General features: G+C 40.8%; 4 protein-coding genes and 1 pseudogene across 6 annotated transcripts; 3 read left to right on the top strand and 2 right to left on the bottom strand.

Annotated features, from left to right (window-relative positions):
* The first annotated feature begins 17,235 nt into the window (after positions 1 to 17,235).
* Positions 17,236 to 17,754, top strand: CETN1 (centrin 1). Its single transcript, XM_063076626.1, has one exon. The coding sequence runs from the start codon at positions 17,236 to 17,238 to the stop codon at positions 17,752 to 17,754; it is 519 nt and encodes a 172-aa protein (XP_062932696.1).
* Positions 17,755 to 26,984: 9,230 nt separating this feature from the next.
* LOC134361589 (small ribosomal subunit protein eS6-like) lies at positions 26,985 to 27,734 on the bottom strand (annotated as a pseudogene).
* Positions 27,735 to 54,114: 26,380 nt separating this feature from the next.
* On the top strand, positions 54,115 to 70,206 carry CLUL1 (clusterin like 1). Its single transcript, XM_063076417.1, has 7 exons — positions 54,115 to 54,226; positions 55,342 to 55,490; positions 59,920 to 60,087; positions 61,956 to 62,388; positions 65,492 to 65,629; positions 66,684 to 66,898; positions 70,018 to 70,206. The coding sequence occupies exons 1-7, from the start codon at positions 54,121 to 54,123 to the stop codon at positions 70,204 to 70,206; spliced, it is 1,398 nt and encodes a 465-aa protein (XP_062932487.1). The 5' UTR covers positions 54,115 to 54,120.
* Positions 70,207 to 88,294: 18,088 nt separating this feature from the next.
* On the top strand, positions 88,295 to 108,333 carry LOC134361933 (nucleoporin SEH1-like). The gene is made up of 4 exons (XM_063077164.1): positions 88,295 to 88,610; positions 92,525 to 92,575; positions 94,839 to 94,983; positions 107,642 to 108,333. The coding sequence occupies exons 1-4, from the start codon at positions 88,549 to 88,551 to the stop codon at positions 107,645 to 107,647; spliced, it is 264 nt and encodes an 87-aa protein (XP_062933234.1). The 5' UTR covers positions 88,295 to 88,548; the 3' UTR covers positions 107,648 to 108,333.
* Positions 108,334 to 109,460: 1,127 nt separating this feature from the next.
* On the bottom strand, positions 109,461 to 137,222 carry LOC134361932 (mitochondrial enolase superfamily member 1). Of its 3 annotated transcripts, none has more exons than XM_063077162.1 (16): positions 137,089 to 137,222; positions 132,088 to 132,196; positions 127,053 to 127,168; positions 126,409 to 126,495; positions 126,022 to 126,048; positions 124,127 to 124,199; positions 123,975 to 124,013; positions 123,451 to 123,533; positions 121,747 to 121,781; positions 119,783 to 119,870; positions 118,110 to 118,244; positions 114,991 to 115,032; positions 114,062 to 114,191; positions 113,682 to 113,781; positions 110,405 to 110,486; positions 109,461 to 109,831 (listed from the first exon to the last, which is right to left on the bottom strand). In XM_063077162.1, exons 1-16 carry the CDS (start codon positions 137,170 to 137,172, stop codon positions 109,730 to 109,732), a joined length of 1,332 nt encoding a protein of 443 aa, XP_062933232.1. In that variant the 5' UTR covers positions 137,173 to 137,222; the 3' UTR covers positions 109,461 to 109,729. The 3 variants fall into 3 exon arrangements, with proteins under 3 accessions (XP_062933232.1, XP_062933231.1, XP_062933233.1); XM_063077161.1 differs by having other exon boundaries at positions 136,923 to 137,165; XM_063077163.1 differs by lacking the exons at positions 132,088 to 132,196; positions 137,089 to 137,222 and adding an exon at positions 128,345 to 128,412.
* Positions 137,223 to 144,179: the final 6,957 nt, after the last annotated feature.

Raw genomic sequence — 144,179 nt, 5'->3', positions numbered from 1 at the left:
CCCATACCTTAAGGGTGAGCTGGACATAGTGACTGGCTTCCAAAGAATAGGGTAGGAAAAGGGAACACAGTAGCTCTACAGTGGAGACACCCTGAAAACAAACACTACCTTAACCAGGTGGTTGTTAACATCCCCCATGATGTCTTGTGGCTGTCATGATATGCTATACTCCCTGATATGATGTAATGAGAAGGTCATTTCATCTCTGAAGTGTTCTTTAAAAAAACATAAGCCCAATCTAATCACAAGAAATACAAACACAGACTGAAGAACATTTTACAGGATACTTGGCTAATACTTCTCAAGACTGTTAAGGTCATGAGAAACAAGGAAAAACTGAGGAGCTGTTTACTGACCAGACTCAACTGGGGGATATGTCAACTAAAAGTAGTGTGGGACCCTGGGCAGGATCCTAGTATAGAAAGAGGACATTAGTGAAAAAAATGGTGAAACTCAAATAAATCTGGAATTTAGTTAACAATAATGCACCAATGTCAGTTTCTTAGTTTGGACAAATGTACCTTTGTAATGTAAGGTGTTAACAACGGGGAAACTTGGTGAGTGGTATACACAACTCTGTACTAACTTTGTAGCTTTTTGTAAATCTAAAATTATTCCAAAATAAAAAGTTTATTTTTTAAAAAGTATAAAAATATATTGAATTGAGGACCAAACTACATCAAACAGTATTAAACCATGATTTTCATAAATACTGAAGCTTTGACTGTCACAACAACCCTAAAAATTAAATGCATACATGAGTATACATAGCTGTGTCTGTGTGTGTGTACTTTGGTCCTGTCCAAGTGATTGCAGTAAGAGAAAAAATAGTTTTTCTTTAATTAATAAATAAATGAATTATTTAAAAAATATTATTTATCTCATTTTTTCTTACCTGTTTAAAAATCTGTTTTATTGTATGCTCTGTAATGTACCTAATATATTACATTGTCATGTATTTTATAATTTATTGATAAATGAACATACTACATTTGGAGTACAAGCTCAAACATTTTCACAGGAATATGAAGACCAAAATAGTTAGTCTGTCAGTGGTACAATTATATAACCAACATGCCATAACAGAAATCAAGTCAGACTGTCTGGCTACAGGTTCCAGCTCCATTGACTTCTGGCTGAGTCATCTCATTTCTCTGAGCCTCATTTTTTAAATTCTTGAAACAGGGATAATGATTCTGCCTACTGCTCAGGCTTATTATGTTATTCAAATGAGACCATGAATATGAAAGGCTTACAAACAGTAAAGTGCCCCATGGAGGTGAGCAGGAATTCAGACTGATGAAGGTGGGATGTCTGGTACCGATGCCGAAAGCAAAATCCAAGGTCAGAAAAGGCACAAAGTGAACTGACTGCAAACTGAAGTCATCTAGGGGGATCTAAAATATGACTTCTTAGTCCCACTCTGAGCTCTAGAGGTGGCTGGAGTGGACCCTGCACCCCTTCAGGTCATTCGGGCCTTATGAACAGCTGAGGGTGTGGGGTAAGTGAAGTCTGGAAGCTGGGCCTCAGATTTTATCTTTACATTTAAAAACTTGCTCTGATCAGTTCATTCAGGGGTGTGAAAACCTGGGAAATGTCCACCAAACTTGGTTGAAACTGATGACATCTCTCCATTATGATGATAGCCAATGTGTTTGCCATGGAGAGGGTAATACTTTGCTGGGGAACCCTTTCTTTTACAAATTTGCTTAGAGAATGAAAGACGAGGATGCAAAGAGTTGAGATCTTCATTGACCTGGATATTTTGCTCTGCTGCAGGAACAACTTGTCGCACAAATCAGAATTCCTTGGTGTGCTAGACAGAGGTTTCCTTTTCCAGGTTCCCTGGGGACCTCCTCTTTCTGTTGCCATGACAACACTCCTTCTTCTCCATGTCATCCAGTTTTCACTGTGGGTGACAATCCAGGGACAAAACGTTAACAGAGATGGTGCCTGCTCCTTCTGATATCTTTAGAGGCTTGTAAATCTCATCAGCAGCATCTCTAAGCCCCACAGCAGGACCCTTTCATTCTGAGAGGACTTAGGACCATCTGGACCTGTCTGGATGAATTTCAATAGCTTCAGTCTCAGAAGCTATTGCTGTTGTAGTGGTTGACATTAAAAATAAAAATAAAAAGAGGCTCAGAGGTTGGTATTTCCCTGACTTGGGCGTCATATCCTCTCTTGACCTTCCCCTCCAGATGTGTCCCATCTTAAATCTGAGGACCTTTCTAGAGGCTGTTTGTGTTTCGTCCACAGTGAGTAAGACAGCTGATCTGTGTGTGTGCACTCGGGCCCTCTGTTTCCCTCCTCACCGATCATCAGAGACTTGAGCCTGAAACTGAATGCTGCAACTTCCTGCCCAGTGACTTCCTCTGTAAACAAAAACAGCTCATCAAGATCCAAACAAAACAATACAAACATCTCTTTATGTAGCACAGTTAAGCCATTCATTCTTCTTGGAAGAAGACTTTACATATCCCGATAAGAAGCTGGGTCCCCAATCGATGGTTATTAAGATTATTATCACATAAGGTTTTGAACAAAGTTTGTCTCCATTAAAAAAAAAAAAGTTGGTGCCACACAAAACATAACCATCTCTTTCATCTAAATGTTTTGAAAAGAAAAGCTACAAAAGTTATGGATTCCACTGTCAGAAGAAGACTCCTTTGATAGAGGAATGTTTTTAATTATTTAAATACTTTCACAGCAAGAGCTCATGGTGGTTTGGTTTCTAAAAGTATTACTGGAGTCTCACTGCAGGTAACCATGTAACTTTGTCAAAGCCATTGATTAAATAACCTGGCATGAGGCAAAGTATCAGCGTGAGAGTGTGCTTCCCACATATAAGCGTGCAGCGCTGAATATTAGCAGCCATTTATTTGCTATGCTTTCTTCACGTTCCCCTCTGAGTAAATCCAAGTATTACTATATCCTACCCCACCACAGACTTCCAGGGTTGAGTTAGGAGGAAGATAATCCAGCCACAGACCTCTGCTGGCTTTTTATGTTTTAAAAGACAGTTAAAGAATAACATCAAAGACAAAGGAATATTTTCCAATCCGTAGGCAATTAGGAGTTAGCCTTGAGACTCCATGAAACTAGAATTCACTATTTCTTTTATCCCTCGGGAAAACATTTTCACATATAGAGACGTAATTGCTATTCCAGGAATCTTTTTTTGACTGCTCTCATTAAAAATAAGCAATTGAAAAAGGCTTTAAATAAGGTCAAAGTGGAACTGGCCAAACCCCCTAAGCTATTCCTTTTAACTCAGACCTCCAGATAAGAATACACAGAATTCTTCCCTGCCTCCTTTTCTCCTTTCCTTACCTCCTGTTTTCTTTCTTCCCTTCTTGCCAAAAATACTTAGCACCTACTAAGTGCTAGTGTTATGCGAGATACTTGGGATACAAAGATAAGTAAGAAGTGGTCCCTCTCTTCAGATCACAGTCTATGGAGAAAGCCAAACAATCAGGTCATTCATTCATTCATTCATTCATTCACCCTAAAATTACCTATTGAGTGCCTACTATGTATGCCCTGCATTGCAATTACAATAAAATGGGCAGTTACCAAGGGAGGTGAGGGAATGCTAATGCCACCTGGGTCAAAAATAAAGTGATGGTCGAGGTTCATATTCTCAGTTTCTCTAACTGCCTGTGTATTTTGAAATATATAATAATAATAAATAAAAACAAGTGATTTTAAATGATACACTGTCTAGGTCGTTGACATAAAAAATTATGACTGAGATTAAATGTAATGAAATACCCATACAGCAGTTGGAGGTATCAGCTGAACTGAAACTTAGTGAAATGTTTTATGTCAAAGATAAGAACAGATCATCTCTGCAGAGGATGTTTAGAAATCTTTCCATTTCTAAAAAATTGAATGTGAAGATGTTTATTTTATTCTATTTTTGGTGGAAAAAGTGTAGTGTACAGAAAATCTTTTCATCATTATGTAACTTTCTCGCCTGAAAGATGTGCCTCACCTCTTAGAATTCTTGTATCTGAATACTTAGAATTTTAAAAATATAATTTTTTAACTCAAATGAAGAATGTCAGTAGTTTTTGAACTATTTGTCAAAAATACAAAAAGCCATATCCTCAGATCGGCAAAGATGAAAAATTTCTAGCCAAATTTTAGCAAAAACAATTGCACAATTGGTGTCTGGCATTAAAAACAAAAGGATACTATTTGTAACTGCACCCAATAATACACAGCTTTCATTTTTGCATTTATATATTTTCATGAGTCATCATTTTCAGCTATGATAGTCATTAAAATCAAGTATAGAAATAAACTGAACTTAGAATCAGACCATTAAAGTGGCCATATCATAAGCTGTTAAACCGAGATCTTAAAATATAATGAAGTATTTAATGTGGCAATAAAGTGAGAGCAAAGTTGTTTAGTATGAACAAATGTTAAACTTTTCAAATGTTAATAATTATCATTAATTATTAATTATAAAAATATTTTAAAAGTGGATAGAGAAATTTTATAGCTATAAATGCTCATAGTAGTAAAGTATAAAGGCTAAACTTTTGTGAACTAAACATGCTGCTTAAGTTAAAAAGAGTAGCAGAAAAAAAAAGAAAATAGAAGGAAGAAAATAATAAAGATAGCAGAAATTATTGGAGAAAAAACTCTAGTAAAGAGGATCCACAAAGCCATAAATTGGTTACTTGAAGAGACTAATAAAATTGCCAATTCTTTAGCAAGACTGAGCAAGAAAACAAGATAAGGCATTCATAAATAATATTAGGCATAGAAAAGGAGACATAATTATAGTTACAGATGAAATTTAAAATACAATGTAGAAATACTATTGTGCCAATAAATTTCAAAATCACAAATGAACTATACAAATTGCTAGAAATACGTAAATTACCCAAACTGGCTCAAGAAGAAACAGAAAATCATAATGGTTCTGTATACATTAAAGAAATCAAATCATTAAGAGAAATCATTAAAGAAATTGAATTCAAAACATAAAGTAATTCAGAATCTTTTTTGAATATTAGACCTATTATTTTACTGTTAAATTTTATCCAACATTCAAAGATTAAATAATTCCAAGCGTTATAATATTTTCGGATTACAGAAAAAGAGAGACTAATCCCAAATACATATTATAACATCAGTTTAACCTGAATACCAAAACTGGTTCTAGCCAACACATTAGATTTTTTAAAAAATTAATAAGGTTGGAAAGAGGAAAACAAAGCTGCTATTCAGAGATGATATAATTCTTCACATGGAAGACCCCCTCGAAATTTACACATTATTACAATTAAAATAAGATTAGCAAAGTTCCCAAATACTAAATCAATATAAATCAATAAGCCAATTGCCTTTCTCTTCACCAGCTACTATCAGTTAGAATATTCAAATTTTTAAAAAGTACCATTAACAATAGCAAAAAATATATAAAATACCTAGGAGTAAGTCCAACAAAAGATATACAAGACTTATATGTAAAAAATCATAAAAGTTTTTAAAGAAGGCATTAAAGAAAACTTTTTAGTAATAGAGAGAGAAGATGTTTATGTATAAAGACTCAATATTAAAGGCGTTAAGTCCCCTCCACAATGATTTATGGATGCAATGCAAATCCAATCAAAATCTCACAGGTTTTATTGTGGAGTTTAACAAGATGATTCTAAAATTTATAAGGAAGCCCAAACAGCTAAGAATATAGTCAAGAAACTCATCCAAAATAAAAGAGAAGGGATTTGCCCTATCAAATATCAAGACTTCTTATAAAGCTGTAGTAATTAGAGCGATGCAGTGCTGGTGTAGGGACAGACAAACAGAATCAAGGGACCAGCTGCAGACCCTCATACATGGAAAACTGATAAGACCATTCAATCTATGGTACTGAATTACCTATATGGAAAAAAAGTGAAAATGGACCTCTACCTTACCCTATTCAAGGAAGATTAAGGAATTTATCAATTTGAGATAGATTAAGGAATTTACATGTGAAAGGTAAAACTTTTAGTAGAAAATACAGTACCTTAAAGAAGGGACAGATTTCTCAAATAGGATGTAAAAAAGCATTAACCATAGAAGACAATTTGAAAAATTCAACTGTAGTGTAAGTTAATGATGTTCTAAAGAGAGTAAAAAGGCTCAACACTGGCAGAGGATTTTAGAACACATACAATGAATTGTTTCTACTATCTATTGTCATGTAACAAACTACTCCAAAACTTGCTGGCTAGAAACATCAATTATGCTACTTTCCATGATTCTGTGGATCAGGAGTTCGGACTGGGCTCAGGAGGGAGGTTCTTCCATTTCCCAAGGCATAAGCTGGGGTCACATGTGCATCCAGCTAGAAGCTTGGCTGGGGCTAGAACTTCCAAGACATCTTCACTCATACATACAGAGTATCAGCCGAGTGGGTGGAATGGCTGGGCACTGCCTGGGCCTCTTTCTCCCTACACAATCTCTCATCCTGTTCTCTCTCTCTCTCTCTTTCTCTGTGTGTGTGTGTGTGTGTGTGTGCGTGTGTGCGTGTGCGTGTGCGTGTGTGTGTGTGCGTGTGTGTGTGTGCGTGTGCGTGTGTGTGTGTGTGTGTGTGTGTGCGTGCGCGCGTGTGTGTGTCTCTCTCTCTCCATGGCTGCTCTCTCCAGCAGGATAACTGGAACTTTTCACATGGCAGCTGGCTTCCAAGAGGGTGAAACGGAAACCACAAGGCCTCTAGGGCCTAAGCTCAGAGGTCACAGACCATCACTCTGCCATATTCTGTTGATCAAAGCAAAGCATGGGGCCAGCTCAGATCCAAAAAGAGGAGAGATAGACCCCCACCTCTTGATGGAAGGGGGCGTGTGCCTCCAGGGACCCAAGAAATTGTTGGCAGCCTTCTTTGCGGATATTCTATGCACCTACAGAGTTTTAATATTAGGATATGTAAAGGACTCCTATGAATCATCAAGAAAAAGAGAAAAACATAAAAATGTGTAAAAACACAGACATTCATAGAAGAGAAAACACAAATGACCCATAAACATATGAAAAGATGATCACTTATTATTAATCAGGGAAAAATATGAAACCTACCAAAGAGCAAGAATTTAATAGTCAGATAACACCAAGTATTGGTGGGAACTACTATATAGAACAAGTAGGAGTGTAAAATTGTATATTACTTTAGAAAACAATTTTCTGTTTTATTTCATTTATTTAATACTTTAATAAAAAGGTAAAGATAAGAATACATATACAAGCAACGCCACTCTTGGAGAAATTCTTGTGCATGTATCCTGAAGAACATAGAAGCGCCAGCCAGGCCAACGGGGGACATGGGGCAGAGGCGAGATCACAAAGGCTGGCCATGGGCCACTCTACGACTCTAGGAACTGTGCAAGAGTCCCCCCCAACCCTCAAAAAGCACATGGTTGCTATTTAGAAGATTTTAGAAGGTATTAGAGGAAGGTCATTATGTTCAAAAGGGGATATTGTAGTTGAATCCTAGTTTTGTTCTTTACAATGTTCTGCAATTAATTATATGTTTCTGAGATTTAGTTTTTGCTGAAATAAAGGACTGTGGTTCATGCCTTCCTCACCTGCATATTTGCTCTGATTTCACATTAAATGACCAACACTCGCTGTCTGCAAAGCCAGGCCATCCTCCAAATGAGCCAGGCATGACAGGAGACGGACAGGGGAGAGATGGTAACGATTTTTAGAAAGTTATAACAGAAGGAGAGAGAGATCTGGCTCCCTAAATATTAAACCACAAAAAAAGGTAACCTAAATTACATCAAGAAATCTATGCTAAAATAAAACAGGATGTGGCCGAACTGGTTCATTTTTCTGCTCCAGTTTAGAGCTCCCACGTTTATTCATCCTAAGAGAAGAACGAAGCTAGCTGTAGTCAAACTTGGCAATTTAAACATCATATCCACAGTATCTGTTTTTATTTAGTAACATTATATATTTTTACCCAGTACTGTTCTATTTCACATGTGATATTTTAGTACATAGGCAATGTTTTGGATCACATCTATGGCACAGACGGCAAGGACACTTTAACTTATCAGAGATCCCAATTGTCACTTCCCCCAAATAGCAGTGGAATTTTTCAATATCCTCAGAACAAATCCCTCCTCTGGAGCAGTAAACATAATATGACAGTGTGTCAACCATGGATTTGTCTCAAGATTATTTACTTACAATTCAACAACACTGCTGGCCCATGGAGAGCCCCGTCAGCAAAAGCTGCATTGTTTGAAGTAGCTTGGGGAAATAGCCAGAGTATCAGAATCCAAAGAATGTCGTTTTCCTAAATACCTCAGGATTACGAGATGCTATAGAACTAATAAATTTGCTCCTTAAAATAGCCCAGAAGGAATCCTTAACTATTCCTACACGTTTGAAAGTTTAGGTTATGGATGGAGAGAGAGAATGCAGTTTTGTCTCTTGGGCTCACATAACGAGTATCATGGGTAACTTTTTTCCCCCATTCTTCTCTTTATGATTGTTTTTAAGGATAAATTCCAGAGGTAGACAACCTTTTGGAAGACAAGGAAATAATGATGAAATGAAGAGAAATTATCTACAAGAGCACCGCTCAAGGTCACCTTTTAAACAGCACGTGTTAACCTGAGGCTGATCACTGTTTCCCAGGATGGCGGGGTGGGCAATTTCACCCACCTGTGGGGTAAACTGGATTGTGCAACTGTAGGTGCAACTGTCTGTAGGTGCGACTGTCTGGTAATAGTGTAACAAAACGGAATTAAATGTTCTGTAACTGGTTTATTGTTTGCATAGGAGCAGTAACCAAATACAACCTCTATTTATATCATATTTTTGAAGTTTTAAAGCACTTTCTCATCTGCAATCTCATTTTTTTTCACAACAACCCCGAGAAAGAAGTTACAACTATCACCATTTTACAAATAAGGAAATTTAGACCCGGAAGACTTGAACAACTTGCCTAAATTCACATAGAAAATGGATGGAAGAGCGTGGATGGAAACTCAGGTCTCTTAGTTCAGTGGTCATAACCTCTGGTCTATCCACACTGCATTTAGTTGTGCGAATTCAAATTTGTCTAAATAAGAGATGCATGCACATTACGCATGGGCAGAGCTTCATCCATAGTAATGTCCTCTTTCCCCGGGAGCAGGGCCACCCAGAATAGCGAACTCACTCCTCAGCCTCCTTGCAGCTTCATGTGGCCAGTGGAATGTGAGCAGGAATGGGGGCAACTTCTGGCTTGTAGAAGGCTTGTGTGCTCCCCTCTCTTGGCCTGGGTTCCCCTAGCAGTAGAATCTGAAGCTAAAGCCTAACTGCAGGTTTATTCGGGAAGGGATCCCAGGGAGCAGAATGAGGGGCAGGGAGCGGGACAGGGAAGGAGGGAGAGCCAATGCAAGCGAGTGGTACTGAGCTGTCCACTATGATACGTGCTCAATCTGCAGGCCTTCTGATGGGGTGACACAAGGGTCGGGGGCAGATATCCATGGATACTAGCCTGCCATTGATCAAGGTGTTAATTCTTCCTACACTGCTGGGTTGCACTTTCTGGGATGTCTGAGAAGCCCCAGAACAGAAATTGAGAGACTTGGGGCATGGGCCAGGGCGAGGCACTGCCGAGTTGCAGTGGTGCTTACTGGCAAAGCCAGCACAGATCTGGTCATCACAGTGCTTAGTGGGGCTGAGAGGATCTAAAGCGATGTCCAAGTGGTCCTCCCTTCCTGCTGGCTGAGATGCCTGTGGCAGTAAGCCATCTCGGACCACATAGACAAGGGAAAACCACCTAGGAAGGGCTGGGGCAATAATACTGAAGGATCTTGGCACCCTGGAGATACCTGAGAAGTCATGTTAGCTTGGACTGTACAAGGGAGAGAAATAAATCCATTTTATTTAAGGAACTGTTATTTTGGAGACTAACAAGTCTGATCATCACAAGTTGTAAACATCAAACTGGAGAGATTTGTTTAGACAGTGAATAAAAATTTTAGGTGTCAGTTGACAGAAAAGCCATGGTCTACATGACAACCACGTTGAAAATCTCACTGCCATATGGCTCAGTCCATGATACCAAAGAATAGTTCCAGCAATAGGCACTGAATTACTGAATTAACTGGACGGTGTTGCCATCCAAACACAGCCCCTCCACATACTTATAAAATATACACATTCTTGCCTTAGCAAATGGTATTTTAAGCTAAAGCAATGTAAAGATAATCACTTTTTTACAAATATGATTATTTTATATCACTGTATAATACCAGATTAAGGAGAATTGAGACAGCTTCTAGAGCAGGAAGTATACCCCCACTGAGTAATTAAACTTTGTAGCTAATAAGTGACTAAACTTGACAGAGCCTTGAACAGGATGTGTTAAGGCTCTGTGCCCACTGCTTTCCTTCAAACCCCACGAACTGACCTAAAGGGAAGACTGTACTGTGCTGTGAAGGAGGAGACAGGTACAGAGAGGTGGGAACTTGACCAAATGGCACACCTTGAAAGTGACAGAGCTGGGATTTGAACCCAGGTATGTTTGGCTCAGAAGCCTATGCTTTACCCAGTATGCTAAATCTGACTGAATGAAGCTTTGATCTTCAATATTCTCTGGGACTCTAAAACAGCTAAAAGAGTAGTTCACCTGCTGTGTGCTTGAAAGGGAGGACCTTGAAGGAAGAGCATTAAAAGCAGTAGCGGAGTGATGCTCACATGTGAATAGAAAATGGGCGACAGTGTCAGACCTTGGGTACTTCTTTGATAAGACTGGAGTAATCAAACCTACATCACCAGCTTTTTGAGATGTTAAACGAGACTATGCGTATACAGAAGTGCTTTGTAAGCGATAAAGCATGACATTTACGAGTACTTACTGTGGGCCAGGCACAGTATTAAACACTTCACATGAATTATCTCATTTAATCACCTCTGCAACCCTCATCCATCTGTGTTATAGGAATCGGAAGCTCAGCTTTTCTGTGGTCAATAACTAGTAGTGAATGCCTCTGGCATTTGAAGGCAGGCACAGGGCTTTGGGGCCCACTCTCAAGCCCCCACCACACTGCTGCCCTGTGCACATGCCATATGGTCACCACCTACATATTTTCATACCGCATATGTAATGTAGACAACTCATCCTATAGCTGCAATATCTCCGCCTTCTTCTCATTGGGGCCTCCATAGACTTCAGCAGAGGTGGAATAACCAGAGTCAGAGGAGAGACATATCCGCCTGTGTGCAGAGATGTATATTTCGCTAAGGCCAAAAATACAATTTCTGAACATGTTCTTAATTCTATCCTGTTTATCTAAACATTAATCCTAGTCTGGTAAATTTCTAGAGTGCCCTTATGATAAATTTAAATTTGTTTATTTTTGTGTATTCTAAATTAATCTTTATTAATGAGTCAGGAATTTTAAGGTACCTCTTAGAACTTAGTAAATGCTCATGATTTTGGTAAGTTCACAAAGACAGGTCTGTGGTGAGGTACTTATCCCCCCTATTTCAACCCAACACGGGATGAGTTTGATGTGCGAGTTTATATTTGAGAGCTAACTTGCTTCCTCTTCCCCCACCTTGCCTCATTCCTGTCGGTTATCCTTAAATATGGTTTCTCCTGTATGAAATCTTTTCTCAGAGGATGTGGGAAGCTTTCAAATTAGTATGGACTCATGCTAATGCTGTGGGGTCTGAAATCACCCTGGCAGGCAAACACTTTGCATGAGGTATAATTGAAAACCATACTAAACTGAAAGACCCAGTTTCCATTCTAAGCTTTGTCCCGTGCACAACATTCAGTGCAAAAGAAGCCCTGAGCAGCATCACATGAATAAAACAAAATGACATTTCAGATAAGAATGATCCAGAAATCAAAGGAATTTGGAAAGGACTTTAGAGATGCAAAGTAGTAAATGTGGAACATGAAGGAGACTAGGAGGGCCAGCGGTTCTGGGTGGTGAACCCCCTGAGCTTCAAATGATGTTTCACCGATATCTAAATAGAAAACCTCCACGGGCACAGTCAGCTGCCAACTCAGAGGAGGAGAAGGACGTCATCTCCTCCTGCCCTTCTCTACTTAGAGGCTTAGCAGGAGGTGGCTGTGATATGACCACTTGTTGATTGGAGGCTAAAACGACCTATTGGTTTCCTTTGATGGTTTGTTTGCTGACACAGCTGTTAACCTTAGGAACGCAGTTGAACTCTAATTTAGTTTGGAAGCTTATTTTTAAAAGTATATTTCAGTCAGAGCACTGATTTTTATCTAAAATCCACTGCTCAGCTGCTTTCAAGTGCAAGTCTCTTTCATAAAAGGCATAAATTTCGGCTACCATCTCTTGTCACTCGAATCAGGCTTCTCCAGCTCCCTACGAGCTGGGAGCAGACTTCTGAAAACATGGAATATGTGGGAAAGAGTCCTAGTCCCTGGCTACTCTGTGCCCTCACTGGGCCATGCACAGGACCTCAGGGTGGCCTCCCAGACTGTTCCTAGATCAGCTTTGCTGCCAATCCAGGGGCCTTCTGGGCCTAAAGAAACCCCAATGGAAAAGACACAGGGACATGGCAGGCAGAATGGGCTCTTCTTCCAAGCTGGTTCAGGGGAGAAAATCAAACAGATTAACTGCTGCACCTGCAGTAGTTCACTTTCCCCTGTGGCCTAGGCTGTAGTGTGGTCTGCTCTTCAATAAAGATCGTCATGCCTTCCTAAAGGAACTAGGCACCAATGGGCTCTAGACTAGAATTCCATTCCCTCTGTCTCTGTCCTTTTCTCTGAGAAGTGTCGTTACCTCTCAAGCCCCAGCAGAAGAGGCTGCTGCAAGGGCTGGGTGAGCAACACGCAGCCCACAGGTCAGGTTCTGGCTCATCTATTTCCTGGGGCCTGCAGTTATTTTGCTTGGTTTTTTTTTTTTTTTTAAATTTTAATTTCAATATCTCTAAAAAGGGCACAAACTCTCCAGGTCACAGCTAATCCCTAAATACATCCTTACCACACAGCCCACTTGGCTCGTTCTGTTTTACCTAACACCCCTGTGGGCTTCTGACCTTTTATCCTCTGGTGAGTGGAAAATTCTCAGTTAACAGCCCCAGTCAGAGTCAGCTTTGGATGCTGAAGTCCCAGGGCCCTTGGAGAATGAAAGAAGGTGGATCAAAGAGTAATCAAGAGCTCAGTCTATGAGATATTTTAAAAATCTGGCTAAGCCACTCCTGGGCCTCTTGATTCTTTCTGGTGGCTGCCGGCACCTGGTGGGCCCTCTGCAGACTACTTACAGGGTGGTACAACTGCTCCATCACAAATCCCGTGAGGTTCTGCCTTGAGTTTACATCAACATAGACTGTGTCTTTTCTTAGCTTGTCCCATCAAAGCAAGGCTTAACTTGGGCTGATCTGGGCTCCAGGAAGTGAGGGGGAGAGGGCAGTCCTTTCACTGGGTGCATTTCATTTTACTCCACCTGTCAGGTTCAAAAAGCTCTGGAGATTCATCCGTCTTCCTTCCTTTCCTCCTCTCACTTTTCCTTCCTCTCCCTTCTTCTCCCAAACCCAAATGATGTATAAATGAAGGGGATCTTGGTTGGGTAAGGGCGAGAAACACTGTAGATCTTTACTTTATTCATCTCAGTCCTACATCCATGTTTGCCAAAACATGTAAGGTTCTCATAGCTCCTGACCATGTCCTCAGAGTACTCTTAAAGTCACAAAATAAGCATAGCACATTTTGGGGGAGGGAATCAAATTTGGTCAATTGTCAGTCATTCATTTAAAACCATAATAGAACCAGCAAATGTGCTATGAAACAGAAAGCAAAATTCACTTTTTTAACAGATAAAACATAGGATTTTAGAGACATTTCATGCTTGTTGCTGCCTCTTCCAAATGTTTCTCTGGATCCCAGGTGACTCCTTTTTAATTCTCCTTTGCTATTAGGAATATTTGAGTGAAAGTTTGCGAAACAATATGAAATTCTGGCAAATCTTTTATAAAACACGGTCTGTTTTTGTATCTGAGAGGAATATTTTTTTATTTATGGGTTTCATGGAATGAGAAATCATGTAGCCTTGGCTGGACACTTAAATCTGTTCCTGGGCTTGCCAAAAAGGCTTGGGTTGAGTCACTGGACTTGACTGCATACTCCCATTCAGAGACCACCGGGATCGTAAAACTTTCGCTGAGTACATTTCTCGTAAATGGCTCCACATATTTAAAACTAAATAGTTTAGCCCTGTTATTGTTGGTTTGGGGCACCCCCTCTACTGCCCCAGTACAGTTGTACTGCTTTTGAGGAGGCCGTGTCAAGCATTTGCATTTTCTCTGTTCTGCATTTGTTGGAAAGTAAATAAGCAGCTATAGAGAAGCTTGATTATGCATGTTTTCTGCCTTGGGTGGCACCTGGAATTTGCTGAATTTGCTGAGTGCAACTTAAATTTTAAAAGTCTCCTGAGCCTCACCTTTTCATGCCATGCAAGTCAAATGGAAAACTGCATAATCAACAGAAGCAAGCTGTGTGGGTCTTTTCTTTTGGTCTCAACTGACTCCAGACCCTGTCGTGGAATTCCAATATTTCTTTTTTTTTTTTTTTTACCTCCTTCCAGCTGTTAAGTCTCCATGACCAGACTTATACAACCATCTCCTCTCCCCCTCTCAGACAATCAGCAACTGATTTTGCATATTACCCAGGCCACTGTGGTACAAAAAATGTTGGGTGCCCCAATCCCCCCAAACAAACAAAAAGCCATTCATATCTATTGATTTCCAGGACATCTCGTTTACTTTATATGGGTCTCACTAGAACTTAAAGTGACTTCAAAGTAATGAAGCTGATTTTCACATGTATGGTATAGACTCTCCCTAATGCCAGCCAAAGACACTTTGCCCCGACTGCTCCCAACTAACTCGTGCATGGGGCTGAAAGTGAGGAATGCAGCGAAGCAGAACTGAAGAAGAGCAAATGTAAAGACCAGACATATTGCACTTTCTGTGACTTGCCCCGCGTTGGGACCTTGTATCAGAGCCTACGAATTCCTGTGGAATCTTTCTAGGCAAGATAATTAATTGCTGTTAGTTTCAGGGAAGAAAATCAGTCTCTTATCTTCTCAGCTCTACTATATTTTGGTAATAATCTCAACTTTTGGAGAAGGTAGCATGGTGTCTAAACGGAGCCTCAGCTCTGGACTCAGACAGACGAAGGTTTAAATCCTAGAGCTTTTGTTGGCTGTGTACTCTTGTATGCACCTTTCCTGTGTTACAGACCTTTCCTGTGCCCTGTTTTTTTCATCTGCAAAATGGGAAATGACTGCAAGGATTAAATGAGATGACGAATGTGAGGACCAAGCCCAGTACTAGGCACACAAATAGATGCAAGTTTCCCTTCCCTTTTTAAGTCAGAGTTTGGATTGTGAACAGCATGTAACTCCCCACCAAGAGCTGACTGACCGAGGGCACTGTTTTCTACAGAGAGAGCTCTTGGTGGCCCTTTGTTGTGACTGTTGATTGAACACATCTGGAATCTATGACAACCGTTTTGCTTTAAGCTCAGCTTGGCCCAAATGTAGGTCTATATAAGGCAGCTTCTATCCTTCGGTTTTTCCCAACACATCATAGCTTGGCCTCAATTTGGGCAGAGGGGTCGGTGTCAAAGGAAATGTACAATGTCTGGGAGGACACTTTTCTTTATATTTCTTCATTGAAAATGCATTAGGAAGCTTTATTATAATGCCTACTTTTCAGATGCTTCCAATGAGTCTGGGAGGTTAAGTGACTTTCCCAAGGTCACAGAGACAATAAGGCGAGAACTTAGGATAAGGTCCCAGGCTTTTTGACAGGGAAGAAAGCAGAGCAGGAGGATTTGCAGTGTTGGAAGATGAGCAGCAGTAGTGTCTGCCTTCCAAAGTCTACTTTGAGTTGACAACATCTACAACAAGTGCTGGACGGCAGGGAGGGGAGGTCCCAGGTAAGTTTCCCTGGGCTTTAGAAACCCTATGTCCAAGCTCTCTGTCCATTAAGTCATTTTCAACTGGGACAGGTAATGAGATATGTTATGTGAATGATATCTCATCACTAATTTTAAAAACCAGTTTGTAAAACACTCCTAGCATCATTTAATCTTTTGGATTTTTTTGTTTTATTTTGATGATTCAAAAGGTATTTTAGAACCAACACTGTCATTCATTTATTCAACAAATATTTATTAATCTACCTATTATATGTCAAGTACTGTTCCAGGTATTGGGAATACAAAAACTCTTCCAAGTGCCACCTGTTCTAACTGTTCTAGTAGTGACAAATTGAGATTTTGGGGGCTAAGAGAGCTAAAAAATAAAAGTCAGCTTTCTCTTTTTTTAACCGTTTAAAGAAGTACAAAACAATTCTAAAGGCAATTCCTTTATGGGATTATTTGGTAACTTTTTTCTTTCTTTTCACCTGAAAAGCTTCCATTTTTCTCTTGCTGCCTTGGTTGACAGGAGGACGCTATTGTTCCCAGGAGGCAATTTTGAGTCCCATCATACCCTGCTGCGTCTCCTCCATGTCCAACGCCAAAGAAGGACTAAAGGAGTGGGTTTCAGCACAGCCCTGATTGGATGCTAAACAGTGAAAGTAGTATGCGCAGGGGACACACACACACACACACACACACACACACACACACACACCCACCCACCCACCCACCCACCCACCCACCCAGAAGGCAGTATTCAACTCCTCTCCTCCAAATCAAAAGCCTAGTGAATGAAATTATGCCCATTACTCAAGTGCAATTACTCTAAGTATGTAAAATTGACAGACTGAATGTAAATCACACATTTGAATATTACATTTCATATTTCAGGACATGCCAGAAGAGTTTTGTTATTGTTGAGTGTAATGTCAGGAGACAAACTTTTTCCGTTTTATCTGTTTTCCATTTATGTCAAGTTGAACACAGGGTTTGACATTTAATATTCTCTCTTCCTTCTCCTCCACATTCAATGCCAAGTGATCGGCCTCAGTCTTGACTGTCCTAAATTTACCCATAGGTAACCTCAGACCAAGAAGTTTTTTAAATTAATATGGAAAAGGAGAAAGAACCTCCAAATAAACCTATACAACTGGTTCTTTGGTTGCTAACAAATGGCCTGGAGAGAAGAGCAGCGGGCGCCAGTGCGTCACGGAAGACATGTGTGGCTGCGGCCGTCCTGCGGGCTCAGGTCTCACCTCGGTGGGAGGCGGGGCGCCCGGGCGCGAGCGGGAGGCGCCGGAAGATAACGGAGGGGAGGTAAGATGGCCGCCAGCTTCAACAAGGCAAACCCGGCGTCGGGCAGCCAGAGGAGAAGGGCGGGTCCTAAGCCTGAGCTCACGGAAACGCAGAAGCAGGAAGTCCGGGAAGCGTTTGACCTCTTCGATGCCGATGGCAGCGGGAAGATCGACGTGAAGGAGCTGAAGGTGGCCGTGAGGGCGCTGGGCTTCGAGCCCGGGAAGGAAGAGATGAAGAAGATGATCTCGGAGGTGGACAAGGAGGGCACGGGGAAGATCGGCTTCAACGACTTCTTGGCCGTGGTGACTCACAAGATGGCCGAGAAGGACACCAAAGAAGAAATCCTGAAGGCGTTCAAGCTCTTTGATGATGACGAAACCGGGAAGATCTCTTTCAAAAACCTGAAGCGCGTGGCCAACGAGCTGGGGGAAAACCTCACCGACGAGGAGCTGCAGGAGATGATCGACGAAGCCGACCTGGATGGTGACGGCGAGGTGAACGAGGACGAGTTCCTGCGGATCATGAAAAAGACCGGCCGTTGTTAACGTGGCTCCAGAAGGGAGGCGACCTGCTGGTTCCCTGCTTGCGTTTTGCTGAGCCCTGACCGAGAGGACAGCGGCTGGCCATCTTTCTCTGTCCCCCACCCCCGTCCCATTTGTCTATTAGATCTATTTCCAAATCTCTAGATCAATTATAGAGTTTGAAAGATACCCACGACACGAGTTTTGGTTTTTCATTTTCAAGAGCAGTCCCAGAGAACATTCGGTTAAAAAAGGGTCCTGAAGACGGAGTCCACAGCCATCTTGCCTCACACTGGTGGATAGCCATCAAACCAAAGGGACAAACAGAGATGTGGTTTCCTTGTCACTTCTTTGGTGGTCTTAAATGACCGTTTCTAATATTCAGGTTATTGTTCTAGCTTGATGAGGTGGAATCTGCCAGCAGGTCACCCCAGCCATTGGTCTCTGCTTAACTGAATACTGGTTTGAAGGAGAACAGTGTCATCTCCTGCTTACCCAGCTCAGGAAAGATGCTATTCTCAACTACAGGCTCGCCTTTGGGTGAATTGTGCTTTGTAGACTATTCTCTGGCTGCATACATGCAAATGTTTCTTCATTTGTGTGTAAGTTATCTACTATGGGTTATCCAGAGCCAGTGTGTAAGGGTACCTCAAAAAGTTCGTGGAAAGATTTGTATTATCTTTCAATTCTATTTTTCCACAAACATTTTGAAGTACCCTCATATTCCTGGGCTACAGAATAAAAATGAAATTTAATATTGGCCCCAGCAAAGTACAATTTGCTTAAGAGATTACGCTAATGATTTTGAGTAAATATTTACAAGAGTAAGATCTTAGTTTAGGAAATTGTAAAAAATGTCTAATAATATTTTAAGCTACTTATCAGTCCTTGGAGAGATCAACTAATGTTTTAGTTATTAGACTACTGTAACATAACCTTAGTCATCTTATTAGTGCTTTATTGCAAGCCACTATCTACTTGCTAATTCTTAGAACATCTTGGTTCTTGGAACTTGATTTCTCTCCCTCCCCCTCATATCTAGATGATGTCAGAGTGTCTGGCACACAAGTAGTTCTCGGTTTTAGAAATCCCAGTAAACTGTTTCACTGTGGCTTGTGTACATGTTAATACTACTTGTTTTCTGCTACAAATTAAGCCTTTCTTGCTTTGAAATAAGAGAAGATACCTGCCCTCTTGAATATCTACAAATCTGAAATTAGAGAAAATTAAATAATGTAATTTTGGGAAGGTAATATAATCTACCTGCTGATATGTAGGCATTGACTAATATTTTGATAATAGGCCACAAAACTTCTAAAGAGGCAAGTTATTTTTGTTACAACTAAACCTAAATTAATCTTCATACAAAGTCCCATTGAGATAAATGCTAAAATTCTGGAAATTTTTTCACTTGCTTTGCCAGCAATTTTACCCTTCAGAGTGTGGTAGATCTAACCAGGGGAACTAGTATTCTGGGCTTAACTCTCATTAACAGAGACTGATTTGTCAAAGCAGCAGTACTAGCTGAAGTGATGGGTATGTGGACATTGGCGTGAGAAAGGATTTTGCTGAGGTGGCTGGCACAGGACAGGGGAACTCACCCAGGCTACAGACACCAACAGTTCACGCTCAAGGTCTTAGTGAGGTCTCAGGGGCAGTCGTGGTGGGAACAGGTGCAACTTGGGCTGACATCTGTGTGAAGGGCCTGATCAGAGGGCAAGGGGAGGAGTGGGTGTTCTGGGGAGATCCTGGCATGCTGTTGGCCAGAGGCTTGGCCTGAGGATCTATATATGGATCAAGGTAGAAATACCAGAAACAAAGAAAGTTGGCAGAAACTGAGAGAAGGGGTCAGAGCCTCAGCCAACTGGACTGGGCTCAGCCTTGGTTCCTGGCTTAGCACAGGACAGAGGCGAAAACCAGGAACCTGGGCTGAAGCCCAGAAGTCAGGCTGGCCACACAGCGAGGAGTTGCACCATAGTACTTAAAGGGGTGCCCTGAGGACACCATCTATCACAAACAAGGGAAAGTAGCTCCAGAATGTTTCTGAATCCCATTCACTGCTAAGGAGGAATCTCAATGCATGATCCCTCTTGCTACTCAGTTGGCTCCACTCTGATGGACAGAGGATAAAGGGGGGAAGGTGTTGCTTTGCCTCCCACAGATTTGTCACCCTTCTTCCCCTGTGTGACAGAGCCACAAAAGATTACTCAAAGCCCATCTCTTCTGAGCAGTGAGAATCCCCGAAGCAGTTAGTCTTCTGGAATCCCCAAGATAGACGCATTCCTTCCTTTTGGGAAATTAACCATGAATTGGGGTTTTCTTCCTGCATTTATTCTCCAGAACAGGAAGTTCCAGAAGAGAACATAGGTGGGGTTATAGTTCAACAAAATAGGCTGGTAACATTCAGTAAAACAAGCAAAGTGACATTCCATAAGGCAATTTAAGCAATACATCAATAAAAGCTTGATCTTAGCAAACATTCCTTCTCCCTATGTAGCTTCCCAGTATCTTTATTTATTTATTTATTTTTAAAATTTTATTTTGTCGATATACATTGTGGTTGATTATTGTTGCCCCTTACCAAAGCCTCCCTCCCTCCTCCCTCTCCTCCCTCCCCCCCAACAATGTCCTTTCTGTTTGCTTGTTGTATCAACTTCAAGTAATTATGGTTGTTATATCTTCTCCCCACCCCGGTTTTTGTGTGTGTGTGTGTGTGTGTGTGTGTGTGTGTGTGTGTGTGTGTGTGTGTGTGTGTGTGAATTTATATATGAATTTTTACATTGGGGAACAGGTATACCTTCGACTTGATGATTTCCATTCCTCTGGGTATATTCCCAGCAGTGGGATAGCTGGGTCATATGGTGGATCTATCTGCAATTGTTTGAGGAACCTCCATACCATTTTCCATAGAGGCTGCACCATTTTGCAGTCCCACCAACAATGTATGAGAGTTCTTTTTTCTCCGCAACCTCACCAGCATTTATCGTTCAGAGTCTTTTGGATTTTAGCCATCCTAACTGGGGTTAGATGGTATCTCAGTGTGGTTTTGATTTGCATTTCCCAGATGCTGAGTGATATTGAGCATTTTTTCATATGTCTGTTGGCCATTTGTATATCTTCCTTAGAGAAATGCCTACTTAGCTCTTTTGCCCATTTTTTAATTGGGTTGCTTGTTTTCTTCTTGTAAAGTTGTTTGAGTTCCTTATATATTCTGGATATTAATCCTTTGTCAGATGTATATTTTGCAAATACTTTCTCCCACTCTGTTGGTTGTCTTTTAACTCTTTTAATTGTTTCTTTTGCTGTGCAGAAGCTTTTTAGTTTGATATAATCCCATTTGTTTATTTATCCTTTGGTTGCCCGTGCTTTTGGGGTCGTATTCATGAAGTCTGTGTCCAGTCCTATTTCCTGAAGTGTTTCTCCTATGTTTTCTTTAAGAAGTTTTATTGTTTCAGGGTGTATATTTAAATCCTTAATCCATTTTGAGCTGATTTTAGTATATGGTGAGAGGTATGGGTCTAGTTTCATTCTCCTGCATATGGATATCCAGTTATCCCAGCACCATTTGCTGAAGAGGCAGTCCCTTCCCCAGTGAATAGGCTGGGTGCCTTTGTCAAAGATCAGATGGCAGTAAGTGTGTGGGTTGATTTCTGGATTCTCTATTCTATTCCATGGATCAGTGTGTCTGTTTTTATGCCAGTACCATACTGTTTTGTTTATTATAGCTTTGTAGTATAGCTTAAAGTCAGGTAGTGTTATGCCTCCAGCTTTATTTTTTTTGCTCAGCATTGCTTTGTCTATGCATGGTCTTTTATTGTTCCATATAAATGTCTGGATAGTTTTTTCCATTTCTGAGAAAAATGTCTTTGGAATTTTGATGGGGATTGCATTGAATTTGTATATCACTTTGGGTAGTATGGACATTTTCACTATGTTGATTCTTCCAATCCAAGAGCATGGGATATCTTTCCATCTTCTTGTATCCTCTCTAATTTCTCTCAGCAGCGGTTTGTAGTTCTCATTATAGAGATTTTTCACCTCCTTGGTTAACTCAATTCCTAAGTATTTTATTTTTTTGGTGGCTATGGCAGGCTTTCTTGATTTCTCGTTCTGCATGTTCACTATTGGAGAAAAGAAATGCTACTGATTTTTGTGTGTTGATTTTGTATCCTGCTACTGTGCTGAAATCATTTATCAATTCCAGCAGTTTTTTTGTAGAGGTTTTAGGCTGTTCGATATATAGGATCATGTCATCTGCAAACAGGTACAGTTTGACTTCTTCTTTTCCAATCTGGATGCCCTTTATTTCCTTCTCTTCTCTGATTGCTCTGGCTAGTACTTCCAACACTATGTTGAATAGGAGTGGTGAGAGTGGGCATCCTTGTCTAGCTCCTGTTTTTAAAGGAAAAGCTTTCAGCTTTTCCCCATTCAGGATGATATTTGCAGTGGGTTTGTCATATATGGCTTTAATTATGTTGAGATACTTTCCCTCTATGCCTAACTTATAGAGGGTCTTTTTCATGAATGAGTGCTGAATTTTATCAAATGCTTTTTCAGCATCTATAGAGATGATCATATGGTCCTTGTGTTTGAGTTTATTAATATGGTGTATCACATTTATTGATTTGCATATGTTGAACAAACCTTGCATCCCTGGGATGAATCCTAGTTGATTGTGGTGAATAATTTTACGTATGTGTTGCTGTATTCTGTTTGCTAGTATTTTAGTGAGGATTTTTGCATCTATAGTCATCAAGGATATCGGCCTGTAGTTTTCTTTTTTGGTTATATCTTTACCTGGTTTTGGTATCAGGATGATGTTTGCTTCATAGAATAAGTTTGGGAGATTTGCGTCCACCGGTCGTCACAGTCCACCGGTTTGAGACTATTGACTAACTAAGATGTTGCTGTGGTTGCCAATTTGGTATGGCTACCTCCGTGACTGCTCAGTTGGCCTCTAGTGCCTTGTGTGTGTGTTTGCCTCTGGTCTTGGGCCTCTCCAGGAAGCCACCTCTCTGGTCAGCTTGGACTCTGTTGGGCTGCTGGATCACGGGGCGGTACCGCAGGGTGTGTGGTCCCTGCTGAGCCTCCACTTCCCGTGCAGGACTTCTCCAAGTTCCATGCGCTCTGGCCCTGGCTGCTGGATCACGCAGTGGCGGCCCCACAGGGTGTGTGGTTTCTGTCGAGTCTCCGCCTCCCTAGCCAGACGTCTCCCCGCTCTGTGCACACTGGGCTGGGCTGCGACATGTCTTCTGCAACCTTCGTCTATTAGCCGGGCCTTCAAGACCCTGCTTGGCACCGCCTCGCCCAGGAAGCCTACCAGGTTTCTGCTAAGCACAGATGACCGGTCGCTCTGGGTGCCTTTGTAGCACTGTGTAGATCTTTCTCGGGACTTATCACCTTCCTCCTGGTATCGCGGTTATTTGTATACTTCTCTTATCTCCCACACCAGAGCATGAGCTCCTTGGGGGAGGAGCCCGCAGTACACGGTTCACCTTTGAATCCCCCCGGTGCGGACCAACTCTGGTGCCTGCCCGCAGTCAGCTCTCTGACAGGTTCAAGCGAACTCAGGAACTCTCCGACCACACTATTCCTGACCAGAAATCGGTTAGGCATTTTTCCAAACTGGAGGCTGCAGAGATGGTATCTGCCTCCTGGTAACCGGAAGTTTACCGGGGGGCTGGAGCCCAGGGTGCGGTGGAGTGACAGTTAGCCCAGCCCGTACTTCCTTGCCCTCCTGACGCTGGCCGGGGATGCCCCACGCCGCCAGTCCCGCCAGAGAACTGTGGAGGGAGTGGGAGGGGAGGCCGGCCTGCAGGCCCTGGGAAGCCCCGCGCCGGGGCAAGCAAGTGGGAAGGTTCAGTGAGGAGCCGAGTTGGGCGAGGAGGACAGGCTTGGCTGAGCTGGGCTGGAGCCGCCACCACCTGAGAAAATGGAGGCAGCCCCGGGGCCGGTGAGTGGCCCGGTGGGGCAGGCAGAAGCTGGGCGGGTGTCTGCCCCCCGAGCAGGGCCGGGCCGGGGGTCACTCACGGGGCTGTGCCGGGCTGGGTGGCTCCCTCTCTGCCTCTGCGTCGTTGCCGTCTCTGTCCTCCCCAGTATCTTTACATATCAGTAATTTTTCTGTCTTTGAACCAGCGACCTTGTTGTGTTACAATTCTTTATCTTACAACAGAGACTATAGCCTGGGAAAACTTTCCTGTTTTTTGCCAGGTCTACATTTTATTTGTGCTTTTAAGAAGTTAGACTAAACCTGAAAGTATAAGAAACTAGGCCCTGTGAAATATATTTGCTTTATAGCATACTCCACAGGAAGGTGGGTAGACTAGAACAGGCCTAAACTGACATTTGAATTTTAAGAGAAATTAATCATACACTGGCAGGGTCAGACATGTATCCTAGTCTTTACAAAAGTAGAACACAAAAAATGGAAAGAAAAATTATAAACACCTTTTTGCAGATGGAGAAATGCAGCTATAAAGGTTGGGAAGAACTAAAAATGTGATTGTCACTGGGCTATCACAAGTGGTCCCTTTAAAGAAGCAGGAAGCTTACCAAAGAAACCCATGTGACTGTACAGACCTCAATCATGAGCTCTTGCTTCCTAATGATACATGTAACGGATGAAAAGCAGAGCATATGAAAGTATGACAGTATCCATTTGTATTAATATATTATCAAGAAAGCTAATGCCTCAAATGAGCAGAGGACATTAAAGGTTTTTTTTTTCTCTTAAAGATATATTAGCTACATTTAAAACAAGAAAATATAGGAAGGGACAGGCCGAACTCTTGAGATTGTTGGAAGTTGGTTTCCATGAGAAGTAGACTCTGATTTCTGTGTAGGAAATTAATTCGAGTGTACTTTCTGGATCACGTGGCTGGAGGAGGGAAGAAACCAGGACTGGGCATAGAAAGAAGGTGAGCTGTGACCTGATTACAACAAAGGCTTCAGCTGATCCCATGGGGAGCTCTGGAGCTAGGATGGCTGGCACTGTGGAGATGTCCCCACACTGGGACAAGGAAGTTAGGACTTTAACACTCTCGGCACCTGGGGGACCGAGTGCTTTAGTTGTAAAGTGCAGGGGTGGGGGGTGGAGGGTGGAATCTGGTCAGTGCCCCAAAGCTTCCACTACAGTCCACCACCACGTAGATCCTCTGGCCTTGTATCAGTTCTGGGAGAGAAGCTAATTCAGGATTTTGATGGACCTCTCTTCCTGAGGGAGACTTATAAAAGGAATTTACAGTTTTAGCCCCTGCCACAGCAGCTGGCGTTAAGGATACAAGGGTGCACATCATCAACCTCAGATATCTGATCTAGATCGCCCTCTCCCTCAGCTAGCACCTCCGCTGATGTATGTGGCTTTCCTGGTGGGATACCTCAGGTACTCACCCCTGAGAGGTCTGAGCCCACGTCACCACACCTTTCTTAGGCTGTGTCTGCTGTATTTATCCCCTTTACCCTTAACTCTGGGCAAAGGAGTACCAAGAGGCACTTGAGTGCATTGCTTGGGTGCCAGACAAGCTCTTCCCCTCCTCTTCCTGCAGCTCTACCTCCTCCTGGTGACCAGAGTAATCCTGGATGGTGATTCCTTTCCTTGATTGTTGCTCTCTCAGCATGAGGACCCCACCATGACTGGGTGGGACTCTTGCTGTGCCCACTGAAGCATTCCCCCTCTCGGGCCAAGATCTCCAAATGCACAGAATCCATGGTTGTGGGGTGGGAAGCCCAAATTAAAGAGCAGATGAATGGGAGCTGTGGTAAGAACTACTTCCACCTTGGTTTGCTGGACCCATGTGCTCTACCTAAGGTACCACACCATATAATGGTCATTGATTTAGAGTATATGCTGCATCCTGGAGTACTGCCAACACATCCTCACTGGTTATCATGCCAAAGGTGGCCCCTCAGATGCATTTTAGACTTTTTCATTGCTCTCTCAGGTTGAAAACTTCAGCATGTTACAGGACCAGTGGATTTCGTGGTCGTATGCCCACTGCTGCATCTCCTTTCCTGTAAAGTAGGTCCTTAGGTCCAATGGGATATTATGTGGAATCCTGGGTTAATAGACTAAATATTCAGATATGGAGCAAGCTGAAGCTCTGCAAACAGGAACAGCAAACCCATGACTGCAATAATTGTCAAGTTCAGTCAAGATGAGTCTCTGCTTTTTCCAGGATAGAAGGGGTCCAATGTAGACTACTTGACACCAAGAGGCTAGCTGGTCTCCTTAAGGGACAGTGCTGTTCTGCATTTAGCAGCAGCAATAAATATATCATCCCTGGTGAATGAGGCCTTTTGCTGTTGGGCTCATGCATAGCCTCCACCTCTGCCACAATGACTATTCCATCCCTGTGCTTATTGTGCCAGCACTAGGCGCAACAACCAACTGAGGTAAATAGGCCTTAATATGAGGTTTTTCGTTTATCTAGCTAGGAATTAGGCTATGTTCACTGTTTACTGTAGCTGTGATGTCAGAGGTTAAAATTTCCTCTGGTGTCCTTGTTTTTTTCTCTCCTGTTGTATTTGGTTTTCCCCAGAATCTCCCTAAATAGTGTCTGAGGCTTGTAGTTCTTTTTGCTGTAACTGCCCGTTGTTATACAGGAGCTCTACTGGTGCGGTGGTGAGGCGGGGGTTGGGAGTAAGTGTTCCACTGTCCTCTGATTAGGTCTCAGTCTTTCAGTGAGCCTGAGTTGGATATTTCTCTTCTCCTTCCCCCCCACCCCTACAGCTGCCTGGAGTTGGGTGTATCCAACCCCCTAGGTTGGTTTGGCTTTGGTAAAACCCCAGTTTATTAGTCTCTGGTAAAGTGGTTTCTCTGTAGCCAGGCCTTGTTAAAGAGAACAGGGAGCTCTGGGAGGATTTCAGAAGGGCCACATGCCCCCTTCCCCTGCTGGAAGCACAAGGGGGGTTTTCTTGATCCTCACCCTGAGTCCCTGGTGGAGCTCCTGACACAGGGTCCCCTGGATTTTTAACTCTCGACCTAGTCCACACTGAGCCTCCAAAATATGTCAGTTGTAAAGTATTTCTACTGCTAATGGCTTCAGCTACAGCCTTCTCCACCTGGGCGTCTGCTGCCAGTAACCTGTGATTCTCTGTGTCTGCCTGTTGGTCTCTCCAGTATGGGGGAAAGTGATTTACCCCATGACCTCAATTCTCTGATGGATCTAAGAAGAGGTGTTGATTTACAGTTTGTTCAGGTACTTTCTCTGTTTTTTTCTTTCTTTTTTTATAAAAAGTTTGATCTTATTTATTTGTTACTCTTTAAAAATCTTATTTTTACTACACTCTGAAGTAGAAGCTCTCAGAGAGGACAGCCTACATCTCTGGGCAATCTGTTCCTGGCATTTTTCTTTGACCTCTTTTATTCTCTTGGTCAAAAGTTGAGCATATTCTGCAGCCTCTTTCTTGTTTTTCTTAGTGCACTGTTTCTTCAGAGTATCATGCCAGCCTGTATTGTGGGTTGTGTGGAGTAACAAGACACTGAATCTCGGGTGCGTTGGTCCCAGGTTTCTCACCTTCTTAAGGGCTTTCTCACATCATATCGGTGGACATCATCTTCTTTAGAGAGACTGAGAAGTTTGAGGATTCTGCGAGCTCTTTTGAGCCCCAGACGATGAGGCACCATGGTATCAGTCAGTCCAGGAATATCCTTCTCTCCTCTTTTTACAATAACCAAACTGAGAACGCTCTGACTGGCATCTATGGTGCAACCCCGATCAGATTTGCGCTTTCTTTCTCCAGCTCTCTTTGGCCTGTAACAGGAATGGCCCTTACTCAGTAGCCATGGACATGGCCTGGGCCAAGATACTCTGCTTCATGGGGAAAGCTTGTTTGCTGTTTCAACCACTGACTCGGACCACGTAACCCTTCCAGTCTTCACCCAGAGTGTCAGCAGCAGCTCCTGCAGCCATACGCTTCTCATACAAAGTACGAAGTTTGCGTTCATTGTCCACTTCCATGAGTTTCTGGCAGCCAGTGGCTGGGAAGGGGATGCTCACCTTCATCTTGAAGCAGCTCATCACCTCTGAGGTGCCACAAAAAAGAGTGTTCAACTATTTTCTTATTTTGGAGACAGAAATGACAGCTTCTAAGGTCCTTACATGTTGGACTCAAGCTTACACTGTCATTTCAATTTCAGTTTCTAATTGCACATAGCAATTGTTCAATGCATATATAGAAACATAATTTATTTTTGTATGTTTATCTTGTTTCCTACTACCTTGCTGAATTCACCTGTTAGTTGCATGAGTTTTTGTAGATTCCTTGAGATATCCTATATGCACAATCATGTCATCTGTACATAAGGGCAGTTTTATTTATTTCTTTGTAGTCTGTATTCCTTTATTTCCTTTTCCGGCTTTATGGCACTGGCAAGAGCTTCCAGCACTAGGTTGAATAAGAGTGGTAAGAGTGGAAATCCTCTCTTTGTTGCTGATTTTAGAGGGGAAATATTCAGTCTTTCTCCATAGAGTATAATGTTAGCTGTAGGTTTTTTCTAGATGCTCTTTAAAAAGTTGAAGTTACCCTGTATTCCTGTTCAGAGAGTTTTTTAAAAATCATGAACAGGTGTTGAATTTGGTCAAATGCTTTTTTGCATGGATTAGTGATTATGCGATTTTTCTTCTTTAGTTATTATGGCAGATTATATTGATTGATTTTCCATTATTGAACCAGCCTGCATTCCTGGAATAAACCCCACTTGGTCATAGTGTATAATTCTTTTTATATGAGTATGTTGCTGAATTCTATTTGTTAATTTTTTGCTAAGGAGTTTTGCATCTATGTTCATGAGGGATTGGGCCAGCAGTTTCCTTTTCTTGTGATGTCTTTGTGTTTTGGTATTAAGGTAATATTAGCATCATAAAGTGAATTGGAAAGTGTTCCCTTGTATTTTATAGAAGAGACTGTGTAGAATTGGTGTTAATTCTTCTTTAAAAGCTTGTTGGAATTCTCCAGTGAAACTGTATGGGCCTACATATTTCTTTGGGGGGGGCTTTAAATTACATCTTTAATTTTCTTAGTAGAAATAGGCGATCCAAGTTATCTTTTTCATATTGGGTGAGTTGTAGTAGTTTGTGATTTATGAGGAATTGATCCATTTCATTTGAGGTGTAAAAATTTTTTTTTTTTTTGTCTTTTTCGTGACTGGCACTCGGCCAATGAGTGCACCGGCCATTCCCATATAGGATCCGAACCCGCGGCGGGAGCGTCGCCGCGCTCCCAGCGCCGCAATCCCCCGAGTGCGTCACGGGCTCGGCCCTTGAGGTGTAAAATTTATTTGTGTAGTGTTACACAAATAAATATTGTGTAGTGTTACTGGTAATGTTCTCTTGCTATCTTTTTTAGGTCTACATGGCATAGGGTGATAGTCCTGTTTTTATTCCTAATATTAATAACTTGTGTCTTCTCTCTCTCTCTTTTTCTTTCTTTCTTTTTTTTTTTTCTGGTCAGTCTTTCTAGAAATTTATCAATTTTGTTGGCTTTTTTCAAAGAATCAGCTCCCTGTTTCATGAATTTTCTCTGTTATTTTTCTGCTTCCAATTTCATTGATTTATTTACTATTTCTGTTTATTATTTCTTTCCTTCTGCTCACTGTGGGTTTATTTTGCTTTTCATTTTCTAGGTTCTTGAGGTGGACACATACATTATTCATTTGGGATTTTCCTCTTTTTTCAATATATGCATTTAGTATTCTAAATTTTCTTCTCAACTTTAGATGTGTCCCACAAATTTTGATATGTTGTTTTTAAATTTTCATTCAGTTCAATGTATTTTTCAAATTTCTCTTCAGTCCTCTTCTTTGACCTATCTGTTATTTAAAAGTGTGTTGTTTAGTTTCCAAGTGTTTATATTTTCCTATTATCTTTCTGTTATTGATTTCAGTTTGATTCCATTGTGGTCAGAGAGCACACTCTGTATGGTTTTAGTTCTTTCAAATTTGTAGAGGTTCACTTCATGGCTCTGGATATGGTTTATATTAGTATATATTCCATGCGCACTTGAAAAGTAAGTGTTGTTGGGTGGAGTGTTCTACAAACGATGGTTAGATTCTATTGGTTGATGGTCTTGTTGAGTTTTTCTATAACTCTGCTGATTTTCTGTCTAGTTGTTCTAACAATTATTGAGAGAAAGGTGTTGATGTCTTCAACTTGAATTGTGGATTTATCTATTTCTCCCTTCAGTTCTATTAATTTTTGCTTCATATATTTTGTAGCTCTGTTGTTTGGTGCACACATATTCAGGATTGCTATAACTTTTTGGTAAAATGATGCTTTTGTCACTATATATCATCTTTCTCTATTCCAAGTAATTTTATATGCCCTGAAGTCTATGTTATCCTGATATAAATATAACTACTCTGCTTTCCTTTGATTGGTGTTTGCATCTTTTTCTATCCTTTTACTTTCAAATTGCCTGTATCATTTTATTTAAAATGAATTTCTTACAGATGCCATATAGTAGGTCATATTTTTAATCTACTCTATCTATCTCTGTCTTTCTTGATGTACTCAGACCATTTGTATTTAATATAAAAATTGATATAAGGGCTTAAATATGCTATTTTATTTTTCACTTTCTCTTTGTTCTCTCCATTTTTCATTTCTCTGTTTTTTCTCCTGTCTTCATATTGGTTACTTACTCTATCTATCTCTGTCTTTCTTGATGTACTCAGACCATTTGTATTTAATATAAAAATTGATATAAGGGCTTAAATATGCTATTTTATTTTTCACTTTCTCTTTGTTCTCTCCATTTTTCATTTCTCTGTTTTTTTTTCCTGTCTTCATATTGGTTACTGAACACTCTTTATCATTCCATTTTGATTTATCTATAATGTTTCTGAGTATATCTCTTTGTATAGCTTTTTTAGTGGTTGCTCTAGGTGGGACATTATATATACATAACTTATCACAGTATACTGGTGTCATTTTACCAGTCCAGATGAAGTATAGAAACCTTTCCTCCTTTTAGATCCCTTTACTTTACCCCATTTATAATGTAATTGTCTTAAATATTTCTTCTACATACATTTAGAACAAGATTAGTGTTGTAATTTATGTTTGGCCATCAAATAATTTAGAAAATTCAAGAGGAGAAGAAAAGGTTATTGTATATACCCATATTTTTGATTACTGTGTTGTTTTTCCTTCTTGATGGCTCACAGTTTCTTCTTTTACCATTTCCTTTTTGCTTAGAGAACTTTCCTAGCCATTCATTTCAGGTAGATCTGCTTGTGACAAATTCTCTAAGTTTTCTTTCCTCTGAAAATGTCTTATTTCTCACCTTCATTCCTGAAGGATATTGTCACTTTTTGTCACTAGGTATAGGATTCTAGACTTGTAGTTATTTTCTTTTGGCACTTTTGTAAGCATGCGGTGTGCTGTCAAAATTAAAACTAAATAAAATAAAAATGAATGTGCTCCTATGCTACATTCATAAAAGTGCAATTCGCTGATGAGGAGGAAGGCCCATCTTTGTAATCTGGGGGACTGTGCTCACCTCTGGGTATTACATCTGAAAAGAAATTACAGAAATCGAGGTATTGAGAGCAGTGAGATAAATATGGTGAATGGTTACAAAACCACATCTGAAGAGAAATGATTTAAAGGAGCTAAGGCTGTTTCTTCTGAAAAGAAAATACTCTGGAGTCATATGACCTCCAAAGAAATACGGCTTATTCCATAGGACTCCACAGGGTTTCTGTGAGAGAGGATGATAAAGGAGAGAGATTTCAGTTTAGTGTCAGAAAGACTTTTCAACAACCAAACCTGCCCAAAGATGCATTGTGCTGCTTGGATCATGTTCCTGTCATTACAAGTGCAGGGGCATGGGTGAATATTTTGCTAAGATACTACACGTATTTCAGGTTATTGATGTTGCAATACCATATCATGCATCTCCACTTCACTATGGGGTTCTAGGATGTAAAATGAAATGAAATGTATTTAGATAGAAAATCTTCAGATTTGCAGATTTCATTTTGGTGTTAACAAGCATACAAAATTTTTCCTGAAGAAGCACATTTTATTACTACAGTTAATGATGACTACTTATAGGAAATGTGCCTGCCTTGTTTTGGATCTTGCCTGATCTTGCCTGTTTGTAATTCAAGGTGATACTATAAAGTGATATGTGTGATTTTAACAATAGCACTTAATATAGCACTTAAAATAACACTTACTGCATACCCTGCACTGTCTGGGAACTTCTACATATTCTATTATTACCTCCATTTTACAAAAGAGGAAACTGAGGCATGGAGAGATTAAGTAACTCATGCAAAGTTATATAGCTAGTAAGTGGGAAAGGAAGGATTTGAACCCAGTGTGTCTGGCTCCAGAGTCCAGGCTCAAAACCAATATACCATCCACCACCCTTACTCATTATTAAGTTTAACCAACTTGTCAGACCTGTCCAGTCCAATGAATGTGTCCCCTTCAAAGGTCACACACTTAACCAATGGTGCTGCTGGGCTCAGAACCATTTTGGAATTCCTCTTTTAGAGACAGCCTAAAAACCTCCAGGACATTCTTCTGAACATTCGCAAGAGGCAGATCTTTCTCCATTGAGACTGGGCTTAATTTTTAAAAACAGCCTCAAGTCATCTGTAGTCAAATCTGATGCACGGAGTTGCTGGAAAAGCTGGGTAATATCATTTGTGGTTTAAAACGGTATATGTCACTGAAATGATGAACCTAATTTGTTTGAATGGGTTGTAAACTGTCTTTGAAGGTCCTTCCAAAAGAGAAGCACCAGAAGGGTGGTGACTGACAACAACATCATTGGAATAAGTCTGTAATCACCAAGGCAACCCAGTGTTTTGAAGGAACAGCACTCACTTGGATGTGTACATCTGGTGATGTTATTTTTAAAGTTATATGCTACACAGATGCGTCCTGTGCTATGTAAAAGAACTGTTCTTGCATTTATTAAGAAATAAAATGGGGTAGAGAGAAAGCACCAAGTAGGAGATTCTCATGCATTAAGTGCTCAAATAACATAGACCTTCATTAGGTGACAGTGGGGAGAAAAGACCCAGACTTTGCCGTTTCAGGTAGAAGCAACAAGTCATCAGCTTCCTAGTGACACAGACCTGGGTTTGAAGCCCTACACAGCCATTTCCTAGCTAGTCTTGGGAAAAAATATTTCTTCGAGCCTCAGTGTCTTTACCTATAAAATAGGGAAAATTATATTACCTTGTCAGGATGTTGTCAAAATGAGAAATTATATAAAGTGATCTGGCACACAGTAGATCAGTAAAGGGAAGATATTAAAAATAACGATAGGTGAAGTGCATAAAAATATAGAAATAAGTACATCTTTCTCACACGTAGAGTACAATAACCTCAGAAAAATATTGCCTAAAATGAATATGCTTGGTGATCCAACGTTCACCATTCAGGACTAAGGGGAGGAGGGTTGGGACCCAGCAGGGGGGAAATACTTAAAAATTTTATAACCTCTTAGGAAGGGTAGATTTGCAATTTGTATTGGCTTCCCCGCTCTCTGGCTACCCCTTCCATCATCCAGAGTTTGTGAGCCTGAGGCCCAGGGACGGAATCTGGCTTGCACAGATGCGCTTGGCGACTGCAGCGGGGCCGCTGCGGCTGTGCGGGTGTCCCTACACGACGCGCCCAGCCGGCCGTGACCTTGGTGCAGGAGCAACTGCTCAGAGGTGCCTTTTACTTGGCAAATAGGTACCAACTGCTTTTTTTCTTTTTTTTCCCCTCTGTATCTGCCCAGTGGGGTGCTTTTTTCTAATTCGCACAAGGCGATGTGTATGTTATCCGTGGTCCTGCCATCGCGATGGGTTTTTGCTTGTTTTGCTTTTTTACCTAAGTTAGGTCAACAAGTTTGAAAAACCAGGGATTTCACATGACTTCCATATTTCTGGCTTCTTTTGAAAAACTGGATGTTCTTTCACAGTAGGCCCACATTCCTTCCTGACAACCATCACCACTTCGCCGGAGCCGACCCGCCTCTGCTGGCTTCGGCCACTCTGTGACCCGCCGGCCCCTGACCTCGTGCGGGTCTCCCCCTGGGGTGCTACCGCTCCGTGCCTACGGCTCTGCCTTCCAGCCAGTGACATAGCTGCCTCCAGGGGGCAGCACTCGAGCGCATCGTCTGAGTGACAGGCGAGGGACAAGGTCCTTCAGGACAGAAGTTTCTGTCCTCGTCGCTCCTGTCCCTTGCTCCTCAGAGCCAGAGAATGTCGCTGCCATCAGCGGCCACACTCCGATGCCCGCCACTCCCGCGCCGGCAGAACAAAGCACGCCCTGTCCTCGCTGGGGACAGTGCAAATACCTCTGGCTGCTTCCGAGGCTGCCAGCAAAACTCAGGCGACCTCCGGGGCTATTCCAACCCATTTCTTCGCTTTTTCAAAACAGCCAGGAGGGAGACATCCTATCCCTACAAAACCACTGGCAGAAACCAGGCAGAGGAAGAATCACTCTGGCATCCAGGTAACAACGCTTGGGCAGGTCCTGGAATTCTCAGCCCAACCAGCTCAATTCAACATTCGAGGAAATCGAGGACGAGCCTAGTGTTTTCAGTCCACGTCCTGATAGGTCCTGCTTAACGGAGGTTATTAAAGTGAAGAACTGCATATGCTATTTACGGCTACGTTAAGCCGGTTACTCAAGCTTAGCCTACTTTCAATGCACAGATCTTTCCAGTGGACAACATGATGCTTTATTACCTGTATTTCTCTCCCTGGGACTTTTATCTGGACATGTGAAAACAGAAATACTAACAAGGCCACTTTTACCTGTGTCAAGAACGGGGTTATCAACCCCCCTCCTCAACACTGATGGAACGCTGCAATCCCTGACAGTGATGAATGGGAAACTTGCCAAAAATATGCAGCAGCACAATTACCAAGAAGAGATGGGATGTTGTTACCTAATAAAAATGACATAAATATAGAATGATGAACTACCATGGGAAACGAATTGATAGAAAAGGACACGTTGGAATGTGGGATAGTGAAAATCACTTAAACTTTGCATGACCTTGAAGAAAGTCATGGTGATCTGTTTTTCCCAGGTCCCTTACATAGTGCACTGAGATATGGCTGTTTCCCAAGTATTACCATCTAGTGAACTGAATTTAGAGTCTTCCTTCTCTGGACAGCCCAGTCTTGAGTCTACAGGTTGCCTGCATTCCTGTCTATACTCAGCATCCTTTAGGCAGGATCAGCTAACGAGACAATGAATTCCATGGGAGGCATCTTGCTTGTGGCAGTGGGGACAGAAGTGCCTCTTTGATAATTTGGAACAGTGGTGAGCAGAGGGACAGATCACCCTGGGGTGGTGTCACAGCAGAAAAAGTGGCTGTGACACTGAGTTCCTGGATGGTTTTCTACAGCTGGTCTAGATTTTCCATGGCTCACCTTTAAATTAAAAGAATTTGTGCACTTTCAAGAATTTGAAAACAAAGCTGTGTGTGAGAATATGAGATCCACTTATATGCCCTTGCAAGAAATAGGTTGCATTCCTTTTTCTGCACTTAAAAAAAAAAAATCACCTCTGTTTTTATTTCAGAATGCCATATTTGTCAATGATCTCAAATTAATCTTTAGCATGTGCCCATATTGTTTTGATTTGCTAAACTTTAAAACTATGGTTATCATTCTCTTTTAACAGCTTTTGGCAACTTTTTCACAAATTGAAATATATGAGCAAAGTAGCAAAATGAGTACAATTAGCAAGTACCATTCAACAAGCACTATGGGTACAAAATACCTTTACAAGACACAAAAAGCATGATTATAGTAGATTTTATAATGCTGCGTAAGGTTTCTCATTTAACTTCACTCTTAATTAGCAAAATGCAATGAAATCACATAAACAGAAGCAAGCTAATATAGTTACCAGAATAGTAGTTTTACAAGTCTGTAGGTGTTTTTGGTTTTAAGGGAATTATGTGATGTACTGGAAAAAACAAGGAGAACTAGGTTAGATAGAATTCGGGTTGTTTATCTTAAGAGCTTTGCAATGTTGAGCAAATTGCTTAAATTCTCTGATCCTCATTTTATTTATCTATAAAATGGGGTTGGTAATACTCATACCATAGGTTGGAAAGGTTAAATTAAAGTCTACGTAAAATGTCTAACATGGTGCCTGGTCCAGCATAAGATGCTCAGTAAAGACAGCTCCCATTATTAGTAGTTTTTTCAGGTGATGGTGATTTAAAATGTTTAGGTAAAGTTTTTAGGAATAGTTGATTTTCAAACGATTAAAATATTCATTGCCAAAAATGTAAATAATCATAAAAATTAATAATGATTTAAATCATTATTAACTAAACTATTTCCCTTCATATCGCATCAAACAGGCAAATGTTAGTTTTGGTGGCTGATTTACCTATTCTTCTTAATTGCAAACTATTGTTTGGTAGCTTATCTTGCATGTTGTCCCTTAACTCAGCAGTTGGTTTTTTTTGTTGTTGTTCATTTGGGGTTTTTTTGCTTCAGTAGCATTAGCCTTTCCTACCAAGATCCAAGCAATCCATATGCCAGTTTTTTCTAAAATCTCTCATAAATTCTAAGTACTAGATACTAGCTAAATATTTCCTGTACTTACATAAAGGACACATAAATCAGTCTCTATATGATGTTTCTCACTGTAAAACGAGTTTTCTGATTCAAGAACAAGGCAGTTTTACTGCATATCGCATTTCCACAGTTCAGCCAAAAGTTTGAGGATAAAGACTTGCTGCAAAAAATCTTAAATTTTCTCAACCACTTTCTCGCTTACAATATGCAGAGGTTTGAAATGGTCTGTGGTAGAATAGTCCTGTCTGTGTATTCCTTTTGAAGACATTAGAACAAGGGACTGGCAACTTACAGAGAAGGCTGGCAAGGTGTTTGGAAATATATCTAGAAACCTGAGGAAATTAGTAGTAAAGAGAAACTTGTTTCTATAAATTGCTAGAGTGCATTTTGATTTTACAGCAGAGGAATTAGATTAGGTAGTTTTATAAGGATTGGGGTTAAGAGAATGCTAGTAAAGTATGTCTTAGGATTTCTTAATTGGTTAATCAGTGAAGTTATCAGATCCCAGTTAGAGAAGGTTCCAAGTTAAACAAAACTTAAAATAACTGTCAAAAAGCTATAATGGCTTAATTATCTTTGAATAACACCTCTCCATGGAGATATATCATGAGGAATCAAAATCTGCATTTAAAAATTTTAATTGATACATTGTAATTACATGCACTTATGGGGGTACAATTTGATGTTTTGATACATATATGTGTTGTATAATAACTGGGTTAGAGTAGTTAATGTATCTATCACCTCATGCATTTATCATTTCTTTGTGGCAAAAACATTCAAAAGCCTCTCCTGTAGCTATTAGGTAATATACAAAACTTAACTTTTAACCATAGGCACCGTACTGTGCAATAGAACACAAGAACTTATTCCTCCTATCTAGGTGAACTTTGTACCTGTTGGCCAACCTCTCTGTCACACCACACCCCCCCCTTGCCCTTTCACCAGTCTCTTCTACTCTCTGCTTTCATAATATCAACTTTTCACAAATGAGTGAGATCATATGGTATTTGTCTTTCTGTGCCTGGCTTACTTCACTTAACATAATGACCTCCAAGTCCATCCATGTTGCCGCAAATGACAGGATTTCATTCTTTTTTATGGCTGAACAGTTTCCATTTTGTATATATACCACTTTCCCCCCCAACCCATTAAATTGTTGCTGGACACTTAGGTTAATTCCATATCTCAGCTATAGTAAATTGTGCTGCAGTATACATGGGAGTGCAGCTATCTCTTTGACTACTGACTTCATTTCCTTTGGGTATATACCCAGTAGTGGGATTGCTGTATCAAATGGTAGTTCTATTTTTAATTTTGTCAGGAATCTACATATTGTTTCTCATAATGGCTGTACTAGTTTACACTCCCACCAACAATGTACACATGTTCTCTTTCCTCCACATCCTCACCAACACTTGTTTTCTTTTGTCTTTTTGATCTTAGCCCTTCTAACTGGAGTGAGGTGGTATCTCACTATGGTTTTGATTTGCATTTTCCTGTTCTTTAGTGAAGTTGAGCATTTTTCATTAACCTTTGGACCATTTATGTGTCTTCTTTTGAGATATGTCTTTTAAGATCCTTTGCCTGTTTCTCAATTAGGTTATTTGGGGTTTTTTGCAATTGAGTTGTTTAAGTTCCTTATATATTCTTGATATGAACCCCTGTCAGATGTATAGTTTGCAAATATATTTTCCCTTTCTGTAGGTTGTCTCTTCACTCTGTTAACAGTTTCCTTTGATGTGCAAAAACTTTTTAGTTTGATGTAATCTCACTTGTCTATTTTTGCTCTTATTGCTTGTGCATTTGAATCGTATTTAAAAATTTCTTGCCCAGCTCCATGTCGTGGATCATTTCTGCTGTGTTTTCTTCCAGTTCTTTCATAGTTTGGGGTGTTATGTTTAAATCTTTCACCTATTTTGAGTTGATTTTTGCATATGGTGAGAGGTAGAGGTCTAGTCTCATTCTTCTGCATATGGATATCCAGTTTTGCCAGCGTCTTTATTGAATAGACTATCTTTTCCCCAACAAGTGTGCTTGGCACCTTTGTCAAAGATCAGTTGGCTATAGGTGCATAAATTTATTTCTGGGTTCTATTCTGTTCCATTGGTCTATGTGTCTATTTTTACATCAGTACCATGCAGTTTTGTTTACTAGAGCTTTGTAGTATAATTTGAAGTCAGGTAGTGTGATGCCTCCAGCTTTGTTCATTTTCTCAGGATTCCTTTGGCTATTCAGGGTCTTTTTTGGTTCCATGTGAATTGTTGGATTGTATTTTCTATTTCTGTGAAGAATGCCATTGGTATTTTAATAAGAATTGCATTAAATCTGTAGATCACTTTGGGTAGAATGGCCATTTTAACAATATTAATTCTTCTAATCCATGAGCACAGTATATCTTTCCACTTATTTGTGTCCTTTTCAATTTCTTTCTTCAAAGTTTTATAGTTTTCATTGTAGAAATCCTGTCTTTCACCTTCTTGGTTAAATTTATTCCTGAGTACCTTATATTATTTTTCTATAGTTATTGTAAAAGGAATTGTTTTCTTGATGTCTTTTTCAATTAGTTTGCTATTAGTATACAGAAATGCTACTGACTTTTGTATGTTAATTTGGTATCCTGCAACTTTACTGAATTTGTTTATTAGTTCTAACAGTTTTTTGGTGGAGTCTTTAGTGTTTTCTACATATAAGATCTTGTCATTTGCAAACAGGGACAGTTTGATTTCCTCCTTTCCAATTTGGATGCCTATTTTTGTTTCTCTTGTCTAATTGCTCTGGCTAGGATCTCCAGTACTATGTTGAATAGAAGTGGTGAAAGTAGGTATCCTTGTTTTGTTCCTGATCTGAGAGGAAAACCTTTCAGCTTTTCCCTATTCAGTATGATGTTAGCTGTGGGTTTGTCATATGTGGCCCTTATTGTATTGAGGTATGTACCTTCTGTACATAGTTGTTAAGAGTTTTTATTATCAAGGAGTGTTGAATTTTGTCAACTGCTTTTTCTGCATGAATTGAAATGATCATATGATTTTTGTCTTTCTTTCTGTTAATGTGGTGTACCACATTTATTGATTTGCATATGTTAAACCATCCTTGTATCCCTGGGATAAATCCCACTTGATCATAGCAAATTATCTTATTAATGTGCTGCTGGATTCAGTTTGCTAGTATCTTGTTGAGAATTTTCTCATCGATGTTCATCAGGGATATTGGCCTATAATTTTCTCTTTTTTGCTGTGTTCTTATCTGATTTTGGAATCAGAGTAATGCTGGCCTCATAAAAAGAGTTGGGAAGTATTCTCTCCTCCTCAATTTTTTTGAATAATCTGAAGAGAATTGGTATTAGTTCTTCTTTAAATGTTTGGAGGAATTCAGCAGTAAAGCCAGCAGATCCTGGGCTTTTCTTTAACAGAAGACTTTGTATTACTGATTCAATTTCCTCTCTTGTTATGGGTGTGTTCATATTTTCTATATCTTTATAATTTAATCTTAGTAGATTGTATTTGTCCAGGAATTTATCCATTTCTTCTGTGATATCAAATTTGTTGGAATACAGTTGTTCATAATAGTCTCTCATGGTCCTTCATATTTCTGTGGCATCAGTTGTAAAAAAACAACAACACACAAATCTACATTTTTTAAAACTGACTCTAATTGCAGGGTGACCAAGTGTCCCAATTAACATGGGATTGGGGGTTTCTCAGGCCGGAGACTATCAGTGCTAAAGCCAGGACAATCCCAGGCAAACCAGGATGGTTGTCACCCTACCCAATAGCCTCATATCTACCAGAGTATCTGGATGACTTCATACTTTAAAAAATCTGCCTGGCTTGCCTGACTCTAGACAGTTAACATGCTTTTATTAATTGCTTGCTGTGTGCCAGGATCCAGAGATTTTGATGTTCAACTGATGGACAAGCATCACTAATTGATACATTTTGTGGTTCTCATGCTTTGTATCTTGTGCTGATAGCCCCACATGGATACTTCTATTTCCAGATTCATGTTGCTTATGAAGCTATTAGACTGAACTCAGCAAAGTAGGAAAATAAAAATTAAAACTTTTACAGTGGATTCTGCCCTGATCATGCTGTTTTCATCTAAGTTAGATATGATATCAAGAAACATAAAAATAATTCTTTGTGAAAGGGAATGAAAATGGGCTCCAAATAGATAATAAACAGCTTGCCTGTCTTCCTGCCTGCCTTCCCTCAAATATTAAGTTAAATGTAGTGTATGTCCTAGCATTGTATTTTGCTTCTACAGAGGTTTATTGAATGCTTACTCTGGGCCAAACCCTGTGCTAAGTGCTGGGGCTTCAAGGATGAATGAAAAATGGTCCTGCCCTCGAGAACCTTCCACCTAGGTGGGAGATGAACACACATGCTGCTTTGTCTTTGTTTGCCAGCTGCTGCCCTGGATCCATTCTCCACCTTTCTCTGTCCTGCTTTGTGCCTCAAGGATTTGACCCCTGAGCTGCATCACAGAGGCTCCTTGCTCTGTGGCTTCTGATTGAGCTCAGTGGGAGGCAGTTTTGGCTGCCAGCTCTGGCAGTTCCTCTACAGCTGCAATTCCCTCCTCCGAGGCTCCAGCACTCACTGGGCTCCTGTATCCAATCACTGATTTCCTTAACTCTGTCCACTTCTGAAAATTATTTTCATAATTTCCTTTGAGTGTACCTTTTGTTTCCTGGGCAGACCTTGATTGATTCAATATGAAAATAAACTATTGAAATAAAGGAAGGTGAGTGTAGTAGTGGAGGTATATACAGATAGAACAGTGCAATAAAAGGTGCATTCCTATAAAATCAGGAATGCCCAGACAGTGGAGATAGGTAAATGCTTCTTGAACTGAACACTGAAGGATAAGTCACAAGTGGGAGAAATACCTGGAAGGGGCAATGCATGGCATGGAGAGAAAATAACCCATGATGCAGTCCTGCAACTGTTAGCAATTTAAAACATCTGAAGCACAAAGTATATGGAAGGAAGCAGTGGGCGATAGTGTGGAGAGATAGACCTGAGTCAGGCCATGTAAGGATCGTAGGCAGTTTTGTTCCTTACACACACACACACACACACACACACACACACACACACACACACACACACACCCCACGTGCCACACACTCATCCCATGTGCCACACACTCATCCCATGTGCCACACACTCTTCTAGGCACTTGAGATTCATTAGACAATAAAACAAAGATTTCTGCCCTTTGGAAAACACAAACAATAACCAATAGATATGACACAACTATATAAATAAATCATATAGTATGTTAGAAGGTGATAAACATCATGGTAAAAGAAAAAGAAGAGAGGAGGGATCAGGAATGAGTTGGGTGAGAGTAGGCTGCAGTTTTCAAGAGGGGAATAGTCTTCATTGGATAGGCCATATTAGGAAGGTAATTTGTGCACAGAGTTGAAAAGAACTGAGGGAGTTAAGAATGTGGATATCTTCAGGAAGAACATTCCAGACAGAGGGATCAGCAGGTTCCAAGGCCCCATGGCAAGATCACGTCTGGGTTATTCCACGAGTATCAATAAGGCCAGTTAAGATAGAGCTGGAGTGGAAAAGGAGAGAGTAATTAGAGATGAGGTCAGAGAGCTTCAGGGTGGGGAAGACCTTGAAAAGCCTTATAGACCACTATAAAGCCTCTGTATTTTATTCTTAGTGACATGGGGAGTCACTGGGGACTTTTGAGCAAGGAGTTACATGCTGTGACTAAACTGAGAATCAACTGAAAAAATTTAAGTATGGATATACCATGGAAAAAAGTACTTAAGATCTTTGATACTCAAAGTGTGGTCCAGGACCAGCAGCACTGACATCGCCTGTGAACTTGTTGGAAATGCAGAATCTCAAGCCCTCAAGACAAAAACTAAATCAGAACCTGCACTTTAACAAGATCCTAGGTGGTTCATTTGTATGGTAGAGTGTAAGAAGCACTGGTTTAAAAGATTCCTCTAATAGGAAGTAGAGGATAAATTTGAGGCAGAAGAGACAAGTCAGCGAAGGATGGGGAGGGTCTAAGGCAGAGAAACAGGAGGAATGTAAAAGAGGGGACAACACAAAGGAAATCAAAGAAGACAATGCTCAGCACAACGCAGACAATTCCTAGATGCTTTAAAAAATATTTGAAATAATAAAGATTCACAGCAAAGAAATGTATAGGGAAGTACATGCATCCTTCACCCAGCCTCCTCCAATGTTAACATCTTAAACAACTACAGTACAACCAACAAATTAACATTGATACAATCTGTAGAGCTTATTTATATTTCACCAGTTATTGCATGCACATGCATGTGTGTTTGTGTGTGGGGGTAGCTGTACATAATTTTTTCATATGTGTAGCTTTGCCACCACTGTCAAGACAAACCATCACCACAAGACTTCCTCATGTTACCTCCTTGTATCCACACCCATCCCTCCATCCCTAACCCCTGGCAACTATTTCACAAATGCTATGTAAGTGGAGTCATGCAGTGTGTACCCTTTGGGACTGGCTTTTTTCATTCAGCATAATTTCCTTGTGGTTTATCCAAGTTGCTGTGTGTATCAGTCTTTCACTCCTCTTTATTGCTAAGCCTTATTCCATAGCATGGATGTACTAGTTTGTTCAACTCATTGAACCCATTAAAGGACATTTAGGTGGTTTCCAAACTTTCATTTTGGGGCTATTATTAACAAAGTCACTATAGGCATTCATGAACCATCTGGATATTTTTTGAATGAATGAATGAGATAGAATAAGTAGGATTTAGTGATCAGCTGTGAAGGATGAAGGGGGATATAATTAGTAAAAAATGAGCCCTGAGACAATGTGCAGCCACCAAGTACTACAAAAGACTTTATTTTGTTGCATATATTGTAAATACACACACTTTATTAATAATCAAATAGTATCCTTTTTAAAATAAAATAATTTAACGTAAGTGAACTGTTAGTTTAAAATCTAAAGTAAAACTTGACAAAATGAATAAAGACCACAGTTTTCAGCACAATCATTTAAAACATTTAAGAAACTTAGAATGGTCTTTGTTGTGCTTTGACGTTCTAAAAAATATTGATGTTTTACAAATTCTGTTTTATTAGTTGCTGGCATTCCTATTCTGTAATGTGCTATTATATTAAGCATTACTATATCACAGTGTTCTTCAAACTGTATTTAAATTCATTTTAATTTAAAGAAAGAACATTCTACACAGTCATGGAAAGTAAAGGACACATCAGAAAAATATACATGGTATTTTATATCATCTATTATAGAATAATTCAGGATAGTGTCCTTTTCTTTTCTCTTTTATTCTACACTTTAATGAATTTCCACATAACCCCAGTCTTCCCTAGATTTTTTGCCTTCCAGGATCACACTTTCCTTTAATATTAAAATAAGAATAAATCAAGTCTTTACATTGTGGATCGTGGAAAGAGCAGATACCCTTCCTCAGTTGGTATCTGACCCGTCTGGCTGTGGACTGATTCCTGGAGTGCTCCTGGATCTGAGTCCTCCCATGGAATGATGCTACAACCACTGTGCACACCCAGAGGTGGGAGGAGGAAGGCCACAGTCCCCCCACGCCTCTGTCCCAAGAGTTTGAACAGCCTCACTCCTAACACCACACCTCCAGGCTTGACATTAGGGGAAATATAGCACAAAACAGGGAACAATTTATCACATCGCCACCCGTTCTCTGACAGAACCTACTGACCACCTCCCTCTTAGGCCCCAGACCACCATCCACAACCCAGGAATCTAGCTTCCCCTCGACTCAGAGTTCTTTCCTCATGACATTTCTTTCCAAAGTTCTAGGGCCCACAGCTCTGAGGACTGTGGCCATCTCCCCAACCCCACATCCCACCCTCATCTTCCTCACCCCCACCCCCCACCCTTGTCAGGAGAAGCCAAACCATCAGTCAAGTTCTTAGTAATTCAGAAGTCTCTAGCTTTCTCATCTCGGGCTCACTCCAGACTAACTGCAGGCCTTCCTTTCATATAGCCAAAAGGTATTCGAGTCTTTTCTCAAATGAAAGAGATTTTATCAAATGCTTAAGGATTAAAGGAAAAAAGATTATAATAAAAATAAGACATCACCCCAACATTGATTGCTTCCAATACTCATTAGTATCTAATTTCTTCTATTGTTACACATAGTTCAGGCATTTTTACACAATTTAAAACTTTTAAAACTTGTATTGTGATTTTACACTGAAAATCCAAAAATATGCAGTTCTTATAGTTACCATCTTTTTGTAAATTACAGGCAAGCATGTCATATACTTGCATTGATAGGACGGAATAATCACATAAAATATATGCCCTTTTAAATTTTGATGAAAGATATTAAGTTTTATATAGAAAGATTTAAAAAATTCCATAAAAGTATTTTTCTTCCCTAACAACATCAGGTTCTCAATTTTATGTAGTTAGGAATAAGTGCTTTTTCAATAGTCTCATTTCATTTTCTCTGCAAAATGTCTCTCCCCTGCTAGTTCCCACCCAACCTATGCTCTGCTTGATATTTCATTAGACAAGTTCACAAAAACAAGTAGATGTAGTATGCATAATCATTTTCCACCAAAACCTCAATTTCTAAAATAAAAGATGAAAGAAATTATGTTAAACTTTTATTAGTGCCATTACTTGATTTTATTGTGACTCTTTGTCTGTACGTTTTTTAACCACCAATATATCTCATATGATTAAGCTGAAAATTTCTACTTACATATAAAACTATGTAGACTACCTGACTTTAAGCTATACTATAAAGCTATAATAACCAAAACAGTATGGTACTGGCATAAAAACAGACACACTGACCAATGGAATAGAATAGAGAATCCAGAAATCAACCCACACACTTACTGCCATCTGATCTTTGACAAAGGCACCAAGCCTATTCAATGGGGAAGGGACTGCCTCTTCAGCAAGTGGTGCTGGGATAACTGGATATCGATATGCAGGAGAATGAAACTAGATCCATACCTCTCACCGTATACTAAAATCAACTCAAAATGGATTAAGGATTTAAATATACACCCTGAGACAATAAAACTTCTTAAAGAAAACATAGGAGAAACACTTCAGGAAATAGGACTGGGCACAGACTTCATGAATACGACCCCAAAAGCACGGGCAACCAAAGGAAAAATAAACAAATGGGATTATATCAAACTAAAAAGCTTCTGCACAGCAAAAGAAACAATTAAAAGAGTTAAAAGACAACCAACAGAGTGGGAGAAAATATTTACAAAATATATATCTGACAAAGGATTAATATCCAGAATATATAAGGAACTCAAACAACTTTACAAGAAGAAAACAAGCAACCCAATTAAAAAATGGGCAAAAGAGCTAAGTAGGCATTTCTCTAAGGAAGATATCCAAATGGCCAACAGACATATGAAAAAATGCTCAACATCACTCAGCATCCGGGAAATGCAAATCAAAACCACATTGAGATACCATCTAACCCCAGTTAGGATGGCTAAAATCCAAAAGACTATGAACGATAAATGCTGGCGAGGCTGCGGAGAAAAAGGAACTCTCATACATTGTTGGTGGGACTGCAAAATGGTGCAGCCTCTATGGAAAATGGTATGGAGGTTCCTTAAACAATTGCAAATAGATATACCATACGACCCAGCCATCCCACTGTTGGGAATATACCCAGAGGAATGGAAATCATCAAGTCGAAGGTATACCTGTTCCCCAATGTTCATCGCAGTACTCTTTACAATAGCCAAGAGTTGGAACCAGCCCAAATGCCCATCATCAGATGAGTGGATACGGAAAATGTGGTACATCTACACAATGGAATACTACTCAGCTATAAAAATGAATGAAATACTGCCATTTGCAACAACATGGATGGACCTTGAGAGAATTATATTAAGTGAAACAAGTCAGGCACAGAAAGAGAAATACCACATGTTCTCACTTATTGGAGGGAGCTAAAAATTAATATATAAATTCACACACACACATACACACACACACACACAAACGGGGGGGGGGGAAGAAGATATAACAACCACAATTATTTGAAGTTGATACAACAAGCAAACAGAAAGGACATTGTTGAGGGGGAGGGGGGGAGGGAGAAGGGAGGGAGGTTTTGGTGATGGGGAGCAATAATCAGCTACAATGTATATCGACAAAATAAAATTAAAAAAATAAATAAAATAAAAAAAAAATAAAAAATAAAATAAAACTATGTAGACATTTAATAAAAATACATTAAGCTTGACAATTTTAAATTTAAAAGTGAAAATAAACATGATCTAAAACAAAAATTAAAAATAAATAAAATATCAAATATACACACAAATAAAAATAAATTAATGTGAGGGATGACTGTTCCCAGAATGTTCAGAGCAGGAACGTTCTTGAGCATCTCTCTCTTTAGCCTTCTTTTCACTCCCACCCCCTCCCCCAGCAAGGCAATTCACGTTCAGTTCCCACTACTTTGCAGTGTTCATAGAATGCTTGTAATAATTCCTAAAACTTCTTTTGTACCATTTGTGCACTTCATCCAGTTGCCTCTTCATCTATAGAAATTAACTAGGATGTAAGGAGAAAAGAAAACAAGTCAACAGCTCTACCTAGTCCCTGGAGTTGTGTGTGTATCTGGGTAGTTTGCCAATTGCACGGTGCAGATGATGAACTGCAGTTCTTCCTCCTAAAAAACGTTGACAAAGATCAACCATCGTGCGAGTGCCAGACCAAAGCAGAGTGAGGATGTGCTGGGTTTCTGTTGTAGCTGCTCCACATCCACTTCTCTGCCTTGCTCTGTGCCCCGGGGTCAACCTCTGACTGCTGGTTTCCTGGGTTCCCCCTCGAGGACTTCAGCTCCCACCAGGCACTCCTGTCCCGGCTCCAGCTCTGGCTCTCACTGGGCTTCAGAATCACTGTCTCCTCCCCTTGCCCCGGCCCTCAGAGCAGTGAAGGATTCCCACTACAGCTGGAAAGTAGCCCAGTCCTTGAAATCCCTTCATCTGAACCGTATGAGATAAATTCTATTTCATTCCAGGACACAGCAGGTGATGCAAAATCTGTTAGGTATTATCTGGTCTTGGTGGTCAGGGAAATGTGTTTTTTGTTTTTAATGTGGGCACATAATTTAAAAAATTCTTCTCTTTCACCTACCATAAGAAAACAGTCATATTAATTCACAATTCTAATTTTTAAAAAAATACAACTTCCATGACATTTTGGCTAGCAAGTGGTCCAATATTAAAGCTTTGTCAAACGTGGTAAGTGATCTGCCTTCATGGACTCTGACACGTCTCTTGCCTCCTTTCAGGTAAAAATCTGGCAATGACAAAGAGCTTTTATAAGGACTCTTGATCTATCTACAAAATATGTGTATAATTTCTTTAGCCATTATAATGGTCTTGCTCAGCTGTCCTCATCCTCCAAAAATCTACAGTCCGTACACAAGAAGAATCCTTTTTTTTTCCATATAAAGAAAGTCTGATTTGCTCAGGAGAACTTTAACAAGTCCAGTGATATATTCTGATATTAATTCTGATATACGCTGATATATGATGGCTCCTGTTTGCACTTTCTTAGTTAATTTGGACTTGCAACTACTAAGTCTATTATGAATCAGGAGGTGAGACTTAAATGTTACTGTACAACTGATAGAATGATTTATTCCTCCATCGGTCTTTGGGATTGGTGACAGTTACCATTCATACTTACTGTATTGGCCCATCCTATTGTCATGGAGATAGAGAACCAAATCGAAACACACTTGCCAGGGTCATAATAATGTAGCCAAAATCTAAAGAACAATTTTATTTTTTAAGCATGCATAATTTCACTTGTTTGCCCCAATGGTCAACTGATTTCTATATGCTTTTACTGAATTCTAAAGCTCAGCACTTCTACAGCTATTGACTCATGTGGACTTTTTATCACATGGGCCCGGATATGATCCATCTGGCAGTCTGCTTGGGTTGGCCAGTGGATTAAAGGAGAGAGAGAGAGGTCAGGAATGAGTCCCAAATGTCTGGATCTGGTGACAGGGAGATATGGCAGGGCGAGCTTGAGGGGAAAAAGCTGGATTAGGAACTGTCGAACCCGACGTCCCTGTGGGCCACGCAGACAGAGGGACAGCCAGTGAAGGCCACCCTTGCGTGTCTGCAGTTCTGGGTAACACCGTCCCGAGAGGGCACCCAGGCAGGAGAAAGAGGACCAAGCCCTAGGGAATGTCAATAGCTACGGGTGGGGCCCAGGAGGAGGGGTCCGCGAAGAGCCTGAGCAGGAGTCTTGGGTCTGCTAACTTGTCCGGTGGTGGGGGTGGGGGTGGGGGGAACGGTGAGAATGAAAAGGGAGAAGGGGAAGGCAGCCCTGTCCTGCTATAGATAAAAGGGAAGTCTGAGCGATAGGGGAGAACGGCATCATGAACACCAAAGGAGGAGATGCTTTAAGAAAAGGTTGCTGGTCAACTGCCCCGAACGTTACATGGAGGGCAAGTAAGAAAGAGAATTAAAAAAAAAAAAAAAAAAAAAAGTAACCAGTGGATTTGGTAATCAGTAGCTCCTTGATGACTTTAGCAACAAAAATTCCCACTGGGAGTGAGAGTGAGATCCTGGATGCCCTGGGAGTCCAGGGCAGGTGAGCGAGGGCAGCGGCCACGCCCACGGCCAAGTTCACGGCCACGGCCCCGCCCACGGCCACAGCCAGCGCAGCGGCGGGTCTCACCTCAGAACCGCATCACCCCACCCGGAGCTCAAGCCCGAAGCCCAGCAGCCGTCCTTGGTTCTGCTCAGTCCAGTCCTGTCTCCACAGTAAATCCCAAACTGACCTCACCCTCCAAGGTGCCACCATGATCTCTTTCCTGGTGATGAAAACAGCTTCCTAACTGGTTTCACTTGCACTTCATTTGCCCATAATCCGTTCTCCACAGGACAGCCACACGGTCTTTTAAAACCAGCAAATCACATCATATCATTGTCCTTTGTAAAATCCTCCACCATGATATCCCATCTCCCTTTAAAAAAAAAAAAAATCTAACTTCTTTTTCTGCCTCTTCACCTAACATTTAATTCTCCTTCTCTCTCTGCACTCTGACACGTTGGCCCCTTTTCTGTTCCTTAAAGTCGCCAGTCTGTTCCCAGCCTCGCTCTTCCCTTCCGTCTGCAGGAAAGCTCCTGCTCAGATCTTGGAAGAGGCCCCGCTGCTTGTCTTTCAGGCGGCGCCAGCTTCATGCACGTGCCAGCTGCACCTGCACTGGGAATGGCTCCACTCGCTTTAACGCTCTGCTATTGCCATCTTGAAATCTTAATAATTTTTTAACACGGGTCTCACATTTTCATTTTGCACTGGGCCCTACAAATCATGTAGCGGGTCCTGCTCTCGGGAATCATATTAGAAGTCCACTCTCCAGAGAGACCTTCCTTGGCCACCTATCCCAAGTAATCGCTCCTTTTCTAAGTTACTCCCTACCGCATTACTCCCATTTTATTTTCTTTATAACAGTTTTCATTCTCTGATACGTTCTTGTTTATGTATTTATTTATTTGTGTATCGGCCAGTTCCCTCATGTTAGAATGCAACGGTGAGCACCTAGAGAGCAGAGACCACCGTATCCTCAGTGTGTGGAACATAACAAATAACATTTTTATTATGTTAAATAAACTATTCTAAGAGCTGAACTTGCTGGGAGCAAGGGAAGCACTATGTTGGGTGTACAGGAAATTTCAGAGTGTATTTAATATTTATATACATCCTGATAAGTAGTTAAATTTGTGTGGTGCTGGTCTAAACAGATAGATTTTGGTTTCATGATGAGGTTAAGTGGGGTGTAATTTCCTCATATTGTATTTAAACTTGATCTTTTTCAAGAAAGAGTTTGAAGTCTGAATTCAATGTCTACTTTTGCTTTCTATGTTATATGAGCCTAAAATAATAATTTTAGTTTAGTCTGAATTTTTTAAAGAGGTTATAGTCTACCTTCCAATTACATTACTTTATGGCTCAACAAAACATTTTCATTTGTATTAACTAATTTGACCTGCTCAGCAACTCTATAAAAGAGATAAGGTAGCTGTAAGTTTTCATTTTACAGATTGCTTCAACTCATTTATTATACTCCAACTAGTTGAAGCTTAGAGAATAAGAGATTTCTCCTAACACTCTCATTTTTAGGTGAGGACACCAAGGTCCAAGTTCGCAGGCTCATGAGATGACAGTGGGCAGGGACTCTGATGGAACTTTATCTCTTAAATCAGTGATCTTTATACTACACCACTGGCCCTTCCTGTCAAGTGAGCTAGCCAACCTCTGCCTGCAAAGGGGGCAATTTTTAAATGAGTATTTTTACTCCACTTCTAAAATTGTGCTTATTATTGTGAATCATGTCCTTTAAGTTTATTAAATGAATGGCTGAATGAATGAGGATAAGGAAAGAAGGAAGGATGGAATAAAGGGAGGGAGGGAGGAATAAGTCTGGTGAAATTAATTACTATTATAATGCACATGAGTAATTTATTTAGATGTTTACATTTTTGTCTTTTGTTTTACTTCTCTCCTGCATTCCCCCCTTGACATTTTTTTTTTTTTTTTGGTGGGCGCAGGAAGGAGGACTGCCTCTTGTTACCGTGGAGGGACTTCAACCAGCGTAACGCTCCTGGCCCCTCACTCTCCCATTTCTCACCTTACAAAATTCAAGGTATGACTCCAGGAATCTCAGTTGTGGAGAACTCACAAGAGATATGCTCTCTTTCCTTCCCTTTCCGACCTTACTGGTGCAAAACAGCAAATCCCAGCTTGTCTGCAGGACACATGCAGGACTCCTGCGTTACACAACCGCAGGGGCCATTGACATCATATCCTGGAGTTGGCTCCACGTAGGGCACAGCATGAATGATCTGCCGCCTGCCAAGTGTCCCACTGGGAGGCCCAGAGGTTGTCTGGCTATGCCAGTGGCCGGGTGGGCAGTGTGACTCAGGGATGACATTTTAGCTAGTCCATGATGGCCACATACCTAAGATGCCCCGTCCAAGCCTGAACTTAGCAACAATAAATCTGAAATTTTGAAGTCCATCTGTCCTACTCCTCCATTTCTCATTTGCTACCACATGCGTCCTCTTGCTGTCTTTCTTAATTAAGATGACCTTGTTTCTAGGTCTCCTTAATTATCAACCAGCTCTCTATAATATTTTATAATCCACTTAAATCTTGAGCATAATGATGTCATAATTATGAATGTAACTGGATTCACATGAAGTATTAAGAACAAAATGGCAGCTGTGAAAACAGATGAGGTAATTAGAGAGAGAATCTTTATGGAAGCTTCAAGATATTTTAAAAGTAATTACTGCTAATTAGCAATAATGTTCTGTTCTCAGAAATTACACTTAAAGGGGGAACATGAAGTAAAGAAAAATTCTGCTACTAGAGAGTGAGCCACTGGACTTGCTAAACAACTGGCTCTACTTTCAACAAAATTGCGTTTTTGAAAAAGAATGTGCGGATGTCAGCCATGACTTCAAATGGCCCAAACTTGGACAGCAGCAAACTAATGAGCAAGAGTTTGCAGAGTCAGATTAGAACTGAACAATCTCCTATAATTTACTTTTCCTGAATTCTTCTCTTCCTGAGAAAAATACTCAAAATGCTGCTTCCTTCAGAGGCCAACCCATCTCTCAGAATAGGACACCTCTGTTTACAGGTGTGGATTATAGCTGCGCAAGTGACATTAGGCTGTTGAAAATACTAATTGTTCAAGTTTTGCTTTGCACTGACAGATCTGTTTTCCAACAGAGCTGAGGTATCCAACTAAAAGAGAGAATTACCGGGTAATCGTAACAGCTGAAATGGGACGTGGACTGGACTTTGAGTGTGTGTCCTGTGATTGCTCACTCTCTGTGCCCGGGCAGAGGGGAGACGAACTCCAGACTGCGTGTTGCTCAGAGACAAGGACCGACTTCTAAGGGCCGCCAAAAGGCAGGTGGACCAGTTCCAAATTATCAAAGTCTGATCCACTTAGAAAAAGTACTGAACACATAATAAGTAATAATAGTAATTGGCTAGTTAGCAAGAAACTGGTAAAGGTCCACAAAAATGATTACATTGTGTAATATTGTATAGTAATTACTCTGATTTGAGCATCACATTTTGCACACAAGTATTGATATTCAATGCTGTACCCCACAAGTATGTACAAAAAATTTTTAAAAAGTAACTTTCCAAGGGAGCCCAAGATGATCTTGAGATTTCAGTAGCTAGAGAGACCATCATTGTAGATTCTTGAGCTGGCTACTGAGACTGACAGCTCTGCATGTTGTTTTTAAATGAATTTTTAGGTGCCACATTTTCAGTTCAGTCAATCAATCAGCAAATTGTAGTGGGCCTGAAATATTCAACTATTACGTTATTCAAATGCTAGGTTTCATCACTTTAGTTAAAAGTGGTTTTATCACTTTATCTAGTTGTAACACTTCATATAGTCCAAAAATGCCAAATGACTATATAAATAACTCCTTCAAAATGTTTTATCTGAGTTTACTTGCTTTCACATTGTTGCTTATATTTCCAATCTAAGACATTTGTTTTGTCTAATAGAAACACACGTATCATAAATTGCAAAGTTAAAAAATATTTTTTAAGGCTTTAATTTGTCCTATCAAGACTTATTTGTGTAAAATAAGGTAACCCAAGGTCATTGTTCCTGATCGTGTGCATAGCTTGCCCTCTAGTGTTTCTTTCTAAACCCTACCAAATTTAAATTTAAACCATACGCTTAATCTCAAAATGTTGGGTTAATAGGATTAAGAACTGTGTCATCAAATGACTAGAACAAGGCTAAATCCCTGACACGGATGAACATTAAATCAGAGGAAAGTGGAGGTCCTTCCAGAAGCTGGTGGTATCTTCACTGGGGAAATATTGCAAAGTTAGTGGTAAATATGCTATGTTAAAAAGTTTAATTGGGTAAATTGGATATGAATAGAAAGAGAAGAGCTAGTTCAAATGACATATATAAAAAGTGATAACTGTGTGGCTACTAGTACAGCTGTTATTTTATTATTGAACTAAAAAGACATCCCAAATGTTCATCAAATAATGGAGGTTTTTTTTTAAAAAAAGAGCAAATATACATAAAGCAGATAAGTATCCCCTTCGGGGCAAGTTAAGATAACCTAACTTATTTTATAGATTTAATTTTATGAGAGCATACAGTTTTTAAAATTTATTGAACTTTTCTTGGTAAAGTTTTTAACCTTTGTATCTGGAATATTCATAACTAATGTATATCAAATTAAGCTTAAAAATCTTTATTTGAGAAGAAAATTTAATTGTGCACTATTCATATAGCATCGTGGATTTTATAAGTATGAGAAAACTGTGTGTTTTTGCTTTCATAAAAAAATTAGTGAAGCACCTCGGTAAAAACTCACTTGAAGACTCAATTTTGGAGGGGAAAAAAAAAATCCCCTCTGACATGTTCTAATTAAGTCTGTGTTTAGAGATGTTTACTGTTGATAAGAAAATCAAACCAAGTGTGGACTCTATGGGGCTGTTGTCCATTCTATCCATTACCTTGAATTTCAAGTACTTCAGAGGATGACCTTATTTAACTGTCATGAAGAATGTAAACCAAATAGGGACTCAGGCTTATTTGTTTGTTTAACTTATATTTCAAGCTTCCTCATGTCCCAGGCACATGAGCATAAGTTGTCTAAAGTCATAAAGAAAAATGGACAGAAAAATGCTCTGGAGCACCATGTGTTTTCAATTGATGTCAACAGAAACTAACCTAATGGAAGACATTTGATGCGGGTTTATTTTTCCTTTGCAGTAACAGCGGGAACATGAAGTCGCCACTCTTGGTGTTTACTATGTATCTGCTGTGGTTGAAAGATTGTCACTGTGCACCTACTTGGAAGGACGAAGCTGCTATCGGTGGAAACCTGAAGAGTATGTTTGGTTTCTTATCTGTGCTGTGTCCTGTTTGCATGTTTGCATGTTCTGCTGGCATTTACAGTGAGTTACAGTTGAGAGATAACGGTATTCACTACCTTTCGTGGTGAAACGTTCCCGAGGCACTTAAACCAAGTCGTCATGACGCCAAACATCTGGATAAAAATAGAAAATTCCAGTCCAGTCTCTGTGCATGTTCACGTATCCAGATGTTTGCTATCATGTAGATAAAATTTGCCAACTTTTTGAACACACTTTTGGTATCATCCAGATGTTTGATGTCATCTCAGCGTGGCTTTAATGAACAGCGAAATACTTTTCTAGCATTTGAAAAATTTAAACAATTAGAGTAATCTGTACAATTATTCTTAAGCTAGTGAAAGAAAGGGTTATAATTACAGTTGAATCTGGTTGCTCTGTGGCCATTAACTTGTGACCTTTGCTTGGTGATACATGCTTTGGGTACTTAACACTTAGAAGAATAAATTAGCTACAATGTAGCAGATTTGGGGTCTATAATTAAATTTGGAAGCAGGAATAAGTTCCTTAGGAGGCCACATTGGCTATTAGGAAGAGAGAATGAGAACGAATTTTATACCCTCTAAGGACTCATTAAAGGTGTGTAAGAGATACCCATTAGGTTATTAAGGAATCTTGTATTATATGAGATACTTTCCAGGTCTGATGTCTTCCTGGAAGGTTAAGTGAAGCTGAAAGAAAGGGAAATTGTTCACTGTGGTTGAGGTACACAGCTGGGCATTTAATATAAATTGTCTGTGAAGAAAATTTGAAATTTTCTCTAATATAAACACAATGGAGTCTTACATGAAGGGGGAAAAATGAATACATGAAAACAAGGCCTGAGGAAAATGACAAGATGAAGTTAAATGAACTCTGACTTGTTTAGAAACTCACAAGGGAGGAACAGAAGGTATTGGCCATGTGGCAGCTGGGTCGTGTGGCAGCTGACAGCTAATTCATTATGATCTACTTCCAGAGTATGAGGCTATAAAAGAACAATTAAGCCTCTGTTTAGGGGACAAGAAAGATTGGGGAACTCTGTTTTGTAATCTGATCAGATCTTAAAGAAAAAACTGCAATGTGTCTTTTAGGTTTTTCTGACGCTGGGGAGATAGCTGTAGATGAAGCGGTCAAGAAGGCTTTGATTGGTGTTAAGCAGATGAAAATCATAATGGAAAGACGAGAGGAGGAACATAGCAACCTAATGAAAACCCTGAAGAAATGCAGAGAAGAAAAGCAGGTACGGTAATTGAAAATAATGTTTTCTTAAACATATCTGGACCATAAATATTGCACTTGTTAGAGCAATTGATGAGTTCCTTATTTTCTCTAATAATACGTTTTGTGGAGAGCAGCTTTTATTGGAGGAAAAGTTTGAAGGAATCTTCAAACAACGTATCTCTTGTAGAACAGGTCCTTGCAGGACTCCAAATCCAGGAATTTGGGGGATTCATCTCTGAGAAGAGCTGCTTTCTCAAAAATACTTTATTGTTAGTCCCTTCTGAGAGGATACTGAGTCAAAACTGTTCAGGGAATTTTTGGCTAGATCAGTGGTCTCCAAAGTTTTTTGATCTCCCATCTCTATTGCTAAAAAATTTGTTTGCACTCACTCCTAAATATATGCATATTAACATTTATAAGTTAGATACGTGAATTGCTATCATTAATATCTGAGGGCATAATGTACATTTAGGGTGAGGTTCAGCATTAGCTAGGGTGGATATAAGACCATGTTTCAAGTCATGTAGATATTTTGAAATTTTTAGCTGACTCATCAGATCTGATTAGATCATCATAGTTTTACGTTCTCACGTGGACAATAAACAGCTCATAACGAAGAACTGTCAGCTCTGCCGTTTGCTTCTTGTTCACTTGAGTTTAAATTATTCATATTTTTTTAATTTGCCAGGTTGTTTTTGTCCCCAAGAATCTTTTTAAGCTCCCTGTCCATTTAGTGAAGGTAAGTTTAGTTAAAACTAGATAATAAAATCCAACAGTCCACCTGAGTCCCCCTAAACAGTGATTCATTTTGATCACCTGCAAGTGAACAGAGAGAGGACACAACAGCCAAGGCTTCTAGAACATGGAGGGGCCCCTCTTCCCCAGGGTCCTCACGTACAGCTGGTTACATGCAGTGTCTGACATGAGCAGCTCCAGAGAGTGCCAGTGTTTGTTAAATAATACATCAACCTAGTCCATTTAAAAAATTCAAATAGCTTTACAGAATAGCTATAATTCAAACTATGTATTTTACCAACGGAGAATATGTATTCAAATATCCTTGGAAGATGTTAAAAATTATTCATATGCTACAGTATAAAGCTCAATAAATTTCTAACCTATAGATATTGCATAGCTCATAGTTTAATAACATTAACAATTAACATAACACTCAAAACAATTACATTTTTTAAAAAAGCTTATCTTCCAACATTACCCTTAAATCATAGAGGAAATGCAAAATGTAACAAAAATAATTTGGAAAACATTTTAAATTTTAATGTTGACAGTAAATTACTTTTTAATTACTTTTTATTTATTTTTAAATGTTAAATTGTGGTACATGTATAACATACAATTTACCATCTTACCCGTTTTTAAGTGTACAGCTCAGTAGTATTAACTATATCGACACTGTTATGCAACCAATCTCCAGAATTCTTCTCACCTTGCGAAAACTGAAAGACTATGCCTATTAAACGAAGCCCTATTTCCCCTCCCCCAGTCAATTTTTTCATTAAAAAATACAAGTAGAAGTTTTAATATTTCCTACCTATACCTCTATATCTATAAGTTGGTGGGCGCTGAATTCCAGACAGCTGCTTGCTTCTCTCCACTTCCGAGCATCGTGGCCCTGGCGCGTCCACTAAGCAACTGGAATGGGGTAGTCTGACAGGCTGACCCCACAGCTGTGTGTCAGCTGTCACCAGACTGGTTGATGTTGCAGCCACACCTACCACCCTGAGTCAGGCAGGATTTCAGACAAGGAAAGGAAATTGCCTGACCAGCCGCTGCAAACCCTCCACCCTTTGGGCATCAATCAAAAGATTTTGAGGAAATCCAAAATAGCTCCTCATCAGGAGAATGGAGAAGCCCCTAGAGCTGGGGTTCTTCCCTGGTGGGCTTATGAGTCTGGCCATCTGGGAACAGTGACACTAGATATCATTAATAAGCCCCTTTGCAAAACACACTTATCACATGGAATGCTTTAAACATCTGGGTAACCATTACTTTCAGTTTACAGCTAACAAGACTGAGGTTCAAGATGTTAATTAACATGTTACTCCAATGCTGTAATGAAAGAACCAGAAGAGAGCCAGTAGATAGGTGCATAAGGGACCCAGGGACTCTGTTTTTCTCACTTTCTTGAGTCTCCTGGCAAGGAGTGTGTGTGTGTAGTACCATCCCATGAAAGAATATTCCAGATGGTGTAGTACCATCCCATGAAAAGAATATTCCAGTTAGGGGCGGGTCAAGTAAGTAAATGTTGATTTCAGTTCTCACCCTGAAGAATCCCAGCAACTAGTAGAATTTTTATTTATTCTTTACTTACTAATTATATAAAAATTCATTAAATTATACTCTTAAGTTTGGGGCACTCAATTAAAAAGTTAATTGGGAAAAAAACACTGTTTATCCCTGAGTCTCACTCCCTAAAATTACTTTAAACCTAGAATAAAGGTCAGTTCAGACAAATGAAGAGCTGGCAAATACAGCTCTGGTTCCCCCAGTCTCCTAGTACTGAGCAGGGGCCCCGCATCATCATGGTCCCCCGTCCTCATCCCCCTTCATTAATATTCATCAAGAGCATGTGACACCTACTCTTAGTAAGTGGGAAATCCTAGAGCATGGTAAAGCGATCTGCCCCACACTCTAGTGGGTTTATACAGTATTTTGATCAGCTGTAAGCTATAGGGATAGAGTTCTAGGCATGGGCCCTGTCAGTGAGTGGAATAGTCACGAAGAAAAAAAAGGAATGAACAGGACATTCCTCAACCAAAGATCTACTTCGTCCATGGCACCATCTCACTTCCAAAACTTGGGACGTGTGATGTGGTAAATGGATTTTGTTATGCTTCTGGGCACAAGTGGAAGGAAGCCTGAGAGAGACCATGTGGAACATGCTGGCACTTTACTGGTTTAGCTCACTTGACACAAAAGATGTACCTCTTAAGAGGTAGATCCTGTTGTTCTTCCTACTTGCTAATGAGGAGACCGAGAGAAATTAAGTAATTTGCCCAAAGGTACACAGCGAGTGTAGTTCGGAATGGGGAACATTGGGATTTGGGTTTATGGGGACAAAGAGCAGAATATTTAAAACTGGGACAGACTGAGAAAATCCGGGAAGTACTGGTGCCTGCCATGTTAAAACAGCCATTCTTAGGAAGATGTAGAATTCCAAAGTTGTTCTGCAAAGCCCAAGGACGTGCATGCGCACACACACACACACACACACACACACACACACACCCCGAGTGGGTCACACACACACACACACACACACACACACACACACACCCTGAGTGGGTCACAATGTGCTTTTGACAGGCTGGGGACCACAAGTTTTCCTCTGTGGGCCATGGCAAATGCTGCCTGGCTTAGCACCAAATTCTGCAATGAGGGCAGCTGAAAAATCCCAGTCAACAGAGGGGGTGGGGAAGATTGTCAGTGCCCAGGTGATTCTTCGGGCTTAATACACCAGGAAAGCGTGATTTTTCTTTCCTGTTGGGTAAAAATGCACAATAAATTGGTTTTAGGGACAGAAACTTCCCACTCATGCAGTCTTCACTTAAAGGAGTTGCTTTTAGCTCTGAGGCTGTCTTCTCATGGACCAGGCCATTACACCCCCTGTACACCTGAACCACCTCAAGCACAGAGGGGGTCAGTCTTCAGTAGTCCACACCTGCAGCGAGGCTGGGGGTCTGGGCAGGGGCACAGGAAGAAAAGCCAGTTGTGCCACTTGCCTGCCTAGGGGGACTCCAGGGGCAGGGCTGAGTCTCTCAGGGGCAGGAGACACTGCTGCTGGGTCATTACCACCCTGAGCAGGACCTGGCCAGGGTCACAAGCACCACAAGGGGGAGTGCTCGGAATATGGACAAGAATGGAGATGTCAAAGGATAGCATCTCTGCAATTAGAATGTAACTCAACAGGAAAATTTGCTTTGATATACAAGAATTGCACTTTCTTGCAGTGTTTAAGAACATACAACAATTAAAGGCAGCATAAGTGAAAGAAGTAAAACCAGTCAGCTTTACAAGCCTTAAAGCTCGCCTTCCACATCCCCCATGGTCTAGACCTGCAGACAGACAAGCAAACAGATAAATCATAGCTGTTCCCCCAGCTAGGGATGGCTTTGCTGGTTCACCCATATCTAGCATAATGTCTGTCCCATAGCAAACACTCAGTAAATACTTGTTGACCAAATGAATGAATAGATGAATAAGATTTTTGCAGTCTTTAATAGGGATCAATCAGTGCTCTTCCTAATCAGACAGAAGCACTGGAGCAGATCGGTCAACTGCTAAGGGACTGAGGAGAAAGACTAGAGAAGTAGTTTAGAATATGCACATTTCCAAGGATGAAATCAGCTAAGATACATACACATAGAATCATGAAGTGGAAATAGGATGTTTGTTTCTGCTTTGTAATTTCTGCTTTGTAATTTCAGGAGGCCCTGAAACTTATGAATGAAGTTCAAGAACATCTGGATGAGGAAGAAAGGCTATGCCAGGTGTCTTTGGCAGATGCCTGGGATGAATGCAGGTCCTGCCTGGAAAGTAGCTGCATGAGATTTTATACAACCTGCCAACCTAGTTGGTCCCCTGTGAAAAATACGGTAAGAGGAAAACAGAGTTCAAGATTTCAGAGTTCCTAAGGCACCTACTTCAGCTTCCTTTTCTATTAATTTATATTAATATTTAGAAGAGAGATATTTGATATGATATTGGCTTTTTGCTATCTAGAATCTAACACTCATGTAGCTTCACCTATGTGATATACAATTTAAAAGTTAGCACATCCATTTGGTGTTTATCCTGCCTCATAATGACATTGTATGTATCTGTCTTAGAAACACCCTGACTCTTTCTGCCTTGTATTTGTTATTTGTGAACATGTTCCCACTAGATTGTAAGCTCTTTGAGGGCAGAAATCAAATCTTATTTGTCTTCATTTGAGCATTGTAGGTATTCAATAAATGTTTTCTGATTTACATTCTGGAATAATAATATTACAGTCTCTGATTTCAATTTGCTTTAAATTTTCCTCCTGGAGGCCATACATTTGAAGACATTCTCTGCCACCTGAATCTCTCCTTTAGTGTGCCTGCCCTCTTACGTGCACACACACACTATCTTCGCATCTCCCTTTGCCTTATTCATGTATATCCTATAGCACCGGCATGATTTTTCTTTTTTGTCCCCTTTGGCAATCTTCTGGGCAGAGGAACTCACAGAGGGGGGTGACCTGAATAGGATGAGCTCTACCCCATAAAAGGCTCCAATTCTATTGGCCTGGATTTCTCTTCCCCTTCAAGAAGAGAGCTGAATATGAAATTGAATGGAATTTCACTGTCCATAGTAGAGCACATACTGATTAGAGTATACGCCTGGCTTGGCAGTGCTATATACAATTACAAAGGGAGAAGGCCCTAGGATAATGAATGTGCCAAGTTAATTTGCCTCCACTGTTAATTGCAACTGCTCTATTTTTAGAGCCATTGTCATGTTCTAATACACCAGAATATGGTGGAATGAACATCGGCTGGAAGTCTGGAGATTTGACAGCCATTCCCATGTGGGCCAGTTGTGTGACCATATGGAAATTTCTTGGGGCCTTAAAGTTTTGTTTTTTGTGGATGAAGTAAACAGAAGCAGGCAGAGGGAGAGGCCCATAATCCACTCACCCTACTTTCTGAGAAAGGCATGAGTCTTCTAAAATGTTCTAGAGAATTTTTTGAACTGTGCTAGGATGATGCTACAGTAGTAATGTTCAGTAGCTGATAATACTCAGTGCAGCTGTATCATTATCACACAAGGACAGCTATGTTCTGCCTGACTTAGACGTCACATAGTTGAAGTAGAGCATAGTGTGACTGCTGGAAAATCTTCTCCCACTGAGAAGTACCTGAAATTCTACAATTAGAGCTTCATTCCTTTAACTATCACAAGGAAGGCTAATATGTGACCCTCCCTAAGTAACCTATTAAGCTGTCTCAGGCATCTATAGCTCAGTTTAGATGTATTGATCTTTTCCTTTCTATAGACTAATTTATGAGATGAGAAAGAAGAGGAAAGCATAAAGACACTAATGAAATTCCACTAATGGGGGAAGGAAAAAAAGAACTAAAACAGAGGTGATAAATAAGAGTGTTCTTCACAGTTTTCAGGCAATCTCCATGGTGCCCAAGAGACCATAGCATTCCAACTGCTGCCAGTACATCAGGCTGTAGTTTGTCAGCAATATTGAAAACAACCTTTTTAGGCCATCAATGGGTAAATATAAACCAGGAGAAATTTTAGATTCTGTTTCCATACTGAAAGCCAAAGCCAGATACAGAGAGTTAATAAATTATCAAAAGTTAATCACATTTTCCTAATTCAGAATTGTTCTTGATTTAAAGTTGTCTTTAAAATTTGCAGTAAGAAATGGTCCAGAAAGAACATAACTTTTTTTCCATTTCTGTCCCCCTACCCCACCCCACAGATTGAACAGTTTTTTAGGAAGATATATCAATTTCTGTTTCCTTTGCATGAAGAAACTGAGAAAGGTCTCCCCGTCATTGAACAGGTCAACGAGGAAGATGCACAAGTGACACAAATGGAGGAGGTGTTCAGCCAGCTGACCGTGGACGTGAGATCTCTCTTTAACAGGAGTTTTCATGTCTTCAAACAGATGCAGCAAGAATTCGACCAGGCTTTTCAATCATATTTCATGTCAGACACAGACTTAATTGAGCCTGACTTTTTCCCAGCTTTATCCAAAGAGCCAATGATAAAAGCAGATCTTGTGCAAAGCTGGGACATTCCCAACTTCTTCCAGCTATTTTGTAATTTCAGTCACTCTATTTACGAAAGTGTCAGTGAAACAATTACTGAGACGCTGAATGCAATGGAGGCCTTACCGAAACAAGACAAAGGCAAGTATTAAAAGATTACTTTCCCTTCACTGTCTACACTAAAGTCAAGTCTTGTTTAGCTTTGGAAATGGTAGACATTTCTGAATCATTGTACAGTGTTTCTTCAGTAACAATTTATGGAGAATCAACGTTTCAGAGCCTCCTAAAAGAAGCTTTGAAGTCTGCCCAACACTGTCCCTTTTCCATTATTGCTGGGAACTCTAGTGCTGTTCTTTTTAGAGCAAATTTTCAAAGCTGAAGAAAGAAAAGCTAATCTGGTGAAAATTTGGGGAAAAACAGTTTCCTCCTTTGTTAAAGCTCATGCAGATGCTCAGCTCTATTCTGTTTGAAATCATGGACTTTCTTAAAATCAGTTTAGGATTCTTAACTCCCAGTTTGTGAAGAAGCCTAGTCTCAGGTATAACCAGGTCACATGTAATGCCCTCCACGACCTCCTCTAAATCACTCCTATAATTCCTTAAATCATAAAACTTATGCACAAAACCATAGAAAATGCTCAGACAAACCCAAAACTACAGAAATAGAAATTATACAAGGATCTTCTTCTACCAATGCTAATCATGCCCGTAATATTCCATGTTGGAAAAACAAAGCTGTTTTATGTTTTAAGGCAGGAGATATCTCCTCTGGGCTTCTATGGAGTAGCTGGGACACAGTGTTTCAGAAATCAGAGTTACCATGTGGGCCAAGTGTAGGACCTGCCTTTCCTTGGACTTATCTCTTATTGACCACTAGGCCAAATAAAAAGCTGTTCCCCTCTGAGAAGAAAAATAAAATGGGTTCTTCTAGCTGACTATTTTCCAATTATATTAGCTGTAGCTGGCAACATCTGAATCAGATTTTCGAAACTGCCATGACCTTGCATAACCGGCCTCTGTACAGGAAGGGCTTACCTCAAATGCTTCAGAAGCTGAAGCCAGGAAAAAATGCATTACACCCTTCCTGTCCCACTGTTCCACGGGCACAGAAGCTGCCATCACTAACTAGAATTGTTGGGTTCTCTTTGGGTGTCTGGGGGACTTTTCATGTGAGTCAGGTGTTTTGTCTGATATTCCACTCTGAGGTTCCAAATTCATCAAATATTCAAGAAAAGCATCAGGGCAGTAGACTAAATATATCAATGCTGGAGTGGTAGCAAATAATTTTTGCCTGGCCTTTTAAATAGTTATCGATTGTCTTGGAATAATATTCAAAATATGTTCAGTAGAACAAAATGATGTCCCCTTTCATATTATAACCTTATACATGTGCGTACATTTGGATATAGAAGCCTGGCAGTTAATGAATTTGTGTTGTTTCTAGCCACTATATTTGTGGTGATCTGTTATAGCAGCAATAAAAAACCAATACACGCCTCTTGTCAATTACAATGGCCAACATTTACTGAGTACTGTGTGTTTGGCAACCTTCATGGATAGGCCTTATTGGTCATGAATGTTCTAAGAGCCACAATTAGAAAAACAGATAAATCTGAATAATGAACACCATTAAAAAGAGAAAGAAAATAATAAAAAGATTTGAAATATCTTGATATTTAATGAGAGATCTGGGTCTGATGCTGCCTTACAGAGTGTTTACCAGCCTTGATTTTCCCATGGGGGGAAACAGAGAAGCAGGTGGGGAAGTAGATGATTATCCTAGGAACAGCACTGGCAGAAGCACCCAGAAGGGTTCTGAGGTTCTGTCATGGCCTGACTGAATGAGGGGATGGGTTCTGCTATGGGTGCCTGATGGGGAATTGTGTCACATGGGCCTAAAATTTGCCATCCCTGATCTATGTACCAGGCATTAATCTAGATGCTGGGAATGAAACGATGATTATGACACAGCTGCTGACTTCTAGAAGCTCAGTCCAGAAAAAGGAAAACAGACAGATTCATGGACAATTACATCACCATATCATAAGTAAAAAGGCAGAAGAAAATACAGAAGAATGACAAGATTAAAATGGCAAGACCAAGTCCCTTCCCTCAAGAGGCTCAGAGTCCACGGGGAAGATAAGAAAGCAAGTGCTACGTAAATCAGGGATAGATTCTGCAGGGGAGCTCCTCACAGGGGGTTCTGTGAGGCAGAGAGGAGGAGGTCAGAAAGGCAGCTGGGAGCAAATGACTTTCTAGTCACCAGAGGAGAAGGTCGCCCTACACCCCTTACAATGTACCAATGCTTCATTGTTTTTAAACAATGGACTTAACTCAAAATAAAATGTTTTGATTTCAAATGTTGAGGATTTAATATAACAGAAAATCATCATATTATAAATTAGCAATAAATTTCTCCTAGTGTCAAACACTCTGTTGGGAACTGCCAACTTTCTGTTGTATAGACTACTCTTTTACATCATTTTCCTATGAATTGTTAATTCTCCTAGGAAAAAAAATGGTTTCTCAAAATTTGGTCTGCTTTAGGTATTTTCCTAAATCTTTGACCCATTGTTTATAATATTATGTATATATATAAAATGCAAAAAAAAAAAAGTAATAAAATAAATACCTACCATGCAGTTTAAAGATATTTAAAGAATTTCCAATATCTTTGGAACTCCAATGTACTTCTCAGTGATAGCTTTTAAAAATTAAAATAATTGTTAAACTTTTTTTGTAGTAGGGAGAACCCCCCCCAAAAAGTAGCTCACAACCACCTATTTACTTAACCCTATTGCCATCAGAAATAATAATGATAAAAATATGTAAGACACACTAACTTTAAAATAATTCAAAGATACAAAGGAACAAAACAAACAAACGCTGCCCTCTTCCACCCCATCAGGTCTCTCTTCCAAAAGTTAATTACTACTAATACCTCATGATTCCTTCTAGAAAATAAAATTACATGCAGTAATGTGGTTGTGTGGGTATATATATATACATATATATACACACACTAATAATAAATGTCTAGTAACAAAATTCCTGGATTCAAGAGTATGTGCGATTTTTACTAGATGTCAAATTGTTCTGGCAAATGATTGCACTGACATGCATGCCTGTTTGAATACAGGAAAAAGATTTTGAAAGCACTGGTAAGAAAAAGCAATGACATTGTCTCCGTGCTTTAAAGCACAAACTTCAATGACGCTCATGTATGAATGTTGTGTTCCCTGCAGACCCTGACCACGGAGGCCTGACTTCAAAAATGTTACCTGCGCAGGACAGAGGACTGTGTGGGGAACTTGGCCGGAATCGGTCAGGATGTTTCAAATTTCACAAAAGATGCCGAAAATGTCAGGATTACCTGTCTGAAGGTAAGTAATTATTATTTTCTTAGGATTTCCATAGTATTCTGGTCAGAGGTCAAAATCTCACTTTCACAAGCTGTGGATTCATCCGCTTTCCTTCAAGTACTTTTTTGAATGCTCATTTCCATCTGTGGGTGCTCAATGTAGGTTTATAAATATTTTTTATTGCAAAGTATGTCAACTCATTCTTTCAATTTCTTTAACTTCCTAATAGCTAATGTGATTTTTTTATGATTAAAAACCAAATGAACACTAATATGTGCAAAAGAGAAAAGCAATGAGCAAATTAGGACAACTCCTTTACTTCTTACTGCAAAGAAGTACTACTCAGCTATAAAAACGAATGAAATACTGCCATTTGCAACAACATGGATGGACCTTGAGAGAATTATATTAAGTGAAACAAGTCAGGCACAGAAAGAGAAATACCACATGTTCTCACTTATTGGTGGGAGCTAAAAATTAAAATTAATATATAAATTCACACACACCCACACACCCACACCCACCCACCCACACACACACACACACAAAACCGGGGGGGGGGGGGGGGGGGGGGGATATAACAACCACAATTACTTGAAGTTGATACCACAAGCAAACAGAAAGGACATTGTTGGGGGGGAGGGGGGGAGGGAGAAGGGAGGGAGGTTTTGGTGATGGGGAGCAATAATCAGCCACAATGTATATCGACAAAATAAAATTTAAAAAAAAAAACCCCACAAATGAAGGGAACCTTCCCATTGTGTTAACTTTTAGCCAAGTGAGATATAATGTCTTTCGTAATATAGGTGTTAGGCACATGGGATCTATAATAGGAGGTTCTGTCTCCAGCTCAGTTTCTGTTACATAAAACCATATGATTAACAATTAAGCTGCATCTTGTTTGAAACTGATCTAGGCGATCTTAATAATTACTCCAGAAAAACAGATATAAACTAGGAGTTCTTACAGGCAAAGGGGAAATAGGCAGTGTGAGGGCTGGGAGTTAAGACCTCATCGCCCACCTCCAAGTTTCATGGACCATGTTTCTTTACCATGTTCCTTTCTTCTTTGCTAGACTGTCCTGATGTTCCTGAACTCCACACGGAATTGGATGAGGCCCTTAGATTGGTCAATGTATCCAATCAGCAATACACCCAGATTCTCCAGATGACCCAGCAGCACATGGAGGACACGTCATATCTGATGGAGAAGATGCGAGAGCAGTTCGGTTGGGTGTCTGCACTGGCAAATCAGGGTCCAGGAACGGAGAACATCAGCAGTTCAACAAAGGTAGCGGCAAGACCCAAGAGCAGACATGGACATTATATGCACATACCTTGACTTTGCTGTGAATTTACTTATTAATTATATCTGAATTTGAAAACAAGCTATAGGCAGATATTCATATTCCCATTGTGAATCTCTAACTGACTTGATTTCATGTAGTATATGGTCCTTAGAAAATAAGAAACTCTATAAAGAAATCAATTTAAAACACAAAATACTTTCTATTTTAGAGGTGGCTGATTCTGCTTATAGTTAAGGGGCTATAACTGATAGAGGTAACCTGGAAGAAAACTGGCCAATGTAGTTTTTAAGAAAGAAGACTTACAGATAAGGCAATTTGAGTTCAAAGTTTGACTCTGAAACTTCCCAGCTGAGTAAGCTTGGAAAAGTTCCTTAACCTTTCTAAGCCTCAGTTTTTCCACCTGTAAAATGGGAATAATAATATCTACCTTAAAATGTGTATCTGTGAAGCAATTAGCAAAGGGTCCTTATACAAAGCAAAAGCTCTGTAAATTATAGCTCTTATTAATCTTTGACACAACAAGCTACTGAGTTACCTTGGGAATTAAACATTTATACATTAATCTTTACATAAAAACATACTGTCATCTTAAATTGCACCTACACCATGATTCACACATTTAATCAACTCTTTTTGCATAACATGAAATAGTGACTAACTTTCCTGAGACATGCCCCTCAACACATTATATTAATATACAAATGTAGTAGGCTAGTGATTCCTGATGAGGTTGGTATTGGGGGGGTTCCTAACAAGACCTGGACATGAAAAACACAGGACAGAGCAACTGAAGATGCAGTACTCTATGAAGCATGTGATGTTCATGCTCCAGATAGAAGATCGCTGCAGATCCCTGTTACAAGCCCCTCCTGCTGCTGCTACTACTAACTGCTTATCCTTGTAAGATTCTCCAAAGGAATGCCTCGGGTCACTTATGTTCCAGAGCTCCCCGCATGATCAGGCTGAGACAAGAAGTAACCTGAAGCCACATTCTTGCTTAGATTCTCCCTCTTCTCTAGTTTGCTTTCCTCATCCCCTTAAAAGTTTCACCTGAGAGCATCCTTTTATAGATCACTTGTGTCAGAAGCTTTGCCCCTAGGGAATTTGACCTATGACATTTTGTAATCCAGTGTTTCACTCTTCTTCAAACTGCAACGTTGTGGCCCATGCATGGCTTGAGAAACAAGTTTAGAAAGTCACAACAAGCACATTAGAAAACAAAAACAAAGAAACACTAAAAAGAGAATAGGACAGACTAGAAGAGAAAATGTTAGCATACATTGCACTTAATAAGTCATAGCATGGCACAGAACTTTAATTTCCATTGTGTGTGTACAGACATATGTGTGTAAATGTAATACACATATGTAGACATATGAGTGTTCTGGGTCATGATATAAAATGTATTTGTTACTGTAGACCACAAAGGCTTTTGAAAGTCACCGTTCCAATCCCTGCTGACTCTCTAATTCTATTACTCCTTTAGATCATAGTCTAGGAGAGTAAAAGAATTCAGCATATTTGATCCTATTCACACATCTAGACTTTCAGTTTCATGAGGAAAAATTCTTGTGTTGAAGAATAAAATTTTAAGAAAAATTTTCACAGTGCTCTTAACCTTTAGAAAGCTATGTCAATATTTGATTATTTTTGTCACTGTCAGCATTTTCCATTCTATGCTTCAATTTGCTTCCATTCTAGTGTTTCTGAGTAACACTAACAGATTTACCTAAAATTCTTCATATTGATAATAAAGGCATCTCTATATAAAAACCTTCATATAAAATAAAATTATCATTTTCAATTATACATTTTATAATCATCATCATCACTAAAGAATACTTACTATATGTCAGGCAATGTTCTAAGAGTTTTTTCCTTATGTCATGTCTTTTAATCCCATCGGTGACCATATAAGGTAAGTAGCAGTAGTTTCCCAATTTTTCAGATGAGGCACAATGGAAGTTAAGCAACTCATCTGAGCTCATACAGCTAGTAAGTGGAAGAAATGGAATTCAAACTCAAGTAGCATTTTATCAGAATCAACAAACTTAACCACTTTGCTAAACTGCCTGTAAAAGTTATTTTTCTCAAAACAGCTCTTATTTCATCATGTGAAGCAAAGTGCAAACCCATAAATTGGAAAGTACTGAAGAAAGCCCTTGTGTAAGAAATATACAAATTGCAAGAAGTGAAAATATTCATGGCCCCTGGTTGCAGTTATATAGCTATTTGCTTTATAATTACTTATTAAATTAGACATAAATGCTCTTTGCAGTTTTTATATGTGTTACATTCACTAAAAGAGAAGGGAAAAAAGTTATGCTAGCTATTCCTTTATAAACTAGAATTATAAAATTACCAGTTTTAATTTGGCCTCCTAATGCTTTTGCGTTAGTTTTTTTTTTTTTTTAATAAGGGAATTTATTTGAAAACATTTTCAAAATAGTTCTCTTAAGGTTACATCAAGTGGCATGTCAGTTCAATTCCATTTAAATTAATAAAATCAAAGTATATGCACTTGAGAATTCATTAAGAGAGTTACTGACATGCATTTCTTATGACTAGTTCTTGCCAAAAATCACACATACAACCATAAATTGTAAATTTCCTAGGAAAACTCAATACAAAATTCAGCCTCATTAATGTTTGTGGCACCAAGAGTAGTGCTCACCAAACATTCTACCTGCTCACTTGTGTTTTCCACCTCCCCTTGCAGTTAAGTGGTTCCAGGTGGCAAGTTCTGGCCAATGAAATGTGAGCCAAATTGACAAAAGGTAATTTGTAGACTGAGGTAGTGAAGAGTCTATGTGTCTTATCTATTCTTTTTCTCTGCCGAGGGCACAGAGAAACCATGTGTTTATATGCAACAGGCATGAGATGATGTGGCTGTCAGCCAGGGTCCTGAGTGTCAGGAGTCCTTGTTACAGACATGTGCATGAGTGAGGAACAAATTTTTGCTGTATGAAGCCACTGGAATGCTGGGGCTAATTTGTTGCTTCAGCACAACCTAGCCTATCCTGACTAACGTGGTATGAAATGAATACTGAATGTTTACCAGGATTTAGTAATCTTTTACTATATAATCCTTCTTCTCTAGGTAGTTCCAAGTATTGGTGAAGAAAATTTTTCCATACAAGATGAAACAATGAGAGACTTAAGTATTCTGCCTTCCTCTAACTTCACATTCAAGATTCCTCTTGAAGAAAGTTCTGAGAGTTCTAACTTCATTGGCTACATGGTGGCAAAAGCTCTACAGCATTTTAAGGAGCATTTTAAAACTTGGTAAGCAGAGTGCCTGATTAGGAATGCTTTGTTGACAGGAATAGATGATTCCTAAAAGGAAAAAAAACCAAAACTACTTTGAAAATACCTGGAAAATATGTCCAACCTCATTAATAATCAAAAACATGAATACAAATAAGATAGTATTTTCTGCCTATCAAATAGATTTGCAAATTAAAAAATTCCCCACAAAATCCTTATAGGAGCATGATGAAGTGGGAATGCTCATAGTTATTGGTGGGAAGATAAAATGGTTTTGCCTTTTTGAAAAGTTGTTTGATTATATATATCAAGAGCCATAGAGTTTCTTTTTGATATAATAATTCCACTTCTTGAACAAATCAATATAAATTTAATTAAAAGCCCCCACCCTAAGATCTATGTTTGCAAAATTATTTAAAATAGTAAAATAGTTAATCAATGTCTAAAAACAAGACAGTGGTTAAGTAGATTATGGCTAAATATGCTCAAGAAATTTTATAATACCATTAAAAATATTTATAAAATTTTAATAATGTCTTGCCAGCTACTGAAATAAGGGCTTTATTATGATCCTGTCTTTTAGGTAATATTATTATCAGCAGTTCACAGAAAAGGAACCCAAGGTTCAAGGTCCAAGGCTACATGAACTACTCAAGTCAGTAGGTGGTAGAGACAGAACTTGAACTCCGTTCTCTCTGCCCCTTAAATGCAACACTGTCCTGTTAGGACATTTGGCCAAAAAAAGCAAGACACAAAAACCTTGGTAATGTGATCCGTCTTAAAGAATAATTACATTTTAATTCTAAGTTACGTCATATGGGACCTTGTTAGTAGGTCACCATCAATGTATAATTAAGCTAAATATTGCTAGATTTGCTGCCTCTCCTTTTATCTCTCTGAGTTTTGGAGACCTTTTTTCCCCTCCAAGTTATATCAAACAACCAATATCTTTTTGGCACCTACTAAGTTAAGACTCAGGACCCAGGTGCTATGGAGGTGAAAATGAGGAATTTGACAAGATCCCTTCCTCAAGGAGCTTCCTACCCAGCAAGGGGAGCAAGACAGACACTCAGACAGCCGTAATAATCCAAGGCAGGATTTAGTGAGTCCACAGGAGCTGGCTCTGGGAGTTCAGGGGAAGGTCGTTCACTCTCCAGTAGGGGAGAGACTTCTAAGCAGGACATGAATCCTCTTCTCTCCTCCTTTCCCATCTCCCACTATCCCCTCCCATCCATTTCTCTTTCCCCTTCCACCCCCCTTCTCATTTTCTTTCTTACATGTATTATATACATATATAATCAAAGTGTGAAGATGGAGAGGGGAATATTCCAGAAAAAGGGCAAGTGAATAGGTTTTGGGGATGTCCCCTCCCACTATGGGGTTTTTGAGCTTCCTCCTGTCTGGGAACCTCGCACTCTATGTGAGTTTTGGTTCTTTCTTTAGCAGCGAGCAACCAAGACTAACTCAGCTAAAAGAAATGGAAGGACACTGTCTGATTCACAAAATCAAAGGAGAAGCTGGATGACCAGGCCTGGGGCAGGGCAGGAACGGAGTAGCTCAGGAGAGTGGAAGGCGGGCACCAATGCACAGCTTCTTCAGGGCACAGTGGGCAGGGTGTGGCAGTTTCAGTTGCTTTCTGCCCTCAGTCCACTCTATTCAGGATTTGACTTGTAGCCCAGCTGACTGACTGGCATGGCTGGATCATGCATGTCTACTTCTAGAGCAGGGAAAGAGAGGCATCTTAGTTGGCAGTCCTAACACACTACCTCTTTGTCTAGGTAACTGTGAGTCATCAACAGATTTCAGTGCAAATGTCACTTCTTCAGGGATGATCTCTGACCCCAAAACTAGGCCAGAGCCCCCTGCATTCAGGCTCGTAACACTCTTGTCATTTTCCATCTAATTTCTTTGATTAATGTCTATTTCCACCTCCATAGCAGACGGTCTGCAAGGGCAGCCACCGTTTTAGGTTTTTTGCACCCCTCTTTATCCTGAGGGCCTTAGACTCTTCCTGGCACAGAGCAGACCGTCGACATTTGTGGAATTAATTAATTAATAAGCACATGTGAGCCTGAATAGAGTATGACAAGAATAACAGAAGGGGAAGAGGGCAGCAAGGTTGAGAAGAGGTCGGGAGGATTTTGAACGCCAGGCTATGGAGTCTGAGCCTCACTCTGCAGTCACTGGTGAGACACCGCAGGTTTTCTAGAAAGGAAACAATGTGCTCGTGCTCACGTGGGTACTGACTACACTTTTATAGCCAAATCAAAATATTTTCCATCAAATTATTTCTTCACAGATGTTGGAATGATGTGGGTGCAATGACAACGGGAAATGAGATACTGAGTAGCTGAGAGATTGAGGAAATCATTTACTTATAAAGCACACAAAGTGATCTTTCACAAAGGCAATGTTCATTTTTTTCTTCACAATTTACAGTTTTTTATTCTAAAAGGAACAAAATTATAATTTCCAAAAATTTAGAAGACAAAAATTATCTATAATCCACCATCTTAATCCATTATTAATCATTTTACTATTTTTCTTATTAACATTTTCCACTTATTTTCTTAGACTGGATTCCAAGAAATAGAATTACTTGTTTAAAGTTTATTAATTCTATTGTTCTTGATATGTCACCAAATAACAGCAATGACTGAAGTACCAGTTTCTCATATCCTAACTAGCATTTCAATTTAAAAAATCTTCAGTAATAAATGAAAAATTTTATCTCACTGTTATATTTGTTTTTTGTTATTCATAAAAATGAATATTTTTCCAAATTTGCTTACTAACTGAATTTCTTCTTTTATGCATCTCATTCAATATAGCAGATAAGATTTTGTGAATAGTCTGATTAGATCAGTGCATCATGGCCTCAAACCTGCCAGAGGTGAAAGAAAATGATACTAAGGAAAAAGCAGATCATAAAAACGATGGTAGAACAGATGGTAAAAAAAAAAAAAAAAAAAAATCGATGGTAGAAAAGAATCACCCCTGGCATTTTCAGTCTTGGAAACATGTTAGGAGCTATAGCTGCAGGTATGTAGCTTGCTAAAACATGAACTCCAGTTTTATAGTGTGAAACATATATTTAGAACCCTCTTCTGGAATTCCCATCTAGTAGTGTAGCTTCCTATGTGGCTGACATTCCTGACTGGTTTGTGACGTATTTATTTCCTTAGTCCAAACTTTCACAGCTACCAGCACTGGAGTCAAGAGTTACAGGCTACAACAATGTTTCGCATGTCCAGCTTTTGTTGATGGTTCTTACACATCATCATCATCTTGAAAGGCACACAGAAAAAATTGGTTGAATAAAATAGAGGTTTTGAGCAACAGAAGTTTATTGAGCAAACCCTGTGTATGTGTAGACTATAAACACTTTATTTTCAGATCAGAGGAAGGGACCATTTTAGAAGTTCAACAAACCAGGGGAACTGTAAAGATTTCTTCAAACAGTGATGTTAAGAATATTCATACATACGAGTTTTCCATTATTTTGCTATATATTAATTTTTCCAAAAGCCAAGAGCATTTATTCCCATTCTGGACTTTTACTCCTAGAAAAAAAAAATACAGTAAATCTATAAGTAATTTATTAATATTTTGGTTATTGCTGTCTTTTTTTAAAGGTAAGAAGATCTTATGCATCCTATATCCAGCAAGTAGAATTACCTTTTCAACTGAGACCTGAAAATCCTGAAATACATCAGAAGAATGCAATAAACATGGTTTCAGGAAAGCATGTTAGTTATATATTATGAAGTTCTGTTAATTTATGTACGTCGAATGGCACTTAATAGCTGCTCAAATTGAGTTAAAATCAAAATTCCTTCTTAAAAAATCAAATATATATATGTACTGTATTCTATGGTATGTTAGTAGTTCTTTGTATGTTAAACAAATATGAAATGACCTAGATGTCTGTGCTCTATCACATCTACAAACATGCTACTTTCTAATTAACAAAGGATTCTTCTTTCAATTTGCTTTTGAATTTAAAGTATATTGTAATAGACTTTTTAAAAAAATCTGTAATTATTCCTTTTTTAGTAAAGACCAATAGTTTCTGCATAGTTATTTTAATTGTGGCAAAATATACATTGGCATAAAATTCACCATTTTAACCATTTGCAAGTGTAGAGTTCTGGGGCATTAAGTGCATGCACATCAATTTGCACTGATCACCACCATCCATCTCCAGAGCTCTTTCCATCTTCCCAAACTGAAACTCTTTTCCCACACTGAAACACTAACTCTCCTTCCCTGCCCCCCCAGCCCCTGGCAACCACAATTCTACTTTCTGTTTCTGTGAATTTGACTAAAAAAAAAAAGAAGAGAGAAGACCCAAATAACAAAAATTAGAAATGAAAAAGGTGATATCAGAAATACAAAAAATCATTAGTGACTACTATAAACAACTATATGGCAACAAATTTGAAAATCTGGAGGAAATGGATAAATTTCTGGACACACACAAGCTACCAAAACTGAGCCAAGAAGATAAAGAAAATCTGAACAGACCGATAACAATAAAAGATATTGAAGCTGTTATCAGAAGGCTCCCAACAAAGCAAAGCCCAGGACCAGATGGATTCACAGCAGAATTTTACCAAACATTCAAAGAGGAATTGACACCAATTCTCTACAAACTATTCCAAAAGATTGAAAGAGAGGCAATTCTCACAAACTCATTCTATGAAGCTAAAATCACCATGATACCAAAACCAGGTAAAGATACACCTAAAAAAGAAAACTACAGGCCAATATTCTTGATGAATATAGATGCAAAAATCCTCAATAAAATAATAGCTAACAGAATACAGCAACACATATGCAAAATTAAACACCATGATCAAGTGGAATTCATCCCAAGGATGCTAGGTTGGTTCATATGCAAATGAATAAAATGCGATACACCATATCAATAAAATCAAACACAAGGACTATATGATCATCGCTATAGATGCTGAAAAAGCATTTGATAAAATTCAACACTCATTCATGATAAAGACTCTCTATAAGTTAGGTATAGATGGAAAGTATCTCAACATAATTAAAGCCATATATGATAAACCCACCACCAATATCATCTTGAATGGGGAAAAGCTGAAAGTTTTTCCTTTAAGAACAGGAACTAGACAAGGATTCTCACTCTAACCACTCCTATTCAACATAGTATTGGAAGTACTGGCCAGGGAAGTCAGAAAAGAGAAGGAAATAAAGGGCATCCAGAGTGGAAAAGATGAAATCAAACTGTCCCTCTTTGAAGATGACATGATCCTATATATTGATCAGCTGAAAGCCTCTACAAAAAACCTCTTGGAGTTGATAAAGGATTTCAGCAAAGTAGCGGGATACAAAATCAACACACAAAAATCAGTAGCTTTTCTATTCTCCAATACTGAACATGCAGAAAGAGAAATCCAGAAAGCTTGCCCATTTACAATAGCCATCAAAAAAAAGAAATACTTTGGAATTGAGTTAACCAAGGATGTGAAAAATCTGTATAATGAGAACTACAGACCACTGCTGAGAGAAATTAAAGAGGACACAAGAAAATGGAAAGATATCCCATGCTCTTGGATTGGAAGAATCAACATAGTGAAAATGTCCATACTACCCAAAGTGATATACAGATTCAATGCAATCCCCATCAAAATTCCAATGACATTTTTCTCAGAAATGGAAAAACTATCCAGACATTTATATGGAATAACAAAAGACCACGCATGGCCAAAGCAATTCTGAGCAATAAAAATAAAGCTGGAGGCATAATACTACCTGACTTTAAACTATACTACAAAACTATAATAACCAAAACAGCATGGTACTGGCATAAAAACAGACACACTGACCAATGGAATAGAATAGAGAATCCAGAAATCAACCCACACACCTACAGCCATCTGATCTTTGACAAAGGCACAAAGCCTATACACTGGGGAAGAGACTGCCTCATCAGCAAATGGTGCTGGGATATCTATATGTCAATATGCAGGAGAATGAAAGTAGACCCATACCTCTCACTATATACCAAAATCAACCGAAAATGGATTAAAGAATTAAATATACACCCTGAAACAATAAAACTTTTCAAAGAAAACAAACAGGAGAAACACTACAGGAAGTAGGACTGGACACAGACTTCATGAATATGACCCCCAAAGCATGGGCAACCAAAGGAAAATATAAACAAATGGGATATCAAACTAAAAAGTTTCTGCACAGCAAAAGAAACAATTAACAGAGTTAAAAGACAACCAACAGAGTGGGAGAAAATATTTGCAAAATAGACATCTGACAAAGGATTAATATCCAGAATATACAAGGAACTGAAACAACTTTACAACAAAAAAAAACAAGTAACCCATTTAAAAAATGGGCAAAAGAGCTAAATAGGCATTTCTCAAAGGAAGATATACGAATGGACAAAAGACGCATGAAAAAATGCTCAACATCACTCAGCATTTGGGAGATGCAAATCAAAACCACACTGAGATACCATCTAACCCGTTAGGATGGCTAATATCCAAAAGACTCTGAACGATAAATGCAGGCGAGGTTGCGGAGAAAAAGGAACTCTCATACACTGGTGGTGGGAATGCAAAATGGTGCAGCCTCTATGGAAAATGGTATGGAGGTTCCTCAAACAATTGCAGCTAGATCTACCACATGACCCAGCTATCCCTCTACTGGGAATATACCCAGAGGAATGGAAGTCATCAAGTCAAAGGTATACCTGTTCCCCAATGTTCATCACAGCACTATTTACAATAGCTAAGAGTTGGAACCAGCCGAAATGTCCATCATCAGGTGAGTGGATATGGAAAATGTGGTATATCTACACAATGGAATACTATTCTGCTATAAAAAAGAATGAAATACTGCCATTTGCAACAACATGGATGGACCTAGAGAGAATTATATTAAGTGAAACTAGTCAGGCACAGAAAGAGAAATATCACATGTTCTCACTTATTTGTGGGAGCTAAAAATAAATAAATAAGTACACAAACAACGTGGGGGGGAGGGAAGAGGACATAACAATTACAATTCCTTGAAGTTGATACGACAAGCAAACAGAAAGGACATTTTTGGGAGGGAGGAAGGAGAGGGAGGAGGGAGGGAGGTTTCGGTAATTGCCCCCAATAATCAACCACATTGTATATTGACAAAATAAAATAAAACTAAAAAATAAAAAAATAAATAATAAATAAATAAATAAAATTTAAAAAAAGATTTTATAAAAAAAAAAGATTTTGTTTGAATAATTGTTGTTACATATTTTGGATATATACCTATGAGTGGAATTGATTGATCATAAAGTAATTCTATGTTAAATTTATTGAGGAATCACCAAATCATTTTCCATAGTGACTGCACTATTTTAAATTCTCACACAAGGCATGAGGGTTCTGATTTCTCCACATTCTCACCAACACTTGCTATTTTCCATTTTTTAAATTACAAAAATCCTAGGAGTGTGAAGTGGTGTCTCACTGTGGTTTTGATTTGCATTTCCCTAATGGTTAGTGATGTGGAGCACCTGTTTATGTGCTTATTGGTCATTTGGGTGTCTTCTTTGAAGAAATGTCTGTTCAAGTCCTTTGCCCAGTTTTTACTTGGTTTGTCTTTTTGTTGTTGAGTTTTTAGAGTTCTTTATATATTTTAGATACCAGACACTAGTTTTAGCTCTTGTATTTAGGTCTTTGATTAACTTTGAGTTAATTTTTATATGTACTGTGAGGTAAGAATCCAAATTTATTTATTTATGCTTTGGCATGTGGATATCCAGTTTTCCCAGCACCATTTGTTGAAAGATTCTTTCCCCACTGAATTGTTCTGCTTTCCCTGTTGAAAATCAATTGGCCAGAGATACATGGGTTTATTTCTTGATGCTCGATTCTATTCCATTGACCTATATATCTATCCTGTGCTAGTACCACACTGATTACTCTAGCTTTGTAGTAAGTTTCAAAGTCAAGAAGTGTGAGTCCTGTAACTTTGTTCCTCTTTTTCAAGATTGTGCTGGCTATTCAGGGACCCTTGCAATTCTGTATGAATTTTAGGATTGGCTTTTCCATTTCCACAAAAAATGTCATTGGGATTTTAACAGAGATTGAATTTATAGATCACTTTGGAAAGAACTGCCATCTTAACAATATTGTCTTCAAATCCATGAACACAGAATGTCTTTCCATTTATTTAGGTCATCTTTAATTTCTTTCAGCAACGTTTTGTACTTTTTAGTGTACAAGTCTTGCCCCCTTGGTTAAATTTATTCCTAGGTATTTTATTGTTTTGAAGCTATTATAAATTCAATTATTTTCTTATTTCCATTTCAGATAGTTCATTACTAGTGTGTATAAAAATACAAATGACTTTTTTGGGTTGAATTCCATCCTGCAACTGTGCTGAATTCATCTATTAGCTCTAATTGTTTTTTGTGCATTAACTGGGATTTTCTATATATAAGATCATGTTATCTGCTAATACAGATAGTTTAACTTTTTTTTTTTTCCTTTCCAATCTGAATATGTTTTATTTCTTTTTCTTGCATATTTATCTGGTTAGAACTTCCAGTACAATGTTAAATAGAAGTGATACTTGTCTTGTTACTGATCTTAGGGGGAAATTTTTCAGTCTTTCATAATTAAGTACAATGTTAGCTGTAGGTTTTACATAGAGGCCTTTTATCATGTTGAGGAAGTTCTCTTCTAGGCCTACTTTATTAATTGTTTTTTATCATGAAAAAGTGTTGGATTTTGTCAAATGCTTTTTCTGTGTCAACAGAGATGATCTTATGGTTTTTCATTCTATTAATGTGGTGTACTACAGTATTGACTTTTGTGTGTTGAACCACCTTTACATTCTTGGGTTTAATCCCACTTGGTCATGATGTATAATTATTTTAATAGGTTGTCACATTTGGCTTGCTAGTATTTTGTTGTGGATATTTCATCCATATTTACAAAGGATATTGGTCTATAGTTTGGCTTTGGTATCAGGGTAATGGTGGCCTCTTAAAATGAGTTAGGACACATTCTTTCCTCGTCTATTTTTGAAAGAGTGTGAGAAGGATGGATGTTAATTCTTCTTTAATTGTTTGATAAAATTCACCAATGAAGCCATGTGGTCCTGGGCTTGTTGGGAGGTTTTTGATTACTGATACAATCTCTTTACTTGTTATAGGTCAATTCAGATTTTCTATTTATTCTGAATCAGTTTTGGTAGTTTGCGCATTTCTAGGAATTTGTCCGTTTCATCTAGGTTATCTAATTTTTTGGCTTTTGGGGTGTCTTGTTTGCCTCACTGTTACTCTCTTATCAGGTGGCAGCAGTGTGTTCATTTGACTTGCCGTGTTTTCAGAGAATGTCCTACATGGACCTGCTTCTCTGCCCTGAGAAAGTACAGAATCAGGCAAAACAAAGGCAGATCCCTTGAGTCAGCCCTTTAGGGAATCCACAGACAGGTCAAAACAGACAAACGCTTCCTTGAGAACAGGGTCTGCTCTGCTTCCTCTGAGACCAGGTACTTGGAGAACATGGGCTGCCATCTTCAAAGACTGCTGCCATGCTGGGAAGGGCGTGGGGCAGGGCTAAGTTAAAACTCCACAAAGTTCTCCTACCAGGTTGCAGTAGCCTTTCTCCTGGCTAAGCATTTGTTTGCTTTCTGTAAATATTTATCTTCCAGAGTTGTGATAAGGTTGATTATGACATCTTCTGCCAGATTCTTCAGTGTTTCTGGAGAGCTACCTTTCCCACCTTTTTCACTGACATCCTCCTGACTCATTTATGACACTAGCCAAATACCTGATACTGAACCTCAAAAGGTTATTACAAAAAAAGACATTACACCCCAATATTGCCCTATCAGGTAACCATTAAATTAACAGAATAATGAAGAAAAAATAAAATAAAATGTTCATCTCAAACAGGTGAAGAAAAAAGATTTGGTGAAATTCGACATCCACTTATGATAAAGACTTTCAGCAAACTAGGAGGGAACCTTCTCAACCTGATAAAAGGCATTTACAAGAAACCTCCAGCTAAAATCATAGTTAACGGTAAGAGACTGTCTGCTTTCCCTATAAGATTAGGAACAAGGCACGGAAGTCCACTGTGACCATTTTATCCAACATTGTAATAGAATCCCCCTAGACAGTCTAATAAGATAAGAGAAATAAAAGGCATAAAAATTGGAAAGTAGTTATTATAAACTGAGTTGTACTCCTTCCCCATTCACATGTTGAAGTCCTAACAATACCCAATATACCTCAGAATGTGACTGCATTTGGAGGTAGGGCCTTTAAAGAGGTAATTAAGGTTAAATGAGGTCATATGGGTGGGCGCTGACAGTGTATGCCTGGTGTTCTAAGAAGAGGGAGAGACACTAGACATGCACACAGAGAAAAGGCCACGTGAGGACACAGTGAGAAGGCGGCCATCAGAAAGGCAAGGAGAGAGGCCTCAGGGGGACTCACTAAAAAGAAGCATGAGAAAACTTTCAGGGATGATGGAAATGTATTAGATCTTAATTGGGGTGGTGGTTTCACGGGTATATACAATCGTCGAAACTTATCAAAGTGTTCATTTAAGACCTGTGCAATTTTACTGTATATAAGTTAAATCTCAACTAGAATAAAAGCAAATGAACCCCCTCCCCTCCCAGTTTTCTTGACTCCGAAGGCAATGCCTTTTTATGACCCCACTTTACTGATTTCTGTTTGAATTACCACTCAATCACCATAAGGACTTTGAAGAGACAAGTACATATTTTGCTTAAATCACTAAATCACTGCAGGCAGTGAAGTTGAAAGGTCTAACTGATTAGGTCCTTATTTTGGGAACATGGGACAAGGATATAACATTATGTTAATTTGTTCAACAGATATATAATGAGTACCTATCACGTGTTAAGCAATGTTCTAGAAGATGGGGAAACAACAGTGAACATATGGAGCTTATATTGCAGTGGGCGAAGACAAAACATGTATAATGAGTAAATAAATTATACAGTATTTTGAGATATTTCTTTCCATTTTAGGGGATAGAAAATGTAGACCCTCTCTCTGGTTTAAGTGACAATACTCTATACATAGCAACTTCAACTCTTAACACTAGTCTCTTGCATTTGAATTCCTATTTTTAGTGGACTGGGCAGGACAATTTATTCTACATGTTTGGGTTTATTCATAGCCATCTACCATGCTAGTATTCTGTGTGCTGCTGATAAAGACATCAACTTTTAGCATACCTTTTGGCTAAGACTTCTGGGAATCAGAAGTAATATCTTGTGGCACTTTTTCTTATGATTAAATATATAATAATTACAATGATGGTAGTAACAAAAGAAACATAAATAAATGCTCCTTAGAGGAAAGATGGAAAGGGTTTCTGAACTTTGGATACTCCAATTTGTTTATTTTTTAAATCATGTCACCTATTTACACATCTTGGGCTGTGACGAGCACTCATATCATTGCAAGCACAGGCTCACTTAGAGGAAAAAACAGGAGCTTCAGAGATTATGCCTCACTTCAGTCAAGTCTACAATAATCCTCTTCCAGTAGAAAGAAAACATGAGTATGGTTAACCACTCAAGGGACTTCAACAAGTGGTAGCTGTTTTATAAGATTATATAATCTAAGAAAAACCCAAAAACAAAATAAAGGGCATTGTCAATACAATGAGGTAAATACAAATTAGTTTAGGTTCAGCCTCTCTCAAAGAATTAAGGGAATTTAGAGATCCATAAAAGAGGAACAAACAGGGGATAGGTGCTTTGGAATGGCTTTACAGCTTGACTTAGGGATGGGCAATGCCAAGCCCCAAGGTCTAACGTTTCAGTTCTGGAACATGCGTACTCAGGGCATCAAAACCTCTGCTAGCTCATCAGCATAATGAGAAAAAAAAAAGCCCTCAGCTTTGAGGGCTCTTATAAAATGGAATCAGTGATTTCTCAGGAAGGGGAGGTTCTAGGCAAGCTGGGAGAGACTTTTACTGCTGCATGGAAGGAAGACAGAGGAATGAATGAAGATTGGGTGCTTCCAGATTTATACCTTTTAAAAGTTCTTGACCCAAGTTTAGATTTTCCCAAGTAGTGCCTCCCTGTTCCACACAGCTCAATAAAAGCAGCTAAAATATAACATCCCAAGCACTGAGAATAAAAACAGTTCATATGTCAAGTGCAATTCTGACAATACTGTACATATTTTTGCTATCACAAGGTTATTTCTTGAGAAAAGAGTCTGGCAGAATGGTGAGGAGATTAGAAGAGGTAAAGGAGCAAGAGACTGGTAATAAAGAGTAATGGTCCTGCTGTGAATGTCCTATGCAGTACTTAATGATTAAAGGGCAACAGCAAAGGAAACAAAGGAAATAAAACAAAGGAAGACTGGTTGATTCGCTCAGTAAGTTAGAGTGTGGTATTATAATACCAAGGTCAAGAGTTCAGATCCCCATATCAGCCAGCTGCCAAAAAAAAAAAAAACCTGGAAGAAAAATACATTGAAAAATTCAGGTACAATAAAGAGGAAAAAGCAGTTAAGGAGGCACTAAACCAAGCAGTGTAACTTAGGCAATTAGTGCTAGGTCATTGGCTTTACGATAAACAGGGTATCCAAACCCACTGCAGCACACTTGGAAGCTTTATATCTCCCATTTGGTTAGGTGCCACAGCAAATGCCAATGCAATAACTTTGCCCTGGAGTGTAATCTGCATATAGCAGCTCTGCAATGGGTAGAATGGCTCAAAGGGGCAATTTTAGCACCTTCAATGATCAAGTAGACCATGATTTTGTTAATGGCTCCATATTAGAATAAAAGAAGAAAAAAAATACAAGACAGTCTTTTTCATGAGCAGAAAAGAAAGTTAATAGTTCCTGTGAATACCTTAAAATTCTTTTAAAAAGATGAAAAAGTTTCTTTCTTTCTGTTTTTTTTTTTTTTTAACTACAACACTACAACCTTTCCCCATGTGCCCAAAATGGGGGGGTAGGAGGGTACTAATGAAAAAAATAAAGCCGTGAGTGAAAACTGTTCCTGAAAACTTTGCAGAATTCTAACAGCTTTCTCTCATTTAAATTGATTATAGCAACATTATAAAATGACTACTAGGATTCATTGTGCAGAACAGAAAGTGCTGAAATGTCAGCAGTCTATACAGCAAAAAGTAATGGGTTCTGAACCCCTGTTAGTCAAAAATGATTTTGTTTCAAATTAGAAATAGATATTCTTTGGACAAGCCCTTTCCAGGTTTCTGGCTTCTGTAGCTGGGTATGGGAGAGATTAACCTCCTCCACAGCAAGGGCTGGCTTGATGATACATTTCTCAAAGTGCCTTTTCAATTTCTGCTTTCTAATGTTGCTGTGGTCTTAACCAATAACAAGTTATTTGTCCCTTTGCTATTACACTATGTTTTTCTCATTTTGCCATTTTATTTTAGTGCTGACACTCAACACAGGTTTGTTGACAAGTTAACAGATGACCATGTTAGGCCTTGCTCTGTAAGGCACACCAATTTTGACTAGTTTACACCAATTTTGAGTGGTTCTTTGCTTTCCAAACTGCAATGACTAAGAATAGAGGAATCTGAAGTAAGAGTTTCCCATCTGAAGGACTACTAACTGAGAAAGTAGATTCTAACTTATACAGTAAGCTTCCTTCAATTTCATTTTTGTTTTTGGAAACAAAAGTCTTAAAGGAAACTTCTGAGTTGTCCTAAAGTAACAGAGGTGTATAGAACTTTTGACTTATGTTAAAAAAAAATGTACTTTTGCTTTTGTTTCAAATTGTGAATAGTCTCCCTTCTGAAGTTTGGACTAATTATCATCTCAATTATCTGGGAAAGGATTATACAATTTCTAGGTTAACCATAATTAAAATCAAAAAGCATGACAAAGCTGGCAGCAGGTAAGGAAAGGCAGGGAGAAGCAGGCAAGATCTTCTCATAAAGCAATACCCAATTTTCAAATAAATAAATGTAAGAGTATGGTTAGAGAGATTGTGGAGAAGTTGGTTGCTTAACACCAGAGGTCCTGGAAAGAAAGGTCCTAGCCCAGTGGAAAAAGAGGTAAATAAGAAGAAAATACGGAATAATGGTTGAGAACAGGAAAAAAAGGATGTCTGGAAAAGAGGTATGAGCAGAAGGAAGCTCAGAGACCTTTCTGACGATTTGTTCCTGTACATCTCTTCTGTACAACGAAGCTCAGACTTGCTCCATTCTCTTCCAAAGTCCTTACTTTAAGAATGCCTGGATGGAGTAAGCCAAAAGCTTAAGAGAAAGAGAGAAGCCTTTTTTCCCTCTCTGTGGAGGCATCTCAGAGAGCTGCAGTGGTGGTGGCAATGGGTGTCCGGTTTGCTGCTCTGGAGTGTGGTATTCTAACTGGAGCAGGTGCAGCTTTGGCCCAGCAGTAGCAGCAGAGGCTCCAGGAACTCAAGCTGTCTAGAGCTTGTGAGCCCTTGCTCTTTTGGCTGTTGCTACTGTTGAACACCTAGAGTGTCAGCTGCAGTATTGGCTTCTGGCTTCCTGCCTATTGGTGGTAAATGTTCCAACATCTGCAGCCTCAAAGGGCCAGTGACAGTAGTCCCTGGGTAAAACTATTTTGCCTTTCATTCTTCCAGCCTAAAGGGTTGGAACAGCTTGCTATAGTTACTAATCTCTAGGTAATCTCACATGTTCCCTTTTTGCTCTTAATTAACCCTTCCAATATATTTGTAATCAATTTCCTGTGTTAAGTTCTGTGTTTGAAATAAACTGGAGAGGATGCTGCTTTTGTGATTGGATATTGACTGATACAAAGTCTATATAACATTATTTGCAGTTGATATGATTTTTTTAACCCATATACCCAAGAGAATCAATGTAGAAGCAAAATGAACTAAGAGTTCAATAAGGGAATGGATAAAAAATAAATATAAAAAAATTAATAGCTTTGTTGTAAACAATGTAGAAAAAAGAGCCCATTTACAATAGTATAAAAACTATAGAAAGTTTTAATAAACCTAATGAGAAACATGCAAAACTATGTGAAAAATCTTTAGAAATATAATGAAGCACATTTAATGAAGGCTGTCTAAAGGAAGAAATAAAGCATGCCTAAGGTGATCTGTGCATGTTAGTACATTAACAGGGGAATGGTTAAATAAACCACAGTATGTCTATATTTTGGAATGCATAGGTTAAAAAGAATGGAAGAATGAACTAGACTCACATAGAAGTAACTCCAAGACACAGTGGATATTTTTACACATTTGTTTATATTTATTTATTTATTTACTTTTGGCAGCTGGCTGGTAAGGGGATCCGAACTCCATGTCCTAGGTGTTATGAGGCTATGCTGTAACCAACTGAGCTAACTGGAGAGCTCCACAGTGGATATTTTTAAAAACACAAAAATAGGTATAGTATTTTAAAATTTATTTTTTAAAAATCCAAACAAAATTTCTGTATACTAGGTACACATACACATTTTGTATTAAGTAAATTCATAGAAAAATGTATGGAGGAGTACACAGTAATGATTATCATCTTTGGGTAGGAAGGTTAGATTGTGGGGTAACTTTTTACCCTATATGCACCTGTATTTTAAAACAGGTCTTATAATAAATATGTAACTTAAAAACTGGTCTAGAGAATGAGAAGACAAGCCAGACTAGGAGAAAATATTTGCAAAAGACACATCTGATAATTATTATCCAAAATATACCAAGAGCTTTTAAAATTCAATGATAAGAAAACAATAGATACCTCACCAAAGAAGATATATAGACAGCAAATAAGCACATGAGAAGATGCCCCACATTATGTCATTAGGTAAATGCAAATTAAAACAATAATGAGATGCCACTAAACACCTATTACAAAGGCCAAAATCCAAAACACTGACAACAGCAAATGCTGGCAAGGATGTGGAGCAACAGGAACTATCATTCATTTCTGGTGGTAACGCATCATGGCACACCAACTTTGGAAGACAGTTCGGCAGTTTCTTACAAAACTAACATGACAGTTTGACAGTTTCTTACAAAACTAGCATACATACTCTTACCATATAATCTAACAGTCATGTTCCTTGGTATTCACCCGAAGAAGCTGAAAACTCACGTCCACACAAAAACCTGCATGCGTATGTTTACAGCAGCTTTATTCATAACTGCCCAAACGTGGAAGCAACCGAGATGTCTTTCAGTAGGTGAATGGATAGTGTGGTACCTCCCTACACTGGAATATTATTAGGCACTAAACCAAAATGAGCTTTCAAGGCATGAAAAGACATGGAGGAACCTAAATGCATATTACTAAGCAAAAGAGGCCAGTCTGAAAAGGCTGCATACTCTGTGATTCCAACCATATGACATTCTGGAAAAGGCAAAACCATGGAGACTGTAAAAACATCAGTGATGGCTAGAGGGAGAAATGAATAGGTGGAGCACCTATTTAGGGCAGTAAAACTATTCTGCATGATACTACAATGGTGGATAGATGTCATTATACGTTTGTTAAAAGTCATAGAATGTACAACACTGTGAGAGATAATAATGCCTGGTTCCCGTGACCAGCCTGGGGGATATTGATAATGGAGGAGCTGTGCCTATGCGAAGGTAGGGCTGTGTATGGCAACTCTCTGTATTTTCTGCTCAATTTTGCTGTGAATACAAAAGTGCTCTAAAAACTGAAAAAAAACAAAAACAAAACCCCCCCCCGTGTTTCACCTATTCAACATTCTACCCCCACCATGATAATCTGTGACAACCACTGATCTGTTTACTGTCTGTATTTAAACTTAACTTTATAGAGAGTAGAACTGTGGTTACTAGAGGTTGGGAAGAGGGGAAAGGAGGAGGGAATGGGGGAGGTTGTTTAATGGACACAAAACTACAGCTTGATAGAAAAAATAAGTTCTAGTGGTGTAGTACAGTAGGCCTTGGTATCAATAATTAACAATTATTTACTGTATGTTCTCAAATGTCTAGAAGAGAGGAGTTCAAATGTTCTTATCACAAAGAAATGAGAAAGTTTTGCGATGATAAATACACTAATTATCCTGACTTGATATATAACTTTGTACCCTAAAAATATATACAAGCAAAATGTGCCAATTAATAAATAAATTCCTTAAGACAACAATAAAAAACTTTTAAAAATAATTTTATAAAAGATTTTTTAATAAATTGATTGGACTTTATTAGATGGTGCTTTCTCTGAAAGAGTGTCTTTCACCTTAAAAAAGTTATAGTTGGGGCCAGCCCGTGGCTCTCTTGGGAGAGTGCGGTGCTGATAGCACGGAGGCCGCGGGTTTGGACCCTATACAGGGATGGCCCGTGAGTGTGGTGCGGATGACACCAAGCCAAGGGTTGCAATCCCCTTACCGGTCCAAAAAAAAAAAAAAAAGCTACTTTATCACGTCTTACATTCTTGGCATTCCTGGCCATAATCCAAAATGTAAACCCTTTCTGCAGGCTCAGTTTTGAATTTTTTCCTGGACTGGGTTAGTTTTCGCTAACCCAGTCTTCCACTGTTTCCCATCCTACCTCACGTTTTAACAATGCCCTCCGGAATGCCTTTCCCTGGTAAACAAAATCCCCTAAATCGTTAACCTCTTTGAAGAACGTTCCTCTACTTCCTGATTTTGACTGAATCCTTGATCTGCGGACTCTTCACAGGCCTCCTGTCCCGGGGTTTTCTGCTCATTTCACTTATTTCTACAGTGGGACTCTGGCTCCAGGAGTCCAATTCACTTCAGTTCCTGCCCTCCCCCCCCCACGTAACCTGCTTCTCCACGGAGAACTTTCTGACTTTTAATATTTATTCAACCCCCACCAATCTTGTTTTTTTTTTTTTTATCACCCCAAGCCTGTTCCACCTGTGGAATCTTTCAACAGTTTGGCCACTACTGTGGATCCTTTCCTCTTCGACCTCCATACACCCTCGCCTTCTCCCTCTCAGCTCCATCCCCCGCGCCTTCACTTTCCAGCTACTGAGCCTGGACTCTTTAGGTCCTCCCTGGCTTCTCCCTGCTGTTTGGAGCAGAGCTCCGTTCCCGAGCACGTGCGCGGTTCCACTTCTCCCCTCGCTCCGCTCCGTGGGCCTAGCACGTGTCTCTGTGGGGAAACATCCAAATGTTGGCTGACACTGATTCAGGGCTGAGGGCTGTGGATGGCATTTTTGACTTTTTCATTTCTCCTAATTCCCACTCCTTCACGACGAGGTCCCACTACTCCCACTACTGCACAGCTACACCCAGTCTTGGCGAGTAGGCTCCAGCCCGCGCGTGCTCGCTGAGGAGGCGCGGGCCCGGCGGAAGCCATGTTTGTGGCGCGCAGCATCGGGGCGGACCATAAGGACCTCATCCACGATGTGTCTTCCGACTTCCACGGCCGGCGGATGGCGACCTGCTCCAGCGACCAGAGCGTCAAGGTGCGTGTGGCGCTTTCGGGCGGGCCGAGCCTGGAAGGAGGGGCGTGGGAAGCGGAGCGGGGGACAGGGACTTGCTCCGATTCCAGTGTACGCTGCCGGAAAGGAGGCCTGGAACCCCGGGGGACAGCGGGCAGACCCCAGCCGGCCTACGCCGCCCTCCCGGCCAGCGCATTATGGGGTCACGGCTGCCCGCGGGGCCGCGCTCCCGTGCGCCTGCGAAGGGCAGACGGTCTGGCACGTGCGCGACCGCCGCCGGGTGCTGGGGGGCCTGGGAGCCGATGGTCCGGGGGCGCCTGGGGCCGGCGCGCCAGGGCGCTCGGGCTCTCCTGCTGCCCGCCTGCCGTGGGCTCGTCGCCCCGCGGCGCCTGCCGGTCGCAGGTCTTACGACGCACAAGGTCGACCCCGGCATTTGTGGGGGGACCTGTGGGGAGGCCGCCTTCGTGGGCAGCGTGTCCACGAGTTCTGGTGCCTCACCTGCGTTCCTCACAGTCCTGGGGGGCTGTTCTCCACTTGGGGTCAGATCAGAAGCTCGTTTTGTTTCACGAAGAAGAAAAATACAAACCGTTCACATCCAGTGAAGTCTGTACCTGCTACCTAGACATCGGAGTGTTTGTTCCCTAAAGTTTCTGTGAACGTCTGTAGACTCTTGGACAAGCAGAATTTCTATAATATGAGGATAATATTTGGGACTTTGGAATCTCAGAGAAATGTTATAGGGAAATGATAATCTGAAGATAAAAGCTGGAGAATGGATTATGTTCATTCTCTACAACTCCAAAGTAATTGAAGATATGAAGGACAGTTTTTCCTTTTTCACGTTCAAGTTTGATACCAAAGATTTCTCAAAGATGAAGGTATTATAATAGCAAATTATCCATCGAATAACCGTAGTGTTGTGACTCTTAAAAGGTTTAGTATCATCTTTTTTAAAAATTTGTTTGTTTTTATTGTGATAAGCTGCGTAACCTTTTAAGTGCACAATTCATTGGCATTAAGCACGACGGTCACATGATTGTGCAGCCGTCACCGCTGCGCACCTCCAGAACCTTTTCATCTCGGGTTGGTGAGACCGAAACTGCCCGATAACTCCCTGTGTTGGGCAGCCCCTCCCTGGTAACCTCTATTTTACTTTCTACGAATTTACCTTTTCTAGATACCTCATATAAATGGAGTCATAGAATATTTGTCCTTTTGTGTCTGGTTTATTTTACTTAGTGTAATTTCAAGGATTATCCAAATTGTAACATGTATTAGAATTTCATTTTATTTTAAGGCTGAATAATATTTCATCATATGGGAAGGAGAGGGAATAGTGAGAGTCTGGTGAATCGACTTAAGATTACAGCTAGATAGGAAAAATAAGTTCGGGTGGCGTGCAGTAGTGCTAGGCATCTATAATTAACAATAATTTATTGTACTCAAATGGCTAGAAGAGAGGAGCTTACATGTTCTCATCACAAAGAAACGAGATATTTTTGTGATGGTGAATTTGCTAGCCACGCTGATTTGATCGTTACATTGTATACACATATTGAAATATAACTGTGGGGCTGGCCTGTTACTCACTTGGGAGAGCAGTGGTGCTGGTAACACCAAGGTCAAGGTTCAGATCACCTTACCACCCAGCGCCCAAAACAAAACAACAAACAAAAAAGAAATATAACTCGACCTCATCAATATGTACAATCAACATGTTTCAATTTAAAAATAAGTTAAAAAATAGATAGTAAAAGTAAATTAAGGAAAGGGGAAGAAAAATTTGGTTGTGTCTATTTACCACATGTTGCTTGTCAATTCCTCCATCCCCCTTTTGGCTCTTGTGAATAATGCTGTTATAAGCATTGGTGTACAAAAATCTGTGCAAGTCCCTGTTTTCTTGTTTTGGGGAAACATTTCAAATATATAATTGTCCTAAATTGGCTGGTATAAAATGTCTAGATATGTTGATTAAATATATATCAAATTCATACTCTGAATGACATCTCAATCAGCTTTATTAATGTACAATGTAAAGAGGTTTTGTGGGAAGGGTGTCTTTACCCAAAGAGTTTTTACCTGAGGATGAAGAATTATACTTATTTGTATTTTATTAGTATTTAATTTGTTTTTCATTATTTTGCAGCCTCATGTCCATTTCTTTCAGAGTACTTTTTCTGACTGATGAGCCATGTGTTTATTTATTCAGACTCATGTGCACACATGTATGCATACATATATACTTATTTGTGCAAGTAATATTCTTTTTATTTACAAAGAGAAAAAATTACTTATAGGTTCATTACTGTCTTAAGACTCATTGTTAATATTTATGATTTTTTTCTTTTAATGTTTTAAATAGTTGTTATGGTAGTGTATATATCTGTAAATTTGCAGCCATGGCATGCAAAATTTTATTGTATTAATTCCAGTATTGCTGCATTGTCTTAATAATTACCATTCCTAATGGCTTAGTTAATGTGTGTTAACAGGCCATACATTTGTTTTCATTATCCACTTAGTACTGGATCTTTTAGCTGATCTTTCAGTATGTAGATTGTGTCTGTCAGAAGTAGTGTTGCCATGAAAATCTTCATTAATTTTCATCATTTTATACATTTTGGGTGATTTCCTTATGCTAATTCCAGAAGAGAAATTAGTGAACATTTTAAAAACTTTTGACAAGAATTGGCAAATTGCTTTTTTGTAGGTTTTACCATTTTATACTGCCAGTGAGAACATTGATTTGATAGCATCATTGTGCACTTTGGGCGTTAGCATTACATTTTTCAGCAGGTTAACTTGGCACCTTGTCATTGTAATCTGTATTTTTTGTGGATAGTAAGGCTCAATATTTTGCTTTAACATTTGTTACATATACAGTTAGTCCTTGTTATTTGTGGATTTGGTATTTGTGAATTTGCCTACTTCTAAAATTTATTTGTGACCCCAAAGTCAGTACACATGGTGCTTTTGCAGTCATTCATGACATATGCAGAGTGAAGAAAATTTGAGTCTCAGGACACATGTTTCTAGATGAGGTGGAGCAAGGTACGCGTCTGTCTTCTTGTTTTGGCTCATGCTGTAAACAAGTGTTCTTTTTATGGTCTATTTAGTGCCATGGTTTTTGCATTTTTTGTTCTTTCTGTTGGTAATTTCACTATTTAAAGTGGCCTCCAAGTTTAGTGCTGAAGGGTTGTGGTGCTGTCGAGTGTTCTTTAGCTCAAAAAGGCTGCGATGTGCCTTGGAGAAAATAGATGTGTTAGAGAAGCTTCCTTCAGGCATGAATTCTAGCACTGTTGGTTGTGAGTTCATTTTTTTTTTTTTTTTTTTTTTAATTTTAATTTTAATTTTTTTATTTTTTGTGACCGGCCGCACCGAGCGCACCGGCCATCCCTATATAGGATCCGAACCCGCGGCGGGAGCGCTGCAGCGCTCCCAGCACCGCACTCTCCCGAGTGCGCCACGGGGTCGGCCCAGTGAGTTCATTGTTGACGAATCACCAATATATATTAAATAAGGTATCTTTAAACAGAAACACACGTAAAACAAATTATGTATTGATTGATGAAAATGTTAGACCAGAGGCTCACAGGAACCTAACCCTGTATTTCCTCTAGGAGCAATGTTTCAGTGGTCAAGGCAGCTTTATAGAACATAACTACTGCAAATAATAAGACTTAATTATAACTGTAATTGTCTCTATTAACTGTTAGAGCTTGGGTTCCTGGATCCCTCAGTGCTTGGCCCAGCGACTGACACATTCAGTGTTCTCAATAAATATTTGGTTGAGTGAATGAATGTTACTCTTACTGGTCGTATTCTTTTGTGACTTTTATGTTCACCTCTTTGCCTGTACATTGATTTAGTCTTATAGTTTTTTGTATCAATTTGTAGGAATTGTTTGTATAAAATGTCTGCCTTTTATTTTCTTACAGGTCTGACATAAAAGTGAAAGTGAAGATTGGCATTGTACTACTAGCTGGAAGGTTAGTATTTATTTTTACAATACATTTTTTAAAAAATTAAAATGTTTACTATGTATTTGGTAGTATCAATGACTTGCTTGTCAGCTTTGAGAAAATCATACAATTTAGTTCTTTTCATGGAAAGATATTTTACATTTTTTCACTATTAAAGTAACAGAAATACATTTCTGTGAATCTGAGAGTAAGAATATCTGTAATTTCACAGTATTCTAACATGGCTATTTTAGGATTACACCATATTCAGCATATTTCTTACTTTTTCTTTTACATATTTTTAATAGTTTTATTTCTTGCTTTAAAAAAAAACTTTACTCAGAATTTTTCATTCCTTAAAAGTCATAAATTTTAATGTAGTTTTAAACTTGCAGTTGTACAGACATCACCACAATCCAGTTTTAGAACACTTCCATCAACTCAGAAATTTTCCTTGTGCCCATTTGTATTCGATCCCTCTTCCTACCCCCAAGCCACAGGTGACCATTGATCCAATTTTTCTATAATTTTTAATCTTTTCTAGAAGTTTTATATAAATGGATTCCTATAATTTGTAGTCTTCTGTGTCTGGCTCCTTTCCCCTAGCATATTTTTAAGGTTCATCCATGTTGTATTACATGTCTATAGTTCGTTCCTTTGTACTGCTGAGTAGTACATTGTATGGATATGTCACATTTTGTTTCTCCATGTTTTCATTTCTCTTTGGTAGATACCAGGAGTGGAATTTCTGGATTGTGTATCTTTAACTTTCTAAGAAATTGCCAAACTTTTCCAAAGTGGCTGTACCATTTTACATTCCCACCAGCAATAGCTTTCCTATGTCTTTAAAGGCTCTTTTTAAACATCCAATAAATATACCATTTTGCTTAACTGAACATACTGTTTTGTTTAAGTTGTTTCCTTTTTATTGTGATGAACATTTTTGAGCAGATCTTATTCTTTAGATTCTGTTTTACTGGGAATCTAACAGTTTATAAAACCTCTCTGCCTTAGTGCCTTTTTTACTTAATAGACCTGTATAAGTAAGAATTAAAGGTGGAACCAAAAAAACTGGACAAAACAGAGGATACAAAATAAGGGTACATAGTTTACCTTTGGTTGGTGACATTGCTACCATGAAGAGGTTATCAGATTAACAAGTGTTCTTATGTTGTTGCATGTAAAAAATGTTAGATATACAGAAGTGTGAAAAACATTTGTAAATATAATTGGTGAACTCATGTTTATTTTTAGACAATATTTTTACTGGGAAGCACCTAGCAAATTCTTTTGGTGGTGAAATGCTTTCAGACCTTTTCATCCTTTTTTTTTTTTTTTTTTGGTGTGGTCAACATGAAGAGGTTGTAGAATAGTAATAGACATTTTTCATATATAAAGATAATGAGATACTTAGCTTTTACATTATTTTCTCAGGGTACAAGGATTTGGGTTTCTCTGTATTTGCTCACTGAATGCCTATTTTCCTCAAATAGTCCATTGTCTAAGATCCATTGGTTAAGATCTTCTAAGCATTTTGCTGCTGTAGTTTCTATATACCGTTAGGCTTTTGAAGCAGATAATTTTTAAAAAAATAGAATGGTGCTTTTTAAGATTGAGCTATAATTTACGTACCATTATGTTCACCCATTTAAAACATACAATTTAGTGATTTTACGTTATTCACAAAGTTGTGCAACCATCACTATTATCTAATTTCAGGACATTTTCATCACCCCAAAAGGAAACCCATTTAGCAGTCACTTCGTATTCTCCCCTCTCCCAGATGCTGGTAACGACTAATGTACTTTCGGTCTTAATGGACTTTGAAGCAAATAATTTGGATTAATCTGATTTTATTTATTTTGTTAGGTGGATGTTTCCTGTAGAAAGAATTTGCAAGTTAAGAAAAATTGTGGACTCATAAGAATCTCTGTTTCAAAGCTTGGTTAGGCTAAACTCTGAAGCAGGTCTCCAACTGTTATCCCTGGAAGTTGTCAACTTTATCTGAATGGATTTTTCTTTATTAGTAAAATGTTAGAAGAACTTGACTCTAGAAAGGCTGCAGTCCTCAGTATAGAATATCCTTGAAAGGTTAAAGAATTCTGGAATTTAACTTTTTATCTAAATGCTAAATTGATTAGCTTTCTCCTTTAATGAAGTAAAAATATCTGTATTCTCTTTCTTCAAGTAAAAGTTTTTATGTGTGAAATGTGAATGAATTCAGGTTTTTCCCCCCCAGAATAAACAGAGATATTGAATATGTATTCTTTTTTTTTTTTTAATTCTCCAGACACAGTGGATCTGTATGGCGTGTGACATGGGCACATCCTGAATTCGGACAGGTTTTGGCTTCCTGTTCTTTTGACCGAACCGCTGCTGTGTGGGAAGAAATAGTAGGAGAATCAAATGATAAACTGCGAGGACAGAGTCACTGGGTGAGACATTTGTTAGTATTCTGAGGGTGGGGAGGAGGAGATGTGAGCAGCCAGGGAGCATTAGTGTCATAACACCGTGCTCTAACTAACATAGCTAACAGGCCAGCTGGAGCATTAGTCCTTCTAAGAATACCTCAGGCACTTGCTAAAATGTTACCATTCCCCTCTATATTTACCAGTTCCACTTTTCTTTTTTCCATATTTTCCTCAAACTTGTTTTTTAGTTTTGTCTTGGGCCTGAAGTGGTACAGTGGTACTCGGGAGCACCCATGGCATTGTTTAATTGTAACTTTCATAATGAATCCAGAGTATTTACTTTGTATATGATTTTATATACTATATGTTTTATATGGTATTAATGTATGATTTACTTATTACTATTTTTTTACTTTTTTGCCTTTTTCTTTTTGTCTTTTTTTTTTTTGGTTTGTTTTTGGTGGCTGGCTGTACAGGGATCTGAACCCTTGATGTTGGTGTATGTGATCATAAGGATATGGTTTTAGAGTACCCTCTCAAATCCTTTATTTCCTTCTCTTCTCTGATTGCTCTGGCTAGTACCTCCAACACTATGTTGAATAGGAGTGGTGAGAGTGGGCATCCTTGTCCTGCAAAATTTCCCCATTTCAGCTTTTCCCCATTCAGGATGATATTGGCAGTGGACTTATCATATATGGCTTTAGTTGTGTTGAGATACTTTCTGTCAATACCTAACTTGTAGGAGAGTCTTTATCATGAATGAATGTTGAATTTTGTCAATGCTTTTTCTGCGTCTATAGAGATGATCATGTGGTCTTTGTCTTTGATTTTTTTGATGTGGTGTATCACATTATTGATTTACGTATGTTGAACCAACCTTGCATCCCTGGGATGAGTCCCACTTAAGCAAAGTGTATGATTTTGTGTATGTGTTGCTGTATTCTGTTAGCTAGTATTTTATTGAGGATTTTTGCATCTATATTCATCACGGATATTGGCCTGTAGATTTCTTTTTTGTTGTATCTTTGTCTGGTTTTGGTATCAGGATGATGTTTGCTTCATAGAATGAGTTTGGGAGATTGGCTCTGTTTCAATATTTTGGAATAGTTTATAGCAAATTCATATCAATTCCTCTTTGAAGGTTTGGTAGAATTCTGCAGTGAACTCATCTGATCCTGGGCTTTTCTTTGTTGGGAGCCTTCTGATAACAGCTTCAATCTCTTTTATTGTTATTGGTCTGTTCAGATTTTCTACATCTTCATGGCTCAGTCTTGGTAGTTTGTGTGTGTCCAGAAATTTATCCATTTCCTCCAGATTTTCAAATTTGTTGCCATATAGTTGTTTATAGTAGTTTCTAATGATTTCTTGTATTTCTGAGGAATCAGTTGTACTATCATCTTTTTCATTTCCAATTTTTGTTATTTGGGTCTTCTCTCTTCTTTTTTCAGTTAGCCTTTCTAATGGTTTCTCAATTTTATTTTATCTTTTCAAAAAACCAACTTTTTGATTCATTGATCTTTTGTATCATTTTGGGGGTTTCTATTTCATTAAGTTCTGTTCCAAACTTAATTATTTCTTTCTGTCTATTAACTTTCGGTTTGGATTTTTCCTGTTTTTCTAGTTCTTTAAGGTGAAGTGTTAGGTTGTTTGCTTGCCATCTTTCCATTCTTCTGAAGTAAGCATTTAATGCGATAAATTTCCCCCTTGGTACTGCTTTTGCAGTATCCCACAGGCTTTGGTATGATGTATCATTATTTTCAATAGTTTCAATAAATTTTTTGGTTTCCTGTTTAATTTCTTCTTAGACCCATATGTCATTAAGTAGAATGCTGTTTAATTTCCATGTGTTTGTATAGTTTCCAAAGTTTCATTTGTTATTGATTTCTAATTTTAATCCATTGTCATTGGAAAAAGTCCTGGAATAATTCAACTTTTTTGAATTTGTTGATACTCGATTTGTGACCTTACATGTGATCTATCCTGGAGAATCTTCCATGTGCTGATGAGAAGAATGAATATTCTGAGGTTGTTGGATGGAATGTTTTGTAGATATCTGCCAACTCCAGTTGGTCTAAAGTATTGTTTAGATCTTGTGTTTCTCTGCTGATTCTTTGCCTAGATGATCTGTCTAATATTGACAGTGGGGTGTTCAGGTCCCCTGCTATTATGGTATTAGTGTCTATCTCATTCTTTATGTCTAATCGTGTTTTCTTTATATATCTGGCTGCTCCGACATTGGGTGCATATATATTTGTGATTGTTATGTCTTCTTGATGGATAAATCCTTTTGTCATTATATAGTGCCCTTCTTTATCTCTTTTTCTGGTTTTTGGTTTAAAGTCTATTTTATCTGATATAAGAATAGCTACTCTGGCTCGTTTTTCATTTCTGTTTGCATGGTGTACCTTTTTCCTTCCTTTCACTCTTAGTCTATGTTTGTCTTTACAGGGGAGTTGAGTCTCTTGAAGGCAGCATATTGTTGGGTCCACCTTTTTAATCCAGTCAGGCAGTCTGTGTCTTTTGAGTGGGAAATTTAATCCTTTTACATTAAGAGTTGTTATTGAAAAGTGTTGATTTACCTCTAGCATTTTATTGATTTTTGTTTAGATGTCTTAAATATCTTTTGTTCCTTTCTTTCTGATTTACTGTTTGTCTTCTGTATTTGTTGGTTTCTTGGGGTGGTAGATAAATTTTTTTTCTCATTATTGTTAGCATTTTTACTTTACTAGTGGATTTTGTTTTTTCTTGAGTATTATTGGCAGCAGTGGTTGTTTTTCAGGTACCAAACCCAGTACTCCCTTGAGAAGTTCTTGTAAGGCTGGTTCTGTGGTAGTGAACTCCCGCAGTTTTTGTTTGTCTGAGAAATATACTATTTGTCCTTCATTTTGGAAGGATAGTCTTGTTGGGTAAAGTATTCTTGGCTGGCAATCTTTGTCTTTTAATATTTTGAATATATTATCCCATTCTTTTCTGGCTTTTAGGGTTTGTGGTGAAAAGTCTGATTTTAGTCTGATTTTGGGACTCCCTAGTAGGTGACTTGACACTTCTCTCTTGCAGCTTTTAAGATTCTCTGTTTGTCTTTGAGTTTTGCTAATTTGACTATAACATGTCTCGGAGAGGACCTTTTTGGGTTGATTATGTTTGGGGATCTTTGAGCCTCCTCAATCTGAAGATCTGTGTCTTTCCCTATACCTAGGAAGTTTTCTGCCATTATTTTGTTGAATACATTTTCAATGCCATTTCCTTTTTCTTCCCCTTCTGGAATACCCATGATTTGTATATTTGAGCGCTTAAGGTTGTCTGTTATCTCTCTTAGATTTTCTTCAATGTTTTTAATTCTTTTTTCTTTTCTTTTCTTTTTCTTTTTTTGTCCTCCTATATTATTTCAAACAGCCCATCTTCAAGGTCAGAAATTCTCTCTTCTTCTTGTTCTAGCCTGCCGGTTAAACTCTCTGTTGTGTTTTTTATTTCGTTGAATGAGTTCTTCAGCTCCGCAAGCTCTGCTACATTCTTTTTCAGGGTATTGATTTCTTTGTACATTTATTCTTTCAGGTCCTGTATACTTTTTCTCATTTCATTGTGTTGTCTCACTGAATTTTCTTGTATCTCGTTTAGTTTCCTTAGAATTGTTGCTCTAAATTTCTTGTCAGTCACTTCAAGGACTTCCTGTTCTATAGGATCTAGAGCTTGAGAGTTATTATTTTCCTTTGCTGGTGTTATACTTTCTTGATTTTTCATATTTCTGGTATGTTTCCTTTGATATTTAGTCATTGTGGCAGGAGATTTCATGGTCCACTCCTTCAGCCCTAATGTCTGGCTGGGATCCTGCAGGGACTGCCAATTTGGCATGGCTGCCTCTGTGCCTGTGGGTGGGAGTCTCAGGCCTCCCTGGGCTGCAGGGACTGGCCTGGACTGGGAGTCCTGCGATGGCACCTACCCGCTCCAGCGCAGGTGCCTCAGGGTACATGGTCATATTTTTAAATGATTTATTTATACCTCTGGTTCTTGCTATGTTGTCTTTCAACAGTATTCATACTCATTGAAATGAAAAATGGATATAAAGCATTTATAAAACTGTACTTTCCAAGATATGACTAGATAGATATTTATGGTAATGTTAATAGTTGTTTTAGTTATGTTGAAAATTATTATAATTTCAAGTAATACATTTATATGTCTACTTATGGATTTATCAATTTTTAGACTATATATTGACCCCCCTTTCTCCTGAAAAACAAGGAATAAGCTTATTTTGCTTGTACTTCACATTGATCCTTCCATTTCCTAATTTTGATGATGTTGCTTGCATACTGGCAAGATTTATGGTATTTATGTTACATTTCTGTAAACACTTAATACATATATAAGTATTTTTGCCTTCTGACTACAAGTTGACTCTAAAAATTAAAAAGCAGCCAGATTTATATTATTAGATTCTGTAAATATTCATTGTAGCTGCAAGTATTATCTATTTCACAAAAACTTTATTGTTTATGTAGAATAATTTGATGTTACCTTCTGATGGATGCTCTATTTTCTTGAATCTTTACTTCTGGCTTGTATTTAGCTGTCACAAGTTTCATGTTGCCTTTTTTAATTTTTATTTTATTAAAAAATAACTGATTATTTATATTTGTGGAGTAGTGTTACATATCAATATACAATGTGTGATGATAATCATATTGTCTTTAATCTTTTATCTCAGCGACACACTCTACAAGTAATTTTTTTCCATATAGGATGGCAAACTTTGAATTCTAGCATATCTGAACATGTCTTAATTTTACCCCAGGCTTAATGGATAGTTTGGCTAGGTTTAGAGTTCTGAGTACAAAGTGAGTTCTAACTTCAAAGATATTGTTCTTGTGTCTTTTTAACTTTGGGTTATGTTAATGAGAATCTGAGGTCAGTCTGATGCTGGTTCTTTTGCAGGTAGCTTGTTCTTTCTGAAAGGTTTTAGGATTTTGTCTCATTACATTGAGTTCTGTATATCTTCCTAGTTTGTGTTTGTCATTTTGACAATTTTTTTATGGCTTTTGATAGTTGATGGAACTGAATTATAATGTAGCCACATCTATTAGTCTTTCTTTTATTGTTAGAGTGCTTTTTGTTTTCTATTTTTTGAGTGATTTTTCCCCTCCTTGAGGCTGTCAAGTGTATTCTAAAAGGTTTTTGGTTTTGCCTTTCATATTTAGGTAATTAAACCTTCTGGAATTGCTTTGTATGGTTTGAGGTAGAAAAAATTCTAGATTTTTTTTTTTTTTTTTTTGTCGTTTTTTCGTGACCGGCACTCAGCCAGTGAGTGCACCGGTCAGTCCTATATAGGATCCGAACCCGCGGCGGGAGCGTCGCCGCGCTGCCAGCGCAGCACTCTACCAACTGCGCCACGGGCTCGGCCCAAAAAATTCTAGATTTTAACCAGGATGTTTCTGTGTTTTGGGGTTTTATTTTAAAGTTTTTTTTATTAGGGAAAATTTCAGATCCACCAAAAGTAAATAACAGAAGTACAACAGACAGACCCTCACATATCCTTTGCTCACTTATAGTAAGTCAAAGTTACTTGTTTCTTCTCTATATACTTTCCTCATTTCTCTCCCTCCAAAAAAACAAAAAACAAAACCTGGATTATTTTGAAACAAGTCCAGATATTTGCTATTAAATGTTGATCTTTTTTGATAAATTCTGCTTGGCACTTACTGGTCTCTTTCAAAATGAAGGCTCTTGTCTCAAATTGGGGATATTCAGTGATTCTTTGATAACTTCTATCATCTCTATTCTATCTTTCTGGAACTCATGTTTGATTATTCCTAGATTTACTCCCCCCCCCCCAGATTTACTTTACAATTCTTTAAAGTCGTTTGGAGATTCACTACTTTATTTCCCAGATCTCCAGATACACATTTTATCCCATCGTTGAATTTTTGGGTGAATGTCAGTCATTTTTAATTGTTAAAAAGTCTTCTTTTTCTCTGATTGCTCCTTTTTTGTACAAATTAGTTTCTGTTACATGGATACAATATTTCCCTAAGGATCCTAATTAAAATTTATTTTCATTTGTTCCGTGAATTACAATCAGTTCTCATAATTTATAGTAGTCATATTCTGTAAAGTTGATGTGGACACCGAATTAGCTAACACTGCGTACTGAATTGCTCCTTGGGGAATACAGTGTTAGTTTCCCACCAGCCTCTTATCACAACATTTTCGTCTACTGAATATAATGCATAACCTTGTTTTTTGTTTCTGTTTAAGGACAACTTATATAGTATACGAGGGTACTTCAGAAAGTTCACAGTATGTGATTCATATTGAATGGTCCTTTTGATTGCTATGTGGAGAGTTAATCGTAGGGTGGCAACAGAAGCATGGAGACTGGTCAGGCTTTTCAGCAGGATAGGGTGGTAGTAGTGGAGACAGAAAGATGTAAAATGTTTCATGGTGTGTTTTGGACATAGACATGTTTTTCCCTCAGGAACAGACTACACCAGTAGGTTTTATTTGGCAACAGTGTTTTTATTGAATTTAATTGGCTTCAGGTGGGGCCTGTAATTTCCAGTTGACCTCAGTCCTTACAGTCCTGTTTCCTGACAATATTTGTACCTGAAGGCATTTGAGTTTGAGATCCCTAGTGTGTAAAATGTAAATTACATTACAGAAAGTCTGAGGTCAGAATCCTGGGTGATCCTAATGTATAAGGAGCAGACAGAGGAAGAGGCTATCCGGTGAGATACAGGAGTAGTAATTGTGGAGTGTTCTCCTAGGACACTTGGCTGTGAAGGAAAGGCAAGATGGTGGTGGCAGGATGTGCAAAGGAAAGATCAGGGCAGGTTGTCCTCTGCTACCTCCATCCTAATATGGGAGAGTTTTGAACATGTTTATAGAAATTAGGAAGAGAGAATAGTTAGAAATTCCAGAGAGAGGGAAAAGCTGGGGCATGATCTGAGTAGAGGGTGCTTATATGTTTGTAATGAATTTGCTGTGTATTGACATAGTTTGAAAACATTTACTTATTTATTCACTCAAATTAATTGAGGGTCTCCTTTGTGCCAGCAGTGCAGTAGGTAGGGATGCAGTGGTAAGCCAAAAGGGCAGAGTCCTTGCTCTCATGTAGCTTAGGTTCTAATGTGGGAAGAAACACAAGTAGGCGTGTGAATTATACAGCATGTCAGATATTGCTCAGTACTTTAGAAAAAAGAAAGCAGGGCAAGGGGGTTGGGAGTGCTGTGCCAAACTCTAGGTTGATCAGGCAAGGCCTGACATTTAAGTGAACATTGCTACAGAGACCTGAAAGACGTGAAGGTACAAGATGTGTGGATACCTGGAGCATCAGGGGCTGGGCAGAGGTAAGAGTCGGGGCAAAGGCCCTGGCGGAAACTGCTTAGCACATTTCAGGGACAGCAGGGAGGTTAAGATGGCTGGAATGGAATGAGTAAGAGAGGAGTAGTAGGAGGTGAGGTCAGAGATCATTTAGTCCATTGCTGGGTATCATAAGGATAGCTTTTTATTCTGAATGAGACGGGAAACCGGTGGAGGGAGGATTTGAGCTAAGAGTGATGCTATGTGACTTATCTTACAGGAGTAACTTTAGTGTGTGGAGAATGGACTAAGGGAGGAAGAGTGGAGGCAAGAGACAGTCCAAAGGCCACTGCAGTGAGTGTCAGATAGGAGGTGGTAGTGGCTTGACCAAGGTGGCAGCTGTGGAAGTAGTGAGGAATGGCAAGGTTCTGGTTGTATTGTTAAATTATGGCCACTGGGGGCCGAGCCCGTGGCGCACTTGGTAGAGTGCGGCGCTGGGAGCGCTGCGACGCTCCCGCCGTGGGTTCGGATCCTATATAGGACTGGCCGGTGCACTCACTGGCTGAGTGCCGGTCACGAAAAGGACAAAAAAAAACAAAACAAAAAAAAAAAAATTATGGCCACTGGAATTTGCGTAGGGATTGCATATAGGGTATGTGTCTGAGAGGGCTTAGTGGAGACTAAGGTTTTCAGCCTAAGCAACTAGGGATTGGCGTTGTCATTTTCTCTGCTAGGGAAGATTGAAGAGCAGGCTTTTCTTGAGGGGGTTGGAATGAGGTGGAGTCAAGATTTGAGTTTTAGGTGCCTGTTAGAAATCTAAGTGGAAATGTCATGTGGACAGTCGAGTATCTGAGGTTCAGGGGAGAGGCCCATGCTGGAGGTGTAAATATCACATGGTATTTAAAGGTTTGAAGCTAAGGACAGTTCCTTAGAGAGGGTGGGTAGATGGAAGAGATTGAGGACCAAGCTCTGGAGTCTTCCACTGTGTGGAAGTCCTGGACGGTTCAGGTCCAGACAAGGACAAGGAAAAGAGGCAACTGGTAAAGCCTTAGGAGAACCAGACAGCTGTGTCTTGGGAATCAAGTGAAGAAGGTATTTCCCCAAGGAAGGAATAATCATCTGAAAACCATACTGTTAGGCTGAAGAAGAGGTCCAAAAATTGACCACACCATTCTAGGGTTTGGCAACAGGGAGATCAGTGGTGATGTTGACAAGCATTGTTTTGGTGGGTTGAAAGCCAGATTAGGTGTGTTCAGGAGTGGAACTTTATGGCTAGTCATGGTTTCTCTTGGGGGATTGTGTGGTAAAGCAAGCACAGATAGGAGTGGTGGAAACCAAAGGGGGATAATGGGATGCAAGATAGGGAAGGCTTTTTTAAAAGATGGGAGAACTAACACCATGCTGAGCATGGGAATGATTGCACAGAGAGAGAAGACGACGATGTTTAAGAGAGGGTAGTTGTTGCAGTGGTGAGAGGGTTTTGATCAAAGTGGAGAGTATACTTCAGACAGGAGCATGGGCACTTCATCCATAATCAAGTAAGTTTTTATAGCTCTCTAGTGGTCTTAAAACTTTTTCTACTTTATAGAGTAATTGAATTAATCCATATTACCTAAAATCTATACTTTAATCTATTTTTCATTGGCCCTAGTACAGTCCTTTATTCTTGCCATATATGGTAGGTCTTTGAATAGTCTTACATGCTTTAAGTCCTCTGCCTTCCTGTACTGTTGTTTGATTGTATCAGTCCTTTAACTGGTAGCAGAATACAGTCCAAACTTCCTAATACACCATTTAAGGCTTTTAGGATCTGGCTCTGTTCTGTTATTCTAGTTTAATTTACCATGTTATTTTGTACACTGTTGCCAAAAATACATTGGAGCATTTGTTATTGCCAGCACAGACTTAGCATTTAAGAGTGGATGTTGGAGTCAGACCTGGGCTTGAATCTTACTAATTGTATACCCCTTGGGAAAATTTAGCTAGTTTAGTCTCTGAGTTTGTTTCTTCATCTGTAAAATGATAATACCTACATCATAAGGTTTTCAGTGGATTCAGTGTGTGAAGATCATAGGTATGCAGTAAATTTTGCTTCTTTTCCCCCTTAGCTCATGTTTATTTGTTATCCTAAAAAAATCCCTCATTCCATACTCTGCCTGTAAAAGTTTTTCTCATTCTTTAAGGTCCAATTCCAAAATCCTGTCAGTTTGTTAGTTTTTCCTGACTTATCTTTTTGTTCTCTCCCTCCTTATATGCTTTACTGAATTCCATGCAGTGCTTACATAATGGGCATTCTGAAAGATTTTTGGGATTGAGTAACATCCTGAGTACTGTGATCAGAGTCAAGTTGAACCAAGCACCAGTGTTGGCTTTGTAGGTTCTCCATGGATGGTGTAGATTTTGTGCCAGAGTCATTCGTGTACCACTTCTACCATTGTTGCCTTGTCCATGTGCCAAGTATACTTTATTTAACTTAAAATTTTTCGGGCCGAGCCCGTGGCGCACTCGGTAGCGTGCTGCGCTAGCAGCGCGGCGACGCTCCCGCCGCGGGTTCGGATCCTATATAGGAATGGCCGGTGCACTCACTGGCTGAGTGCCGGTCACGAAAAAGACAAAAAAAAAAAAATTTTTCTTTGGATGGGCTCACTTTTTAATCTCTTAAATCAGGGGCTAGATTTTGCTACTTCTATTTTTTTCTATTCCATATTGGAATGAGTATATAACTGCCAAACTTTTAAATATGCCCTGAAATCATCTGCATATACCATCAGTGTTATGCCATCTTTGCTTTCTTTACTAGGTAAGTTTGTGGTAATTCGTTTTCCTTGCTACACCAAGCCAAGGGTAAATTAAACTATGTTGTATGTCATTACTATGTTAATTATATGAAGATAAGTTTTAATGTTTGATGTTAATATTCTCAGCTATAAAGTAGCAAAGTATTCTGAGAATTACTTTACCTCAGAATATTTGCCAGTAGTATCCCCTCTTAGTGATGTTCCAAAAGATGATTTTTTCCTAAGATTTATCAGTTTTCTAAGATTTATGAGACCTGTACTCTTAATCATTTGAAGAAGTTTTAGAGTGATGTTTGATTTATAAAATACTTTTGTGAGTGAGATGGAAGATTTTCGAGGTATAGCAGAAGAGTCATTTCCAAGCTTTTTAACCAGTTCAGTGCTTGGTAATACTGGGATTTTGGAAAATGTCACTCTGTCTTCAAATCTTGACTTGCCTGTTGCTGTTTCCACACTTGCTAGAGATAGGTCCAGCACTGATAATAGGTAAGATATGTTTGGACCGATTTTTTTCTTTTAGATCTATAAAACCTACAACAAACTTGATATTTATGTAAAACTTCTCAGTTAAACTTGAGCTTTTTGCTCGAGATGGCCAAATATGAAAAATGAATATAGAAAAAGATAGAGCTTACTGTCTCATTCCCTGTTCCATTGCCTTATCAGTGGGTGGGATTGGGATTTGAGCACTAGTGACCATTTTTGGTCCACTTTGCGTTTTTTCTGTCTGTAGAGTTTTGGATTTGTATTAGTTTATCCTTATAAGCATCTGGTAATATAAACCAATTTGTTAATGAAGTTCGAAAGGGGAATTAACCATAAGGGTGTGGGAGTATCTGCTGAAATCAAGGGCAGGAATGCAGAACTGTGCCACAAGAAGGGACAGCAGTTGGATCTGGGAAGCGACTAGGACTTGGGTTTCTGTTTTCCCACTATACTTATCTCTGTGTAACTCTTTCATTCTCCTCCTCCTTTTAATACACTTGTTTTATCTGCTTTTCTGTATTATATTGCATGTCTTTGCCAAATATGCTAAGTCTTTCTTCTAACTACTACTACTACCTCTTTTTTTTTTCTTTTTGCATTGTTTCATTTTATTCCTCTAACTTCTTGATCATCTGGAATACAGTGATAAAATAACTGACCGTGTACTCATTTACTAATTCTATCACCTGTGTTATTTCTGGGTCAGTTTCAGTTGATTTTTCTACTTATAATGTGTCACATTTCCCTGCTTCTTTGTGTGCCTGGTAATTTTGGACTGGATACCAGACATTGTGAATTTTACTTTCATGGGTGCAGGATACTTTTGTATTCCTGTAAATATCTTGAATTTTGTTCTGTGGTAAAGTTTTCGGAACTGTTTGATCCCTCAGTTGTTGCTTTGTTAAGCAGGACCACATCTGTCTTTAACCTAGAGACAATTTTGTCCCAGTTACTGAGTCAAAACCCTTCTGGGTTCTCTATTCAATGGTAACAGAAATTAATAACTTTGATTATTGTTTATCAACCTGAGGACAGGTTGATCTGTGGAACATCCCTTATGCAACAAGTGTTCTACTCATTGCTATGTCTGAGATAAAGATGACTGTGCTCCAACTGCGGGGCTTTAAATCAAGGGAAGGGCAGTGAGCACATGAGCAGGGCCAAGGCAGGCACCTGCCTGAACGACCACAGGCACTTAACATGTCAGGGGCTGTAAGGTACTAAGCACCAGTACCAGAGAGGAAGAGCCACATTTGGGACCATCCCAGAGGTGGCATTTTAACTTGTATTTATGCTTGAAGAAGAATTGAAATGCAAATGTTTTTCCTTAATTTTAACTTTCCAAAGTCTGTCTGTTTAAATCCTTAGGTTATAGCAGTCAACAAATGATTTGATATAGCAAAAAATATATAAGTATGTGTGTTTCATGAGCCCCACGATAAAAAGATTTAGAACCAAAAACCTTTTAGCCCTTTCCAGATTAAATGTCATTTTTAAAAGTTACTCCTTTGAGGGGGCTTGGCTGCTTTTAAGTACAAGGTGACTTGAGACTTATTCAGATGCTTCTCTGTGTCTGTCTGCTCCAGTCGTGTTGGACACAATAACGTGAGGTTGTGACCTGTGTCCACATCCTAATTGCCACTGTCTGTTCGTCTCAGGAATCCTGGCTTGCATCCCTTTCTGTTAATCCTCAACAGCTGTCATCTTTCCTTCCTCTTCTGCCAGGGACAGTAGGGATAGGGATCATGGGACTCAAGTAGCCATTCTGAGTGCTGCTATAAATTACAGATAGAAAAACAGATTATGTCCCTGTCTTTAATAAATTTACTGAGCGTGATTACACAAACATATACGTGATGAGCCACCAGGCTCCTGACACTGTAATGTAAAAAAAAATACCCTTCACTCTTGATCTGTGTGAGAGAACCAGTTGGTTACACTCCAACAGTGTTATGTAACCAGGGACAAGGTATCTGCAGTTGTCCACCCTGTAAAATAACTTTGTTGATAAGATAGTCTGTTTCATGAAGAGATATGGGGAGCAGAATTAGAACAGGCGGTACAAATATGGCAAAATAATGGTCATATTTTGTTGCTTTTAGCTTTAGCGAGAATCAAGACCTTTCCCAAAGCTCAAAATCCTTCGAAAAGTTGAGACCATCAAACTTTCAGATTTCAAAGCTGAAGACTTTCCCATTGAAGGGTACGATCCTCACCCAGCGATCAAAATGGAAATGGCTGTTTAGAGTCCTTTCGAAGGAGCTGTTTGAAGGATATTGCTCGACTTTAGAGGGCAGACTGGATGCCCAGGTGGAAGTGCTTTTTGCTCTAAAGGAAGAAGGAACTAGGTCAAAAATCTGTCAGTGACCTATCAGTTATTTTTTTATTTTTATTTTTTTTGACCAGTCGGGATCACAACCCTCTGCACGGTGTGGTCTGCACCACGCTCAGCCAGTGAGCGCACCGGCCACCCCTATATAGGATCCGAACCCGCGGTAGCGCCGCACTCTCCCGAATGAGCCACGGGGCCGGCCCTATCAGTTATTACTAACTTTTAAGGATATTGCCCTTGGCAAACAGAATTGTGCTGGTTCTTTTAGTAATAAAAGGCCTTAAGTTTGATTAATTCACTGAGGTTGTATGAAAATGAGATTATGAATAAAGTGAGGAGAGAAAATGAATACACTTGAAAACATACATGCATTTCAGCCCCACATTTCTGTGATGGTCGGTGAGTTTAAAGAATTACGTGTTATAGCTATTGTATATTGCTGTAATAAAGAAGTGTTCTGCATTTGTCTATGTATTTTTCATTCCATGTTGCTGCTTATCTGCTTGGTACCTGCCTAATATATAGTTAACCTAACCCTCCTAAGTAATCTGCTGTATTCTTGTTTGGATGCTACTTAAAGGGTTAGAGTAGTTTTTATAAATGCTGACTAAACTATATTTTGCCCTATTTTTCTGTCATTGTCAGGTTAGGGCCATAGCTACGCTAATTGCTGGTTGGGGTTATTGTAGGACTCCTGCTGACGTAGCCAGTTGTAAAGTTACAGGACTACACCAATTGTAAAGCTGCGTGGCTACACCAAATGTATGGCTAGGCAATCCACAACTAAGCCAAAACGTTTCATTATTTTAGTTATGCTAAGTTTCCATTTGTATTTTCAGGGCTAGGGCTCACAGCCTTCAAACCCATTGTACAGTTTGGGTCACCAGACCCCTCACACGCAGGCCCATGCTAGATAATTGGGAAAAGATCCCAGGACCCGTTGGCAGACAACATGAGCTTAGTCCTCAGCTTCAGAAGCAGCAGCAGCTTACAGATCCAGCAGTGGTCTCCCATGGCCCCCCAGGGCCATCTCAGGAGTGGAGGTCACTGTGGATCAGAGCCACTCATCCTTTATACTTAAGTCCATAACCCAGGGCACCTGGGTGCACATGCGCAGTTACATTAGACAATAAGGAAGGAACACCTGGGCGCAAGTGCAGATTTATATCAAACACTCGGCAAGATTCTGAACATCTGAGGGGCCCTGACCATTTTCCTTCACTTTCCCTACAATCAATCATCTCATTCTAATGCATTTTATCATTAAAATATAGTGACCATTTAGGAATTTTTTTAAGGGTTGTTAAAAGAAAACTAAAAATACCATTTTGCCTTCATTGGTTTCAGTGTGGTGTGAATTCTCTAATAATATGCTTAGACTGGGCAAGAAAGGAGATGCTGAACTACTTCAGGGCTAATCAGTGAAATCTTCCCTTTGTTGCACAGCAGATACCCCCTGGTGCTGCAGAACTATTTTTAATTTTTAATTTTTAATTTATGGCAAGTTAAATAGAATAGGAAAATTTTCCAACAAATTATGCAATATGCTGCTTATTTTCAAAGTACAGTTTAATGTCTAGTTACCAGCATTTGATAGAAATTTTGTGAGAACACCTTCCTAGGCTTTGGGTTAGTTAAATCTAAATTTGTTTAAGGATTAAATAGGAAAACATACGTTGATTTGCTAAAAGAATCAAGTAATAATGATTACTGAGCTGATTCCTTAGGTTAATATGACTTTCAGCTGAACTCATCATGATTGGTAGGATTTTTTTTTCCTTCTATTTTTGTGAAACCATATCCAAGAAATTTTAAGCCTTTTCATTTAAAAAAGAAAAAAGGCGTAAGGGCTGAACACTTAATTTTCTTGAGCGGCATGGAGTTTCTTCCAGACTTCACCATCTGGATACTGGTGTTTCTTTACAGATTCCTCCTTCATTTCTGTTGAATAGCCAGCATCCTATCAAAACAAAAAGTTTAGTGTTAATAACCACCTGGAACAAAAACGTGTTTTAGGTATTTCTGCTGCTCCTAGAAATGCTTTTAAACCGAGGCCAGAGGAACTGGAGTAATATTTTAAAAATAAGTTTCAGATTGAAATGTGTCAGAGGGGCACACATTACTGGCGACTTGCCAGGATTAGTTAACTAAGCTAATCAAACTTCCTTTGATAGCTCAACTGCTGTGGGTGAAAATGAGCCATGATCTCTTGAACATGATCTGGATAAATGGTCCAGATAACACAATTGCAGTCAAAACCTAACTCACTAGATAGTGCCAGGTGTTTCTGCACAAGGAGCATGTGTTTTAAAGTCTCATCTATTGAGGAAAGTCTAGCATTAGAGAAGCCTTGTCAGGGACAACTTACCTCCAAAGCCCTGAGCATACTGAATGACTAAAGAGCCATCTGTTTCTAGACACTGAAAATAAACTCTAAGGAGTCAAAACTCAGTGCCCCATGGTCGAGTTCACAGAATGGGTGCAGGAGTGGCTGGCAGCATGTCCTCTCTGAGGCCTCTTGGCCACAGCTCACCTTGGGAGGCATGTAGGAAGCCTGCTTGATCGTCACAGGATACTTGAAATGTTCATGCAGGTGGTTGACATATTCACACATCCTGGGGGAAGGAATGAGACGGGCAGTAATGCCTGAAGTTAGATGACTCATGTGGTTCCATCTGCTGAAGCAGAGGGGAGGGCACCACAGTGAGAAACGGTGGGCTCGGTCAAGGCTGAGCTGTGACATCCCGTGTTTCCACGTAAATCCCTTAACCTCTGTGCCTCAGGTGCTTTCCATTTGTACAATACAGCAATGTGGGGGCTTCGATGGAATAAGCCAAGAAATCCCTCATAACTCGAAAGGTTTTGTGATGTCTAAAAGGCATCAATTCAGACTCTGTAAGTATTTGGGATTACTTATGTGCCTTTTGCCAAAAGTTAGATGAACAGATTAAAACCACTAAATGAGGTTCCTTCCAGCTACACAAACGATTTAAATGAAGAGCACAGGTTCTAGAATCAGACCAATCTCTGTTCAGGTTCCGTGTCAACCACTTTCTAGTTTTGTGGCAGGGACAGGTGGCCTAACCCTGCTGCCTTACTTTAGTCACCTGTTAAAGAACAGCAGCGACAGGCACGCCTGGTGCCGAGGATACACAAAGGAATGGGCAGCAGAGGCGCTCCTGGTTTCAGTGGACACAGGCACTAAGTCATCGACTCCAATCTGTGTTGTCTAATCTCTAGAGGACGGCACGGAGGAGAGGGCAGTCGGGCCTTGAAAGAGGAACGGGCACTCCACACAGGATTGCAAAGCAAAGCGCGGAGGTGTGGCGGCACGTGGAGACAACGTCTGGTGGCGGCTTTCCCTGCACAGGGCCATTCCCAAGCAGGGAAGCCCGCAAGAGACACTAGTGCCCCTCAGTGGGTGTCCAGGGACATGGTGTGCTGAGGTGCAGGGGGTGACCCTCCTCATCCCTCAAGACTCCAAGGACCCTTCGAGGTTGATCAGAACCACTCCCTTTGTCCCAAAGGCAGGAATCGCATGAGGGAGGGCAAAAGCAGAACTGAGGAATGTTAACTTTCTTCACTACAGATCCAGAATATTAGTTGGAAGGGAAAAGAAAAATGACCTAGTCCCAACCTTCATTTTCCAGATGAATAAACTGAGGTTCAGACTTGTGTGAGATCAGATAACTAGTGGCAACTTTAACCAAGGAGGCCCAGGTTTTCTTCTTTCCCCATCTAATGTTCTTGTTTTTAATAGTAGAAAATAGCCTCAGCGTGTTAGAAGGCAGCACCTGTCTACTTACTACCCGGCTGAAGACAGAAACCATTACAATGACAACTGACAGCCCTGTGTGCCCTGACGGGTCCCATCTCTCTCTCTCTGTTTCTCTCTCTCAGTCTTGAGTTTGGTGTTTGGCTTTTCCATGCATGTTTTTATGCTTTCGCTATACAAGAGTACTTCAAGAAGTTCGTGGAAAAATGTGATGAAAAGATAATATGAGTCTTTCCATGAATTTTTACCCCCTCTTGGCAGCTGGCTGGTACAAGGATCTGAACCCTTGACCTTGGTGTTATAACACCACGCTGTAAACAACTGAACTAACCGGCCAGTCCCTGTGAACTTTTTGAAGTGCTCTCCTATACTTCGTGACCTTTCTGTGATACCTCTAATTCCAGGAGACAAGAACAGTATAAGAAGCAATGCCATGTGTGTGTAGGTGACTAGGAGACTGTCCTAACTTAAAGCTCACCTGGAGCATGTTGAGAAGATGAAACTAAATGAAGATGCAGCCAGATTGTGGAAGACTCCAGTGTCAGGAAAGGAGATTGGACAGAAGCAGAGAAGAGACATATGACGAAAGCGGGGTGTATGGTTAGGCAACTGTTGGAATCCTGCCGACATAGCCAATTGTATTGCTAGGGCTAGGGCCCATAACGCTTCAAACCCTGTACAGACTGGGTCACAGACCCCTCACATGCCAGGCTGGATCACCTGACCCCTCATGTGCTTGGCCACGTCACCCTCACATGCAGGTCCACAAGCTAGGTAGTTGGGAAAGATCCCAGGAGCTGTTGGCAGTCGACATAAGCTCAGTCCTCAGCAGCAGCAGCAGCAGCGGTGGTGGTGGTGGCCTCCCAGAGGGTCCCAGGGGCCCTGGCAGCAACAGCGTGCAACATCAGCCTCCAGCAGCAGTAGCAGCCTTCCTGTGGGCCCCACCCCAGGGGCGGGGAGCCTTGTGAACTAGAGCCACTCATTCTTTATGCTTAAGTCCATAACCCAGGACACGTGGGTGCGAGTCAGACAACCCAGGATCACGTAGGTGCCCGGCACACCCACAGACAATAGCCAAGGAATGCCTGAGGGCACGTGCATACTTATATCAATGCTCAGCAAGATTCTGAACATCTGAGGGGCACTGACCATGTCCTGTATTTTCCCTACACGGGGCTTAAGAAAGTCGGGAACAGGTTGGCTGAGGGAGGGGTTCTGGTCGCAAACCTCACTGCCCAATGTACTTAAAAAACAAAGTGAATCACTACCAAGGGCCATCTGTAGGGAAAATATAGGAAAATGGTCAGGGCCCCTCAGGTGTTCAGAATCTTGCTGAGCATTTGATGTAAATATGCATGTGCACCCAGGTGTTCCTTGGTTACTGTCTAATGTAATTGCCATGTGCACCCAGGTGTCCTGGGTTATGGACTTAAGTACAAAGGACGAGTGGCTCTGATCCACAATGCCCCCCGCCCCTGGGATGCTACCACCACTGCCAAGGAAACTGAGAACTGAACTTGTGTCATCTGCCAATGGCTCCCAGGCTCTTTCCCAATTACCTAGAGCATGGGCCTGTGCGTGAGGGGTCTGGTGACCCAGCTAGGCTATGTGAGGGGTCTGTGACCCAGTCTGTACGATAGGTTTGAAGGGTCTGTGGGCCCTAACCCCTAGTCCTGACAATACACATGGAAAAGTTAATGTAACTAAAACAATGAAACATTTTGGCTTTAGTTATGAATTGCCTAGCTGTACAACTGGCTATGTCAGCAGGAGTTCAACAATAACCCCAACCAGACAATTGACGTAGCTATTGCCTTAAACCCAACACCACCCTTCTGGAAAGAAAATGACTATTCACCGGTGGGTGTCTGGTGGTTATTGCTCCATGTGCAGAAGTGGAAGCAAAACCCACTGGCTGTGCCAGTGGACAGGCTTCTCGGCATCTCTGGTCACGAAAGCAGAATTTTAAAAGATCTGGCTTGGATTGGGGAACACTAGTGAAATGGAAAGTATTTGCTGATGCCACATTACTGACCTGTTTTCAAGGCTTGCAGAGACTGATATGTAGTCAAATATAATCAAGTGCTGCACCAGTTCACAGAGGCCAACACCACCAGCGTGGGGGCAGACAGGAACTAAAAGGAAGACAGAATTCTATTAAATCCAAGAGTAGGGCAGAGAGGGGAAGGGATGAAAAAGAGCTCTGTGGTTTTCCTTATTACCTGCAGGTGATTAAATCATTCATTAATTAGGGATGATATTCCAGGGTAAAAATCAAAGATTCCCCAATTATGGCTAAATGAGTTAGATAAAAATCAAAATGTCAAACTACAGACTTGTATGAATTGCAAAGACCCTGGAGGGAACCACAGGTGTCCGATGGGGGTGGGGGAGGACTGGTCTTGGCCCCCTTACTTCCAAACTTTTTGGCCATCAGCAATACTGACAGGTTCTCATTGATACTTCCCAGTCTGCAGCTGTCAATCTGGAGAAACTGCAGGGCATTCGCCTGGAGGAGTTGCTTAAATATCACTCTATTGTGGCACTGGAAATAGAATTAAAAATAACACCAACAGAAGAGTCAGTTTTGGCCTTCAGGATCGCTAAACCCGGACTTGCGGCAATTCCACACCACTCCTCAGCGGCCTTCAGAAAGCCGGGGCTGTGCTTCTTGTTCTCGCTTAGCATGAGGCCAGCCCTGATCGTGCAGGCGGGGACCGTGGGCTTAGTCTTCAGGAATCTGCTCACGGAGCAGTGCGAGTCAGGTAAGCCTCATGCTGGCTTGCCATTTATTAAGGAATAACTGTCACACCGACTGGCAAGTGGGAGATGAAGAAGAGAATCAGGATGAAAGACAGTGACAGCAATGAGCAGGTGGCCTGGATGACAAAATAAAACCATGCAGAGCGGCATTGCTCCTTTTGCTGGGAAAACTGAGAATCTGTTCCTCATAATGCTCCACAGTGGGCTGGCTGCAGCAGGATTTGGCAGGCACTTGTATTAGTTTATAAGCACAAAACGTGAACATGATCAAGTTTATTCCATCTACAAGCTGGCTTCCTTGAAACCATTTTATACCCTTGCAATAGCAACTTTAAATTGCTGCTCTGTCAATGTTGATTAGACACTTTGAAAAAGATAAACGACCTTAGTCATATGAATTGTAGAAAAAGCCAAACTTTTGACTCTATCTGACTCCAGACTCTAATGAAGTGTTATAAAATGACCCAATTTCTAAGATGGAAATTTCCCAACTCTAAATACAACAGGTGATAGGGCCTAACATAGGACTGTGTCCTCAGTCGGTGGTCAGTGTGTGCTGGCCCCAAAGAGACATCACTCACCTGTTCTCCTGTGGCAACTCCAATTCCTAACGGGGCCAGTGCCTACAAAGAAAAGGCAGCCTGTTATTATTTTCCTAAGTGTTGAACAGCAACTCCTAATGTTTAAAAACTTTTATAGCTGAAGAAAGAAACGTCCCTACTGTTGAGCCCTGCAAAGCTTCAAGACTGGCAGAGGATGTCAAGGGGAACGTGTGTGGATGTGGGAGGGCTGGGTGTCTGCACAGGGAAAGGCAGGCCCTGCTCAGACGCCCCGGCTCCCTTCCTGGCGCCGGCTCTGCAGATTTCCTTCTGTGGCCTAGAGCAAGCTCTGCTCTGTGCCCCTCCTCTCCGGGCCCGTGCACTGCTGTGGAACTGGGGGCCCTGGCTGCTCAGCAGTGGCTCCTTGTGGACCCATGGAGTCCAACCTCGGCTGACTCCTTCTTGTGGGTCATCCCTGTATTCCCTCCTTGTGGTCTCCCTTCAGTGGTTATTCTAGATCTCTCCCTTGTTTCTGTCAATCCCCAAATGCTCTCCCTTCCAGCTCAGTGGGTGGCCTTAGATCCTGCTTTGCAGGTTAGGCTGAGACCATTGCTCACCAGGAGAACTCACCTGGTGAGGTGCTGGAATCCTCACCTGGTCACAGCACTGCTGCTCTCTCTGGCCTCTCAGTGGGCCCCTGAAAGCTACCCACTCACCTGTCACCCGGGCTCTTCCCCCACCCCCGTAGCCTCCACAGGGCTGTGAATCCAGTTCCTCTCCTCAGGCATCTTTGGTTTCTCCCTGGTGTTCCTTCCCGTTGTTTGGGATAATAATATTAATGACACCAACAGCTAACTCTTTCTGAGCTCTTACTACCTGTCGGGCACTGTGCAAAACACTGACTTAAATGATTCCTGGTCACAACCCACTGGGAGATGAGCCATCAATCTTCCCATTCTACAGACGAGAAAACAGACGTGCATAGCTAGGACTGCTCCCGGGTCACAGAGCTAGAAAGCCGGGGTTTGAACTCTAGGCTGATTCCAGAGCTGGAGGACGCATCTGAATCATTAGATTAAGCCAACTTCTCAGTAGAAAAATCCCTTAATTTAGGAGCCAAGCGTCCCTGATTCCCGTACGTGTCCTGCCTCTCACAGGATGGGTGGTCTTGGGCAAGTCACATATGTGCCACCTGAAGCCCTGGCTTCCTCATCTGCAGAAGGTCTCAGATTGAGCTCTGGGTGTCTAAAGCACCTTCTCATGCTAACACTTTTTGTTTCCTCAAATTTCTAATTTAAGTGCCCTTGGTTCTTCCTGTCAAAAGAGAGAGGGAGAAAGGGAAGCAGGGAGGAGGAAAGGCCATGTGACACCCATTCTACCACCTTAAAGCACAGGTGTTTCTGGCACTGACTAGGTACCACATTCCCTTCCTACCTGTCAGTGTCTCCTGCACTTGCTCCCTCCCAGCCGCCACCCCCTTTATCCCCCTGATGACTGCAAAGCCTGCCAGCTCGCGTCCCTGCCTCGCTTTCTTCCTGCCCCTTCCTCGCCTCCCGTATTCCCCTCAGTGCCTTCTACCTGGCAGGCAGCCACATCACCTCTGTCCCCGCCGTCCCCATATCACTTGCGCGCTGGGGAACCTGCAGGGGCCCGTTCTGTGCTGCACTCCTTGGGGACAGAGCTCCAACGGCAGCCCCACCTAGATGCCTGCTGAGGCCAGGCCACCCGGGTAAGCAAAGCCTCGGGGGCTGAAGCCCAGAGAGGTGAGGAGGCTCTGCAGGGCGGAGGCCAGGCCCGAGTGGGCGGTGGGCACTCAAGAGGGTGCAGCGACCCCCACAAGCCCCGGGAGGAGTGAAGATCCTACCCACAGCCCCCGCCTGGACCGCCTGCTGTCCCAGCTGTCCCTGGAGGGTGTGGCTTCTGCCCAAGCAAAGCAAGCTGCTGCCGCCCCTCCCTGAGGCCCTGTCCCGCTGTCCCAGCCACAGCCTTCCTTGCTTCTCAGCCCCTTCTTTCTGGAGAGGAGGGGTTCCTGAAACACAGGCTTTGGGAGAGTGTCCCCCATAGGGCAGATCAGGTGCTGCTTGACTGAGAGGCTGGAGAAGAACGGGTCTAAGCCCGGCTCCACTCCCCAGCAGCACCTGAGTTTATGTAACGAAGACTCCTCGGTCACTTACATTTTTAAGATCAACACATAGTGAGGCAGAGTATAGCTATGCAAAGTCACCTCAGGAGAAAATGTTCCTAGGCAGCAGGACGTGGCCATCAGCCAAAGGAATGTAGCGACCCAATGGCATGGTTAGGGAAAGGGTTGCCATGTGAAAACACCGAAGGGCATCAGAGGCTGGGCCCTGTCCGGGGGCAGGTGGAGGCTGAGCCCCGACACCGCTGGTGCCAGAAGCAGGCACACCTGAGCCTGGATGGACGCGGAGAGCCGTGGTGGTCTGATGCCATCACACAGTGAAGTCCCACACCAGCCCCTGCCCCGACTCCTCATTCAGCCAGCAGCTCTTCGCTCAAGATGGAGCTTGCTCTGGCCAGAGGATACAGAAATCTAGTAGTTCTCTATATAAATTAACCAGGTGGTGTTCTCCGGCATTGTAGATCAGTGCCGTAAACCTGGGAGATGGGACGTTTCTCAGAAGTTCTGACATATCAGGTTCTTTCTCAGCGTGGAAGGGAGGGAGGCCAGACCCCAGCTAGGGCGGGTTGGTCTCCAGGGCTCTTGGGGAACAGACAGGCAGCTTCTGCTGAGGAGGCCCGACCTTGACCTTAGCAGAGCTCCCCTTTCGTTTTGAGTCCCCCAGAGGAATCTACACCTTTTGTTTCATTCAGAGGGAATAAAGGATTTAAATATCAGTGACATTTCTATATTTATAAAGGATGGGAATCATGTCTACTACTCTTCAGATTGCTGGCTGCCTTTCGACCTTCAGCAACTTCCTTTCTCTAAAATAAATAAGGGCAGTGAATATGCTGAAGTGGATAAAATGATGTCAGGTCTGTAACTTCCATACTTACCACATGTTACAATTACTTCAGCTACTTTATCAGGAAAAGTAAAAGGGACAAGCAAAAGAATCTTAGGATCTCTCACCCCACCCTAAAAAATGAAAGGAAAAAATAAATGGCCACAGCGGCTGCAGGAGCAGCAGTTTATCTACCTTGGAAATAGCAGCGTGCCCCAGAATGTCATCAGGGGAGGTTGGCTCCTCGATCCACAATGGCTTGAACTCGGCCAGCTGTGACACCCACTCCACTGCCTCAGGCACGTCCCAGCGCTGGTTGGCATCCATCATCTGCAAGGATGGAGAGGCCCTTCACAGCTATGTCTGCCCGTGCTAACCTCGATGCAGGCTGTGGCTCCCAGGGAGGAAAGGCTGTCACTCTGTGCCACCAGCTGCTGAGCAGACTCCCCTGACATTTCCTCTGCTGGGGCCCAACACGCAGCCCTGACGGAAGGAGCCAAAAAGCAGCCACTGAGACTGGAACTTTGGCTCCAGACATTGTCTTATGGAGAAGCAAATTGTTCACAGAGCCACTGTGATGTCTGGAAGGGCCCTGGGCAGGCCATGGGACACGCTTGCTGGCCCTGAGGTTCTGGCCCAATCTCCATCTAGATGCCACCCAAACACGTGTCTTGTAGTGTTAGTTCTGTTTTTAGGAACTGTTTTTTTTTTTTTTTTTTTTTACTACATTCTGAATCATTGTGTACAGTCAACACTAAGTTTGTTCACTAGTCACTATTGCCCACTATGTGTCTGACAATAAATAATAAATAACCCAAACTCTACCATTAATGAAGCATTTGCTCCAGTAGGCACTCAGTGGATTTCGTACCATTTCACATTATAATAAACCCATGCGACACTTCATATTAACCCATTTTACAAAGAAGAAAATTGACATGTGGAGAAGTTAAGTAACTTGCTCAAGAACACTAAGTCAAGTCAGTTTTTGAGTTCAAGTCCAGGCCTCTCCTTCCAAGGCCTGGTTCTCTGTGCACTGCTCTCTCACCTGGAAGCCGGATGCTGCATGTGCCGAGCTTAAGAGAGGGCCCTCCATGCCCTCCATCCCCAGCCCTACCCTGCTTGGAGAAGACAGACTCAGAAATGGGCATCCCCACACGCTGTAATAAGTGGTGAGAACTTCACATGCGCTATGAGAACTACAGCACAGGACACTCAGAATAAAATTCTATCAATTATTTGGATGAGGATGATCTCATAAGCAAAAGCAGCATTGATTCATGGATAAATAATGGGACTTCTGATCCCAGGTCAGGGACTCCAAACTTCTGTTTTAATTTATGAAACAAGCCTCTGAAACTTCACAAAATCATCTTATTGTGACTTTCTTTCATGAAAATGTTTTACACATAATAGGAACTGTTTTATAAAAATACAACGTCAGGAATGAGTGGTCCTTACGTTTATTGTAGCCAAAGTCCTGACATTTCCTCAAATGGGGAAATGAGCTCCATGGGGAGATTAAATGATTGACACACCAGGGTGCCAATGGGAGACCTGTTTGCTCAGGTGCAATCAACGTTAGCAAGAAGGAACAATCCCTAACTGTTCTGCAGAATTAAAAAATTTAAAACTTTCTTGCCCAGTGGTCCCTGGAAAAAGAGAAAAAGAGAATTTAAAGCTATCAGTCCCCTCGCTGTTGTGTTTTGGAGTTCCCCTACTGCAGGACTATAGGGCTGTACTTTGTCTGAGAGGAAGTTTTAAAATCTCAGTGTTCTCTAATCCTTGCTGGACGTGAGTTGGTCTTTGGCTCTGCACAAAGGCTTGCTGCAGGCTGCTGTTTCTCGGCGGGGTCACAGGCTACTTACCAAAGTTTTCTCTGGTCCAATCACGTCTCTGATGAGCCGGCACCTGCGCACATCGTCCTGGAGATCTGCACCAACCTTTACTTTAAACCTACAACATACATTTGGTTTGGTAGTTTACATCAAAGCCACTGGGATTTTCTGCAGAAGTGACTGTCTCTGTCAATTCACAGACCACATTTCTAGCAACCTCTTGCTCATTCCCAGTCTTCAGACAAGTCACTTGACAATAACCCTGTAAACTTAATTTCTTTGCTCAGTGCCTGGGCAATGACTGTCAATTACCTGCAGTTAAAGAACTGGAGAGAGATGTTAGAGCTTTAATACAATCGACTGAGTTCTTGCTGTGCCATGACAAGGAACCAAGAAGGAAAAAGTCACAGTCAGAATGGAAGATGGGCGCGGCTGACGGAGGATGCCACGGGAGCCACGCTGTAGCCCAAACGGGGAGCACGGTTTACAAAGTACCTATGTTTGCACGGCCCTACACGGAGGGCTTCGTGTGAACTCGGTGAGAGGAAACCACAGGGATGGTCTGTGCCCCGTGTGCAGGGCCGAGGCTAAGAGAGGGAAAGTGACTTGGTCAGTGAGGAGGTGCAGCGGAGTGGCTTGAGCCTCTGTGGAGTGGTCTGCTCACACCACACCTGGCCATCTGCAGGGAGATCTCTTTGGTCTGTTTTGACGTCAGCTATTCTCTTGAGACGTGGGCCTCTACATCCATTCCCTGTGACTCTACCAAAGCGGCTTTTTCAGTAGCCAGGACAGTGTCGATGGCCTGAGTGTGGACACTGCCACATAGAGGAGGGGACACCACTGCACTGGGCTGGCATCCACTGCTTCGCTTAGCAGCCTCTGCAGCTGCGTACTCAGTGACACGGCCGCCGCTCCAGAGCCTGGGACTGCTGAGGTCCTCCCTCTACTTCCCGAAGTGTCCAACCTCTGCCTACAAAAAGAGCCCTGGCTCGCACAGCGCCGAACACACTCAGGCACCTACTGCTGCTATCTCCTGGTGCTCAGCACAAAACCCACTAAAGAAGACATGGCTATACCAGGTGGGAGCTTCAAGGGCATGACAATGGTGCTCGAGAGAGGGTGGCAGGCCACGGCCTCCAGATGCCAGGCTTCCTGTGCTAGGAGGCCCATGAAAGCTCTCCATAGTCTTCTCTGCAGCCTCTCCTGGGTATGTGGAGGGAGGGCAGGAAACCAGCACTCACTGAACATCTGCTCTGAATCGCACCCCGTGCCGGTCCTTGTCAGATAAGGCAATTTTGAGGAGAACTGTAAGTTAACATTATGTCCATTTCACTCAGAGAGGTTGAGCAATTGGCCCACGATCACACACCAGATACTTGCAGGGGAGGAGGGAAAAAGGCAAGATTTGATTCTGCTTCCATGCCATGGGGTCCACAACAGCACACGAGAGACAGAGGGGAGAGGTGCAGATGGTCAGTCTGGAAAGGAGGTGGCCTGGGGGGTGGAAAGGGCTGTCACTCAAATGGAAGAGGAGGAGCCTGGCTCTCAACTCCATGCAAAAGAACCGGGACCGGTGGCTGGACATTATATGGAAGCAAAGCATTCATGACATTAAATACCTTTCTAACATTTAGCACCCTCAAGCAATAGAAAAATGCTTTCAAAGTGAAGCTGGCTGCCTCTGGAGATGTTCAGGTGAAGAACATGTGAATCAACACTTCCTTCAGATCATTAAGAATGAATGTCCATCCTACATTGGGGCTTGAAATCAATGATCAAAATCAACTCTGATGTTTTAAAGTTCTAATTGGGACTCACATCTTGTCTTTACAGAAAGAGCCTAGCCAAGGTTTAAGCTTCTCTTCAGCCTATGTGCCAGCCTGCTTCTGGCCTTGCTGGTGCCTTTTGAATCTTGGCCGCTCGCCACTGACTGAGTCCCTGGTGTTGTGCAGTTATCTGGGAAACCCAAGTGCATTATCAGCCGGGTAACTCACCTGGTCCAGCCATCCTTCAGCGCTTCCTCGCAGAGCTGTGGGGAGAGGAGCACACCCACCATTACACACTGGAAAGCTCCCCTGGGTCTGATGAGGACCTCAGTCGTTTCTGATCTGGGTTTTGTAAATGCTGTAATCGTAGCACAAACCAGAGGAACACCATATGTTGTTGAAATTAAGAGCAGAAACAGCTTGGCCAACAGAGCATAACTCTACCTGTAGGCTGACTTTCTACGTTCATCTCTATGGGAACCATTTCCTTTAACTGTCACGCCATTCCTGGAAGGGGAATATGGCATTAACATCCCTCACTTCAAAGATATGCTGTGGTACCCATAGATCTAATGGCTGTAAGACGAACAAGCAGAAGTCAGCCTCTCTCCCTAGTCTCTCCCTCAGCTCTCGTGCAATATGACGGGAAAGAGCATTAACTCACCCACGTGCTGATTGCCTGCCATGTGCCTGCTGTGCTACAGTAACTCACAGCATTTATCTGGATCCTCAAAACCATGCCACGAGATAGAGGGTATTATCTCCCCTTTCCACAGTAAGGAATCAGGATCAGCATGGTCAAGCGGCTTGTACAATGTTACATGGCTGGCCCTGTCTGGGAATCAAATCCATCTTCCAGAACCCAAGGTGGGACTCGCTAAGCCACAGAATCCCGGTGTCCACAATGTGAGCGGCTTTACTTTTGCTTGTATATAAGCACTTTCAGAAAGAGGACTTGGATCCAAAATGATTTGGAATGGCTAACAAAATATTCCACCTCTCCCAGAAAGCCAGGAATATAAAGCCTGTGTGACATAATAAGAAATATATATTTGGTCTCTGCCCCATCCCCCAGCCTCATTTCCTGGCACACAGCTCCTAAAACCCTTGGACTCTCCTGAGTGATAAGAGTGTCTTTTGTATGCTAGTGAAAGAACCCTAATGAGGGCCCCTAGGTAGCTTCAGCATAGGGCTGGTCACCAGAAAGGCCAAGCCATGATCACTGGGTTGGAAATTTTCCCTCCATGCCTGGACCTCTGGGGAGGGGAGAGGGGCTGAAGGTCGAATTGATGGCCAATGGCCAGTGATTTAGTCAACCCTGACTATGTAACAAAACCCCCACAAAAGTCCAAAAGGACTGGTTCAGAGAACTTCAGGCTGGTGAAGACGTGGAGCTTCCCGGAGGGTGAAGAGCCCTGGGAGGGAAAGAACGCTCCACGCCCCTCCCCACGCCCCTCCCCACGCCCCTCGCCACACCATGCCCTTTGCGTCTCTTCATCTGGCTGTTCCTGAGTCGTATCCCTTGTGATAAATGGGTAAACATAAGTAAAACATTTTGCTGAGCTCTGGGAGCCACTCTAGCAAATCATCAAACTCCAAGCGGGTGTGGGAACCTTCAATCTACAGCCTGTTGGTCAGAAGCACAGGTGACAACCTGGACTTGTGATCGGTGTCTGACATGGGGGCCGTCCTGTGGGACTGAACCCTTCACCTGTGGGGTCTGATGCTAACTCCAGGTAGACAGTGTCAGAATTGAGTGAAATAGTAGGACAGCCAGTTGGTGTCCACGGGGAACTGGAGAATTGATTGGTGTTGGAAAAGACCACGCACAGATGATGTCAGAAGTGAAATCTGGAGAGCTGTGGTGTGAGTACAGAAGCAAGAACTGTTTCCCCATTTGGCGTGTCTACAATACCAGGTTAAAAGTCCCACCTGCTTCAACGTGTCATCTGTGTACCCCAGCCAGGCGCATGACGTGGTGTAGGCAGGATAGCCGTGTGCCAGCATCTGCTTTTCTGTGAAAACACAACACTTATCAACGTACTGCACTTTCCAGGGACCTTCGGAATTAGAACTGCCCATAGCTAAGCTGCTCCCGTGGACAGCCCAGCTGTTCTCAAGGCCCTGCCCTTCGTACGCACCCAGCCGCCAGTCCGGCCCCTGGGATGTCAAACCCGGGTGATCAGGATGCCCTGTCGGGCTGCCCACTCCCCAAGAGCCCTCCCGTACCCTACGGTGTGACCCTAAAGCCAAACTTCCTCTTCACTGAAGTGAACCCTGCAGTCGGGGGCGTTCCCAGGAGGCTTCTTCACCAAGACTAAAACATCTGTCTGTCTGAGGGCCCTGCTGCTCGGCACGGGGCATTTGGGAGGACGATGTGTGCCCCCACAAGACAGGGACACTCAAAAGTGCACAGTGATAGCAAAAACAACGAAGAAAATGTACTCACAACCCACCTCTTTCTTTTTTACCAACTTGACCTTTCTGCAGTATTTCTGGAAAAAATCAAAAGCATCACTCCCTCTTAGAGAACAGAGCCTGGCGTGACCGTGTGTGCACCTGGGCACGTACCCGAGAGCTTCCAGGTCCCCCACACAGCACGACTCACCATAGGCCTCCTGCTCGGTCAGTGCATCAGTGATGTACCTGAAATCGATGCAGGATAACAGCGTCCTGGGGTCCTGGCAGCGGGACAGGGGAGAGAGAATCAATGCATAGGCGGGTTGTGCTTCTAAGAAGCTGCTTACATGACAATGCAGCTGATCCTTTCGGGGAAGGGACCTTCGGGATTTGTGTTAAACTGGTCTGATTATGTCATTCCTTGGTGTAGAGTCCTTCAGAGAGAGACTCATTACTGCCCTGAGAATGTCCTCAGCCCCTCATGTTCTGACACCTTGTTCCCCCTACCTCCACCCTCTTCTTCTCAATTAACACAGCTGCCCCATAGGGGGACCTGGCACCACTCCACATCTGCTCCACGCCTCAGGGCTGCCTGCGGTGACTGTGTGGGAAAAGGGTGGCATTGGAGCAGCTCAGCTGAACAGCCAGGCCACCCAGGGCAGCCCCGGGCCACCACTCACCAGCAGCATGACCTGGGCAATTTCCTCTGTCACCTGGGGATAATTGGCTTCACTGACAGCAAAAGAGGGGATGAAGCGAGGCGCACTGACCCTCTGGGTAACCGCTGGCTGTGCTCCCCACACCCCGCTCTGCTCTTCCTGCCCTGGCCGCCCAGTGCTCTGGCCACACGGGGAAGGGCCAAGTCTCGGCTGTGCCTCCCGCTGACGTCGCTCCCACCCACCAGAACAGTCGGTGGGAAAACAACCAGCAGTTCCATTCCCACTGATGTCTTAAGTGACCCACAACACTCCACTATGGCCGTTCAAAATCTTAGCTCTTTCATCACGAAGATTCTACTTCTTGTAGGAGTACTGGCACTGAAACAGGGAACAGAATCCAAAACTGGAAAGTCCACAGGTGGGATCCCAGGCGCCATTCTGGCCACCCTCAAATCATTCTGTTTTGGTGGCCACCAACTACACCCCTGTGAAAGGCTGATCTCGAGCCTGGAAAGTGGTTCAGGAGGTCCACGTCCTTCCCCTTCAGATGGCCCCCATGTCGCCTGCAGCCACGTTGAGAGATGTGACAGCCTCTGGCCTTCACTTTCCTCTAGAGGGGGAGCAAAGTGCACTGGCCCAATAGTCTTCAAGGTCATGGTGCTCTTTGTTTTCCTGTAATTTTGCTGCTGAATAATAACAAGAGCCTACATCTGTGGGCCACCAGATTTTCAGCCACCATCCAAGGCATCACACTGAGCCCCTGAAGCTCAGAAGAGTAAGTGACATGCTCACGGTCACTCGGCCACTTAGCAGTGAAGCCCGAATCAAAGCCAGGCCTGCCTGGGTCTGAAGTCCACTCCCCTTTAACTTGCCCAGAGTTTTTCCTCCTCAGCAGCCAGGAGCTCATCTCTGCTATAAATAGGTGGAGGAGAAAGGAAACAGCCAAGCGCGTATCTTTAGAATTCAGCGTCAAGCTCCTTCCCTGCTGGAGCTGTAGAGCAGAGACCACGATGGTCTGATCTTGCTCTTGTGGTCAAAGGGAGTGGACACTAGCCCAATAATATCTTGCTCTTCAGAGTTTATGAACTTTACTTTTCTCATTTGGTCTTTAAACTAATTCTATGAGGCTCCTAGAGAAGCAACATGGTCCTCTTTTCACAGCTGGGCCATGGAGGCACAGGGAACTTGCACCAGGTGTCACAGGCCCGCAGTGGGGAGGACAGACCTAAACTCCCTGCCTCCCATGCTACCACCTGCCTGCACGAGCGTGGCCACCTGTTACTCACACCCCAGGAAAGGAACTTTATATTTTCCTGGTTTTTTGCTCTATCATCACTACAGTAACTGACAGTCATGAATATATTTACTGAATATCAAAAGGCAAGTAATCCGTGAAGCCCATTTCATTTATGGGAACAATTGTAATATGACAGAATCTACTTACCATGTCCACAAGTAACTTCCACAGGGGCTTGAAGAAAGAAAGGAAAGGCGTGTAAAACGTACATGAAACGTACGTGTTTTTCTCCTGACAGTGAATGTACCGGTGAACTCATGCCCCCAGGCATCTGGGCCACTGTCTCTGGTGCCGCCCACACCTCCCATGGCCATGCGGCCCTTCACCTTGCTGTCCCTTCCCCTCCTCCTTTCTAACTCACTCCCACAATTTCCTAACTACTGCCGAAATCTCTCAGGGGAAAAAGTAATCAAAACAATCTTTTTATTTCCTTTGGGGAGCCTGCGGTGCATTTGTGTTTTGCCTTTAGGTGGCTGCTTGTAGAGGAAGTCCCACGCCACACTGTCCCACCAAGCCACCAAGCTGACAAGTTACCTTCCCTTCCTGCTTCGCCCACAGGTCCCACACCGCATTGAGGACAGCCGCCGTAGCCAGGTGCACCACGCCCTTCTCTGGACCGATCTGGTGGGAAGCAAGGCACAGCAGCACGTCTTAGAAATGAAAAAGATACTCAGGTCTTCTAGCCACTGACACGCTGACATTTCAAGAATTAAAAGGCAGCGATGGAAACTCACCTAAAGTGTTTTTGTTTTTTAAAATAGTTTATAACCTATAGAAGAGTAGCAAGAACAGTGTGAAAAAACACTGTCTCTTCCTCTCTCTCATTCTCAATTTCTGTATTTGTATACATATTCAGGGCTAAAAGGGCATAGTCTCTGCAACTTTACTCTCAACTGGTTCAGAAAAGAAATTGTGTGTACACGTGGAAGAAGAGGTCCATAAGTGCAGAGACTTTGCTCATTCAGGATCCAAATACGTCCAGATTCAAGTCTTACAGAAAAGAACCGATTACTTCAAAATACTCATTATCTAAATGGGCCAAACCCTATTTATCGGAATAAAATATTTTACCTTAAAATTGTAAACCAATCTCTATTTTCTTATTTGTTGCCATCAAAGGACATCTTAGACTGTAATAGCATTATTTATAAAAGCATTTTACCAAATAGGTCCCTTACCCATCTGAGCTGCCCATCACTCGTGAGCTGCCTGTAGAAGCCTCTGAAGTCACTGACAATGTCCCTGAGGTCCTTGTTGAGCACATGATGGGCAAGGGCATTCACAGCACAGACAACTGTTACAAAAGGATTTGATTCTTGTTTATATTTTGGTACAAAGTCAAGAAATCTAGACATGAAAACATCAGAAACAAACTAATGTGGGCATTTTTATGAAAAACTAAATATGAAAGGTATATGCTTTTAAAAATTGCCCCAAATATGTCTTCTGTGGTTGTCATAATGAACATCACACAAGTGGAGTAGCTTTTAATCCATATACTGAGCTTAATTTCTGAGAACAGACACATTTTGATTGGCTGTCATGTGAAAAACAGAACCACAGATCTGCAAATTTAAACAATGTTCCCAAATTATTTTCCTATTCACTTTGTAAAGTGATTGGAAAATCAGGTTCAAAGCCAAACCTTGCTAGTGCATTGTTCCCGAGAAATTCTAACTTGCAGAATTAAAAAAAACGCCTTTTCATTATTGTCAAGGATAGAAAATACCTAGAATTCCCAACATAACAAACTATTAAAGATTAAATGAAATAAATTAGCAATTAGCATAATACTTATATGTAAAATGTTAAAGTACATGAAAACACGGTTTCCATAAATATTAAATTTCTTACTATTGACTTACTTATGAAATACTACATTTTTTGTAAGTAGTTTGAAGGTTAAACTTAATTTGGGTCAGCATTACCATCAATTATTTATTTTTGGTGCTTTGCCTTAAAAGGCTTTATTGTGTTATTTAAGATGAAGAATAAGTAAAGTAACAAACTGTATGGGAAAGCCCCTCCTATCCTTTCCTCATTCTAGGACACAATTGGTCTATATGTAAATGACCAAAGTAATCATCGACTTAGCCCCAAAGCAATTACTTTATTACAAAACATTTTAATAAACTTTTTTTTTGAGGAACATGCTAATTATCCTGGTTTGATCATCACACCTGGAACATAGGTATTGATATTCAACTCTGTAGCCCACAATATGTTCAATCAATTATTTTTCAATAAAAATTAAAAATAAAATAAAAATGAAAAAAAATTTTTAAATAAACTTTTTCTCAGGTGTTGCCATTGCTTCAATAGTAAAGCTTTTGGGTCATTTCATGGACTAGTTGTCGAGCTGCAGTTTTCCCATCAGTCAGATCCTATGCGAAAGGCATTTTGAAAGCAGCACCACGTGCTCGTAGGATGGGCCTGGCCTCTGTGAAGCAGCTCTCAGATGACGGCGCACCTGCTGTGGGATGCAGCACTTCGGGCTGAACCAGCCAGTCCAGGTCCTCTAGGGCTTTCGTCGATGGGACACACCATCATTCCAGTTCAGATCTTCGTTCCCTAGGACAGTGAGAAGACAGAATCCTCCCCACTCCTCGATGGTTGATGGAAGAGTAAGTCAGTGACTCATAGTGAGGTATATTATTATCCATATCAAACCTCCATCTCATGGATTTGATGGTTGCTATAAATCACTGACTGGACATACCTCGGGTTTGCATCACAATAGCAAATGCATTTAACAAAAGCTAAGGATGATCTCATCTTTTACAGCTCTAAGAGATGCACAAGCAACACTAACATATTCATCTATAGTTTGTGGCTTGTCGTTGCTCAACATGAGGCCGCTGCAAGAAGTTAAATAAAATTTGCTGCATTCAATAGACATTTGGGTTGTGGTGGTCTGACTCCAGCATGGTGAACAGTCCACTTCAGGTTTGCATGTTTGATGGGATGGATGTGAAATTCATCTGGAAAATACTGGCCCTTGAAAGCAGCTCCTTGCTGACTAAACCCAAGGGTCTTCTCCTGTGACTGTGCATGGACCTCAGTTCCCTGAAGCCCTACAAGCACTCAGTCAATGGACACTCAAGTAAAGCCTGTGGATGACTGTGGGTGTCTGAGCCAAAGTGGCCGCATGAACCCTTAAGGCAAAAACTATGGACTCTGGGTGATGTGTCAGTGTGGTGCATCGACTGTAACAAATGTCCCACGCTGGTGGGGGATGCTGATAAGGGGGAGCTGTGCCTCTGTGGGGGCAGGGGGGATATGGGAACTCTGTACCTTCCACTCAATTTTGTTGCAAACTTAAAATTGCCCTGAAAAAATAAAGTCTTTAAAAAAGAGAAAGCAGGAGAAAATGGTTAAGTAAATTTAATAAAGACATAAGTTGAAGAAAAACCACCCAACAAAAAACCACATTTGTGTATTCCATACATTAAAAAAAAAACCTTCCTATACCCCACCCCCATATACACAAGCACTCTCTTCATAATAATGAGAAAAGCACTATTTTTTTCTTTTTTTGGATCATAAAAGAATGATTAGGTAAGTAAGCTGGTAAAGGCTGCAGGAGAACTGGGATGAGCTAATGGAATTTTCCATCTTTAGTGTGAAAGCCGGGTAACACATTTAGTGAGACTGCAGTGAGTCACCTGAAATATGTAGCAAGTTAAAGTTAAAACGGGTTCTGTCATGCGGTGGTCTGAAAAAGGCAAAGCCAACAACATCAGTGCAAGAGAGCCATTTATTAACATCATAAAGAGATGGACGTTGATTTACCCCTGCCCAAGACGCCCATCAGGACGACTGGGTGGGGCGGAGGGGACGGCCAGTGAAGGCCCTAAACACTGAACTCAGCAGTCATCGGAGAAGAGCCTCTGACCTGTCTTAGTGCTCAGGTCCCCCCATGGTGCACCCACGTCAGCAAAGTGTAAAGTCTTGACTGTTACCAGAGTGGTTCCAATGGCCTGTCCCATTAAATATTTTGTAAGTTCACTGTGTTTTACACAACCTTTGGGGGCCAGGCTGTCTGGTTTGCAGTATGGAGCAGGACAGCAGCTTCATAAAGTGCTCAACGTACAACCCGAGACAATTAAAGTCGCAGAAGAAGCTAAAATGCAGCTCACAAATCTAACCCAGTCAGAGGTCCCTCCCTCAGAGAGAACTTTCACAGTAAATCATTGACTTAATGGGGGAGGGGCACTGAACCACTGCCTGGCTCCTCTGTCTGCCTGGCAAATTCCTATATACTCTTCGAGACCCCCTCAATGCATCACCTCTGCTCTGAAGCCTTCTCTGAGCCTCCTGGACAAGTGAAGTAACCCCCTCTCTGTGTAACTTGTACACACTTTTTAAAAAAGTAATTCTAATTCTGCACTACACCCACTTGTTTTATGTCTGTCTCCCCAATTCAGTTTGTGTGCTCCTTGTATGTAGGACTCGATCTTCCTCATCTCCCTCTCTCTTTTTAAAGTTACTTCTCTTATAGGTAGATAAGAAGAATAAGTTCTGGTGTTCTAGGCTGACTATAGCTAAAAATATTATAGTATATATTTCTAAATATCTAGAAAAGAGGATCTTGACTGTGATCACCCAAAGAAAAGCTAAATGCTTGGGTGATGGATATCCTATCTACCCTAAGTGAATCACTGTACAATATATGCAAGTATTGAAACAAAACACTGTACCCCACGAACATGTACAATTAAAAATAAATAAATAAACAGATAAATAGAATTACTTCTCCAGTGCTTGGCAGAGCACCTGATACATAGCAGCACTCCAGAGAAGTCTGTAGAAGGACTCGCTTGCTAGATGACTGAACGCCAGCCTCGGCAAGAGGTGGAACAGCAGCCACCTTAGTGGTGTCCATTCAAAGTTCGAGAAAGGCTCCCCTTGTCGTTCATACACACACTCATGCACACATGCTCACACACACTTCTTTTATATGTTCAACCATATTAAAATCTTTCAATAGGGCAAGACTTTTATTCTACAAGTAGCAAAAGGGCTGACAATGCAAATATCCATCACCACCGAAGTTAGCGAATCTGATTCCTCCCTTCCTAGACACTTACTCTTCCACCTATTCATAATTTGGCTTCAGCCCCTAATGACCTACTGAAATTGATCTGGCAAAGGTCAATTTTGTACTTCTTGAATTTTGTACCAAGTGCATGTATTATATATTCAAAAAATGTTGAGGGCTGAGCCCGTGGCGCACTCGGTAGCGTGCTGCGCTAGCAGCGCGGCGACGCTCCCGCCGCGGGTTCGGATCCTATATAAGAATGACCGGTGCACTCCCTGGCTGAGCGCCGGTCACGTAAAAAAAAATAATAATAAAAATAAAAAAGCCCTTACCTTTAAAAAAAAAAAAAAAAAAAAAATGTTGAAAATTTTTTGAGAAAGTGCTTCGGGCAGCCAGGAGGTTCTGTCATGGCTCTCGCTGAGTAGCTGTCAGGGCCCCAGTTTCCTTATCTCTAAAAAATGAGGTGGCTCAAGATTACCGCTGAGGGCTGAGCCCGTGGCGCACTCGGTAGCGTGCTGCGCTAGCAGCGCGGCGACGCTCCCGCCGCGGGTTCGTATCCTATATAAGAATGACCGGTGCACTCCCTGGCTGAGCACCGGTCACGGAAAAAAAAAAAAAAAAAAAAAAAGATTCCCGCTGAGATCTCATCCAGCTCTGAGATAAGAATGACTCATACATGGCTCTTCCCCAGTGGAGACCATGGAAATTGGGCAGGGCCAAAGGCCTTTCCTGCCATGAAGATCAGTGAACTCGAAACCACCTCGATGAAAGTATTTCGAGAAGCGAGTAGACTCCCTGAGCACATCACAGTAAGCCTGGCCACGCGGGCTCCACCTACTCCCTCTCGCCACCCTTGCTCACTCGCCTAGTTCAGGTCCTGAAAGCTCTACAGCGGCTGAGAGTTACAAGCAGGTGAATAACATTCTCGTAGTTATCATTTGACATAAAGAAATGGACTGAGCACGAAGGATTTTCCAGCAGTGTTCAGATAACTGCAAGGAGAGGGGCCAAATTCTGCCACTTATCAATTTCTCCCAGAGAAATAAATAACAAACCATGAAACATTGTTTTTACTCACTTTCAGCAGTGTAAACACAGAGAAAAATAAGGTCAGATCTAGTCTCTAAGTGAAAATTAAGCACTCTGGAACCTTAAGAGAATCTTCAACTCACCAACTTCAGTGCCTTTTCCCAGAGTGAAGGTAATTCCACATCCTTTGAGACCATCTTCTGAATCAGTCTCTAAGACGACGTAGGCGGCTGAGTAGTCAGGGTCCGTGTGCTGCAGGAAAGATGCCCCCACCCAGCAATCGAACATGAGAAACCAGAAGTGAACACAAGAATGACATCACAGAAGAACGGAAATGCAACAGGGATATGGAAGAAGAGCTCCAGCTGAAGGAGCTGTCGATGGACCCCACAGAGAACGCAGCAGCTCTGAATGGACAAAAGCAACGTCCTCCTGAAGGATTCAAATTATCTCAACAAGTGCAACGTACGTATTTTTAATGTCAGTTTGCAATTACGTCTCCATCAGTGTTGAGCTCCATTTTAAACCCACGAGTTTTGCTCACAGAGTCTGTCAGCTCTGCACAGAATCACATTCACAAGCACCTTCACATTGAACAAGCCAAGGTTTCAGAAAGCTCTGGCACAAAACTGGACATTCTCCTTCTCAGCAGTTTATAGCAAGGCTGAAAACAATGGCACCAGTTCAGAGGTCACTGGGGGAAAATGAAGAAAGCAAGCTTCAGGACAAATTCATCTATTTTTTTGTTTTGTTCTATGTTGTTTTAACTTTTTACTATCAAATCGTATTTTGAAAAGTATTTATTACCAACTGTCAATAAAACTCAACACTACTTATTGATAGGAAGGATGCAGAAGTTTAAAAAGTCTGTCTCTAAAATTTTATCATGTAGTGGGGACAAAAAGCCAACACACAGAACCAGGTGCGCCCGGTTGCAAGTAGCATAGAAGTTCAACGGGGAGCAAAGCAAAGAGGACGGAGAACTTGAGTGAACTCCTAAGGGGGCAAAGACCATTTGGACGGGCAAAAGGACAGATGGAAACATCCAGCCAAGGGAGTGCAATACAAAAACCAGAGGCCTTTGTGGGCCAGAGAAGCAAAAGGCGCCAGAGGGCCCTGGTTTGGAAGTGAACGAAGACCAGATTGGAGAGGTGGTGTGGGGGCAGGTAATGGAGACCCCGAAAAACTGGGTAGATCTGAAATCATTAATAAGAAATGTAGGATGCTACTATTGCAGAATTTTGCATAAGGCGATGACAAACAATTTATTGCTGCTCTTGGAATATAATATTTACTGTGCCAGGCACACTATTCTAAGAGCTTTACGTGATTTAATTTAATCCTCACAACAATATCATAAAGTAGGTGCTATCATCCCTATCTTAGAGATGAGGAAACTGAGTATAAAGAGATTTAGCAACTCGTCCAAGGTCACATTATAAGTAGGTTGTGGAGACAGAATTAAATCCCTTTACTGGGGGAGGGGGAGGGAGGTGTACATGACGGACGGGAGGTCTGAGCCTGGTGTCAAACCCCAGTGGAGGGAATCCTGTGTGACGCGCTGCTGAGCACCACCTATGCATCAGAGATGCTGCAGGTTGCTGAGGGCGACGCAGATATGTCTGTCCTTGAGGAAGTTATAGCTGAGAAGACATGGCTGCACAAACTCTAACCGTATAAGGCAGAACACGTTAAGTCCCTGGGAGACGCAAACTACGACAGACAGGCGGAGAGCGCCATCAGCTGGACGCACTCGCAGCTGGAGGAGGCTTGCTGATGGACAGTCCGAGCTGGTTGCTGGAGGATGGGGAGCTTTTCAGCAGAGGGCAGGGGCACAAAGGATCTGGGACGGAAAATGTCTTTGGTGAGGTAACAGTGGCAGTGAGGGCAATAAAGGGGACAGAAAAGGGAAAGACGAGTGTAGACAAGGGTTGGTGACCATCCTGGTGTGGCCTAGCCATTGGGTTCCTCAAGGGTCAGCTGGAGATGAGGCCGAGAGGGAGACTCCCAACAATTACAGAGCCATCGGCAGTTTCTGGGTTACAAGGAGAGGAAGAATGGAAAAAGAAAACTTTCCACTGAAGCTTTACATGAGGGTCAAAAAGAAGAAATGAGCCAAAAGTGGCTTTTGAGTCCCTGTGACTGGCAGAAAGATCCCAGTAGGATTAGGAGGGAGAGGGGAGCAGCACAGGGAGATGATGAGGTGTGATTTAGATCGACTGTGTTTAGCACAAATGTGAAAAATCCACCAGGAAGTGTCCATATGGCAGCTGGACTTGAGGTGAGGAGGCAGATCCAGAAATGAGACCTGGGAGTCTCTGGAATAAAGGTGGGGAGTGAAGCTGAGACCACAGAGAGGGGTCTTAAGGGGAATGTGCAGTGGGACAGGAACGTGTTGAGGCCTGAGCCTCGAACAGGGAAGAAGGATCAGTGTAGGAAGGAGGAACAGTCCGGAAAGCTGGAGGCCAGGGGAGAGAGGTGGCAGGAGGAGGAGGTGGCAGACAGCATGACAGGCAGTGCGGGGTAAAGGCCACTGGAAGCAGAAATAAAAACGAGGGCAATTCCAAGAGAAGGAAGGAGGCAGAAGTTGATTTCGGATTAGGGAAGAAGTAGATGGAAAGGACTGCAGCAACAGGACCCGTGATTTCGAGTGTGGTGAGGGGCGGACACAGAAGGGAGCAGGAGAGGTGTCGGGGTCAAGTAAAGACTATTCCGAAGCGGGAGGCCCTGCCCACGTGGGATCGAGAAGGAACAGTTGGGAAAGGAGAGGCCGAAGACGAAAGTGCTGGAGAAGAGGGAGATACGCCTGGGGAGCTGGGACACAGGACAATAGATTACTTGTGGCGCAGGACACGACTTGAAAATCAAGGAAAGGGTGAGAGGGTGGGTTTGGAGACTGATGCACAGAGATGGAGCCCAGGGTGCACTGTCTTCAGTCATCTCAGTGATGCAGTAGACAACTCTCCTAACTGCTAAGGGGACAGGACTGGGGCTGGAGGAGACAGAATGGTCTGGAACAGCCATTCTGGTGAGCTCACAGGCAATGAGGAAAGAAGAGGAAAAGTGCTGCTGAGAGGTGGCCAGGTGTCAGCAGGAGCTAGGCTGTGAGCTCACTGCCCTGGCGCTCTCTGAAGGCTTGGTGACAGCAGGGACAAACAAGCAGGCAGCTGATGCACAAAAGCTGAGCACTCCATGATTCTCTTAAGGCCCATAGAAATCATAATGGGAACCTTTGCTTTAACAGATTTTGAGGACACTTCTGATCAGAGGCTCACTCAGCTGCTAAACGCGGCCGCAGCTGAACTGCCTGATCCAGCATGCTGTGAGGGCGGCCGAAGCAATGACCGTGCAAACCTGCAAAGCAGCACATTCTATTAAGAAGGCACTGGAGAATCAGCCCACAACACGTGCCCTGTCTCCCCAAGACAAAATATTTATGAGCTTGCAACACAGAGGTCAGATCACCCAGAGGTCAGACACCACTCAGATCTAGAGACAAATTCCATTTCTTGAATTATTCTACAGTAAACCAGGCTATCTTAACACCTCACAAATTCAAAGTCAAGTCTAGGTCGCAGTTCTTTCTGCTCCAGTTTTCTCATATCTAAACAGTAATTACAGCCAACTCTTACTGAGAGACTTCTCTGTGTCAGAGTGTTTACGGAAATCACATTTACATGTATGAAGTAGATATTATTATACCCATTTTACAGATGAGAAGACGTAGGCTTGGAGAGAGTGCGTGGTTTACCCTCAGAAAGGTAAAGGCAGTTGTACTAGATCAGGTGACTGGATATTACAAGCCAGTAAAATTTCAAACATTTATTTGGAGATCCATGAAGGATTGCCAACGAGGTGTTTTTTAAGTCATTTATCATAATACTACATAAAAAAAGACATATAAGGATTTTTAAAAGCATAATCTCAGAATAAAGGACATTCTTTTGCATTTAATAACATTTTATTCTTTTTTTTTTTTTTTTTAAAGATGACCAGTAAGGGAATCTTAACCCTTGACTTGGCGTTGTCAGCACCACACGCTCCCAAGTAAGCAAACCGGCCATCCCTATATTGGGATCCGAACCCGTGGCCTTGGTGTTATCAGCACCGCACTCTCCCGAGTGAGCCACGGGCCGGCCCCATGCATTTAACAACCTTTTATTTAGCATGTTTTAATGAGAGGCTTAGTTTTATAAAACACTTCAGTTACACAACAGCGGAGATAAGGTAATGAACACCAGTCTGCCATTCACCCAGCTTAGGAAGTAAAACGTTACAGTGTGGACTAGAGTCCTGGGGACCCCTCCCTGACCCACTGCCCTTCCTCCCAGCAGGTAACCATTTCCTAACACTGATGCTTCTCCCTTCCCGGCGTCTCTCCATGCACCGACTACACTCCCAGCAACTGTGTTTTCTAGTGTGGCCATCGCCTCAGTGGACCGAGGGGGCAGTGAGGAGCGGGGGCGCCCCGGGAAGACCCTGCACAAGTAATTGCATGACCGTGCCCTCTCACGTGACCCGGAGTTGTCGTACGCTTGGTTTCTCAGTCTGACTGTGACACCTTCATTTCATAGATGGGGCCACGACGCCAGGAGAGGTTTGGGTCTTCTCTAAATCACACACAAGTTGTGGCGGAGGCAGGATCACCACCCCAAACTCCCAGCTCCGGGCTTCCCGACCTCTGGCAAGGCGAACCCCAACAACTTCTCGCTACAGAAGCAGCCCGCGCTGTGTTCTAGGGTTTCCCTGCAGGGGACTCGGCAAAACCATGCTGCCTTTGTTGCATATTAGCATTTCCAGCAAAATGTGAATCATAAATGCAAAACCAGGACATTCCAAACGCCAGCAAAGGGGAAAAAAAGAAAAGAAAAGAAAAAAGAGACGAGGAGGAAGAAAAAGAGGAGGAGGAAGGAAGGCGGGAAGGAAGAGGGGGAGGAAAGAAGAAAGAAGCAAGAGGGTGAAGTTTCTGGATACTCACACTCAGAGGCAGGAAAACCGTCTCTTTCCCCATGTCCACCTCCCACTTTACAAAAGCAGCGGTTCCAAAGTCGGGAACCTCCAGGGGACCCGCGGGCCTCCCGCGCATGAGCGGGCCCGGGCGCCTGCGGGCCGGGAGGGGTCCGGGGCCGTCGGTCTGCGCTTACCATGGCGTCCGAGCCGTGGCCCCCGAGCGACGTGGGGAAGCGCACGTCGCGGACCGAGAGCCGGGAGATCCTACCGTGCGCCATGTCGCCCGCGCCCTGGAGCCGCTTGGCCTGCTTGCCCGGGCGCCGTGGGGACCCTACGTGCGGAACCAGAGGGCGGCGGGGGCGGGGCGTAGTGGCGGCAGGGCGGGCGCTGATTGGCCGCGCCGGCCGAGGGCCGCACACGTGAACTTGGCCCCGGGAGCTGCCGGCCGGGCTCGTTTGCGGCCAGCACCGGCCGGCACCGCCCTCCAGCGGGTTCGCGCAGGGGAGCTGTGGAGCCTGGGCGAGTGGGAGGCCTCGCGCCACGGCAGCGCCTCTGCAGGACGCTGCCCGGCCTGGACTGGAGACTGGCGAACTGACCTGCCGGAGCTGGGCTCTCAGCGAAGAAAGCGGCTCTGACCCAAGTGCCACCGCACGGAAGCCGACTCGGGCCAATGGCTCATCTCCTGCCCCCGAGTCCGCGGGTAGAAACTCCTGAGCAGCCAGGAGAGCAGTGGGCTAGAAAATCCTAGGTCTCTTCAAGTGCCCTGAGACTGACTGCTTGCCGTCTGATAAACTGAGAGGCAGGTCACCATTTATTACACCCCTGGTGCAGTGCATTAAATCGATTCTCTTATCCGCCTAACCCTGCAAGGTAGGTAGGTCATTTTAATTTTACCGGGGGAAAAATGGGGATCCAGAGATTAAGTGACGTGCCCAAGACCACGTAGCTAGTTAATTGGCTGCAAAGCCTGCTTTCTGTCCTCTGGATTGCAGGGCATCTTATTTTGGAAGTTTAAGATCCCTCTGAGAACGTGGTGCTGAGAACAAGGTGAAAGCTATGTACACTCTCTTCTCCCCACCCCACCAAAAAAAAAAAAGTTTGCACACAAACATTTTCATACCATTTTAGAGGCTCGCTTTACAGCGGTGGGCTGTACAGTTCCTACCTCTAGGGAATGCTTTGAAGACTGAATGAAATGTTTGGAAAGTACTGCTATAGGTATTATTCTATTAATATGTGTTCCTGTGGCAGGGATGACAGGGATATCTCTAGGAACACCCAGGTCACCTCTGCTGCTCAGGGATGCATATGACCCTCATTAGATGCATTCCTTCGGCTTAAGGCTAAGAAGGTCAACTCACATGCCTACACAGCCTGGGTGGTAACAGGGAGCAAAGGGTGAGTGAGGCAAGAGGCAGCTATGACTGCCACTGTGGGCCCCTGTCTTTTAAAGGGGGAGCCAGGGGCCGGCCGGTTAGTTCAGATGGCTAGAGTGGTGCTTGTATCTGCCAACTGCCAAAAAAAAAAAAAAAAAATGGGGATCCAGATATTCACTCCAGCTGATTGTGGTCGTATGGAAATTACAGCCCAGACTGCTGTATCTTCTCATTTTCTAGAAGTCTGAAATACAGATGTTAATATGAAATATCCTGATTTCTAAACATTAGCGTCTAACTTGAGTTCTTTCTCCCAAAACTCTGTGCAGGCTGAACAAACAGTTCTGTGCCCATGGCTTGGTGGTCACTTGCTTGCCCTGACTGGATTTTGTCTCCCAATATAATATATGCCCCTGGAGAACTAACCCTTTAAGTGTCATTGGCCATATTTGCCTCAAGATCTAGAAGTTTATTTCTGAGATCAAGTTTGATGGGAAGAGCCTAAAGGTCCTCTTGGAATCAATAAATTTGGGTAGCATGGTATAGAGTATAGATATATTATTTAACCAAACCTAGCAACCCTGTGAGGTAAGCAGAGATTATCTACTCCATTTTATAGTTAAAGAAAGATCCAGAAGGGTGAATTGAATTAGTTGTAAATGTGTATTGGAAACTCTTAGGCAAACACTAAAAAAGCAGAAAAAAAGGTTTAATTGACATGTTAAGAAAGGGAAGAAAACAGAATCACATAAAATCTTCAAAACCACAAAGGGTAGAACAAAAGAGTAGAAGACAAAAATAGGAACAAAGAATAGGGAAACAAAAAGAAAACAGTAACAAATATGATAGATATTAATCCATCAGTAATCATTTTGAATGTCAGTAGTCTAAATGCCCTAATTAAAAGACAAAGTGTCAGAGTATATCAAAAAACAAGACTCAACATTATGTTGTCTACAAGAAACCCACTATAAATATATGAGGGTTCTTCAAAAAGTTATTGAAAAAGTAGAATTAGCAGATAATACTAATCTTTCCATGAACTTTTTCAAGTACCCTCATAAAGACACATATAGTTTAAAAGTAAATGGATGGTGCTATGGTCTGGATGTGCCCCTCCAAATTCTTATATTGAAACTTATTTGCCAGTGTAATAGTATTAAGATAGTAGGATTAGGAAAAGATTAAGTAATGAGGGTAGAGCCCTCATGAATGGGATTAGTGACCTCATAAAAGGGTTGGAGGGAACAGCCTTCATCCTCATGGGAGGACACAGTGTTCAAGGTGCCATCTTGGAAGCAAAGACTGGGGCCCTCACCAGACACTGAACCTATTAGGGCCTTAATTTTGGACTTCCCAGCCACCAGAACTGTGAGGAGATAAATTTCTCTTCTTTATAAATTAACTAGTCTGTGGCATTTTGTTATAGCAGCACAAATGGACTGAGACAGATAGACAAAGATACAGCATGCTAACACTAAGAAAGCAGGAGTAGTTATATTAAAGTCAGGCAGAGCAGACTTCAAAACAAGGAAAGTTATTAGGGATAAAGGGGCATTACATAATAATAAAGGGTTCAGTTCTCCAAGAAACCTACGGGTCTTTAACGTGTATGTACCTAACAACAGAGCACCAAAATATGTGATGCAAAAACTGATAGATGCATAAGGAGAAATAGATGAACCCACCGTTATAGTTGGAGACGTCAGCACCCCTCTATCAGAAATGGACAGATTCAGTAGGCAGAAAATCAGTAAGTGTGTAACTGAACTCAGTATCACCATTAATAAACTGAATATAATCAGCACCTATAGACTGTTTCATCCAACAAATGTAGAATACACATTCTTCTCAAGCTCACATGAATCATTCGCCAAGACAGGCCACATTTTGGGCCATAAAACACACCTTAACAAATTTGAAAGAGAAATAATACAAGGTCTGTTCTCAGATTACAATGGGTTTAAACTAGAAATCACTAACAGAAAGATAACTGGGAAATCCAAAAATACATGGAGATTAAACAACACCTTTCTTTTTTTTTTTTTTTTTTTTTTTGTCCTTTTCAGGACCGGCACTCAGCCAGTGAGTGCACCGGCCAGTTCTATATAGGATCCGAACCCACGGCGGGAGTGTCGCAGCGCTCCCAGCGCCGCACTCTACCAAGTGTGCCACAGGCTCGGCCTTAAACAACACCTTTCTAAATAATGCATGGGTCAAAGAAGAAATCTCAAGAGAAATTTTAAAATATTTTGAACTAGATGAAAACACAACTTGCCAAAATTTGTGGAAGGCAAAAATAAAACAAAACACAGGGGAAGGCCAGCCAGTTTAGATCATTTGTTCAGATCCCTCTACTGGCCAGATACCAAGAAAAAAAAAAAAAAGAGATTTGCAGTGAAAGCAGTGCTTAGAAAGAAATTTATAGCATTGAATGCATGTATTAGAAAAGGAAAGCTCTAAAACCAACCATCTAAGCTTCAACCTTAGGAAACTAGAAAAAGAAAACTAAATTAAATCCAAAGTAAGCAGAAGAAAATAATAAAAATTAGAGCAGAAATCTATGAAATTGAAAGCAGGAAATGCATAAAGAAAATCAGTGAAAAAGAAAGCCAGTTCTTTGAAAAGATCAATAAAATTGATAAGCCTCTAATCAGGCTAACTAAAAAAAAAAAAAGAGAGAACACAAATTACTAATATCAGAAGTGAAAGAGGGAACATCGCTGCAGATCCCATGGACTTTAAGAGGATCATAAAGGAATACTATGAACAACTTTATGCTTACAAATTTGATAATCTGGAAGAAATAGACCAATTCCTTGAAAGACACAATCTGCCAAAATTTACACAAGAAGGAACAGACCATCTGAACAGGTCTACATCTATTAAAAAATTGAATCAATAATTCATAACCTTCTGAAACAAAAAGCACCAGGCCCAGGTGATTTTATTGGTGAATTCTACCAAACATTTAAGGAAGAAATTATACCAATGCTCTATAATCTCTTTCAGAAGATAGCAACAGAGGGAATACTTCCTAACTCATTCTACAAGGCCAGTATCACCCTAATACCAAAAACAGACAAAGACATTACAAGGAAAGAAAACTACAGACCATTATCTCTTATAAACATATATGCAGGAATCCTCAACAAACTATTAACAAATTGAATCCAATGATGTATGAAAATTATTATAACCACAACCAAGTGGGATTTATCCCAGGTATGCAAGGCTGGTTCAACACTGGAAATGAATTAGTGTAATTCATCACCTTGACAGGCTAAAGAAGGGAAATCACATGATCATATCAATAGATGGAAAAAAAGCATTTGACAAAACCCAACAGCCGTTCATGATTTTAAAACAAAAACCAAAATACTCTCAGTAAACTAGGAATAGAGGGGGAACTTTCACAACTTAATAAAGAATATCTACAAAAAACCTACAGCTAACATCATACTTAATGGTGAGAAACTAGAAACTTTCCACCAAGAACAGGAGCAAGGCAAGGATGTCCCCTCTTACCACTGTCTTTTTGTTTGTTTGTTTGTTTCTGTTTTGGCAGCTGGCTGGTTCAGGGTTCAAACCCTGGACCTTGGTGTTATCAGCACCATGCTCTAACCAACTGAGCTAACTGGGAAGCCCACCACTGCTTTTCAACATCACACCAGAAGTACCAACTAATGCAATAAGGAAAGGGAAAAAAAGGTATACATAATGGAAAGAAAGAAATAAAACTGTCTCTGTTCACTGATAACATGATTGTGTAAAATATCTGAAAGAATCAAGAAAAAAATGCTTGGAAGTAAGAAGTGATTATAGCAAGTTTGCTGGATACAAGGTTTATATGCAAAAATCAATCATTTTCCTATATACTATCAATGAGCAAGTGCAATTTGAAATTAAAAACAGAACACCATTTACATAACACTTCAAAAAAAAAAAATACAGAATATGTTCACTTCCCTAAAAATCCTCTGTATATTTTCATTGGCAGATGTCTGCTAAGGTCTTTGGCCCATTTTTTAATGTCTTTGGTTGTCTTCTTATTGTTGAATTTTAAGAATTCTTTGTATATTTGAATAACAGTCCTTTATCAGATACGTCTTTTGCAAATATTTTCTCCCAGTCTGTGGCTTGCCTTTTCATTCTCTTCACAGTACCTTTAGCAGAGCAGAGATTTATACACATTTGTACAAACCCATAGAATGCACAATACCAAGAGTAAACCGTCATGTAAACCATGGAAAACCCTGTAAACCAGCTTTTTGAAAGACGTTCGCATTACCCTGATACTAAAACAAAGATATCACAAGAAAACTGCATACCAGTATCCCTCATGAACTTAGACACAAAAATCATTTTAAAAATCAGCAAAGTACCAGCAGGACATACGTACTAGGACAATACATCCTGACTGAATGGGATTTATCCCAGGAATGCAAGGTTGGTTTAACATTTCAAAATCAATCAATGCAATTCTCTTAGTAATACACTAACAAAACCCTATATGACCATTTTAATAAAGGGAAAAAGCATTTGACAAAATTCAACATTGATTCATGAGTAAAAAACAAAACAAAACAAAAAAACTCTTAGCAAAGTAGCAATAGGAAGGAATATCCTCAACCCGATAAAGGGCATCTACAGAAAACTTGGAGCTACCAGCTGACTTCATGGTGAAAGATTAAAGCTTTCCCCCGAAGATTAGGAACCAGAAAAGATGTCTGCTTTCACTTGTATTCAACATAGTACCGCAGGTCCTAGCTAGTATAATACCGCAAGGAAAGAAATAAAAGGCAGATTGAAAAGGAAGAATAAACTTCTTAGATGACATGATTGATGGTCTTTGTAGAAAACCATCTTTGAGGAATTTACATAAAAAGTTACTGGAACTAATATTGAGTTTAGCTAGTTTAATTTAGTCAATCTAAAATCAATCATGTTTGATATGCTAGCAATAAAAAATTGGAAATTGAAATTAGAAAACACCACCTCTTAAAGTTGTATAAAAATATGAAATTTTAGGACAAGTTTAACAAAAAATATGCAAGATCTGTACACTGAAAACTATAAAACATTGCTAAGAAAAATTAAAGAAGGCCTAAATAAATGGAGAGAATTTTTATATTCTTGGATTGAAAGAGTGCATATTGTTAAAATATCATTTCTTCCCAAATTGAACTATGGATTCAATGCTATCTAATCTGAATCCCACGCAGGAGTTTTTGAAGACATTGAGAAATTGATTCTAAAATTTATATGGAAATTTGAATAGCCAAAACAATCTTGAAAAAGAACAAAGCTGCAGAACTTAAACTACCTGATTTCAAGACTTACTATAAAGCTACACTAATCATGTCAATGTGACACTGGCATAAAGAGAGACATGTAGAGCAATGAAACAAGAGAGTCCCAAAATAGACCCACACATAGTAGTTGGTTGATTTAAAACAGGTGTCAAGGAAATTCAATGGGTAAAAAATAGACTTTTCAACAAATGCTGCTGGAACAACTGGACCCTCATATGAACAAATAAATTGAAACAACCCTGGACTCTTCCCTTATATCACACACAAAAATTATTTCAAAATGGAATACACACCTACATGTAAGAGCTAAAATTATAAAACTTCTAGAGAAAGCATTAGAAAAAATCTTTGTGAACTTGGATAAGGCTAATTTCCTTAGGACACAAAAAGCATGAATCGTAAAAGGAAAAAAAAAATTATAAATGACCTCAAAATTAAATTTTTTTCTCCTCGACTGAAACCATTAAGGAAATGAAAAAGCAAGCTGCAGGATGGGAGAAAAATATTTGCAAAACATATATGATAAAGGACTTGTATTCAGAATACTCAAAGAATTATAACTCAGTAAGATTGACTCAATGCAAAAAAAATGGG

The sequence above is a fragment of the Cynocephalus volans genome, chromosome 13, assembly GCF_027409185.1.
Source record: "Cynocephalus volans isolate mCynVol1 chromosome 13, mCynVol1.pri, whole genome shotgun sequence".
NCBI classification, from domain to species: domain Eukaryota; kingdom Metazoa; phylum Chordata; class Mammalia; order Dermoptera; family Cynocephalidae; genus Cynocephalus; species Cynocephalus volans.
Note: the sequence above shows the minus strand (reverse complement) of the source record. Positions and strands in the feature narration are given on the sequence as shown.

Coding starts and splice junctions, on each gene's coding strand:
- CETN1 (XM_063076626.1), top strand. CDS start 17,236: ATGGCCGCCAGCTTCAACAAGGCAAACCCGGCGTCGGGCAGCCAGAGG.
- CLUL1 (XM_063076417.1), top strand. CDS start 54,121: ATGAAGTCGCCACTCTTGGTGTTTACTATGTATCTGCTGTGGTTGAAA. Junction 60,088..61,955: donor GGTCCCCTGTGAAAAATACG/GTAAGAGGAAAA, acceptor CCCACCCCACAG/ATTGAACAGTTTTTTAGGAA. Junction 65,630..66,683: donor TCAGGATTACCTGTCTGAAG/GTAAGTAATTAT, acceptor CTTCTTTGCTAG/ACTGTCCTGATGTTCCTGAA.
- LOC134361933 (XM_063077164.1), top strand. CDS start 88,549: ATGTGTCTTCCGACTTCCACGGCCGGCGGATGGCGACCTGCTCCAGCG. Junction 88,611..92,524: donor CCAGCGACCAGAGCGTCAAG/GTGCGTGTGGCG, acceptor ATTTTCTTACAG/GTCTGACATAAAAGTGAAAG. Junction 92,576..94,838: donor ATTGTACTACTAGCTGGAAG/GTTAGTATTTAT, acceptor TTAATTCTCCAG/ACACAGTGGATCTGTATGGC.
- LOC134361932 (XM_063077161.1), bottom strand. CDS start 137,030: ATGCGCGGGAGGCCCGCGGGTCCCCTGGAGGTTCCCGACTTTGGAACC. Junction 124,200..126,021: donor GGAAGTTACTTGTGGACATG/GTAAGTAGATTC, acceptor TCCCGCTGCCAG/GACCCCAGGACGCTGTTATC. Junction 124,014..124,126: donor GACCGAGCAGGAGGCCTATG/GTGAGTCGTGCT, acceptor GATTTTTTCCAG/AAATACTGCAGAAAGGTCAA.